Genomic DNA, 144179 nt, shown 5'->3' on the forward strand with positions numbered 1-144179 from the left:
ACAGAATATCTTTATATTTTAGAATATTATTTTTTAAATAGGTGTCTCTTAATTGTCCTTTGAAAATTATGATTAAAATTCCTTCCCAGTGTAGGGAATAGTATACAAGTCTTACAGTGTCTCAAGGACTATAGGTCCAGTTACAGAATGTGTATAATACAAATGAATTTCTAACAATGTTTGTAAGTTTTATTGCTCAAAACTCACATATGGCTTTAATGTGGAGAACATTTTGAATATAATGTTTTCTGAAATCCCACAAACATCCAATAAAGAGAAATGATATGCAAGAGTCAGCACCAATCATTGCAATTACTGATATCTTTGAATCAGTCAAATTTACTCTCCAAATAGAAGTGTCAAAATTGGAATATAAGTCAGCATTTTAAAACACTTATTGTTTGATCAAGGTTGTGTAAATTTGATTTATTATAAATTGGTTCTTGGTCAAACAGCACAAACTTTAGGTATAAGTTTAATATTTTTTTTCTTTTTTTTTAATTTTTTTTAAGAGAGTGAGAGAGGAGAGAGAGAGAGAGAGAGAGAGAGAGAGAGAATTTTTAATATTTATTTTTTAGTTCTCATCGGACACAACATCTTTGTTGGTATGTGGTGCTAAGGATCGAACCCCGGCCGCACGCATGCCAGGCGAGCGCGCTACCGCTTGAGCCACATCCCCAGCCCATTCCCAGATCCTATGAGTCTAACATCACAACTTCTTCTTCTGTCCAATTCACTTACTTTCTACAATTCAACCCACAACACTCTGAATCCTGAGTGCACTTACTTCTGGAGAGAAATTCCAAACTCACTAAATTTCTACAATTTACACTGAAGTTCAAGTACAGGACACCACTTGTCCCGACATAGGACTAAACCAGTCAGGGTCACTCCAGGTGAACTGGGCTGCATGACATTGTCACACAGAGACAGAGAAGTGTCTTTTTCTGTGATGGCTCCCTCACCCAGCTCCCCCAAAGGGGGCAAGGCAGGCAAGAAAGAGAGAGGGCAGGCCTGGAGCCCCATTTTACTGGGGAGAAGCCACTCAAATGAGGATAGGGTCCAGATTCAGGGGGTGGAGTCTTCCTGATGTCTGCTGCCAGTAGGTCGACATCCTGGAAGGCCACGCCCATCTCATGTGCTGTGTGGGGATCAAGGGCAGAACAAGGGAAGGGGACACACAAGGGGAGGTTCCATGGAACATTCTATCCCCAAAGGGCACAGAGAAAGATTTCAAAGGAACAGGTGGGTGTAACCGACCCCACTGGGTGACGCCTACTCCTGGAGCCACACCTCATTATCTGAATGGGGGTGAGGCCCAGTGTGTTGTGGGGCGCAGCAGCTGTTCCATACTCCCCTACACAGGACTTCACGTGACTCCCGACAGCAGAATTCACAGCTCAGGGTGGACTCGGGGGCCAGCTGCATGTCTTAGTCAGGGCACCCCAGGAGGCTGTCTCCTGTGCAGTCAGCACAATGCAATGGCTTCTCTTGGTAAAGCTGTGGGACGAACGGGAGGCAGTCAGTGTCCGGGTCCAGCAGTGCTCACGGGTCCCACTGTCCCATGGTCTACAGAAGCAAGAATTGCTGCTTCCCCCCTGTCCAAGCTCTGGGGTGGGCACGTCACAGGTTTAATGGGTGTTATTTGAAGTTGTCCCCCTCAGACTCAGAGTCTGAGCCATGACCTAATGGAGCACAGCTCCACGACCATGGTTTACATCATGAGTTGGAAATTGTGACGTGTTTGGCAAAAGTAATGGTGAATGTGTTGTCACAGAAATTGTCTCATGTCCGTGTTCTCTTTAGCTTGATTTCATGGGAGGTTTTGCATATTTCATCTGACAAGGGAGCAATCTGGGTGCTGGGTGGAGAGGGGGGGCTCCCTAGGGCTGAGGACCCAGGATGCTCCTCTGAGCACATCCCTGCATCCTCCAGGGGAAGGTTGATGGCAGGGTGCCTTTTGTCTGGGGTGTCCTGGGTCCCTTCCTCTCCACTGTGAGGAGAGGGTCCCGGGGTCAGGACTGTTGGGCTCCCAGGAGCCTGGGTTTCCTGTTGGGAGTCAGAAGCCTGAGCAGTGACCTCCACACAGGGGCCAGGGCTTAGGATCCTGCCCCATTGCTCAAGTGAGGAGAAGGACACGGTTCCCGCCACAGGGGTGGCTGAGGGCGGGGCACAGCGCCAGGCTCCCCGAGTTCCTCTCCTGCAGGGAAGCTGCTGCTGCAGTTTTGCTTTGGTTTTTATTTCTCTCCTTTGCAAGTGGCACCTTGCATGGTCTCTGTTTCTGGAAATGTTGATACATTTTCACTTTTTACATGAGATTTGTGTGTATTTTATAGTAGTAAATGATAAAGTATCATAATGACAGCGTAGATTTATGCATTCATGACATTCTAAATTCTTGATAATGATTGAATATGTAGGGTGGGGCTGTGGCTTCATGGTGGAGTGCTGGCCTAGCATGCAAGACCCACTGCCTTCGATTCTCAGCACCAAACAACTATGAAATAAAGACATTGTGTCCACCTAAAAAACTAAAAAAAATATATATATTTTTTAAAATACTGAATATTTAGTTACATGTTTTGTCTTTTAGTTTTTCAAATGCTTGCAAATCTCTAAGCTTGTTTTATATACTGAACCAGATTTCTGTATGAGTTGCCCTTGTACTTCAACCCCGTGATGTTCAAGGATCAGCTGCACATGGAGTTTCCTAAATCCTATCATGGGGTTGTTTGGGATGTTCTTTGTGCCTCTGAGGTTTTGACAGGAGCTCAGGAACTTGTGTAGCTGGTAGAAGCAAAGGATGGAGCTCGGCAGGTGTGTGTCCTCCTGTTCTGCAGTAACAGTGAATCGGGGGTGGATAAGGGTAAAGATGGCAGCCGCATTTCCTGGGTGCAGACCAGCTCTGCCCCTCCACGTGGGACATTCACTTCACACAGATGTCTCCGTTTCCTTTTTATAACTTGGGAATAATAATAATAATCCCAGCAGAGCCTGCACAGCACAGATAGAGGTTATGTGAGTCAGGAAACAAGTCCTCACGGTGCTGCTTTAAGCCTGGCTCAGAGCCCGCACTGCAGCAGCCCTTGCCGCATCTGCTGTTGACACCTCTCCTCAGGTGCCATAGAGATGGATGGGACCCATGGCAGCTCCCAGGGCCTCCTTATCCTCCTGGGATTCTCCAATTTCCCCAATGTGAAGAGGGTCCTCTTTGTGGTCCTCCTGGTAGCCCACCTGCTGACCCTGCTGGGCCACACTCCATCCTCCTGGTGTCACAGCTGGACCCCACCTCCACATTCCCGTGTACTCCTTACCCCCTTCGTCCTTCCTGGACCTCAGCTTCACCCCCAGCTCCATCCCCAGCTGCTGCACAACCTACGTGTCCACCACAAGACCATCAGCTCTGCAGGGGCACAGTCCAGCTCTTCCTGTTCCTGGGCCTGGTGGAGTGGAGGGGCTGCTGCTGAGTGTCACGGCCTATGACACGTTAGTGGCTATCTGGAAGCCCCTGCCCTACACCGTGATCATGACTTCCAGGCTGTGGTGCAGTCAATTCCTTGGTCATGTGTCAGTGACCCTATGGTTACACTGCTGTGCGCACAAGAAGGGTCACTTCCTGTGTGACATACCTATCCTGATCCGTGTGGCCTGTGTCAGCATGGGGGCTATGGAGGGCACTGTCCTTGTCCTGGATGTGGGCATCATGCTGTTTCCCGTGGTCTTCCTCCTGGTCTCCTGGGGTCACATCGTCAGTGCTGTGCTCAGAATGCAGTGGTCCTCAGGAAGACCCAGTCTTCAACACCTGCGGCCCCCTCACCCTGGGCTCCTTGTCCTACGGGAACATCATCTTCAAGTACATGCAGCCAGGAGCCGCTCCTCCCGGGACCAGGGCGAGGTCCTCATGCTCTTCCACAACCCGTCACCCCCTCCTCAAGCCTCATCTCCACCCTCAGAAACAGGGAGGTGAGAAGGCTGATGCTGGGGAACAGAAAAGGGGACAAGGAGGGAGGGCCCAGGGAGTGGCCAGCACCCAGCCTCAGGGTCAGCTCCATAAGGGCCACTGCTGTCCTCTGAGCCGTGGGGCAGGTGAGGTGTCCGCCTGCAGCTCTCAGCACCCTTGCAGGGCTGGCCTCTGGGCGCCTGATTAAGGCCAGCGCTGTGGGTTTATAACAGCACAGGGCCTGTCCCCACCCCCGATGTGCAGCCCTGACCCTGCAGGCTGGTTCCAGGGCCACCGCCGCCCCCCGGGTCCTGCTTCTGTAGTTTGCTGAGTTCACAGTGGTGCTCTCGGCGTTTTAGCTGCAACCTCCCAGCTCTCTCAGGGCTCTTGGTGTGAACCACTGTGTCTTCCTGGGTGGCGTCAAAGCTGAGTTCAGCATGGCCGCGTATTCCCCTCCCATAGTCTCGCAAGGAAGCGTGTTGTCTTTTTCTGCCCTCTGTTAGGAGACAGACAAATGAATGGTGGGAGCACAAGGTTAAGAGAGTAACTATAAATGTGGCCCAGTGGGCAGACCCCACGTGCTTCATTTGCCAAAAAGCAATGTCTCTGCAGGCCTGCCTGCAGGAAGTGGACAGGGTCTGTCCCATTCCCCAGCAAACCACCTGTTGTCTGCATGGAAATGCAGTCGGAATTAGTATGCGTGAGAGGAACCCAAGAGAGTATGAAGGGACTGACTTTTGTGACCCTTTTGCCAGAGCAGATTCTGAAACATAAGGATGATTCCTCCTAACCATAAAACTTGTAGCAATGTGTAGTTAAGAATGCAATTAGCACTGCTCAGCACGGGGGCCTGATGGCTTGGAAATGACCAGGCCACCAGACAGACCCAGGCCATGGTCTCCAGAAACCCACTCCAAGAGGCCAGAGAGCCTTTGGAAGGTCTGTGGAAGTTAAGAGATGAAAGTTGATGGAGAGGAACTCAGCCTGCCACCAACACAGCCCCGCCACAGCGCCCTGCCGGTTGACACCCACAGGCATTGGGTGCCCTGAAGGAGGGAAAGAAGGCAGTACAGGGGATGGGCCCCGGGGGCCATCTGCAGAGCAAGTGCTCAAATCACTCACTCTTGAACTTAATGCCCTGCAGACTGGAGAGACCTCGCCAGAGCGGCTCCTGAGCCCACAGCATTTTTGAAGTGGAAGGCCTTCTTCCATGACAAACGTGAACAGCAGGGGATCCTCACCCCCACAAATGTTGCCCCCCCAGCTGAGTGCTTGTCGGGAGGGGGAGTCTACTCTTCTCCTGGTACAGGCCACAGGCCCACCAGGTTATGTCAATCTGGTGCATTCTCTGCTTTAAGAATGTGCTAGAAAGAACCAGCTGGGGGAGGTACAGTGGATACACAGGGCCTAAGGCAAAAATCCACTGAGGACTTGCCACAGTTTATCGACAGGGTGAACAAGGCTTGAAAGGAAAAGTGTCTCATGGAGGAGCAAGGGAAGCCGCAGCCAAGGAGGTGATCAGGGAGGGACTAAATAAGGGACAGAGAGCAGCAGGCGCCAGCACAAAGCAGCCCAGTGGATGACTGGATTTGGCCACCCAGGATACAGGGACACAAGGGGCTCAAGCCTCTCTGCTGGCCTCAGCCTTGGCCACTGCAGGAAAGCAGGAATAAGGTAGCTATAAAGGAAGAGGCCGCTCCACTTGCTGGGGGTGTGGAGGGACAGGACAGTTCTGGCGAGAATGCGCAGAGCCTCTGCAAATTATTTCCTGAACTGACCAAGGAGGCTTGCAAGCAGCTAGTCAAGACCACAAAAATATGCCCCTTTCCTTCCTGTTGTCGCTTAACAACCTGCTGGAGTAAGTCCCCAAGGTTAAAATCTAATGCCTTAGGGCAAGTAGATGTCACTCATTGTGTACCTTCAGGAAATTAAAATATGTGTATGTGGTCACTGATACCTGTTCAGGCTGTGGAATGGCCATCTGCATAACTTAAGTGCTTGGGGATCATGGCAGCTCCTTTCTCCATCAAAACTGGCACTGCTCCAGCCTCGGCAAGCAGAGCCTGCAAGGAATTCTGCTCTACGTGGCACAGAAATCATGTACCTGGGATCCCCTATAATCCTCAGGTTTAATGCATTGTAGACAGAACACGCAAGGAATTAATGACCACGCTACAAAAACAGGGCAGGGGAGGGAGGGGGCTCTGCCAAATGCCCTCTCCATGCCTTGAACAAAATCTTATTTACTTCAAATTTTTCTTCAGCTTCAAAATTTTCCATGAAAATAGCCACCCACAAACATAGGCCCCCTTCACTGTGCCCTGCCACTTACCTATAATCTCCCAGCTGGATCCCAGCACAAGTGCATGATGGTCTAGCGACTCTCCTAAAACTGGGTGCAGGGTTTGTACATGTTGACAGAAGCCTCACCCCATCTGGGTGCCTGCAGTGAAACTGCCTGCCACGTAAATTGGGCTTTGGTCCCTTGGCCACCAAATTAGCGGTGGTCAATTGGGAAGGAGCCCTATCTAAGCTCTTTTCTAATAACTCTGGCCTGATTGATCCTGAGGTAGCCGTACAAGGACCACCCGAGCAGGGGAACACCAGCACTCCCACGCCTGCTCGGCCGAGTGCTTTCTCCGTCGTTGATAATGAGACCTACAACCAGGACTGTCCTCTCTGTTTTGCTCTTGCTAATGAAACTTTTGTAGATCAATATAACAAGTCCTATGCTGGCTGTCTCTCACTGACACTTGGTAGTTAACACTACCAATAGCCAGAGACACCCCCCCACACACAATGGCAAGTGCCAGAAACCCTGGCTGCCAACATGCCCACAACACTCTATAGAAAGCCAATTCTGATAATGACAGCACCCCATGGAATCGATGTGTGGCAGCCACACCTTGTCTCCTAGGTAAGAGAAATTTCTTTGGGGAAAATCAACACCTAAGTGCCGGGTTGGGCACAGCTCCCTGGAATGTAACCCATGTGCCTCAAAACCATGTGGGCTACTGCAGTAACTGCTCCCTGGGATGATCTGTGATCAACCACAATGCAGGAAATCAATATGGCACGATGGATATCAGGCCAATATTGCTGGCCACTAGACCCTTCAAATGGGTGGCAGCTGGCTGGATGAATGAGTGGATAATGGGGCCTAAACCCAACATATACCTTCATCCCAAATTATACCCATACCCATTGTGCACAAGCTTGTGTCCCGCCACCCTTGCCATGCTCATAATCACTGCCTCTGATGGTGTAAATATCACTCATGCAGAGATCCCTTGTGCAGTCAATGCATCCTGCTGGCTCCCAACCTGTCTACACCGGCTATGAAAGCTAAATGTGTATTGATCCTCAGATGCCCCCCGCAGCCTGGCTTCCAGTGAACCAGTCCAAAGAGTGGAGGAGTCCATGGGACATGCAGAGGAAGCATCCTCTGAGTGAGATCCTGCACAGGTCAAGGCGTGATATTGGCCTCATCATTGCTGGGATTGTTGCCCTAGTGGCCGCCATCGCCACCACAGCCACTGCCACTGCTGCGCTCACTCAGGGGATTCACACTGCACACTGGAAACAATGTGTCCCCTGTGTGGCAGCAGCCTTCGCCTCTCAAAATGACTTAAATAAACTGAACTGAACCACTATTTGCCTCATTCAGCAAGAACCAGACCTCCCCCAGTGTCGGAGACCAGCTCCAACAGGGCATCTCAGGAGACGAATGGATGGTGAGGAGTCAGCAAAAGAACAACACAGACTCCAAAGTGAAGGTGCTGATCCCAATCTTTACTTGTGAAGTTGGTAATATATACTTTTCATTTTGGCAGGCTCACAGTACTTTGTGGTTACAAAACAGGAATCATTATTCAGAGAAACAAAATATTACATAGTACAATTAGAATAGAAGAATGCATCTTGGCTTATGCATAAGCAAGCATTTGTACTTTCAGTTCGTGTTTTGCTTTGAGCTGTTTCTGTTTAGTTAATTTTAATAATAGTTACAAATGTCCCAAACTATTGGCCTATACCTTGACTATTCTTTCTTGACTTACTGACTGGAACCGATGCCATGGTTACGGCAAGTGGTTGACTTGTTATTAATTTTAATCAAACAAGAGTAAGAGCACAAACCATTGTGCACAGGAACAAGAACAAGTTGCCCAGGACTAAGCACTAATCTGTCTTCTTAACATTAATTTTTCTTCTCTAGATTTTAATTTAATTTCTCAAAAGCATCCTTGCCAGGAATACACAAAGTTTTTTATTAGACATTAACAATTTACACTCCACAGCTGAATCATTGTATTTAGAGCAAACAGATCTATGCTTTAGAAGTAGTTGCATTAATTGGGACAGTCATGATTTTTCCTTCATACTTAATGGTCATATAAGAAACCGCAACTATACTTATTAAAGGAATACAAAAACAAACCAGCCCATTCCCAGAAACATACTGCGCTCCTCCAGAGAATGGACGCCTTGCGCCACCCACCTCAGTAGGGCCTTGCCATTGCCTGAGTCAGGGGAGGAGCGCAGCACACCAGGAGCCACAAAGTGTTCTGTTTATGTTGCTAAGGCTCACAGTCACCCTGAATTTCATAGTATTTGCGTCACCCAATACGCTGTATCTGACAATGGAACCTTGCAGTTCTCCACTTTTTCTCAGTTCATGAAGGGCGCTTGGGATGCTCACTGTGTTACGACTGCATGACGTCACTAAGGCCAGGGTCAAAATCTAGGGGATGAAGTTGTCTGTCTCAACAGCCTCCTCTTTCTTCCAGGGATTGGCTGAACATTGGAAAAACCTGAGGGCCAAGTTACTAACCCTTATAATGCTATTACCCTGGCCCTACTGAGTGTGACAGTAATAATATTTTTCTTGTGTTGTGAGACGCTTATGCAAGCATGTGAAGGCCACCAAACAAAAATCAGGGATGCTAGCAAAAATCCTTGTGGCAAGTCTGAGGGGGAGATGTGAGGACAAGTGCATGGAGAACTGCATATGTGGCATACATGAAGGTCACCTGAGAGGCAGGCCACTCCCCTCCAGCTAGAAGTGTGAGCAGCAGACTGCTCACCCTGTCGGCCCCTCCCTGGGCGTGAGGCCACTTGTTGCAGACCCTGCACTTGCTCCATGGCCTGCTACTTGATTGATTGTGGCTCTTCAGAGCCTCTCCTGTGCCAGCAGTTGCTCAACAGAACAACCTTGGAATCATCAGTAGGCCAGAGGGAATATTGGGGGGCCTACTTTGGTCTCCTAGAGTTGTTCAGAAATTGTATTGGTGGCTGCGTGTAATGTGCTTAGCTGCTGCCCGAGTGTATACACATGGTAACTGCGCAATAAAATCAGACCTGCTTCCTGCTTGGTGTCTGGAGGTCTTGATTCGTGACTCTCTAGCCACACTGTCCTCGACCCTGTTCCATGGGCCTCGTTGCTGGATGAGACAGAGCCCACACAAACACAAAGGCCCGGTTTCCTTGGAAGCAATGTACAGAAGCAAACGCACGGACCCAGACATGGAGCAGTGCACCAGACACAAGAGCACTTGGGGATTGAAATTGAACACCACAGAGGAGGCTTGTAAAACAAGCGGTCATAACGCAGGACGGCCAGCAGGGGGCACTCTGCCCACGGCGAAAACAGGCCCCTGCATCAAGGAGAAGATTCTAAATGCAGGAAACTGGATGAAGCATCTGCATAGGAGCACAGCCCAGAGAGCAGAGAGTGACTGCAGAGACGTGAAAGAGAGGTCTCAGGACGTGTTGGCAAGGAAACTGTCCCCATTAAGGGCCTGTAGCCTGGCTGGGGATTAAATTGGCAGTAGGAGAGATTCAGAGAGAGAAGCTACTCAGTCCCTTGCATGTGCAGGGGCGTCTCCCTCAAGTAGAGACCCAGAAAAGGGCCAGGTTGCTGAAGACTGCAGAGCCTCTGGAGTACAGAATGGAACCAGCGGGTGTCAGGGATGGTGGAGATGATGACAGGAGGGAAGGGAGATGGGTGGGGGAGCAGGGGGCCTTGCTGTGCAGACAGGTCTTGGGGTCAGTTTTGGGTGGGAGAGGCAGCCCGGCTGGTCAAAATAATAACCTTGCTTTAATTTGATTTTAATTGGAGCCAGTGGTCTTTCCTTGCCTCCTGGTCTAACACCCTCCCCTGCGCCACACTCACTGTTGTTTGTGTTCCTAGAAGCTGCCATTGTCCCTGGAGTGAGATGAAAGAGGAATTTTAATCTCTAAGATTCTTTTGAAAATAAGCTGTGTTTCTCCAAAAAGAGAATAGTGAAGGAGGAAGGTGAGAGCTGAAGGGACTCAGGTTGACCAGCAGCCGGGAAGGGCTTGGAGCTGGTGGGCTGCGCCTGTGGCTGGAGGGTGCCAGGACAGAGCAGGCTGAGCAGACAGACATCAGTCATGGCTGGGGTCCATCCTGATGGGTGGCTTTTCCTGTCTGAGGTGGAGATCCTCAGGCAGTAGCTGCTCTCTGGATGTCACACTCTCAGGTCTCATTGAGGTGAATGTGAGACACTGTGTAGGATGTGAAAGATTTCACAAAGTCCAACTTAAGAGAAGAGAATAAAATTGTATATACTTTGCATTATTGGGGTTAATATGACAGGCTGTGTTGGTCCCAAGTGGCAAATTGGGGCCAACACAGCCTGTCATATTAACATATAAAAATATGTTTTATATGCGGGCTTTCTGCCAGAGCTGAGCAGGGTTATTATTTCTTTCTGATAGTTAAACCCAGGAAGCTGAGAGCCCTGGGTGAGCATCTGGGGGTACATTGCTGCCTAGGCAGGATGCAGATGGGCTTGTGGCTTTTCTTGAAAATGTTGGTGCATCTGAAACCTTGACATGGAAAGAGTTCACAAAGGGGGACTTTATACTGAGAGAAAATAATGAGGTCAGTCTGTGCAATAGAATGACATGTTTCAAGGAGGCAAATGAGCTTAAGCTCACAGACATGTTATGAGACTACAGATGCCTGAAGTCTAACCTAATACAATTCTACATATTATGACATTATTTGCATGTCACCTATTGCAGTAATAATACAATATTATTCTTTTACAATAAATACTGACTCCTACATACAATTTCCCCTATTTATGACAATGATTTCCCTTTCTAGAAAATCTCACAGCCCTTGTCAGCACCTAAACACAGAGTAAGGACTGGTTTCGTTGTCTCCCTGGTGTAGCTGCACTGGTCAAAGTTCCTTTCCTGCTTTCAATCAACACCTTTTCTTTTTGATTTTAGGGCAAACAGGTGAGCAGACTTGTGGGATCAGCAGAGTCAGGTCTGTACATAAGAATTGATAATAGTAGAAGGTAGACTATCTACATTGAGCACAAGGCGCCCATTTTATTTCCGCTGCACATTGCTGTTTGAGAGGGTTGCCTGCCTCCCCACACCCCACCCCTTTCTCTGCTGGGGATGGAACACTGAGCCACAGTCCCAACCCCAAATGTTTCCTGTTATAGCTCAGGCTGCCTCCTCAAAGACCCGAGGCCAGGAGGTAATGAGAATTACTAAAATAATTTTCAAACTGTTTTCATTACTAGATATCATATATATGTGGGGTATATATGATAGCTTTAAAGAGTGTTTAAAAAATATGGAGACAGTGTCTTTCTAATTTGCCTGAGGTATATATATATATATATATATATAGAATAAACCCAGTGGGGTTTGACCTGGACCACTGAGCTACATCCCCATACTTTTCATTTTATTTTAGGAGAGGGTCTCTCGGGGCTGGGGTTGTACCTCAGTGGTAGAATGCCTGCCTCACACACATGAGGCACTGGGTTCGATCCTTAGCACCACATAAAAAGAAAGAAATAGAGAATGTATTATCTACAACTTAAAAAAAAATAAAATAAAAAGAGAGGGTCCCACTCTTTGCAGACGCTGACCTGACCTTGGGCTCCTCTAGCTTTAATCTCCCAGAGAAGCTGTGCTTTGTTTTTGTGTTGAGGTTAAACCCAGGGCCTCCTCATGCTGGGAAAGCACTCTATGGCTGAAGCCTAGCTCAGCGCCAGGTGTCCCCTCTGTACCAGAGGCTAAGCCAAGGCTTCCCACCTGGATTAGTCCCCAGCACAGCTGAAAAGCTCAACCTGAAAAGGGCTGGAGCCAGGAATATGTCACTCTACCCAATTTCAGCCAGTGATTGGATGATGCGGGCTGTCAGTCACGATGCAGAGGCGGGCCTGGAGGCCCTCCATCCCGGATGCTGGGGGAACTGCCCAATCAGTGCGCAGAGGGAGAGGAAGGGCGGGCTTCCGCAATATCGCGGGTTTTTCTTCCTCAGCGACTTGGCCTTTCATCCTTCAAGCCAAGGGTTTTCTGCTCCAGGGACTCAGGTGACTCTGCGCTGCCTGTGTCCCCCGTCACCCCCATCTCAGGTGCCTCGAGGTTCCTCGAGAGGATGCCAGGTCACCACAGAAGGCAAAAATGGTGAGTTTGCGACCAAAGCTGAAGGCACGCGGCACAACCTGCCTTGGGGCCCGGTGCCCTGGTGAGCTGGGGAGCGCAGCGGAGTCGTGGCCCTGTCCCTTGGCCTCGTGGGGTGAACTGGGTTTGGGGTTTTTGAAGGGAGCTGCTGAGCGTGGCAGATTGCACGCTGGCGGTTGGCCCTAGAACCTGTTCCCTGGTTTCCTGGGTTTGGAAGGGCGGCTCAGGTCCCTGGTGTCCCCTTTGCTCCCTACTGGTGGCCCGACCCACTGTTCCCAACGTGGAGGAAGCAGGGCCACAAATGCACCTTCCTCCTCCCAGGGGAGCTCCTCCGGAGGCTGCTGTAGGTCCCCCAAATTGCAGGCGCCTCCTGCCTCTAAAACCCACCTTCCCTCCACCTCACAGCTCGGCCAGACGTCCGTTCTTCCCACTCGGTCCAAATGCACACCGTCCGCTAATTGTCACTTTTCATCTAGTGAAATATTGGGGAGAATAGTTCTTTTCTTTTAATTGGGGACCCAAACTCGGGGAGCTTTATCAGCCACATCCCCAGCCTCCACTTTTACTGAATTCTGAGATCTGCACCCACTTGGTGTGGAAGCTGGTCTCCAACCTGTGATCCTTCTGTTACCGCTGTTTACCAGTGACGAGTCCTTGCTTCCCCGAATGCTGAAGTATATCACCAGAGAAGCACGTTGAGGCAAGTGTGGAGGGGAAAGTAGAAGGTTTATTAAAGGACAGCAGAAAAGACTTCTCCCCGCAGGAAGAAGGGGACCCAAGAGGTGGAATCCCTGTAAGGGGGAGGTCTTCCCTCTTTTATAGCTAAAGTCTTCTTTCCGCTTTCCCCACACTTTGTTTCTCATTATGATGCAGTGATAGAATGCAGGTGGGAAGGTCCAAAAGGTGGGAGATTGGTGGGCTGGAGGAGTAATCTGGGCAGAAAGGACCTGGGGTGGCTTTTGGATTATGATTAACAGTTCCTTAGACTGGATTCCTGCCTTGGGGACATTAACATTTCAATTGCTGCTCTGGTTTCCTGGACTCCATTCTCTATAATGGCCTCTGTTTTATTTATCTTACATAATATTAGACCCAATTTGCCTAACTATCTATCTGTAAATCTGGCTTCACTTCTGCTTCAGCCTTTAAAGTTCCTGCGATTACTGGGCTGTCTGGAGGGGGCAAAACTGTGACTTATGCAGTCAAGGGGAGAAATAAAGAATGTCCACACACTTCTTCCCCTTTCAATGCTCTATTCACTCAAATTACTCAATACAGTTTAACTGTATAGTTTTTTTTATTATTTTTTAAAGAGAGAGTGAGAGAGAGGAGAGAGAGAGAGAGAATTTTTAATATTCATTTTTTAGTTCTCGGCGGACACAACATCTTTGTTGGTATGTGGTGCTGAGGTTCGAACCCGGGCTGCACGCATGCCAGGCAAGCGCGCTACCGCTTGAGCCACATCCCCAGCCCTAACTGTATAGGTTCTTAATCAAGAAAACAACAATCCTTAATGCTAGGCATTGCCATAGACATAATCAATTCACAGCAAACAATTCTAGGTTAATTAATTCACAGCAAACAATTCTAGATTCATTCTAAGCACTGGGAAACAGTTAATCATGATAAGCTAATGACAGACATTCCCTCTGCATGCTAAGTTCAAATATCTTATGTCTGAGGCTTTGAATCCAGCAGATGCACACTCACTCAGACCTCGGTGACCAGGTCTGGAACCAAGGCAGGCTTTTCCTGGTGTGGAGCAGAGGACCCTTTGAGGAGGGGGTCCTAGGGAGGAATTGCAGCTTTCACCAAGGTCCAGAGGAGACAGTAGAGTTTGAGAGCAGTGAGGATCATACAGAGACTCAGGAAAGATGCCAAGTGATGGGATATCAGATTCTCATCAGGCTCTTCAGGTCAAATGCATCCTTTTTTCTGTTGGCTAAATTCCTGTTCATCAGCTCTATTATTTATACTAAATTTGGGGGCTTTTGATCACACTTTCAGTCCTTATCAGCTATCACCCTATTTCTCAGTGACATCCTTTACCCTGGGGTCAACTCCACCCCGATCTTTACTCTCTTTATCAGGGTGAGGGGAAGGAACTTGTTTGAGGCCTTTCTGGAGGGATCTGTGGATGTGCCTGGTGAAACTGCAGGTCTTTTAAATGGAGTTGCTTGGGCTCAGGCCTAAGGCCATTCTAACAAGGCCTGTGCCACTGTCCCTGGTAAGAAGAACACTTTTGAAAGCATTTGTTTTCTATTTGTGAATATTATACTTGAGGGGAAAGAATAATCACTTAATAGTTCCCTGTGTTTGTTCAAAATAATTACTTTAAAAGGAAAAAAGCATTTGTTTATAGAACCTAGGGATATTGAATCTTGGATTATTTTCCAAGCCCCCCTGCCCCAATTTGACATAGATCATTTATTTACTTAAATTTGTTTTTCATTAGTTATACATGGCATTATAATGCATTTTGACACAGTACACATAAATGGAGTGTAACTGCTCCTTTTTCTGGTTGTACTTGATGTGGATTCACACCAGTCCTGTAGTCATATTTCTACATAGGATAATAGTGTTTGATTCATTCTTCTGTTCTTAATCCCCAACTCTTTAAATTTGATTTTCAGATGGGGTCTGGCTATGTTGCCCAGCCTGGCCTGTAAGTCCTGACCCTCATGCTTCAGTTTCTCAAGCTGTTGACATTAAAGGCTTTGGCAATCCCAGCTATGGAAAATAGTTCATTTTGATTTAAATATTAATGACCATACTCAGGAACATGGATTCAAGTGACCCTAAATGATGTATGTGTCCCACCCTGAAAGACAAGGATTAAACCCAGGGGCACTTAATCACTGAGCCACAATCAGTTCTTTTTAGATTGTATTTTGAGACATGATCTCATCAAGTTCCTTATGGTCTCACTAACTTGCTGAGGCTGACTTTGAATTTAGCAATCCTCCTACCTTTTCCTCTAAACCTACTGGGATTACAGTCATGTGGCACAGTGCCTGGCCTACATGAACTTATATAAAAGAAACTGTGTATCACTACATTAACCAATTGCATTGGTAGGATCATCAGATTGGTGGGCTACAGAAAGAAAGGAAGGAAGAAAAAAAAATCTCTTCTGACTGTTCTTATTACATTCTTACTTTGGTAGACGGTGGGGACTAGATGTCTGGTAAGGGTAGTGATATATTCTGAGAAATTTAATAGTTTTGAGAATTGTGGTCTGATACAGAAATTAAGATAATTGGCTATTAAAGGGCTTAAGATAGCCCAAGATACTTTCTGCTCTCCATACAGAATCCTGCCTTTCCACCCTCATGGTGGTCTGGTTAGCCAAGTCAAGTACTCTGAAGGTTCTTTGATGTAGTTGCAACTGTATAGAGAACTTGAGTTTCCAGCTATAAAAGCCTTGTGCTTCTCCTTTTATCTTCCTTAGGTGTAGACACCATGTCAGATTTTTTGGGCAGAGGTTCCCTTTGGACACCTCACAGGGTCCTATATCCTCAGCCACTGTCCTCTCCTGGAGCTGCCCCAAGGTGCCCACAGCTGCCCTGGTCCCTGCAGGGTGAACAGAACTTCAGGCCCTGGGTCAGCTCATCCTAGAGGACAGCCCGAGGTGTGGGGTACAGCCTCTCAGGGAAGCTGCTGGGGGCTCTGGGCTGAGGAATCTCTTGGAACAGCCCTCATCTAGACAGCTACTTCCTTGGGACCTTGTTTTTCCAAAGCTGTTCCCATTTCCTGGAGAGAGGTGGCCAGTCATCCTGTGGATACTGGTGCTGAGGGGCCAGGTCACCAGTGATTCCTGCCCTTTTAGTCTCACAGTGTGAAGGAGCAAAACCTCTCCCAGAGCATAAGCAACACCCACCCCAGTGCAGAGCTGTGCAAACCTGAAAAGCCTCGTAGACTGGAGTCATGGTCTAGGTCCCTGGGAGGGTGATTCTAGAGGCTTTCAGGAAGCAAGACCAGGAGAGGTTATGTCCCAGATGTCAGGGACCTTCCCTGCCCCTTGAGCCTGACACACGTGTGCTCCCTCAGCACCAAAGCTTTCTGTGTATCACTTTGCAATGATCTGCTCACATTTTGAGGCCCAGGTCTATTTTTTTCAGAGCCAAATGGGAAGGACTATTATTAAATAGGCAAGAAAGAAGTGGATTTTAAAAAGTCTAGTTACATTTCCATTGTGAAAACAATTACAGCCAGGTACAGTGGTGCACACCTGTGATCCTTGCTGTTCCAGAAGCTGAGGCAGTAGGATTGCAAACATGAGGACAGCCTTAGCGACTTAGCCAGGCCTTATGTCTGGGGATGTGACTCATCAGTAAAGTTCCTCTGGGTTTAATCTCTGATCCCAAACCAAAGAAAAAAAACAGAACAGTAAAACAATCAAACAAACAACAACAACAAAAAATAAATGCATCTAATTTATCTTTTGCTACCCCTGAGTATGCATAGAAATTTGTTAGATTTGATCTTGTCTTTTCAATGATTTCCAATTGAAATCCATGTCCTAGATTCCAGAATGCCACTTAAGATACAGAGAAACTCTGTCTATCATTATTGCTGCAGGAAATGAATTCATTTCTACAAAAACTGTGGTGGATAAACTTATGAATTTGATTTTATGTAAATTAGTTACAGTCGTTGACAAGCTCATGAATATGACAGGAATGACAGTAGTGTTGTTGTCTGGACTTGACAGGTTTATGTTATCTGTGTGGTTTTTGGTATCAGGAATGGAACACCGAGGTGCTTAGCCACTGGGCCACATCCTTGGCCCCTTTTAGATTCTTCCTTTTGAGTCAGGGTCTTTCTACATTATCTTGGGCCTCAGACCCCTGAACCACTGGGGTTACAGGTGTGCACCATCACACCCATCTTCATTGGAAGTTTTAAGGACAATTTTGGCAATACCTAAAATACCCAACTGTGATCATTTTAAAAGCACTGAATACTTTATCAGTGAAATAATAAATGACACCTGTTTTCTGAAAAGGAGAGATATATATGTCTCAGTAAGGGTGCTGATCCTCTCACAGGCACTCCCACCATGTCACCTGATTGCTGTTCCCTCCTAATTACCTCCTCCTAGGGCTACCCATTTGGGAGCTGGCCTTTTAGCTCATGAAACTTGGGAGTAACATAAATGCCCTCTCTATTCTCTCTGTCCTGTACAATATTTTCACTGGTCTTAGATACTATTTTCATTTTAGATGTAGTTTTTCTAAGTTCACCCCAAAAATCACAATAATCCATGACCTGAATTTCACATAATTTACTGAAATGCTCTTTGTTTTTTCAAAGAGTGTAGATCATAGGAAAGTTCAGTCTCCTTTGTAAGAAAGTGTGTTGTCTTTTTATTGATTTTTTTGGTTGCCTCTCATTGTGTATCTTTTGTATTATAATCTTTTTTATCACTCATTACATATATTTTCAGGGTTGTTTTTTTTTTTTTTTTTTTTTTTGTGTGTGTGTGTGTGTGTACATGGACTGTTGAGGATTGAACCGAGGGCTATCAAGTTCTTACTACTGAGCTACTCTCCACCCCAAGAAAATTAGTATTGTAGACTGGGGTTTACTTATTTGCTGATGTATTGAGTGCTGGGATTGAAGCCAGGGACTTGATCATGCTTATGTTGTCCTAAAAAAAAAAAAAAAGAATTTCAATGTGTGAGCAGCATTTTGGAGGTGAGCTGGTGTTTTAGTGGGATATAAACCTAGAGGCACTTGACAACTGAGGACGTCCTCAGCCCTTCCTATTTATTATGTACCTATTTATTTTTATTTTATATAGTTGTATAGGGGCAGAATACCTTATTTTTGTTAATTTATCTGTTGTGCTAAGGATCATTCTGGATGTCTTGCTAAATTGCTGATAGAGCCTCCAACTTGCCTATTCCATGCGTTGACCTCCCTAGTGGCTGAAATTACAGGTACACACCACCACACCAGCAGTTGGAATAACTTTTAAAGATTTATCATCCAGGGGTTGTGATTTTGACTCAGAGAAAAAGCGCTCACCTAGCATGCGTGAAGCATTGAGTTCGATCCTCAGAACCACATAAATATTAAATAAAAAAATTGTGCCCACCTAGAACTAAAGAATTAATATACATTAAAAACTAAATTTTATCCTCCAGTTTCTTTCCAATGGAAATAGTATTGAAAATTAGTTTCCTTGCTTTTGTCCACAGTTTTGAAATTTGTAACTATGACTTTTCTTCTTTGCTTTATTTTTTGCATTATTATTTGTGAAAGGTATTCATTATGTAATATTGTTTCTTATGTTTATATTTGTTAAAGTTTATGGCATGGTAGTTCATTCACTTCCTTATTAAATCAATTTTGTTTTTCAGAGCAATTTTAGACTTATAGTTTGTTAGTCAATGTTCTCTAGAGGAACAGCATCAACACGAAGTGTGATTATAAAAGGGGACTTATTAGATTGGCCTACTTGACCCGAAGCTGGATGTCCACAGTGGCCATCTGCAGGGTGGAGAGCTTGAGAAGTAGTAGCTGCAGAGTCCAAGAGGCTGAAGCCTCAAAACAAGAGGGATCAGTGGTGATGCCCTAGTTCAGACCAAAGGTTTTGGAAACTCCCTGGAGAAACAGGAGAGTCCACTTTGGGAGAGTGAAGAAGGCAGAGTCTGAAATCATCATGCCATTGCAGCAGCCATTAGAGAAATAAGGCCTTTCTCTGCTGCTGCTTCCTCCTTCTTCCAACTTTTGTTTCACCTAAGACACCGTCCTATTGGATGGTGCTGCCTATACCTAAGGAGGCTCTCTAGTTTGGTTCTCTGTTCCACATGCCAATCATTTGTAGACACACCCTCATGGACACACCCAGAGGCCTCTTAATCACAGGTATCTTTTAGTCCATTGCGGTTGACAGTTCAAATGAGCCATTACATACAGTATCAAACACCCTTCTCTACACTGTTCTCAATATTTTGCATTGATGTTGGATGCTTGTTAGTTACTGAATCAGTATCCTACATTGGATTAAGAGAGTGGATGAAGCAACACTTTATCATCAGCTGAAATCCATCCTTTACCTTAGGGTTCCTCCTCTGTGTGGTGTTATTTTGTGTATCACATACTCTACATAATAATGTCATACAGAAGAGTATCAGTGCATCTATAATGTTGTCTCTTCTGGAATGTTCTTGACTTGGAATCTTACTGCACTTGGCCTTTCAGACTGGCTTCTCTCACTTTCCAGTCTGCCTTTAAGGATGCTGTATCTTTCCAGGCTGAAGAGTTCACTTTCTGGGTGATGTTCTTTGGTGTGGTTCAACTGCAGCTCGTCTATTCAGCATTAAAAGGTGCATCTTTCTTGCTTTTAGCTTTGGGCAGTTCTGGATATGGCTGCTGTAGTCATTGCTGAGAAGTTTTCTGTGCATAATTTCCACCTCATTTGAATAGACACCTTGGAGTGTGGTGAATTAATTGTAGAGTGTACCATCTTTATTTTGTAAGAGCGTGACTGTCTTCCAGAGAGAGTGTTCTTCTCTCCATTCACATGAGCAAGGGAAGGGTTCTTGCTGATTCATGTTTTCACTGTCTTTTGGAGCTTTTGGTGTTTGGCATTTCACCTCTCCAGTTGAGTATCTGGTGGCACCTCATTGTTCATTTTGAAGTTTCCTAATTATATGCAGGTGAACATCTTCTCACACACGTATTAACTGTGCCTATTTATTGAATGAGTGTCTTTCCAAATCTTTTTCCCACTTACAAGTTGGTTGCTTACTTTTTTTTACTGAGTATTCTTCATGTATGTTGAATACCAACCCAGTGTCACTATGTGTTGTGACAACATTTTGTTCAGTTCTCCAGCATGTCTTCTCATTCTCTCAAGTGCATCTTTTGAAAAACACAAACTTCATTTTGATCAAGTTCTATTTACAAGTTTTTCACTCACAGTTTATGTGTTTGATGTTGCATATGAAGCTGTCATACCAGCTCAGATTTCTCTGTAAGTACTTCTTTGTTATTTTAGTGAAGTTTGGAGTTTTGCATTAGACACTACAATGTATAGGCAATTTTTTGGTGCCAACAAGTGAACCCTGGGCCTCCTATGTGCCAGGCAGGTGCTTTGCTAGAGCTGCAGTCCCAGCTGTGTGTGCTACTTTGAGACTGAGGCTCCACTGGGAGCTCTGTGACATTTGTGAAATGAGAATGTTTTCTTTCTCTACATGTTAATTCATGTCCAGTGCTTTGGCAACATTGTCAAAGAGAGTATATTTTCCATTAATTTTCTTTTGTTCCTTTGTCAAATATCAGTGGAATGTTTTTATACTGTGCTAAATACCACTGTGTCTTGATGATTGTAGATTTTTAGTAGCTGTTAACCTCAGGTAGTGTTCATCCTGTGAACTGAGTGTTCATTACTGTGTTTGTTGTTCAGATCTTTTGTTACTGAAAACATAACTTAAAATATTTTTATTGGGATTATATTGAATCAATAAATAAAATTGGTAAGAATTGATGGTAACTAGGCTTCCCATCTGTGAACATAAAAGTATCTCCAAATATTTTCCATGTCTGTAATATTTTTATTAGAAGTTAGCAGTTTTTGTCATACAGATTTTTGTTAGATTTATATATGAGTATTTCTCTTTTATTGGTTCTGTATAAGTGGTGTGTGTTTGTTTTTCTTTTCATTTTGGTGCTGGGTGTTGGACTCAGGGCTGCTCTACCATTGAGCTACATTCCCAAAACTTTTAATTTTTTGTTTAGAAACAGAGTCTTGCTAAATTGCCCTGGCTGGACTCAAACCTTGGATCATCCTGCCTTGGCCCCCTGATTGGCAAGGACCAGAGGCATGGCATCCATGCCCAGCTTCCTGTGGTCAATAGTATAATAATTGTCCTATTTATTAACACGACAACACTGATGTCACATCATTGTTTTTCATGATTCTTCAGTAGATTCTAGTAGCATAGAGCATCATGCTGTCTCTCTATGAAGACGTTGTGTTTTTTTGAGCTTGAGTGTTTTTTCATTATTCTTGATTTTTTTAACTATTGATATAATCAATATTTATTATTTAGCTTTTTGTTGTTATGGATAATGTTAATTGGTTTTTTAATTCTGAATCAGCCTTGCATGTGTGCAGTGTTCCTGGGCCCTGCAGAGGCTGATGTGAGTGGATCTGGGCAACTTGGCTTGACTTCCCACAGTAGTATGCTGGTCCCTGGAAAATTTTAACTGAGTTTTAAATGTGGCATCAGTCTTACAGAGCTGTAATAATTTCCTCTTGGCTGTGTTCATAATTCTTTTTATTTATTTTTGGATTCAATAAAGTATTGTTTGATGAGGAATTTTGCATTCATGATCATGAGAGTCTTTCATAGTTTTCTTTTCTATTTAATACTTTTATTTATCTATCTAATTTTGATAATATGGTGAAATATGCCATATAAAGAATTAGAAGGGGAGCTGGGGTTCTGACTCAGTTGTTGAGAACTTGCCTAGCATGTCCAAGATCCTGGGTTCAGTCCTCAGCACCACATAAATAAATAGGATACAGCTATTGTGTTCAACGACAACTAAAAAATAAATATAAAAATAAAGAATTAGGAAGTTTTAACTCAACTTCTGTTGTCTGGAAATAACAGTAGAAAATTGGTGGCAGGTCTTAAGTGTCTCATGGAAGCCTGTTTGACATGTCTTGCCTTTCTTTCTTTCTTTCTTTTTTTTTTTTTTTTGAGGGGGGTGGGTTAATTATATGTTTTTTTAAATTTTTGAAATGTGTTTTAGACTTTCACAGTTAAATGTATAATAAATGATATTTTTCTGCAGAATAGTGGGATGAAGTATTCTTTGCAACTTAGATTTCAGTTTCCCTAGACCATCATTGTGATCTGTCTCCAAGACACCTACTGTCATTCATAATTTTTCCATGCCATGAAGAACAGCCCACGAAAGGCTTTCTCTTGGGCTTCTACTAGCCTCTGTTGATACTGTCGTGCTTCAAATGTCATGTGTTTTAAGGCCTTGAGCATGGTTCTTTGTGAGTGGCAGTTGTGTTCTGGTAGGTGGTCCTTTGGGCTGTTCCACACTGTGCAGAAATTATAGCCTGCTTAGAGACCCACATGGAGTGGCCTGCTTCACAAGCAGTCAGCGTGGGATAGTTCAGGATTCTGGGCTGCAAACCTGCTGCTTTAACACACCCTGGAAGTGCTTGTGCCTGAGGTTTCCTTGCACCAGCTGTGCTACAAGAATGAAGAATCTCTTTCATGACAGACAAACATTGTACATGTGGCCTATCTTGAACAAAGTGTCCTTGATCAGAATGGTGGTATGTGTCTTAACTGTACATGATCTGAGTGAGACATATGCTGTTCAGAAGAGATTGAGAATCATTGCACATTCATGGTTGCCATGAGGTTTGGGAAAGGATTTTTTTCTGTCTGTTAAGAAAACTATTTTTCAAACCGAAATACTTTTGTAAGGCTATTGTTTGGAGAAGGTGACATCTTGGGGTCATTGAGTTCTTTCTGAGACACATGCCATCTTTTGACACACCCCATTCTGCTTTGACATTAACCACCAGAAATTATTATATTGTTGCTTTTATTAATCATTGTGTTTGATTACTAATTGAGTAAATTTGTTCTGGAGTAAAGCTCCTGCAAACTTCTAGTTGTCCTCAGTGTAATCACCCAAGTTGAGCTCAGTCCCCAGTGAACACATTGTGACAACCTGTGTAGAAGATTGTCTAACTGTTGTCTATGAGGGAAACTCTCTAGTGACTCCATACTCTGAGGGTGTGGGTTGGGGCTGATTCTAGGCACTTCTTTAAGAATGGAACAATTGACTTTCAGAAGGAAACAAATACCATGTTGTCTATATTAACTGTGTAGGCCCAGTGAGCCACTGTGGTTGGCAGGATCTCTCAAATGCTGAGTTTTGTGATCCCAGCAATTTCCTACTCAGTCAGCTTTCTTTTCTAAGGGTAAGTAATAAGGAGAGTGCTAATATTAGCTCTCTACTGCACAGGATGTTGGTAAGAAGGTGATAGAGATGCAATCAACAAAAAAGATAAGGGTGACCAGGGAGCCCCGCTTACTTCCTGTGAACTCACCAAAGGAAGGGTGTACAACACTCTACTATTTACCTTGTGTGGGGCCCAAATCTGGTGTTGGAGTGGCTGTGAAGAATTAAATGCACTGGAGATTTCAATGACCAAATCGTGGAATTAATCGAGAGGCTAGGGAATCATGTGAACATCATGCATGTTGAGTATAGATTTCTCATGCTGTAAAATCTTTCCTGTCTTCCACTACACATTTGTGGGATATTTTAGATCTCAGTGACCTTTGAGGATGTGGCTGTGAACTTCATGCAGGAGGAGTGGGATTTGCTGGATGCTTCCCAGAAGAACCTTTACAGAGATGTGATGCTGGAAGTCCTCAGAAACCTGGCATCTATAGGTAATAATTTGTGTATTTACTTAATTAGAGAATTTGTGTTTATTTTTTTTATTTTTGTAGTACATGAAAAGACAATCAGTTGGTGAATTAATGTAGCAAAAAATGCACCATGAATTTGGAAAAGCATTTCTAGCTCCTAGAAATTTATAATGTTTTGGTTTCACATTTTAGGAAACAAATGTGATGAGAAGAACATTGAAAATCAGATCAAAAATTCTGGGAGCAATCTAAGGTAATTGTACTCACAAGAGGAATCCTTGAGGGAATCTGGGGATGTCATATAATTTTTAAAACCAATGCAAGAAATTTGCACAACTTTAAATGTATTTATTCTTATAAGATTTTTTACCAGAAATATATACTTCACTGGAACTGGAGTTGTGGCTCAGTGGTAGAGAGCTTGCCTTGAATGCTTGAGGCACTGGGTTTTCTTCTCAGCACCACATTTAAATCAATAAAGTTTATTGTCCACTGAAATAAATTATATATATAGATATAGATATAGATATATAGATATTCAGTCTATTCAAAGTGCTTGACATGCCAAAAGTATTATGAAATTGCATATGTGAGTAGAACTATTTGGATAATGACCATAGGCAAGCTGTGTTGCAAAGCATTGTTTCCTCTCAATCTCTTTATTTTCTGGCAATTTGAACAAGTTTGAAAATCCTAGGCTTTACCTCATGTTGGAAGTAACGTTAACCTAGAACCTTAAATAAATACAACATCATGAATTAATCAAGTATTAATAATGTGCTTGTCATGAGATACCAATTCTTAAGCAAAGAAAAATTTTAATAGAGTAAATTCATGTGACTGCATTATGTGTGCCAAAGACTTCATATTTCCTTCATTCCTTCATAGGCAGATCACATCTCACTATGTCCCCGAACGCTACAAGCATGAAGAACGTGAGGAGAAGCCATGTGAATTGAAACTATACAGGAAATCTCTGGTTTCTCTCAAAACTGTTCACACACAAATGTTAACACAAACTGGAGATGGACCCTATGAGAGTACAGTATGTGGAAAAGTCATCAGTTGTTCCAATGACATTCAAAGGCATGAAGATTCTCATACTGGGTGGCAACCTGATGAATGTCAACAATGTGATGAAGCCTCATCTTCTCCCACAGATGTTCAAAATCACACAAGAACACATAGGGGAGGTAAAGCTTTTCAATGTGAGGTATGTGGGAAAGCCTTTCATTCCCCCACTTTATTTAGAATACATGAAAGAACTCATTCTGGAGAGAAATCCCATGAGTGTAAAGAAGGTGGTAAAACCTTGGTTTCACCCACAGGTCTACACAGTCACGTGATCACGCACACTGGGAAAGTACTTTTTAAATGTAACGTATGTGGGAAAGACTTTGCTTACCGAAGTTTATTTAGAATACATCAGAGAAAACATACTGGAGAGAAGCCCTATCAATGTCAACAATGTGGAAAAGCCTATACTACTTCAACTTACCTTCAGATACATGAACAAATCCATGCTGGAGAGAAGCCCAATGAATGCCAACAATGTGGAAAAGTCTTCACTACTTCTTCTTCCCTTCACACACATGAACGGACTCATACTGGAGAGAAGCCTTTTGAATGCAATCAGTGTGGCAAAGCTTTTGCTCAATCATCTACCCTTCACAAACATAAAAAAACTCATACGAAAAAGAAACCCTATGAATGTCAACAATGTGGGAAAGCCTGCCCTAGTTTGTCTTACCTTCAGAGACATGAACGTAGGCATACTGGAGAGAAGCCCTATGAATGTACGCAGTGTGGCAAAGCCTTCACTCGGTCCAATCGCCTTCACTCACATGAAAAATCTCATACTGTGGAGAAGCCCTATGAATGTCAACAATGTGGGAAAGCCTTCAGTACTTCTTCCTACCTTCAGATACATGAGCGGACTCATAGTGGGGAGAAGCCCTATGAGTGTAAACAGTGTGGCAAAGCTTTTGCTCTGTCGTCTACCCTTCACTCACATAAAAAAACTCATACGAAAAAGAAACCCTATAAATGTCAACAATGTGGAAAAGTCTTCACTACTTCTTTTCAGCTTCATAGACATGAACGAACGCATAGTGGAGAGAAGCCCTATGAATGCAAGCAGTGTGGCAAAGCCTTCACTAACTCCTCTATACTTCACAGACATGAAAGAACACATATGAAAAAGAAAGCCTATAAATGTCAACAATGTGGGAAAGCCTTCACTACTTTGTCTTACCTTCAGATACATGAACAAATCCATACTGGAGAGAAGACCAATGAATGCCAACAATGTGGAAAAGTCTTCACTACTTCTTCTTCCCTTCATAGACATGAATGGATTCATACTGGAGAGAAGCCCTATGAATGTAAGCAGTGTGGCAAAGCCTTCACTAACTCCTCTATACTTCACAGACATGAAAAAACTCATACTAGAGAGAAACCCTATGAATGCCAACAATGTGGGAAAGCCTGCAGTACTTTGACTTTCCTTCAGAGACATGAACAAATCCATACTGGAGACAAGCCCAATGAATGCCAACAATGTGGAAAAGTCTTCACTTCTTCTTACAACCTTCACAGACATGAACGAACGCATACTGGAGAGAAGCCCTATGAATGTAAGCAGTGTGGCAAAGCCTTCACTCGGTCCACTCACCTTCACTCACATGAAAAAACTCATACTGGGGAGAAGCCCTATGAATGTCAACAATGTGGGAAAGCCTTCAGTACTTCTTCCTACCTTCAGATACATGTACGGACTCATAGTGGGGAGAAGCCCTATGAATGTAAGCAGTGTGGCAAAGCCTTCATTATGTCCTCTAAACTTCACAGACATGAAAAAACTCATACTGGGGAGAAACCCTATGAATGTCAACAATGTGGGAAAGCCTTCAGTACTTCTTCCTACCTTCAGATACATGAGCGGACTCATACTGGGGAGAAGCCCTATGAATGTAAGCAATGTGGGAAAGCCTTCACTGACTCCTCTATACTTCACAGACATGAAAGAAAACATACTAGTGACAAATCCTATGGATGTCAACAATGTAGCAAAGTTTTCACTGACTCCTCTAAATTTCACAGACATGAAAGAACACATACTAGAGAGAAATCCTATGAATGTCAACAATGTGGGAAAGCCTGCCCTACTTTGTCTTACCTTCAGAGACATGAACAAATCCATACTGGACAGAATCCGAAGGAATGCAAACAATGTGGAAAAGTCTTCACTTATTCTTCTAACCTTCACAGACATGAACGGACGCATACTGGAGAGAAGCCCTATGAATGTAAGCAGTGTGGCAAAGCCTTCACTCGGTCTACTCACCTTCACTCACATGAAAAAACTCATACTGGGGAGAAGCCCTATAAATGTAAGCAGTGTGGCAAAGCCTTCACTCAATCCCATCATCTTCACAGACATGAAAAAAAGCATACTGGAGAGAAGCCTTATGAATATCAGTGTGGAAAACCCCTTGACACATCCAGTGAACCTCACATACATGGAAGTATTCATGCAGAAGAGAAGCCTAATGAATACCAACAATGTGGAAAAGTCTTTTTCTTACTTTTTCTTTCACAGACATGAAGCGATTCACACTCAAGAGAAACCCTATGAATGTAAGCAGTGTGGGAAAGCCTTCACTCAGTCCACTCATCTTTGCTCACATGAACGAACTCATACTGGAGAGAAGCCCTATGAATGTCATCAATGGGGAAAAACCTTTGTTATATCCCATCAGCTTCACTTACATGAACAAACTCATATTGCAAAGAAATTGTACTGATGAAAACAATTGGCAAAGACTTCTGTTATTACTGTTCTTCTCATCAACATGTTGGAAGTTTACTGGAGAAAAATTCTTTAAATGTGAAATGTGGTGGATCAATATTTCTTGTCTCCTTCAAACACACTGCTCACTCTGCTGAATTTTGTACTGGGGATTGCACTGCAGATTTGGTCTGGTGGCCCTCTACCACTGAGACACATCCTCATTCTTTTTGATATTTTTAATTTTGAGACAGAGACTTGCTGAGTTCCTTAGGGTTTTTCAAAAATGCTGATGCAGGCCTCAAACTTGTGATCCTTTAGCCTAAGTCTCCCAAGTCTCTGGGATTAAAGGCATACATCACCACATCTGGCTGAATAACTGTTTAAATGTGAAAAAATATAGCAAATCATTCCATTTTCCCTGTTGTCTTCAAACCCATTTCCCTCACTGGAAAACAAACACTCTGAATGGGGACGATTTGCTATACTCTATCAGTTTAATGTTCTGGACCTAATTTTCTTCTCTTTTATGAAAATTCTCATGGAGAGAAGCCCTATGAATGTAAAAAATGTGGGAAATCTTTTAATTTTTGTAGTTTCTTCTGAGTACTAGAAAGATACTTTTGGAAAGATTCATGCCAAAATGAATAAATCCTATGCAAATAAGAAATACAAAGGGTTAAGATGTTTTAGTTTTGTTCAGTTGTATTAAAAAAAAAATACTGTAGAAAATCCTGTGGATAAGCCATGTTGGGCAGTACTTAGTTTTGACAGTTTTATTCAAAGACATAAAAGTATTTACATCTGGGCTGGGGATGTGGCTCAAGCGGTAGCGCGCTCGCCTGGAATGCGTGCGGCCCGGATTCGATCCTCAGCACCACATACAAAGATGTTGTGTCCACCGAAAAATTAAAAATAAATAAATAAATAAATAAATATTGAAAAAAAATTTTTTAAAAAGGATTTACATCTGGGAAAACCCGTCTGCTATTTTTCTATTTATTTATTTATTTTGGATAAAGAAATTACAGCAGAATGCATTACAATTCTTATTACACATATAAACCACAGTTACTCATATCTGTATATAAAGAATTTTGACACCCAATTTATGTCTTTATACATGTACTTTGTATAATGATGTCCTTCACATTCCATCATCCTTGCTAATCCTATGCCCCCTCCTTTTCCCTCCCAGTCCTCCGCGTTATCTAGAATTCATCTAATCCTTCCATGCTCTTCCCTATGTACCCCCTATGAGTCTGCCTTTTTATATCAGAGAAAACATTTGACATTTGTTTTTTTGGGATTGGCTAACTTCACTTAGCATTATCTTCTCCAATGCCATCTATTTACCTGCCGATGCCATGATTTTATTTTCTTTTTTATTACGGATTAAAGTTTTATTTTGTATATGTGCCACTTTTTTTAATCCATTCATCCACTGAAGCGCATCTAGGTTGACTCCACAGTTTAGCTCTTGTGAATTGTGTTGCTATAAACAGTAATGGTAGCTGTGTCCCTGTAGTATGGTGTTTTTTAAGTTCTTTGGGGAAGTCTCTGGAGAGGGATAGCTGGGTCAAATGGTGGTTTCATTCCCAGATTTCCAAGGAATCTCCACACTGCTTTCCAAATTGGCTGCACCAATTTGGAAGTCCCACCAGCAAGGTAAGAGGGTACCTTTTCCCCAGCATCCTCACCAACACTTATTGTTTTTTTGTCTTCATAATAGCTGTCATTCTGACTGGAGTGAGGTGGTAGGTTAGAGAAGCTTTTATTTGCATTTCTCTAATTGCTAGAGAGGATAAGCATTTTTTCTTATACATGTTGATTGATTGTATGTTCTCTTCTGAGAAGTGTCTGTTCACGTCCTTGGCCCATTTATTGATTGGGTTATTTGTTTTTTGGTGCTTAGCTTTTTGAGTTCTTTATAAACAATAGAGATTAGTGCTCTGTCTGATGTGTGAGGGGTAAAAACTTGTACCCAGTGTGTAGGCTTTCTGGTCACCTCACAAATTGTTTCTTTTGCTGAGAAGAAACTTTTTAGGTTGATTCCATCCCATTTATTGATTGTTGGTTTTAATTCTTGGGCTATAGGAAGTTGGGGCCTAATCCCACATGATGAATATTACAGACTACTTTTTCTTCTATTAGATGCAGAGTCTCTGGTTTAATTCCTAGGTCCTTGGTCCATTTCGATTTGCATTTGTGCATGGTGAGACCTAGGGATTTCATTTTATGTTGTTGCTTATGGATTTCCAGTTTTCCTTGCACAATTTGTTGAAGATGCTCTTTTCTCCAGTGCATGTTTTTGGCACCTTCGTCTAATATAAGATAATTGTAATTTTCTGGGTTAGTCTCTGTGTCCTCTATTCTGTTCCATTGGTCTCCCAGTCTGTTTTTGTGCCAACACCATGCTGTTTTTGTTACTATTTCTCTGTAGTATAGTTTAAGATCTGGTATAGAGATGCCACCTACTTCAGTCTAAGGATTGTTTTAGCTATTCTGCATGTCTTATTTTGCCAGATGAATTTCATGATTGCTTTTTCTATTTTTTTTTCTTTTTAAAGAGAGAGAGAGAGTTTTTTTTTTTAATTTAAGATTTATCTTTTAGTTTTTGGCGGACACAAGATCTTTGTTTATATGTGGTGTTGAGGATCGAACCTGGGCCGCACGCACGCCAGGCCAGTGCACTACCGCTTGAGCTACATCCCTAGCCCCTGCTTTTTCTATTTGTATGAGGAATGCCTTGGGGATTTTGATGGGAATTGCATTATATCTGTATAATGCTTTTGGTAGTATGGTCATTTTGATCATATTAATTCTGCCTATCCAAAAGCAAGTTAGATGTTTTCATCTTCTGAGGTCTTCTTTGGTTTCTCTCTTTATGGTTCTGTAGTTTTCATGTATAGATATTTTACTTTCATGAGGTTGATTCCTAAGTATTTTTTTTTTTGAGGATATTGTGAATTGGGTAGTCTTTCTCATTTCCTTCTCAGAGGCTTTGTCACTGATATACAGAAATACGTTTGATTTATGGGTGTTGATTTTATATCCTGCTTCTTTGCTTAATTCATTTACTAGTTCTAGAAGTTTTCTAGTGGAGTTTTTTGGTTCTTCTAGATATAGAATCACATCATCAGCAAATAGTGCCAATTTAAGTTCTTCTTTTCCTATACATATTCCTTTGATTCCTTTCATTTGTCTAATTGCTCTGGCCAGCATTTCAAGAACTATGTTGAATAGAAGTGGTGAAAGAGGGCAGCCCTGTCTTGTTCCAGTTTTTAGAGAAAATGCCATTAATTTTTCTCTGTTCAGAATGATGTTGTCCTGAGGCTTAGCATGAAAGCCTTTACGATGTTGAGATATGTTACTGTTATCCCTAGTTGTTCTAGTGTCTTGAACATAAAGGGGTGCTATATTTTGTCAAATGCTTTTTCTGCATCTATTGAGATGATCATATGATTCTTATCTTTGGGTCTATTGATGTGATAAATTACATTTATTGATTTGCAAAAGTGGAACCAACCTTGCATCTCTAGGATGAATCCCACTTAATCATGGTGTACAATCTTGGTAAGCTGTGTTTTCTATTTTATCACTTGATATTGGTCTGTTTCAATTGTGTATGTCTTCCTGGTTCAATCATGGCAGATGGTATGACTGAAGAAATTTCTTTATAACTGCAATGTCTTGTATTATTCTCTGTATTTCTGTCATATCTGTTGTAATATTATCATTTTTATCACATATACAGGTAATTTGAGTTCTCTCTCTTATTTGTTAGCATGGGTAAGGGTCTGTCATTTTATTTATTTTTTTAAAGAACCAACTTTTTTGTCCATATTATCAACTGTTTCATTTGTTTCAATTTTATTGATTTCAGCTCTAATTTTAATTATTTTTTGCCTTCTGCTTTTGCTGCTGGTTTGTTCCTCTTTATTTAGGGCTTTGAGAGGTAGTGTGAGGTCATTTATTTATTTATTTATTTATTTATTTATTTATTTTCTTTGAAGGAATGAACTCCATGCAATGAATTTTCCTCTTAGTACTGCTTTCATAGTCTCAGATTTCCATCAGTTGTTTCTATGTTCTTATTTATGCCTAAGAAATTTTTAATCCCCTCCTTGATTCCTTCTGCAATACATGATTCATTCAGTAACCTATTGTTTAGTCTCCAGGTGATGGAGAAATTTTTACTTTTTCTTTTGTTTTTGATTCTCAATTCCATTTAATTATGATCTGATGAAATATATGATAGTGTCTCAACTTTTTTATATTTGCTAAGAGTTGCTTTGGGCCATAGTATATGGTCTATTTTAGAGAAGGATCCATGTGCTACTGAGAAGAAAGTGTTTCTGTTTGATGCATGTTGAAATATTCTATATGTGTCAGTTAAGTCTAAATTATTGATTATGTTATTGAGTTTTATAGTTTTTTTATTCAACTTTAGTTTGGAAGATCTGTGCAGTGGTGAGAGAGGTGTGTTAAAGTCATCCAAGATTATTGTGTTGTGGTCAGTTTGACTCTGGAACTTGAGAAGAGTTTTTTTGAACATAGCTGCACCATTGTTTGGGGCATATATATTTATGATTGTTACATCTTCTTGGTGTATGGTTCCCTTGAGCAGTATGTAATGTCCATCTTTATCCCTTTTCATTCGCTTTGGCTTGAAGTCTCCTTTATTTGATATGAATATGGAAAACCATGCTTACTTGTGCAGTCCATGTGAGTGGTATGGTTTTTCCAAAAAAAAGAATTGTGAAGGAGGAAGGTGAGAGCTGAAGGGACTCAGTTCGACCAGAAGCCGGGCAGGGCTGGGAGCTGGTGGGCTGTTCCTGTGCCTGGAGGGCATCAGGGTAGAGCAGGCTGAGCAGACAGATGTCAGTCATGGCTGGAGTCCATCCTGATGAGCGGCTTTTCCTGTGTGAGGTGTAGATCCTCAGGCAGTAGCTGCTCTCTGGATGTCACACTCTCAGGTCTCATTGTAGTGAATGTGTCTGTGCAGGATCTAATTAGAGGCCCCCTTCTCTCTGCTCTGGAGAGGACAGAACAGCTTATTCCAACCCATGCAGGGGCCACCGCCCTTGGTGCTATTCACTTCCTGAGGACAACTGGCTGAGTTTTGCTGTTGTCCTCAGTCATCTCTCTGTGCTCCTTGTCCCTCCACAGGAGCAACTCTGTGGAACAGGCACTTCGTGGCTCTGCTATTCCAGCCAGAGGGCACCTGAGCCTGCCAAGGGGGAGGGGTCTTCCGTGCTTTGGGGACCAGTGGTCCAGCTTGACCCGCCTTTGATCCTTGACCTCTGCAGAGACCTTTGGGAGACCCGTGTCCTCATTCCTGACTCCGTGCCCTGGTTCCACGAGGTGGTGGGCAGAGTCCAGCAGGCTCATAGTTCACACCCAGTGTATGGCTGGCTTGCCACATCTCCACATACTCACCACTCAGAGCTAAGGGACCCTCAGTTCCAATGTGGCAGCTCAAGACACACTCAGATCACTGCACTGGTCAGAGGGCTGGTGGTCACTGTATTAGACTTCCTTGGCTGGTGTAACCAAACACCCAGCCTGGGGTCTTCAGACCAGAGTCCCTGACTACACATTGATGACCTCAGGCCACCACCCGAAGCCAAATCCACCTCTGCCTGATGGCCAAAGCCATCTCCAGCCCAGTGGATCTTGGGATAAGGAAAGAGATGGCAGCTGGCCATCGCTAGGAGCCCTGCTTCCTTCCCGTCACCCATGCTGTGTGGAACACAAAGCCAGCACATTGGGCCAGTGGTGTCCCCTGTCACCAGCCCCCCTTGTCACCCCTGAATTCTTCAGCATCCTCTGGGCTGGGTCACCTTCTTCAGACCCAGCCACACCCTTGACTCTATTGACTTTGTCGCCCATGTCCTCACAGAGGCTCCATGTTCTTAGGTGTCAAGCTTTCAATTCTGCAGATGTATCAACAAAATAATTCCTTTAATTACTGTTATTACTATTGGTACTAGGGATCCAACCTGGGGTGCTTATCCACTGAGCTACATCACTAATCTTTTTTTTTCCATTATTGAGGTTAATATGACAGGCTTTATTTGCCCCAAGTGGCAAATTTTTATGTTTTATAAGCCAGCTTTCTGGCAGAGCTGAGCAGGGTTATTATTTCTTTCTAGTTTAACTATCAGTTGAAACCCAGGAAGCTGAGAGCCCTGGGTCAGCTTCTGGGGGTGCATTGATTCTTAGGCACCATGCAGATGGGCTTGTGGCTTTTCTAGAAAATGTTGGTGCATCCGAATGCTGACATGGAAAGAGTAGACAAGAGAGGGACTTTATACTGAGAGAAAATAATGAGGTCAGTCTGTGCAATAAAATGACATGTTTCAAGGAGGTAAATGAGCTTGAGCTCACAGACATGTTATGAGAATACAGATGCCTGAAACCTAACCTAATACAATTCTACATATTATGATATTATTTGCATATCACCTATTGCAATAATAATACAATATTATTCTTTTACAATAAATACTAACTCCTACATACAATTTCCCCTATACATTCATGAGAATGATTTCCCTTTCTAGAAAGTCTCAAAGCCCTTGTCACCACCTAAACCCAGGGTAGGACAGGGTTTCGTTGTCTCCCTGGTGTAGCTGCACTGGTCAAAGTTCCTTTCCTGCTTTTGATCAACACCTTTTCTTTTTGATTTTAGGGCAAACAGCTGAGCAGACTTGTGGGATCAGCCGAGTCAGGTCTGTACATAAGAATTGATAATAGTAGAATGTAGACTATCTACATTAAGCACAAGTCACCCATTTTTATTTCCCCTGCACATTGCTGTGTTAGAGGGTTGCCTGCGTCCCCACACCCCACCCCTTTCTCTGCAGGAGATGGAACAAGAGACACAGCCCCAACCCCAAATGTTTCCTTTTATAGCTCAGACTGCCTCCTCAAAAATCATAGGCCAGGATGTAATGAGAATTACTAAAATAATTTTCAAATTTTTTTCATTAGTAGATATCATATATATGTGGGATATATATGATAGCTTTAATGAGTGCTTCAAAAATTGGGAGACAGTGTCTTTCGAATTTGCCTGAGGTCCCATTATTTATATATACATATATATAGTTTTTTCATATATATATAAAATAAACCCAGTGGGGCTTGACCTGGACCACTGAGCTACATCCGACCCTTTTTATTTTAAGAGAGGGTCTCTCGGGCTGCGGTTGTACCTCAGTGGTAGAATGCCTGCCTCACACACATGAGGCACTGGGTTCGATCCTTAGCACCACATAAAAAGGAATAAATAAAGATTGTATTATCTACAACTTAAAAACTTAAAAAGATTGTATTATCTATAACTTAAAAAAAATAAAATAAAAAGAGAGGGTCCCACTGTTTGCAGACACTGACCTGACCCTGGGCTCCTCCAGCCCCAGCCTCCCTGAGAAGCTGTGCTTTGTTTTTTGTGTTGAGGTTAAACCCAGGGCCTTGCCATGCTCAGAAAGCACTCTATGGCTCAAGCCTAGCTCAGCGCCAGGTGTCACCTCTGTACCAGAGGCTAAGCCAAGGCTTCCCACCTGGATTAGTCCCCAGCACAGCCGGGAAGCTCCGCCTGAAAAGGGCTGGGGCCAAGGATCTGTCACTCTACCCAATTTCAGCCAGTGATTGGATGATGTCAGCTGTCAGTCACGATGCAGAGGCGGGCCTGGAGGGCACCCATCCCGGATGCGGGGGGGAACTGCCCAATCAGTGCGCAGAGAGACAGGAAGGGCGGGCTTCCGCAATCTTGTGGGCTTTTCTTCCCCAGCGACTTGGCTTCTCTTCCTTCAGGCCCAGAGTTCTCTGCTCCAGGGACTCAGGTGACTCTTCGCTGCCTGTGTCCCCCCCCACCCCCATCTCGGGTGCCTGGAGGTTCCTTGAGAGGACACCGGGTCACCACAGAAGACAAAAATGGTGAGTTTGCAACCAGGGCTGTAGGTACACGTCACCACCTGCCTTGGGCCCCGGTGCCCTGGTGAGCTGGGGATTCATGGCACTGTCCCTTGGTCTCGTGGGGTGAGCTGGGTTTTGGGTTTTTGAGGTGAACTGCTGAGCGTGGCAGAGTCCCCGCTGGACTGTGGACCTGTTCCCTGGTTCCCTGGGTTTGGAAGGGCGGCTCAGGTCCCTGGTGTCCCCTTTGCTCCCTACTGGTGGCCCGACCCACTCTTCCCAACGTGGAGGAAGCGGGGCCGCAAATGCACCTTCCTCCTCCCAGGGGAGCTCCTCCGGAGGCTGCTGTAGGTCCTCCAAATTGCAGGCGCCTCCTGCCTCTGAAACCCACCTTCCCTCCACCTCACAGCTCGGCCAGACGTCCGTTCTTCCCACTCGGTCCAAATGGACACCGTCGGCTAATTGTCACTTTTCATCTAGTGAAATATTGGGGAGAATAGTTCTTTTCTTTTAATTGGGGATCCAAACTCGGGGAGCTTTATCAGCCACATCCCCAGCCTCCACTTTTACTGAATTCTGAGATCTGCACCCACTTGGTGTGGAAGCTGGTCTCCAACCTGTGATCCTTCTGTTACCGCTGTTTACCAGTGACGAGTCCTTGCTTCCCCGAATGCTGAAGTATATCACCAGAGAAGCACGTTGAGGCAAGTGGAGGGGAAAGTAGAAGGTTTATTAAAGGACAGCAGAAAAGACTTCTCCCCGCAGGAAGAAGGGGACCCAAGAGGTGGAATCCCTGTAAGGGGAAGGTCTTCCCTCTTTTATAGCTAAAGTCTTCTTTCCACTTTCCCACACTTTGTTTCTCATTATGTTGCAGTGATAGAATGCAGGTGGGAAGGTCCAAAAGGTGGGAGATTGATGGGCTGGAGGAGTAATCTGGGCAGGAAAGGCCTGGGGTGGCTTTTGGATTATGATTAACAATTCCTTAGAATGGATTCTTTCCTTGGGGACATTAACATTTCAATCGCTGCTCTGGTTTCCAGGACTCCATTCTCTATAATGGCCTCTGTTTTATTTATCTTACACAATATTAGACCCAATTTGCCTAACTACCTATCTGTAAATCTGGCTTCACTTCTGCTTCAGCCTCCAAAGTTCCTGGGATTACAGGGCTGTGTGGAGGGGGCAAAACTGTGACTTATGCAGTCAAGGGGAGAAATAAAGAATGTCCACACACTTCTGCCCCTTTCAATGCTCTATTCACTCAAATTACTCAATACAGTTTAACTGTATAGGTTCTTAATCAAGAAAACAACAATCCTTAATGCTAGGCATTGCCATAGACATAATCAATTCACAGCAAACAATTCTAGGTTAATTAATTCACGGCAAACAATTCTAGATTCATTCTAAGCACTGGGAAACAGTTAATCATGATAAGCTAATGACAGACATTCCCTCTGCATGCTAAGTTCAAAGGTCTTATGTCTTAGGCTTTGAGTCCAGCAGATGCACACACACTCAGACCTCAGTGACCAGGTGTCGAACCAAGGCAGGCTTTTCCTGGTGTGGAGCAGAGGACCCATTGAGGAGGGGGTCTAGGAAGGAGTTGCAGTTCTCACCAAGGTGCAGAGGAGGCAGTAGAGTTTGAGAGTAGTGAGGATCATACAGAGACTCAGGAAAGATGCCAAGTGATGTGATGTCAGGTCCTCAGCAGGCTCTCCAGCTTAAGTGCATCCTTGTTTCTGCTGCCTGAATTTCTGTTCATCAGCTCTATCATTTATACTAAATTGTGGGGATTTGATCACCCTTTCAATCCTTATCAGCTACCACCCTATTTCTCAGTGACATCATTTACCCTGGGATCATCTCCACCCTCATCTTCTTGTCTTTCCCTCTCATCAGGCTAGGACAGCCTGCCAAAGGCTTCACTCTCTTTATCAGGGTGAGGGGAAGGAACTTGTTTGAGGCCTTACTGGAGGGATCTGTGGATGTGCCTGGTGAAACTGCAGGTCTTTTAAAATGGAGTTGCTTGGGCTCAGGCCTAAGGCCATTCTAACAAGGCCTGTGCCACTGTCCCTGGTAAGAAGATCACTTTTGAAAGCATTTGTTTTCTATTTATGAATATTATACTTGAGGGGAAAGAATAATCACTTAACAGTTCCCTGTGTTTGGTCAAAATAAGTACTTTAAAAGGAAAACAGGCATTTGTACATAGAACCTAGGAATATTGAATCTTGGGCTATGTACTCAGCCCACCTCCCTACTTTGACATAAATCATTTATTTACTTAAATTTGTTTTTATTAGTTATACATGGCATTATAATGCATTTTCACACAGTACACATAAATACAGTGTAACTGCTCTTTTTTCTGGTTGTACTTGATGTGGATTCACATCAGTCCTGTATTCATATTTCTACATAGGATAATAGTGTTTGATTCATTCTTCTGTTCTTCATCTTTAACTCTTTAAATTTGATTTTCAGATGGGGTCTGGCTATGTTGCCCAGCCTGGCCTGTAAGTCCTGACCCTCTTGCTTCAGTGTCTCAAGCTGTTGACATTAAAGGCATTGGCAATCCCAGTTATGGAAAATAGTTCATTTTGATTTAAATATTAATGACCATACTCAGGAACATGGATTCAAGTGACCCTAAATGATGTATGTGTCCCACCCTGAAAGACAAGGATTAAACCCAGGGGCACTTAATCACTGAGCCACAATCAGTCCTTTTTAGATTGTATTTTGAGACATGATCTCATCAGTTTCCTTCTGGCCTCACTAAATTGCTGAGGCTGACTTTGAATTTAGCAATCCTTCTACCTTATCCTCTAAAGCTACTGGGATTATAGTTGTGTGGCACAGTGCCTGGCCTACATGAACTTTTATGAAAGAAACTGTGTATCACTAATTGCATTGGTAGGATCATCAGATTTGTGGACTACAAAAGAAAGAAAGGAAGGAAGTAAAAAGAAATTTCTTCTGACTGTTTTTATTATATTCTTTCTTTGGTAGATGTTGGGACTAGATGTCTCGTAAGGGTAGGGATATAGTCTGAGAAATTTAATAGTTTTGAGAATTGTGGTCTGATACAGAAATTAAGATAATTGGCTATGAAAGGACTTAAGATAGCCCAAGATAATTTTTGCTCTCCATACAGAACCCTGCCTTTCCACCTTCATGGTAATCTGGTTAGCCAAGTCAAGTACTCTGAAAGTTCTTTGATGTAGATGCAACTGTATAGAGAACTTGAGTTCACAGCTGTAAAAATCTTGTGTTTCTCCTTTTATCTTCCTTAGGTGTAGACACCATGTCAGATTTCTTGGGCAGAGGTTCCCTTTGGACGCCTCACAGGGTCCTATGTCCTCAGCCACTGTCCTCTCCTAGAGCTGTCCCAAGGTGCCCACAGCTGCCCTGGTCCCTGCAGGGTGAACAGAACTTCAGGCCCTGGGTCAGCTCATCCTAGAGGACAGCCTGAGGTGTGGGGTGCAGCCTCTCAGGGAAGCTGCTGGGGGCTCTGGGCTGAGGAATCTCCTGGAACTGGCCTCATCTAGACAGCTACTTCCTTGAGAATATTTTATTCCCAAGCTCTGTTCCCATTTTTTTGGAGACAGGTGGACAGTCAGCCTGTGGATGCTGGTGCTGAGGGGCCAGGTCACCAGTGATTCCTGCCCTTTTAGTCTCACAGTGTGAAGAAGTGAAACCTCTCCCAGAGCATAAGCAACATCCACCCCAGTGCAGAGCTGTGCAAACCTGAAAAGCCTCGTAGACTGGAGTCATGGTCCAGGTCCCTGGGAGGGTGATCCTAGAGGCTTTCAGGAAGCAAGACCAGGAGGGGTCATGTCCCAGCTGTCAGGGCCCTTCCCTGCCCTTTGAGCCTGATACATGTGTGCTCCCTCAGCACCAAAGCTTTCTGTGTATCACTTTGAAATGATCTGCTCACTTTTTTGAGGCCCAGGTTTATTTTTTCAGAGCCAAATGGGAAGGACTATTATTAAATAGGCAAGAAAGAAGTGGATTTTAAAAAGTCTAGTAACATTTCCATTGTTAGAAGAATTACAGCCAGGTACAGTGGTGCACACCTGTGATTTTTGCTTTTCCAGAGGCTGAGGCAGGAGGATTGCAAACTTGAGGACAGCCTTAGCAACTTAGCCAGGCCTTATGTCTGGGGATGTGACTCATCAGTAAAGTTCCTCTGGGTCAAATTTCTGATCCTAAACCAAAAAAAGAAAGAAAGAAAGAAAAAACAGGAAAACAAACAAAAAAATAACATCTGATTTACCTTTTGCTTCCCCTGAGTATGCATACAAAATTGGTGAGATTTGATCTTGTCTTTTCAATGATTTCCAATTAAAATCCGTGTCCTAGATTCCAGAATGCCATTTAATATACAGAGAAACTCTGTCTACCATTATTGCTGCAGGAAATGAATCCATTTCTACAAAAATTGTAGTGGATAAATTTATAAATTTGATTTTATGTAAATTAGTTATAGTCATTGACATGCTCATGAATTTGACAGGAATGACAGTTTATTGTTACTGTTGTTGTCTGGACTTGGCAGGTTCATGTTAGCTGTGTGGTTTTTGGTATCAGGAATGGAACCCAGAGGTGCTTAGCCACTGAGCCACATCCCTGGCCCCTTTTAGATTCTTCCTTTTGAGTCAGGGTCTTACTACATAGCCTTGGGCCTCTGACCCCTGAACCACTGGGGTTACAGGTGTGCACCATCACACCCATCTTCATTGGAAGTTTTAAGGACAATTTTGGCAATACCTAAAATACCCAACTGTGATCATTTAATCACTGAATAACTTATCAGTGAAATAATAAATGGCACCTGTTTTCTGAAAAGGAGAGGTATATATGTCTAAGTAAGGGTGCTAATGCTCTCACAAGCATTCCCACCATGTCGCCTGATTGCCGTTCCCTACTAATTACCTCCTCCTAGGGCCACCCATATGGGAGCTGCCTTTTAGTTTATGAAAATTGGGAGTAACATAAATGCTCTCTCTACTCTCTCTGTCCTGTACAGTATTTTCACTGGTCTTAGATACAGTGTACTATTTTCATTTTTGATATAGTTCTTCCTAAGTCCACCCCAAAAAACACAATAATCCATGCCTTTTATTTCACATAATTTACTGAAATGCTCTTTGTTTTTTCAGAGTGTAGATCATGGGAAAGTTCAGTCTCCTTTGTAAGAAAGTGTGTTGTTTTTTCATTGATTTTGTTGCCTCTCATTGTGTATCTTTTGTATTGTAATTTTTTTATCACTCATTACATATATTTTCAGGTTTTTTTTTTTCTTTTTTAGTATCTGTGTGTACATGGACTGTTGGGGATTGAATCGAAGGCTGTCAAGTTCTTACTACTGAGCTACTCTCCACCCCAAGAAAATTAGTATTGTAGACTGTTGTTTACTTATTTGCTTATGTATTGAGTGCTGGGATTGAAGCCAGGGACTTGTTCATGTGTATGTTGTCCTCCAAAAATGAATTTCAATGTGTGAGCAGCATTTTGGAGGTGGGCAGGTGTTTTACTGGGGAATAAACCTAGAGGCACTTGACCACTGAGCACATCTTCAGTCCTTTCTATTTATTTTTTACCTTATTTTTATTTTGTATAATTGCAGATGGGCAGAATACCTTATTTTGTTAATTTTTGTGTGGTGCTAAGCATCATATCCAGTGCCTCATACATGGTAGAAGTGCTCTGCCACTCAGCTACAATCCCAGTCCCCCCATTTATAGTTGATGAAGGCCAAGAATCACAAAATTTCTGGATGTCTTATTAAATTGCTGTGAGAGCCCCCAACGTGCCGTTTCCCTGCCTTGACCTCCCTAGTGGCTGAATTTACAGGTGCACACCAGCAGTTGGAAGGACTTTTGAAGACTTATCATCCAATTTCTTTCCAAATGGAAAATCAGTTTCCTTGCTTTTCTCCAAAGTGTTGAAATTTGTAACTATGACTCTTCTTCTTTGCTTTATTTTTTACAATATTATTTGTGAAAGGTATTCATTATGTAATATTGTTTCTTATGTTTATATTTGTTAAGGTTTATCGATTTCATTCACTTCCTTATTCATTCCACATCCTTATTAAGTCAATTTGGTTTTTCAGAGCAATTTTAGGCTTACATAGTTTGTTAGTCAATGTTCTCTAGAGGAACAGCATCAAGAGGAAGTGTGATTATAAAAGGGGACTTATTAGATTGGCCTACTTGACCCGAAGCTGGATGTCCACAGTGGCCATCTGCAGGGTGGAGAGCTTGAGAAGTAGTAGCTGCAGAGTCCAAGAGGATGAAGCCTCAGAACAAGAGGGATCAATGGTGCTGCCCTAGTCCAGACCAAAGGTTCTGAAATTTCCCTGGAGAATCGCTGGCAGCGTCCACTTTGGGAGAGTGAAGAAAGCAGACTCTGATATCCTCAGGACATTGCAGCAGCCATTGGAGAAGAAAGGCCTTTCTCTGCTGCTGCTTCCTCCTCCTTCCAACTTTTGTTCCACCCAAGACACTGTCCCATTGGATGGTGCTGCCTATACCTAAGGAGGTTCTCTAGTTTGGTTCTCTGTTTCACATGCCAATCATTTGTAGACACACCCTCATGGACACACCCAGAGGCCTGTTAATCACAGGTATCTCTTAATCCAATGGGGTTGACAATTCAAATGACCCATTACATGTAGTATCAAACACCCTTTCTCCACACTGTTTTCAACATCTTGCATTGATGTTTGATGCTTGCTAGTTACTGAACCAGTGTCCTACATTTTTTAAGAGAGTGGATGAAGCAACTGTTATGCCAGATTCATGGAATCCCAATAGACCTCCAGGAGCTTAATCTGATGCAATCACACAAGAGTCTTTATTGCAAGCTTGAGCCTGGACTCACAACCGTTTCTGACTCAGCAGTCCCAGGGAGTGATTCCCCGTCCTTTGTCCAGTGAGATTTTATAGGTTTGTGGGGGATACTCTATGCATCACAACATCACACAATAAATCATCCCATACTGCGGGAAAGTCAAACAACAACTCTTAACATTAATTAGCACATTCAGTGGTGGGAAAAATTGGGGTAGGGGTGATTGGTCAGTGCAAGAGGGGGATTCATTTTAGCTGATTGGTTTAGGCCACGAGGGGTATACATGCTTAACTACATGGTTTCCCAACATGTTATCAACCACCACAATAAACTACTGGGGGTCATCTGGCATTCCAGGTATTTTCCCTGTCTCATGCTGATTGGAGGTTTGCTAGGGAGTGCTATGTGGGTTTTTCCAAGGACAAGGGTTCCGCCTCCTTCCCTGGGACAGGCCTTGAGGTAGAATCTGCTGTTATTTATTTTTAAAAATGGAGTCACTTCAGTTTCTCACAACACATTTATCATCAGCTGAAATCCATCCTTTATCTTAGGATTCCTCCTCTGTCTAGTGTGATTGTGTGTGTCATGTACTGTACATAATAATGTCATGCAGAAGAGTTTCACTGCTCTGGGAATCCTGTCTTCCACCTGTTCATCCCTCCTCCCCAGCCCTTCCTGCCTCTCTGCTCCCTAAGTTCCTGGCACCCATCAGTTCTACTAGTGCATCTGTAATGTTTAGTCTTCTGGAATGTTCTTGACTTGGAATCTTACTGCACTTGGCCTTTCAGACTGGCTTCTCTCACTTTCCAGTCTGCCTTTAAGGGTGCTGTATCTTTGCAGGCTGCAGAGCTCACTTTCTGGGTGATGTTGTTTGGTTGGTTAAACTGCAGCTTGCCCATTCAACATTGAAAGGTGCGTCTTCCTTGCTTCTAGCTTTGGGCAGTTCTGGATATGGCTGCTGTAGTCACTGCTGAGAAGTTTTCTGTGCATAATTTTCACCTCATTTGCATAGACACCTGGGAGTGTGGTGAATTAATGGTAGAGTGCACCATGTTTATTTTGTAAGAGCGTGACTGTCTTCCAGAGAGAGTGTTCTTCTCTCCATTCACATGAGCAAGGGAAGGGTTCTTGCTGATTCATGTTTTCACTGTCTTTTGGGGCTGTCATTGTTTGGCATTTGACCACTCCAGTGTGTATCTGGTGGCACCTAATTGTTTAATTGGAAGTTTCTTAATTATGTCCTGATGAACATCTTCTCACACATGTATTAACTGTCTCTGTTTCTTGGATGAGTGTCTTTCCAGATCTTTTGTTCACTTCCACATTGCTTGCTTTCTTACTGAGTGTTCTTCCTGCATGTTGAATACCAACCCAGTGTCACTATGTGTCATGACAACATTTTGTCCAGTTCTCTAGCATGTCTTCTCATTCTCTCAAGTGCATCTTTTGAAAAACACAAACTTCATTTTTTTTTAAAGAGAGAGTGAGAGAGGAGAGAGAGAGAGAATTTTTTTTAATATTTATTTTTTTTTAGTTCTCGGCGGACACAACATCTTTTGTTGGTATGTGGTGCTGAGGATCGAACCCGGGCCGCACGCATGCCAGGCGAGCGCGCTACCGCTTGTGCCACATCCCCAGCCCACAAACTTAATTTTGATCAAGTTCTATTTACAAGTTTTTCACTCATAGATTTTGTGTTTGATGTTACATTTGAAGCTGTCAATCCAGCCCAGATTTCTCTGTAAGTACTTCTGTGTCATTTTAGTGAAGTTCTGAAGTTTGCATTTAGTACTATGATGTATATGCAATTTTTTTGGTGCTGACAAGTGATCCCAGGGCCTGCTAAGTGCCAGGCAGGTGCTGTGCTAGAGCTGCAGCCCCAGCACTGTGTCCTACTTTATCATTGAGACGCCACTGGTAGCCGATTCTGTGACATTTGTGAAGTGAGAATGCTTCCTTTCTTTGTACATTAATGTCCAAGTGTTTTGGCAGTATTTTCCTATAGAGTATATTTTCCATTGATTTTCCTTTGCTCCTTTGACAAAGAGCAATGGAATAGATATATACTGTGTCAAATACCACTGTGTCTTGATGATTGTAGATTTTTAGTAGTTCTTCACTTCAGGTAGTCTTCATCCTTTGAACTGAGTGTTCATTACTGAGTTCTGGATCTTTTATTACTGAAGAAATAACTTAAAAGAATTTTCATTAGGATTATATTGAATCCATAACTGAAGTTGGTAAGAATTGATGATAGCACTGAGGTTTCCCATGTGTAAACATAAAATATGTCCATGTGTTTTCCTTGTCTTTGATGGTTTCATTGTAAGTTAGCAGTTTTTATCATACAGATTTTTATCAGATTCATATATGAGTATTTCTCTTTCATTGATGCTGTATAAGTGGTGTGTTTGTTTTTCTTTATGGTTTTGTTGCTGGGTGTTGGACTCAGGGCTGCTCTACCATTGAGCTACATTCCCAATCCTTTTAATTGTTTTGTTTGGAGACAGAGTCTTGCTAAATTGCCGAGACTGGACTCCAAGCTGGAATCATCCTGCCTCGGCCCCCTGAGTGGCAGGGATCAGAGGCATGGCCTCCATGCTCAGCTTGCTGCTGTCAACAGGATAATCATTTCCCTGTTTATTAACATGACAACATTGATGTCACTGCATTGCTTTTTATGATTCTTTGGTGAATTCCACGTAGAGTAAAAGATCATGCTGTCTCTCTATAGACATGGTATTTTTCTTAGCTTGAGTGTTTTTTCATTATTCTTGATTTTTTTCTTTAACTTTTCATATAATCAATATTTATTATTTAGCTTTTTGTTGTGATGGATAATGTTAATTGATTTTCCAATTTTAAATCAGCCTTGCATAGCTGTAATAATTCCCTCTTGGCTGTGGTATATAATTTTTTTATTTATTTTTGGACTCAATAAAGTAATGTTTGAGGAACTTTGCATTCATAATCATGAGAGTCATTCTTGCTTTCCTTTTCTATATAATACTTTTCTTTATCTATCTAATTTTGATAATTTGGTAACATAGAGCTCAGAAAGAATTAGGAGGTTTTAACTCAGCTTCTGTGTTCTGGAAAAAAAAGTAGAAAGTTGGTGGCAGGTTTCACTGTCTCCTGGAAGCCTGTTTGACATGTCAGAGCCTTTTGTGTGTGTGTGGGGGGGGGCAGTAATTACTTATTGAGCCTGTTTTGTGTATTTCTCCTTGTGTGTAAGTTGTAGGAGATTGTTGATAAACACAGTCTGATTCCCTCTTTAAAATTTGGAGCCATCACGCCACAAAGACATGAGAGGCTAATTTCAGGTTTACTATAAATTACTGCAAATGCTGATCTTGCTTGGAATGCCTACCCGTGCCTTGAACTCACCCATGCCTGGCTCTCTCTGGGCAGATAGCAGCCCTCTCTGAAATTTTAGTGACACCTCATAAATCTTGGCCTTCCCTGGCCAGAAAATGACCCTCTCTGAGGCTGTAATGACCTTCATAAATTCTGATATGGAGGCCAGCAAAACTGTAAACTAGCCTTGTGTTATGCTCCTCAGAGTTTTGTCATCTGTAATTTCTCAAACTCCTCTTTGGTGACTTTCTGGGCTACAAAGCTGGGCTGCAAGAAAGCTCCAGAATTTATGAAGGTCATTAGAGCCTCAGAGAGCGTCGTTATTTGGCCAGGGAAGGCCAAGATTGATAAGGCATCACTAAAGTTTCAGAGAGGGCTGCTATCTGGTCAGAGAGCCAGGCATGGGTGAGTTCAAGGCATGGGCAGGCCATCCAAGCAATTTTGAGTTTGCAGTAATTTATAGCAAAGATGAAATTAGGTTTTTATGCCTTTGTGGCAAGATGGCTCCCAATCTTAAGAGAGAATTAGGCTGGGTTTATCACATGCTAGGGAAGAATTCTTGCACTGAGCCACAAGCTCAGTCTCTGTCCTTTGTATTTTGGGCCTTATGTCAGTTTATCAGTGATGCTGATGTTCATGAAGAGCTTGATTTTGCAGACTGCAGATTTCCTGATTGTGGTTTCATCAACACCCTCTCTGTTACCTTCCTGTGCTTGATTTAGGTTTACCTTGCCCTTCTTTCTCTGGTCTCCTGAAGTGCAAGTTTCAATGGTTGCTTTAGCTCTTCTTTTCTGAAAGGTGCTTTGGATGCCTTAGATACCAATGAGGCATCCCCTGTGCTGTTCTGTACAGATTTTCTATGGTGGACTTTTGCATTTCATTTCCTTTAAAATGGTCACCTTTTCTCTCACCTCTTTCTCCTGATCTGTTGAGTCCTGTGCTTCACCTCCCTTTGCATGGAGGCTTTCCAGATGCTTCTGATCTGATTTCTGCTTTAACTCCCATGCTCTTTGAGCATACATGGGCTTTCACTGGTGTTGCACACTCTCACGGGTGTAGTTTAGGGCTCAGAATGTGCCTTGTCCTTGGGGGTGTTGCCGTGACCCTGAGAACTAGGTGTGCTTTAAGCTTTGAGTGAAGGCCAGTGAAGCCCTCCTGTCTGCTTCTCTGTCCCCATGTCTGTCCTGACAGAGTTGGGCTGATGTCTCCCAATGGAAGTGTGGATTCGTTGTCCTGGGCAGTTCTGTATGTCTCTGCCTGATGTGTTTTGACTGTTTCAGGTGCATGCTTATTAAAACTCTCAGACAGTTAATTGAAAGTTTAGCCTAGGGAGGGCACAGGCCTATAACTCCAGTGGCCAGGAAGGCGGAGGCAGGAGGACTCTAAGTACAAAGACAGCCTCAGTATCTTAGAGAGCCCTGAATAAATTATAGAGATCCTATCGCAAAACAAAAATGAATAAATACAATTAAAATGGTTGCTCAATGGTTAAGCACCACTATGTTCAAATTCTGGTGCAAAAGGAGAAGAGAAAAATAAAACTAGTCATTTGGGAGCCTGATCTTTCTCAGGGTTGGTCAATCTCATGTGTTGTTTGGTGTTGAGCATTCTTTGTATATTGTGTTGTTGAAAAGTGAATGGAAATGTGTTTTCCCCTTTTCTCCTATGGTGCTATTCCTGTTGGGAAGGCTTCATGCATTTGCTGAGTCTCATTCCTCACACTAAAACACTCAGGGTCACTCCAGGGGACCTGGGCTGCGTGAAATATTCACACAAGAGACACAGATACCTTTTTCTTTGGGTTCTGTGATTCTCCTCTGACCTTAAGGAGAGAGAGAGAGAGAGAGAGAGAGAGAGAGAGAGAGAGAGAGAGAGAGAGAGAGAGAGAACAGGAGAAGAAACTTGTTGAACCCTTTCACTGAGGAAGAACCATTCAAATGAAGCAAGGGGTCAGGTTTCAGGGGGCTGAGTCTAGCTTCCAGATGTCTGTGTCAGCAGGTTGACTGACTTCTAGGAAGGCCACACCCAAAGGCACAGCAAGAGATGAGGAGTTTCCATGGACCATTCTATCCCAAACAGGGCAAAGGGGTAGGATTACAGAAGAATAGGTGAGTGTAGTTCAGTCTCAGGGGTGACACCTACATCTGAAGACATGCCTTTGACTTCCTGAGCTGGGCCAGTGCCCAAGTGACCATGAAATGTCGTGATCTGTCAGAGCCTCTTGCTTCAGGACTGGAAGGTGGGGCGTCATTAAGAGTGGATCTTCACATATTTCCTCTTCCTTAATATTTGAAGGCAATTGGGAAATTATTTTTTCCGTCACTGGATTCTTGGTCCGAGGTCATCATGATCTACTCTTGAAACACAAAAGGCGTTAGTAGAAAACGTACTATCTCAGGGACATAACCAACTTGGAAGATTCAGGTTATTAATATTATTATTCTGCCAAACACTCATCAGAAGACTCTTCATCTTTTCTTGATTTATTGGGAAGCCTTGCACTTGGCAATGGTAACATGGACATGTTCATTTGGCGTGGTGCTTCAGCCTTTTCACAAACCATGGAGCAGAGGGCTCAGTCACAATATTTATTACAGTGGCTTTTTAGAGCATTTTAACTCAGTTCTAATTTTTGCATCAGCATTTATCTGACTATGAAAGATCTTGGAAGTAATTTAAGTCAAACATTAAGAAAATCCACATGTTGTAAGTTTGAAACAGAGCCATAAAGACTGTATCACAGAAGCAAGGAATAATATTTAAAGTAGTCACTTCAAAGATCATGAGACCGGAGCTCGGCTAGGTCTGGTTCATTGGCATGCACCTGTTTCAGACCCCAACATTAACTTCAGTAGAGTGTCACTCTGAAATACCAGCCGGCAATAACTAGCTATGCCATAAGGTGAGTTGCATTCATACAGGCTACAGGATATTCATCATCCTTTCTCTTAACTCTCATATTTAAGGAGTCTATTAGGTCCTTCAGTGGTGTAAATATTCTGAAGGCACAAGACAAATATCCAAACATCCTTTTGGGTGCCGTCTCACTGAGGGTTAGGGTATTACCAATCAACCTCCAAGTGCCAGGATTCCTCCTGTAATTGCTCTTGTCCATTCTAGGAGACCAGCCTAAAACGTACCCACTATTTCTAGACCTCTTGTTTTGTACTGACCAGACATTTGCATAATACTTAGGAATACCCAGGAAGAGTACTTAGGAAAGGTGCCAGTTTCTATTGTAGAATGATCAGGGCAAGGATGCATTGGTGGATATTTTAAAGAATAACTGGCCTATACAGAAAAAAAAAAATCTATTAACCTTTCTGACAATTGTTCAGTTAGGTAAATATAGTCTTAATCTCTAAGGACCAGCATGATTGGCTGCTTTAGGTTTCTTACATGCTGTCTTTTTCCAGAAGATATTCCCAGTCAGCCTATTTACCACAGGATCAACATGTGGGCATAGCTGACCATGGCAGTGAGGAGAATTAATCTAGTTATGGGTGGACTTTCCAGTCCACACTGTAAAGTATATAAAAAATGGACCACAGCTTAAGTAATGGGAGAAGGAGAGTTTCCATAATTCCACTTTTTTTTCTCTTCCCCTGTAGGGGAAGGGAACACACTGGTAGCTTGAGATGAAGGAGAAAACACTGAGTTTTCTTTCTTTCATGAGGAAAACATAGAGACGGCAGGCTGCTATGATGAAGTGCCAGATCCACCTTGTGATCTGGTGGTCCCCAACTCCCAAAGAAAAGAAAGAACACAGCTCCAGAGATGAAGAGCTGAGAAGGCGCAGGAGGGGCCAGCATGGGGAGCCCTAGGTGGTACCCAAATTTGCTGCCCTCAGCTCCCTGCTGGTGGGTCCCTGGGGGTAGAGAGTCCCGGAGGGTGTGGGGCTGGATGCAGAGGAAATGGAGATGCTGGGGAAACCACCCGAGCTGAGGCCTGCGACCTGGGTCTCAGGAGTGGAAAACCAACAGGGGTCACCCGGAGTGTTCTGGTGGGTCACCCTGAGCCTGGTCTCAGTTCTGGCAGGCGATTTACACTGATTCCTTTCTTCTTCTTAGGACCTCCTATGTGTGCTTTTTCTCTGTTGAAACATCTTTTTCTTTTACGAGTTTTTCCTAGTTATACTTTGGAACAATTTCTGAAAACCGTAGAATCTAAGCAAATTATTGCACTTTCATAAGAAATGTCTGAATGAAAATACAGTTAAAGCCCTTGGATATTCTTATAGACGAAGTCATATCTGTTTATTCTAAAAGTTTGTGCAGTAATTTGAGATTACTTGATTATGTTTTTAAAGTGAATTTATAGTAAAATACATTCATCTCAAATATCTGTAACTAAAAGGCAGAGCATCAGGTAAATGCATGTATAAGAAATATATAAATTATGTGTTTTCTGTTGAAGAAAAACAATTAGATAAATATATATTAATTAAACAATTTCACATATGTTAATTATTTTATGGATCAACAACTATAGGTTATTCAAAGAGCATAACTTGTACTTGTATTAACTTTATGTAACCACGTGGTTCTTAAGATATTTTGGATCTATTTCAATTTATTTTTAACTAAGACTGCATTCTTAACTGTGATTCACACGATGTAGCTGAAATAAGATTCTTATGTATATTTTATTCTTTTTGACAATACATAGGAATGAGAATAAGGATTTCTTGATTATCACAGGAACATTGCCGGCTTTTGTTCCTGCAATAAGCAAATGCATTCCCATAACCTCCAAAATGAAAAGCAAAATATAAGAGGCATATGTTTGATATCTCTTATCAATAGAACATTATTTAGTTACAACCATAGAGAAAAGTCAGGTTGTGGAACTCAAAAATAACTTAAACTTGGGCTGCCACACAGTAACCTGTGGAATTAGATTTTTTCCTAAAAATGATGTCTTTCCTTAGCATTTCCAAGTGGGGATTCTTAAAAGTGCAGGCTCTGTAGTTTCAGGATCAAATCTGTGTGAAACAGGAAGGAAGGTTAGTGGATGGAAGGCAGGACCAGAAGTCCTGTCTGAGTGACAGTGGAAGGACCAATAGGAAGCCTTGGAAATGCGAGGGCGGGACCAGGAAGTCCACTTGGCCAGCCAGGCTTTGGGCGGTTACCATGGTGATGGAAACAGCAACTTCCTGCTGCCCATTGTTCAGGGCAGAGGCTCCCTGATCTTCCCAGCGGGTTGCCTTGCATTTGGTTTGTTCCTATGAAGCCTCATCTGGAGACCTGCACGCTGTTCACACTCTTGCTATTCATGGATGTTTTCCTGTATAATCCCTTCACAGTGTCCTCCTGTCTTTTGTACTTTCCCTGGGAGTGCGCGGGTCCTTTAAAAGTGAGTTTTACCTTCAGACACCAGTGTTACTCTCAGATTTTAAGGCATTCTGCACCCAGGCCAGGTTGCTTAAGGGTTCAAAGCACTGTTGGCAGTGGCTCTAGTTACAGACACCAGAGGGAGCAGTGCCTAGGCTCAGTTACAGTCTTTCTGATCCATAGGACAAGAGTGTAGCAGAGGTTCAGAACCTTCTGAGTATTCACAAAACAATAAAAGTATAAAATTCACTTTTCTACAGGTAGAGAATCTCTCAGCATAAAAATTTTCTTCCTTTTTTCTCACTGTCCCAGCACAGACTTCTAGTACATAAACCCTCCAAAAAAAAATCTACTTAATGTTTCAAAATATAAAGATTCACAAAAACAATCCCAAAAAGTCCACAAAAGCACTTTTCCCATGGGAGAGGATTGAACTTCACATTTCCCACTAATCATCTTAATAACACTTTACATTTATTTAGAGTCTAGAATTATAAAAATATTTTTATAAAGACAGAATATTCCCAAACATTTAAGAGTTTAACCTCACAGATTTTTCTTCTGTCTAATCCACTTACTTTCTACAATTCAGCCCACAATACTCTGCAATCTGAAGCAGGCTTAACTTCTGAAGAGAAACTCCAAATGCACTAAATTTATAAAAATCACTCTGGAGTGGCGATATGGGCCACCAATTGTCACATTCCTCACACTAAAACACTCAGGGTCACTCCAGGTGAACTGGGCTGCATGAAATATTCACACAAGAGACACAGATATCTTTTTCTTTGGGTCCTGTGATGGCTCCTCTGACCTTAAGTGTCTACAGAAAGAGAGAGCACAACAGAGAGAGAGAGAAAGTGCTGAACCTTTTTATTGATGAGAAGCCATTCCAATGAGGTAAGGGGTCAGGTTTCAGGCAGTTGAGTCTAGCTTCCTGATGTCTGTGTCAGCAGGTTGACTGACATCTAGGAAGGCCACACCCAAAGGCAGAGCAAGAGCAGGGGACACACAAAGGGTGTTTACATGGAATATTCTATCCCAAACAGGGCAAAGGGGTAAGATTACAGAAGAATAGGTGACTGTAGCCAAACCCTGTGGGTGACACACTTACTCCAGAAAACATGCCTTCGACTTCCTGAGCTGGGACAATGCCCAAGTCACCATAAAATGTAGTGAGTGAATGGTCAGAATCTCTTGCTTCAGGACTGGAAGGCGTGAGTCATTCAGAGTAGCTCTCCACAAAACTGCTTGGTCTGCGGTGTGTGGTGAATTGGCTTGTGTTCAGTCCATTTCTAGACTCCCCTGAGAGCCAGTGTGGTGGGACAGAAGGACGCTTCAGCCGTTTGGGAGCTGCCAGGCTGTGGATTTGCAAGCTGCCACCCAGCAGCTCTGCTCTCTGACCTTTCACCCTGCAGGCTGGCAGCACATAGGTCCCTATAAAGAGAGAACCAAGCAGCAGAAGCAGCCCACAGAGTAGCAGGGATAGAGCAGCCCCTCTTTAGGTTGAGTGCAGCCAAAGGCCCTGGCCTCTAAGAGCTGAGTCCCTAGGCAGGGACAAGCATGTAAGGGATATCAAATAGATGGCACCAACTCCCTGCCTCAGTGTGCTCAAAAGTTTCTTATGCTTAAAAGTAAAGGCCCTGATGTGCTCAGGCTCAGGCTTTGGGAGTTGTTCCTCTGGGCTCTGCTGCCACTACTAAACTGTTGCTGCCAGATCTCGGTGTCCTTGCCCTCATTTGCTGCTTCACCAGAAGCAAGGAGAGAGCAGTGGCAACAGCAAGAGCTCAGTGCTCTGGCTCCAGGGAGCTGTGCTGGGGCCTCTGCTTTAACACAGACTGGTGCTGCTTCAGACTCTCTGCTCCAGCACTCTGCCCACCCAGCCTGGAGAGTCACCAGTGCTGAGCTTGCAATGAATGAAGCTCTTGATCTTCTCTGAAAGGGTTTCTTCTGGCCTGTGTGGGCTTCCTTACTTCCTCTGTACACCTAGGTATTCTTATTTAGGGGCACAACAAAGTGGAGTGAACCCAAGTGTTTTTAAACAATGAGCCAAATCCCCTGCCCCCTGTATTTAAATTTTGTTTTCAATTTTGAGACAGGGTTTTGCTCAATTGCTTAGTTGCTGCCTGAGTCGCTGAGGCTGGCATTGAACTTGCAATCCTCCTCCCTGAGCCTCCTGAACCTGGGTATTTTTTTTTTTTTAGAGAATTTTTAATATTTATTTTTTAGTTCTCGGTGGACACAACATCTTTGTTGGTATGTGGTGCTGAGGATCGAACCCGGGCCGCACGCATGCCAGGCGAGTGCGCTACCACTTGAGCCACATCCCCAGCCCGAACCTGGGTGTTTTTGAAACCTGATTTCCAAAAGAAATTCTCCCTCAGCTTTCTTCTCTAGACTTCAGGTGGTGTTTGAGTGGGAAAACAATAATTTGCTACTATTCCTATATGCAGGCTGTGGGTTTAGTTAACACTTTTTAAGGAATTCCACCTACTTTTTCACAGTGATTTCTTCTGACTTAGAACAGTGAGAACCTTTTTAAAATTTCTTTAAGATGTTAACAATGTTAGTTCTGTGATAAATTTAATAGAAATTAAAGAAACTTGGGAAAGATCTGCTCTGTGCAGTCTGTAGCCAGTGACTAGGGTCTCATACTGGGAGGTCACACCCCTGTCCTGCACCAGAGAGGGGCTTTCTGAAGGGTGAGTGAAGGTCACACCCTGCTTGCTGCTCTCCACTGTTCTCCAAGACTGCTTCATGGAGCTGTGGAGAACTTCCTGGGGCTTTCACACATGATGATGTTCTTGTTCTAATGGTTCTGCTTGTGTGTGGAACACTCCCTCTCTCTGGAGTCATCATCACGTTGGATGTAAATGATTTTCCTTCTTGCAAGGTCCGTTGACTATATTTGTGGGAGTCTCTTTCTGGGCTCTGTTCTGGTCTATGTTGTGGTAGTACTCTGAGGGTCCCAGACTCTGAGATGTGTCATGTTGGTGTCTAGTTTGATCTTTTTTCTTTTGTGCTTATCATTTTTAGAAAATTGTTTAGCTTATTTTTCTATAAAAGTAAATTTTTCCTAGACATAGTGATGAATGCCTATAATCCTAGCTGCTGGGGAGGCTGGGGCAGGAGGATCGTAAGTTTATAAGCTAGTCTCTGCAACTTAGGAGGCCCTGAGCAACATACAACACCCTGTCTCAAAACATCAAATGTGTCAGGAATGTGACTGTGTGCTTCTGCTCCCCTGGATTTGATCCACACTGTGTTTTTGTTTATTTATTTGTTTTTCAATTTGTCACACATAAGTAAGTAAATAAAAATATATTTCTTTTAAATTTCTGAAATGGGTTTTAGTCTTTCACAGTTAAATGTACAATAAACCGCATTTGTCTGCAGAATAGAGGGAGGAAGTACTTGCCATGTAGATTCTCATTTGCCTGGACCATCATTGTGTTCTGTCCCCAAGACACCTGCTGTCACCCATAATTTTTCCATGCCTTGAAGAACAGCCCACTAAAGGCTTTCTCTTGGGCTTCTACTAGCCTCTGTTGATACTGTTCTGCTTCAAATGTCATGTGTCTTATGTCCTTGAGCATGGTTCTTTGTGAGTGGCAGGGTCGTGTTCTGGTAGGTGGTCCTTTTGGCTGTTCCACACTGTGCAGAAATCATAGCCTGCTTAGAGACCCACATGGAGTGGCCTGTTTCACAAGCAGTCAGTGTGGGATAGCTCAGGATTCTGGGCTGCAAACCTGCTGCTTTAACACACCCAGGAAGTGCTTCTGCCTGAGGTTTCCTTGCACCAGCTGTGCTACAGGAATGAGGAATCGCTTTCATGACAGACCAACATTGTACATGTGGCCTATCTTGATCAAAGTGTCCTTGATCAGAACGGTGGTATGTGTCTCACCACATTGTACATGTGGCCTATCTTTTTTTTTTTTTTTTTTTTTTTTTTTTTTTTTTAGAGAGAGAGGGGGACAGAGAGAGAGAGAGAGAATTTTAACATTTATTTATTTTTTCTTAGTTCTCGGCGGACACAACATCTTTGTTGGTATGTGGTGCTGCTGAGGATCGAACCCAGGCCGCACGCATGCTAGGCGAGCACGCTACCGCTTGAGCCACATCCCCGGCCCCATGTGGCCTATCTTGATCAAAGTGTCCTTGAGCAGAACGGTGGTATGTGTCTCACCACATGTGTCACACACACATGTGTGTGTACATGATCTGAGTGGGACATCTGCTGTTGAGAAGAGTTTGACAATCATTGGACATTCCTGGTTGCCACAAGGTTTGGAAAAGGATTTTCTTCTGTCTGTTTAGAAAACTGTTTTTCAGACCTATATAATTTTGTAAGGCTATTGTTTGGATCAGGTGACATCTGGGGATCATCGAGTTTTTTCTAAGACATATGCCATCTTTCCATACACCCCATTCTGCTTTGATATTAACCACTAGAAATTATTATATTATTGTGTTTATTAATCAATGTGCTTGATTACTAATGCGTAAATTTGTTCTGCAGTAAAGCTCCTGCAAACTTATAGTTGTCCTCAGTGAAATCATCCAAGTTGAGCTCAGTCCCCAGTGAACATATTGTGACAACCTCTGTGGAAGATTGTCTAACTGTTGTCTATGAGGGAAACTCTTTAGTGACTCCATACTCAGAGGGTGTTGGTTGGGGCTGATTCTAGGCACTTCTTTAAGGATGGAACAATTGACTTTCAGAAGGAAAGAGGAGATCAGTAAATACCATGTTGTCTATATTAACTGTGGAGGCCCAGTGAGCCACTGTGGTTGGCAGGATCTGTCTCAAAGGCTAAGTTTTGTGATTCCAGCAATTTCCTACTCAGTCAGCTTTCTTTTCTAAGGGTAAATATTATGGAGAATGCTAATATTAGCTCTCTACTGCACAGGATGTTGGTAGGATGGTGATAGAGATGCAATCAACAAATAAGTTAAGGGTGACCCGAGAGCCCCTCTTACTTCTCGTGAATTCACCAAAAGTGAGTTCACCAAAGGAAGGGTGTACAACACTCTCTGTTTACCTTGTGTTAGGCCCAATTCTAGTGTTGTTGTGTCTGTGAGGACTTAAGTACACTAAAGATTTTATGGACAAAATTGTGGAAATAATCGGGAGGCCAGGGAATCATGTGAACATCATGCATGTTGAGTATAGATTTCTCACACTGTCAATCTCTCCTGGCCTCCACTACACATTGTGGGATATTTTAGATCTCAGCGACCTTTGAGGATGTGGCTGTGAACTTCACCCAGGAGGAGTGGGCTTTACTGGATGCTTCCCAGAAGAAACTTTACAGAGATGTGATGCTGGAAGTCCTCAGAAACCTGGCTTCTATAGGTAATAATGTTGTGTAGTTATTTAATCACATATAGAAGTCGTGTTTATTTTGGTCATTCATGTAGAACATGAAAAGACAATCAATTGGTGAATTATTGTGGCATAAAATGCTCCATAAATTTGGAAAAGCATTTCTATCTCCTAAAAATTTATAATGTTTTGGTTTGGTATTTTAGGAAACAGATGGGATGACAAGAACATTGAAGATCAGATCAATAATTCTGGGAGTAATCTAAGGTAATTGTACTCACAAGAGGAATCCTTGAGGGAATCTGAGAATGTCATATAATTTGCAAGAAATGTGCACAACTTTAAATGTATGTATTCTTACAAGATTTTTTACCAAAAACATATACTTAACTGAGACTGGGGTTATGACTCAATGGTAGAGAGCTTGACTAGCACACCTGTGGCACTGGGTTCTCTTCTCTGCACCACATTTAAATCAATAAAGTTTATTCACAACTGAAATAAATTTTACATACATGTATATTTAACTGTGAAATATACTCAGTCTTTTCAAAGTACTTGACATGCAAAAGTACTATGAAATTGCATATGTAAATATCACTATTTGGATAATAGTCGTAGGCAAGCTGTGTTGCAAAGCATTGTTTCCTCTCAGTCTCTTTATTTTCTGGCAATTTGAACAAGTTGGAAAACCTAGTCTTTACCTGATGTTGGTAGTAATGTAAGCCTAGCACCTTTAAATAAATATAAAATCATGAATGAATCAAGCATTAATCATGTGCTGATCATTCTTTAAAGAAATCTTATGGTAAACTTTAAAGGCAAAGAACAGTATGGGGAAATTTTCAATGAGATTCCAGTTCTTAAGTAGACAAAGAAAAATTTTAATACAGTGAATTCATATGATGGCATTATATGTGCAAATGATTGCATATGTCCTAATACCTTCACAGGCACTTCAGATCTCACAGTGGGCATGAACACTATAAGCATGAAGAATGTGAAGAGAAGTCATGTGAATTGAAACAATACAGAAAATCTCTGGTTTCTCTCCAAAGTGTTCACACACAAGTGTTAATACAAACTGGAGATGAACCATATGAAAGTACAATCAGTTGTTTCAGTGACATTCAAAGACATGAAGATTCTCATACTAAGTGCCAACCCTATGAATATCAACAATGTGGTGAAGCCTTTTCTTCTCTCCCAGCTGTTCAAAAACACATGAGAACACACAGTGGAGGTAAACCTTTTCAATGTGAGGTATGTGGGAAAGCCTTTCATTCCCCCACTTTATTTAGAAAACATGAAAGAACTCATTCTGGAGAGAAACTCCATAAATATAAACAAGGTGGTAAAACTTTGGTTTCATTCACAAGTCTTCGATGTCACGTGATCAGGCACACTGGGAAAGCACATTTCAAATGTAAGCTATGTGGAAAAGACTTTGCTTATCCCAGTTTACTTAGAATACATCAGAGGACACATACTAGAGAGAAACCGTATGAATGTCAACAATGTGGGAAAGCCTTCAGTACTTCATCTTACCTCCAGATACACGAACAGACTCATACAGGAGAGAAGCCCTATGAGTGTAAGCAGTGTGGGAAAGCCTTCACTCAGTCTGCTCATCTTCACTCTCATGAGCAAACTCATACTGGAGAGAAGCCCTATAAATGTCAACAATGTGGAAAAGCCTACACTACTTCATCTTACCTTCAATTAAATGAACAAATCCATGCTGGAGAGAAGCCCAATGAATGCCAACAATGTGGAAAAGTCTTCACTACTTCTTCTAACCTTCAGAGACATGAACGAACTCATACTAGGGAGAAGCCCTATGAATGTAAGCAGTATGGCAAAGTTTTTACTCAGTCTGCTAACCTTCACTCACTTGAAAACACTCATATGACAGAGAAATCCTATGAATGCCAACAATGTGGAAAAGTCTTCAGTACTTCTTCCTACCTTCAGATACATGAACGGATTCATACTGGAGAGAAGCCTTATGAATGTAAGCAGTGTGGGAAAGCCTTCACTCAGTCCAGTCACCTTTACTCACATGTGAAAACTCATACTGGAGAGAAGCCCTATGTATGTAAACTGTGTGGAAAAGCCTTTGCTCGATCTCCTCAGCTCCACATGCATAAACGAACTCACACTGGAGAGAAGCCCTATGAATGTAAGCAGTGTGGGAAAGCCTTCACTTACTCCTCTAACCATCTCAGACATGAAAGAACACATACTAGAGAGAAACCCTGTGAATGTCAACACTGTGGGAAAGTCTTCACTACTTCAACTTACCTTCAGATGCATGAACAAATCCATTCTGGAGAGAAGCCCAATGAAAGTCAACATTTTGGAAAAACCTTTGATACATTCAGTGAACCTCACATGCACGGAAGAACTCACACAGAAGAGAAGACCAATGAATGCAAACAATGTGGAAAAGTCTTCAGTACTTCTTCTTCCCTTCACAGACATGAAGGGACGCATACTGGAGAGAAGCCCTATCAATGTCAACAATGTGGGAAAGCCTACACTACTTCATCTTACCTTCAGATACATGAACAAATCCATGCTGGAGAGAAGCCCAATGAATGCCAACAATGTGGAAAAGTCTTCACTACTTCTTCTTCCCTTCACAGACATGAACGGACGCATACTGGAGAGAAGCCCTATGAATGTAAGCAGTGTGGCAAAGCTTTTGCTCTATTGTCTACCCTTCACTCACATAAAAGAACTCATATGGAAAATAAACCCTATGAATGTCAACAATGTGGAAAAGTCTTCACTACTTCTTCTTCCCTTCACAGACATGAATGGACGCATACTGGAGAGAAGCCCTATCAATGTCAACAATGTGGAAAAGCCTACACTACTTCATCTTACCTTCAGATACATGAACAAATCCATGCTGGAGAGAAGCCCAATGAATGCCAACAATGTGGAAAAGTCTTCACTTCTTCTTCTTCCCTTCACAGACATGAACGGACGCATACTGGAGAGAAGCCCTATGAATGTAAGCAGTGTGGCAAAGCCTTCACTCAGTCCTCTAACCTTCACTCACATGAAAAAACTCATACTAAAGAGAAGCCCTATCAATGTCTACAATGTCGGAAAGCCTTCAGTACTTCTTTCTACCTTCAGACACATGAGCGGACTCATACTGCGGAGAAGCCCTATGAATGTAAACAGTGTGGCAAAGCTTTCACTGAGTCCTCTAACCTTCACTCACATAAAGAAAACTCATATTTGAAAAAGATACCCTATAAATGTCAACAATGTGGGAAAGCCTGCACTACTTTGTCTTAGATTCAGATTCATGAACAAATCCATACTGGCGAGAAAACCAATGAATGCCAATAATGTGGAAAAGTCTACTACTTTATTTCTTCACAGATATGAACGAACGCATACTGGAGAGAAGCCCTATCAATGTCAACAATGTGGAAAAGCCTACACTACTTCATCTTACCTTCAGATACATGAACAAATCCATGCTGGAGAGAAGCCCAATGAATGCCAACAATGTGGTAAAGTCTTCATTACTTCTTTTTCCCTTCACAGACGTGAACGGACACATACTGGAGAGAAGCCTTTTGAATGTAAGCAGTGTGACAAAGCCTTCACTGAGTCCTCTAACCTTCACTCACATAAAAAAACTCATACGAAAAAAAAAACACTATGAATGTCAACAATTTGGGAAAGCCTACCCTACGTTGACTCACCTTCAGAGACATGAACAAATCCATACTGGACAGAATCCTAAGGAATGCAAACAATGTGGAAAAGTCTTCACTTATTCTTCTAACCTTCACAGACATGAACGGACTCATACTGGAGAGAAGCCCTATGAATGTAAGCAGTGTGGCAAAGCCTTCACTTGGTTCACTGACCTTCACTCACATGAAAAAACTCTTACTGGGGAGAAGCCTTATAAATGTAAGCAGAGTGGCAAAGCCTTCACTCAATCCCTTCATCTTCACAGACATGAAAAAATGCATACTGGAGAGAAGACTTATGAATATCAACAGTGTGGAGAACCCCTTGACACATCCAGTGAACCTCACATACATGGAAGAATTCATGCAGAAGAGAAGCCTAAGGAATACCAACTATGTGGAAAAGTCTTTTTCTTGTTTTTTTCTTTCACAGGCATGAAGGGACTCACACTCAAGAGAAACCCTATCAATGTAAGCAGTGTGGCAAAGCCTTCACTCAGTCCTCTCATCTTTGCTCACATGAACGAACTCATACTGGAGAGAAGCCCTATGAATGTCAACAATGGGGAAAAGCCTTTGTTATATCCCATCAGCTTCACTTACTTGAACAAACTCATATTGCAAAGAAATTGTACTGATGCAAACAATTGGCAGAGTCTTCTGTTATTACTGTTTTTCTCATTAACATGTTGGAAGTTTACTGGAGAAAAATTCTTTAAATGTGAAATGTGGTGGATCAATATTTCTTGTCTCCTTCAAACACACTGCTCACTCTGCTGAATATTGTACTGGGGATTGTACTGCAGATTTGGTCTGGTGGCCCTCTACCACTGAGACACATCCTCATTCTTTTTGATATTTTTAATTTTGAGACAGAGACTTGCTGAGTTCCTTATGGTTGTTCTAAAATGCTGATGCTGGCCTCAAACTTGTGATCCTTCAGCCTAAGCCTCCCAAGTCTCTGGGATTAAAGGCATACATCACCACATCTGGCTGAATAACTATTTAAATGTGAAAAAATATAGCAAATCATTCCATTTTCCCTGTTGTCTTCAAAGCCATTTCCCTCACTAGAAAACAAACACTCTGAATGGGGATGATTTGCTATACTCTATCAGCTTCATGTTCTAGACCTATTTTTCTTTTCCTTTCTGAAAATTCTCATGGAGAGAAGCCATATGAATGTGAAAAATGTGGGAAATCTTTTAATTTTTGCAGTTTATTCTGAGTACTAGAAGATTCTTTTGGAAAGTTTAATGCCAAAATGAATAAATCCTATGCAAGTAAGAAATACAAAGGGTTCAGATGTTTTAGTTTTGTTCAGTTGTATTAAAAAAAATACTGTAGAAAATCCTGTGGATAAGCCATGTTGGGCAGTACTTAATTTTGACAGTTTTATTCAAAGACATAAAAGAATTTACATCTGGGCTGGGGATGTGGCTCAAGCGGTAGTGTGCTCGCCTGGCATGTGAGCAGCCTGGGTTCGATCCTCAGCACCACATACAAAGATGTTGTGTCTGCCGAAAACTTACAAATAAATTGTCTCGACCCCTCGCCGGCAAGGGAAACACGACACAGGATTCTTCTTTCAGCAGTTTACTCAGGACCTTTGAATCATTATGAGAAAACAGGAACAAGAGGGGGAGCAGTCGGTCTTCCCTAGCTTAAGTACCCAGCCCCGCCAATGAACTAGCACCACGTGGAAAAGTCTAATAGGTACAGCGCAGCGGAAGCAGGCCAGAGCCCAGCCCCACAGCCTTACAAGGAGTTGTTTACTTCTAACAACTCTAACCGCTTAATGAAGGGGAAGCAGAGACCAGCGCCATATTCAGGGTGCGGTCGCTGGCTCCCAACAGTTCCCCCTTTTTGTTTTTCAAGCAACAGGTAAAAGTAGAGGTCCTATCTCCATTGTGCAAAAGTGGCCGTAAATAATGGCACACTCCTGAGGGGCGCCTCCCCAGGCGAGTCACCATTCCGACCGATGCCTTTTTCATGGAGGTGGGGCGTCGACATCAAACCCACATGCAATAGGACATGCTTTTCTTGGGACTCAAACCTAGAGCTCCCAAGTGCAGTGCCTTGCCTCGCAACCTGTGCTGAGTCAATCGCTTAAGCATGGTGAGCCATGCTTGAGGGGACTGTCCTCCTTCTAAAGCAGGCAAAGTCTTGTAAAAGCATAAGACTCTGCACCCACTGCCGCTTGCACATACGAACCAGACACCACAGGCACAATCCAATGGCAAGTACTAGGACCACAGCCAATGCACCCATGCCTGCCCATTAGCACTTGATTCAAAATGTCCACTTGGTCTTGTAGTAGATCTACCCGCTGGTTTAGAAGCACAATGCCACGATGTAGATGTTGATTCATCATAGTCTGAGTCTCCATGGCTGTTGCAGCAGTACCCGCAAGCTTGTTCACAGCATCTGCAGTAAGCACAGCAGTAGCGAGAGCTGCGGCGGCAGTGGCCGCCGCAACAGCAGAAGCTGCAACGGCTGCCACAATGGCTGCAGTTATATCAAGGTCTTTTTTGTTTCTTTGCAATAATACAGGCAAATTATTATTATCAATAGACACAGGTAAAGGCAAGTAGGAGGGCACACATACTACCACAACAGAGTCCTCCAAAGAGGCATTCCAGCATTGTACAAGTCTACACGTCTGGTTAGAACAATTGAGTAAAGGAGATGAATAAAGGTTTTGTTAGAATTAATAAACTGAGGGGTAAATGAGCCCTGACATCCAGTCCAAGCTGGTGAACTAGTTTTTATGGCTTTACAACGGGGCAACAATGTCGGTTGTTGAGGAATAGAAGTATTGGCTCTCAATACCTTAGCAGGAAAAACACCATTGATTACAGTAGCATTACCAATTGAGCCCCGAGAACCATCACTATCAAACCAGCCCAAAGATTGATTGGTTAACATAATACAAGGTATGGAATCAGAGTAATTAACATTTACAGAGAAACACAATGTGTCAAATAATGAAACAGTAGGAAAGTTATCAATAGCTGCTACAATATCCACAGGCAAGGTTGGTCAATCCATGGTGGCAGAGCCATTAGTAGTGAAGAAAAATGGAAGTACACCAGCCTGAGAAGTAACGGGCAATGGATATGGCCACGTCTTTACCACCGCCCAGAGGAATCATTCTGCAGCCCAGACGACCTCATGTCCGATCACCATCAGGAGAAGCATCAAGCACCTCATCTTGTTCATCTTCATTCTTCCTTCCTGACGGAGCTTGAGGAACTTTCCACACGAGGCGCTCTGGCACCCACAACGGTTCCATTCGGTCCTGTGGGAAAACACAGACAGAACCTCATGCCCATGCCAGCACGGGATCAGGCCCATACCATTGTCCAGAAAGTACATCTGTCCACTTAACGTGCCCAACGTTCGGGGCAGAGGGCGAATAGTGCCTAGTCGCAGCAGAGCGCCCTTGGATGTCCAGATTCAAAAAATTAATAGTGAATAGAGCCAGGGAGAGGCGCTCTTTCGGGGTGTGGCCTAAGCCAATTCCCCCTTTTTGTTTTATTAACGTCTCTTTTAGAGTCTTATGAGCGCGCTCTACAATACCCTGACCTTGTGGATTGTAGGGTAAACCATGGACAAGCTGGATACCCATTTGGTTGCAAAAGGAAGAAAATTGTCGTCCAGTATACGCTGGACCGTTGTCCGTCTTAATGGTCTGTGGTAATCCCCAGGCTGCCCAGGCTTCCAAGCAATGTGTGATAACATTTCCAGCCTTTTCACCAGACAAAGCAGAAGCATGGATAATGCCAGAACAAGTATCTACAGACACATGGACATATTTAAGTTTGCCAAAGTCGGGAACATGAGTGACATCCATTTGCCATATAGTTAAAGGCTGCAAACCACGAGGATTTACGCCCACAGAAGAGGGATGATGTAAAATGATACAGTTAGGACAATCCAATACAATCTGCCGAGCATCAGCACGGGAGATAGTAAAGCGCTTCTGAAGTGCTCGTGCATTAATATGAAATTCACTATGAAAGTTTCTAGCTTGATCTAAGAAGGAAATAGGGAACACCCAAGAAGGACGAGTAGCAAGATCAGCTTGGGCATTGCCAGCAGAAAGAGCACCCGGTAAACCTGTGTGGGCTCGAATATGCAAGGGGTAAAAACAGGCGGAGCGATTCCAAATCAATGTTTGAAGATGGAGAAAAAGGGAAGACATTACTCCTGATGTGTGTATGGGACCCACTGCTTCCAACACCTTTAAAGTTTGAACTACATAAACAGAATCTGATTAAATTAAAAGGAAACGGACATTGTTCAAATACTTTTATGACAATTTGCAGCTCCACCCATTGTGGATTGCCAGGAGCAAACTGATGTTGGATAGGAAGTTGATCATTTACCACATAGGCTCCAATACAAGTTTTAGATCCATCTGTAAAGATATTTGCAGCTCCTGGGATAGGCGTAGAGGAAGTGATTTTAGGGAAAATGATAAGATATTCCTTAACAAATGTAATAAGAGGATGTGAAGGATAGTGATTATCTATCTCTCCTGGAAAAGTGCATCGTAATAGCCCAATTATCCAGGTTAGCACACAAGACTTGAATTTGTTGACACGTATAAGGGACAATCACAGACGTTGGAGGAAAACCAAAAAATTGTATACTTTGTTGTATCCCTAACATAGCTAAAGAAGCAACTGCATCAGGATAATACTCAAGGGATTTTCCAGGGGATATTCGTGGATGTATCCACAACAAAAGACCATCTTGCCACAAAACTCCAGTAGGTTGCCATACAGTGGCAAGCACACATAATTGAAGAGGCTTATCCTCTTGAAGCCTGCAAAGGCTAGCATGTTGTATAGCCTCTTCCACTTTAAGCAACACTGACCTGGCTTCCTCAGTAAGATGTCGAGGGGAAGTAAGATCTGAATCACCTTTAAGAATTTCATACAAGGGTTTTAATTCAACATTGGGAATATGTAAGTAACCCCTAATCCAATTTATGTTACCTAATAATTTTTGAAAATCATTTAACGTATGTAAATTATCAGTCCTAAGAGTTACCTTTTGGGGTGTAATAGTTTCATAAGAGATACTAGCACCAAGATAATCAATAGAGTCTCCTGTCTGTACTTTATCAGGTGAAATAAGCAAGCCCTTTGATTGTAGTAAATGTACTAAATCAGTGTAAGCTGCCTCCAACATAGGGAGTAACAGCTGCCTTACATTCTTTAGTACATTGCTCAAAAACAAGTTGCTTAATCAAAGGCATGGCTCTATTGGGATCACCAAAGATTTTTCCCGCAGCATCCACCATCCTAGCAACAAAGTCTGAGAAAGGTTCTGTAGGGCCCTGTATAATTTTAGTCAGATTGCCAGACACTTCTTCTCTATTTGGGAGTGACTTCCATGCACGGATACAAATGTTATTAATCTGTTCATACTTCAGGAGGATATCCCGTCTGTTGATTGGCAAACCTGCCCTGCCCCAAAAGCATATCTTTATCCCAGGCGGGGCGTCCCGCCGCATGATTTTGGGCAGCCTGCTCTACCGCGCCCTCTAGCACAAATGCTCTCCAGTCCAAATATTTGCCTGGGGAAACACAAGCGCGCACCAGACTAGCCCAATCTGAGGGGGTCATGCAAAATCTGGTAAGCCCCTCTACCTGAGTAAGAGTGAAGGCAGCATCTACACCATAAGTGCGAACGGATTCTGCCAAGGTTTTAATTATTTTAAAATCTAAAGGCTCATGGTATCTTCCCCTATTAGCGTCCTGAAAAACCGGGTACGCTAGTCCCATGTCTGGATTAACTGTTCTCCAAACTTGTGTATGAAAAGTTCTCCCGGAGCTTTGGACTCCCCTCACATATGGGGGCGGTGCAACAGGCACTGCATCTTCTTCTAAATTCTCAACCTTCTCTTCAGAATTAGATTTATCAAAATTACATTTATCCCCCTTCTCACGGTAGGCTTTCATGCTTTGTGTCTCCCTTTTTTTCCTTTTCATTTTTATCTTACGTAGTTGCTGTAACAATATGTCCAGGTCCTGAGAACTCTCCAAGCCACTTGTGTCCTCAGGTGTTTTTAGTTCGGTCAAGTCTGGATAGAGCCTTCTCCTATTTTTATTTTCAGGCTCTTTTGCCTTTTCATTACTCTTACTCTTAATACTCTCTGCCACTTCGCTATATGACCCCTCAGATTTTTCCTCATGTAGTTGTTCAAGAACGGCCTGACCCTCGCCCACAGCTTCCTGGCATTTACCGTCTGCTATACATTCTCTAACCAATTTCCAAAGTGGTATAATGCCACCCTCTAAAGTACCTTGCTCATTAGCGAAATCCAGATCTCTAATTTGTCCCAGCTGGGAATCCTAAGACTCCCTGAAAAAGCAAACCAAGGAGCTGCTATATCAGCTTCTCTTAAAAACATCTGCAAAGTACTCTACTCCACCTTAAGTCCTTTTGAACATAGCAGTCCATCCAGGGCCAACAAAATTGGGCTTGAAGAGGTAACACCCATAATGTTTTCAAAGCTATAAAGAAAGTGAAAGTACAAAAGCCCCGCTCTCTCTTTATCTACAGAGGAGAGTCCCGTTTTATTATTTTCCCTGCTCTCTCTTTATCTACAGAGGAGCGTCCCGCTATTTGCTTGCGGATTCCCACTTTACCTGGAAACTTACCGGTGCACCACCCTGACTGCTGAAAGTTCTGGATCCTGGGTTCGAGGAACATTCTTCCCCGCTCGGGCCACCAACTGTCGCAACCCCTCGCCGGCAAGGGAAACACGACACAGGATTCTTCTTTCAGCAGTTTACTCAGGACCTTTGAATCATTATGAGAAAACAGGAACAAGAGAGCGAGCGGTCGGTCTGCCCTAGCTTAAGTACCCAGCTCCGCCAATGAACTAGCACCACGTGGAAAAGTCTAATAGGTACAGCGCAGCGGAAGCAGGCCAGAGCCCAGCCCCACAGCCTTACAAGGAGTTATTTACTTCTAACAACTCTAACCGCTTAACGAAGCAGAAGCAGAGACCAGCACCATATTCAGGGTGCGGTCGCTGGCTCCCAACAATAAATAAATAAATAAATAAATAAATAAATATTTTTAAAAATTCTTAAAAAAAGGATTTACATCTGGGAAATCCGTCTGCTATTTATCTATTCATTTATTTATTTTTGATAAAGAAATTGCAGCAGAATGCATTACAATTCTTATTACACATATAAACCACAATTACTCATATCTATATAAAGAATTTTGACACCCAATTCATGTCTTTATACATGTACTTTGTATAATGATGTCCTTCACATTCCATCATCCTTGCTAATCTTTTGTCCCCTCCTTTTCCCTCCCAGTCCTCTGCTTTATCTAGAATTCATCTAATCTTTCCATGCTTCCCCCATGTATCCCCTATGAGTCAGCCTCCCTTATATCAGAGAACACATTCAACATTTGTTTTTTGGGGATTGGCTAACTTCACTTAGCATTATCTTCTCCAATGCTATCTATTTACCTGCCGATGCCATGATTTTATTTTCTTTTTTATTGCTGATTAAAGTTCCATTTTGTATATATGCCACTTTTTTTAATCCATTCATCCACTGAAGGGCATCTAGGTTGACTCCACAGTTTAGCTCTTGTGAATTGTGCTGCTATAACCATTGATGTGGCTGTGTCCCCGTAGTATGGTGTTTTTAAGTTCTCTGGGTATAGTCTGAGGAGTGGGATTGCTGGGTCAAATGGTGGTTTCATTCCCAGATTTCCAAGGAATCTTCACACTGCTTACCAATTTGGAAGTCCCACCAGCAAGGTAAGAGGGTACCTTTTCCCCAGCATGCTCACCAACACTTATTGTTGTTTGTCTTCATAATAGCTGTCATTCTGACTGGAGTGAGGTGATAGGTTAGAGAAGTTTTGATTTGCATTTCTCTAATTGCTAGAGAGAATAAGCATTTTTTCTTATACATGTTGATTGATTGTATATTCTCTTCTGAGAAGTGTCTGTTCACGTCCTTGGCCCATTTGTTGATTGGGTTATTTGTTTTTTTTGGTGCTTATCTTTTTGAGGTCTTTATATACAATAGAGATTAGTGTTCTGTCTGATGTGTGAGGGGTAAAAACTTGTTCCCAGGGTGTAGGCTTTCTGTTCACCTCACAGATTGTTTCTTTTGCTGAGAAGAAACTTTTTAGGTTGATTCCACCCCATTTATTGATTGTTGGTTTTAATTCTTGGGCTATAGGAAGTTGGGGCCTAATCCCACATGATGAATATTACAGACTATTTTTCTTCTATTAGATGCAGAGTCTCTGGTTTAATTCCTAGGTCCTTGGTCCATTTCAATTTGCACTTTGTGCTTGGTGAGACCTAGGGATTTCATTTTATGTTGTTGCTTATGGATTTCCAGTTTTCCTAGCACAATTTGTTGAAGATGCTTTTTTCTCCTGTGCATGTTTTTTGCACCTTTGACTAATATAAGATAATTGTAATTTTCTGGGTTAGTCTCTGTGTCCTCTATTCTGTTCCATTGGTCTCCCAGTCTGTTTTGGTGCCAACACCATGCTGTTTTTGTTACTATTTCTCTGTAGTATAGTTTAAGATCTGGTATAGAGATGCCACCTACTTCAGTCTAAGGATTGTTTTAGCTATTCTGCATGTCTTATTTTTCCAGATGAATTTCATGATTGTTTTTTTCTATTTTTAAGGGAATGCCTTGGGGATTTTGATGGGAATTGCATTATATCTGTATAATGCTTTTGGGAGTATGGTCATTTTGATCATATTAATTCTGCCTATACAAAAGCAAGTTAGATGTTTTCATCTTCTGAGGTCTTCTTTGGTTTCTCTCTTTATGGTTCTGTAGTTTTCATTGTATAGATCTTTTACTTCTTTCATTAAGTTGATTCCCAAGTTTTTTTTTTGTTTGTTTGTTTGTTTGTTTTGTTTTGTTTTGTTTTGTTTTTTGAGGATATTGTGAATTGGGTAGTCTTTCTCATTTCCTTCTCAGAGGCTTTGTTACTGATATACAGAAATGCCTTTGATTTATGGGTGTTGATTTTATATCCTGCTACTTTGCTTAATTCACTTACCAGTTCTAGAAGTTTTCTGGTGGAGGTTTTTGGTTCTTCTAGATATAGAATCATATCATCAGCAAATAGTGCCAATTTAAGTTCTTCTTTTCCTATACATAATCCCTTTGATTCCTTTCATTTGTCTAATTGCTCTGGCCAGCATTTCAAGAACTATGTTGAATAGAAGTGGTGAAAGAGGGCAGCCCTGTCTTGTTCCAGTTTTTAGAGAAAATGCCATCAATTTTTCTCTGTTCAGAATGATGTTGTCCTGAGGCCTAGCATGAAAGCCTTTACGATGTTGAGATATGTTACTGTTATCCCTAGTTGTTCTAGTGTCTTGAACATAAAGGGGTGCTGTATTTTGTCAAATGCTTTTTTCTGCATCTATTGAGATGATCATATGATTCTTATCTTTGTGTCTATTGATGTGATAAGTTACATTTATTGATTTGCTTAAGTTGAACCAACCTTGCATCTTTAGGATGAATCCCACTTAATCATGGTGTATAATCTTGATAAGCTGTGTTTTCTATTTTATCACTTGATATTGGTCTGTCTCAATTGTGTATGTCTTCCTGATTCAATCTGGGCAGATCGTATGACTTACGAAATTTGTTGATAACTTCAATGTCTTGTATTATCCTCTGTATTTCTATCATATCTGTTGTAATATTATCATTTTCATCAAGTATACAGGTAATTTGAGTTCTCTCTCTCATTCTCTTTGTTAGCAGGGCTAAGGGTCTGTCAATTTTATTTATTTATTTTTAAAGAACCAACTTTTTTGTCCATATTATCAACTGTTTCATTTGTTTCAATTTTATTGATTTCAGTTCTAATTTTAATTAGTTTTGCCTTCTACTGCTTTTGCTGTTGGTTTGTTCCTCTTTTTTTAAGGGCTTTAAGAAGTAGTGTGAGGTCATTTATTTGTTAACTTTTTTTTTCTTTGAAAGAATGAATGCCATGCAATAAATTTTCCTCTTAGTACTGCTTTTATAGTGTCTCAGATTTCCATTGGTTTTTTATATGTTCTTATTAATACCTAAGAAATTTTTAATCCCCTCTTTGATTCCTTCTACAATGCATTGTTCATTCAGTAACCTATTGTTTAGTTTTTAGGCGAGGGAGAAATATTTACTTTTTATTTTCTTTTTGATTCCAAACTCCATTTAATTATGATCTGATGAAATATATGGTAGTGTCTCTACTTTTTTATATTTGCTAACTGTTGCTTTGTGGCATAGTATATGGTCTGTTTTAGAGAAGGATTCATGTGCTACTGAGAAAAAAGTGTTTCAGGTGGAAATATTCTATATGTGTCAGTTAAGACTAAATTATTGATTATGTTATTGAGTTTTATAGTTTTTTAATTCAACTTTTGTTTGGAAGATCTGTGCAGTGTTGAGAGAGGTGTGTTAAAGTCACCCAAGATTATTGTGTTGCAGTCAGTTTGACTCTGGAACTTGAGAAGAGTTTGTTTGAACATAGCTGCACCATTGTTTGGGGCATATATATTTATGATTGTTACATCTTCTTGGTGTATGGTTCCCTTGAGCAGTATGTAATGTCCATCTTTATCCCTTTTCATTCCCTTTGGCTTGAAATCTTCTTTATTTGATATGAGTATGGAAAACCCTGCTTACTTGTGCAGTCCGTGTGAGTGGTATGGTTTTTCTCAACCTTTCTCCTTCAGTGAGTGTATGTCTTTTTCTATCAGATGAGCTTCCTGGAGGCAGCGTCTTTGGGGTCTTATTTTTTTTTTTTAATCCAGTGTGCTAGCTTATGCCTTGTGATTGGTGTGGTTAAACCATTAGCATTCAGGGTCACTTTGAGACATGGCTTGTATTTCCAGCCATATTTGTTTATTTTTGTTAATTATCTTCACTTGGTTTTCTTCTTTGATTAGATTGTTTGCCCCTTTGGGGTACTACCTTCCTCTTCTGATTTTCATTGTTGTTTTTCTTTTCCTCTGTATGAAATATTTTTCCAAGGATGTTTTGTAGTGCTGGTTTTCTAGCTATAAATTCTTTTAACTTTTGTTTATCATGGAAGGATTTTATTTCACCTTAAAATCAAAGCTTATTTTTACTGGATACAAGATTCTTGGTAGGCACCCATTTTCTTTCAGCTTCATAGATGTTGTTCGAGGATCTTCTAGCTTTTAGGGTCTGTGATGAAAAAATCTGCAATTATCCTAACTGATTTTCCCCTGTATATATTCTGATTCCTTTCTCTCATGTTTTTTAAAATTCTCTGCATATCCTGTATGGTGAACATTTTTATTATTTTGTGCCTTGGTATGATCTGTTTTGATTTTGTACATTCGGCATCCTGTAGCCTTTTCAATTTGGATTTCCAATTCATTCTTCGTGTTTTGAAAGTTTTCTGATATTATTTCATTGAATAGCTTCTTGATTCCTTTGGTTTTGTCCTCTATGGTTCCCTTTATCCCAATAACTCCTAAATTTGGTCTTTTTATGCTATCCCATATTTCTTGAATGTTCTGCTCCTGGTTCCTTACCATTTTCACTCTGTGGTCTATGTTCCTTTCAAGATTATATATTTTATCTTCATTGTCTGATGTGCTATCTTCCCAGTAGTCTACTCTGTTCATGATGCTTTCATTTGAGCTTTGAGTTTGGTTTATTATTTCATTCCTTTCAAGAATTTCTGTTTGTTTGTTTGTTTCTTTGTTTTAGAACCTCTATCTCCCTGTTGAGGTGACCTTTTGCTTCTTGGATTTGTTTATGTAGCTCATTATTGAAGTGATCTTTTACTGTTAGTCTTTGCTCTCTTATATCTTCTTGGAGTTCACAGGACATTTTAACCATGTATATTCTGAAATATTTCTGGATCCATTTTTCTGCTGTAGCTGCCAATGATTCTAATGATGTGTTGTCTTGATTTGTTTGGACAATTTCTTCCCTTGTCTTTTCATGTTACTTGTGTGTCTTCCTTTCCAGCTCTGTGGTTCTGGGATGTTATTGTTTTTACCCTATAGATTTGTAGTGCTCTTGTAGGTTTGCAAGATCCCTCCTTTGTGGGGAAGGATGATGTTAACAGATCCCAATATCAACAATACATCATGTATGAACAATTTGTTGTTGTGAAGACATTGCAGTTTAGTCTCAATGTCCAGAAATGTTGGATTCAATTATTATTTAAAATATAATCCTAGTTTTGTAAAAAGGTTTACAGTCTCTGGTGGTGGATAGTGAACTGGGGGTCTGGCAGGATAATATGTGGCTCAGAGGGAGTTCCCATCTGCCAGCCATGCTCACCAAATATGGGGAGAAAGGTGATCCAAGATGGAGCCGGTCTGCTTCTAGCGCTGGGGTGACCAGTGACGTGGGGAGAGCTGGGTGATGGCCTTGTGCTGTGGGTAGGTAGCAGCTGCGTGGCCTGTGTGGGAACCGAGTGCAGCCTGGAGTTCTGCAGAGGGGCTGAGAGGTGTTTCTGCTGAGCCGCTCAAGAGCTCTTTGTGGCTAGAGCTGCGGGCTTTGGGCCTGGAGTCCAGAGTCTTACTCGAACTCTAAGGCTCTGAATTCTGCACTGGGTTTACAGCGTGGTGATTTCTGTGAAAATCCACTCTAGAGTGGATTTCACACTCTCTGACATCTGTATTCTGATGAGGTGAGACCTAGGCCACCATCTTGAATTTCCCCCCTTCTGCTCTTGATATGATATGATATCCTTTCAACTCTCAAGGCCTCTTTAAACAGCAGGAAAGAACTCCAATTGGAGAAAAGCCTTGTATGTAGAAATTTGATAAGATATTCCTTGTTTCAGATCTAGTTAGACTTGTTCAGATTTGAGGAAATATTTTGTATTATTTTTTATTTTATTATTATTATTATTATTATTATTATTATTATTATTATTTCAACCCAGAGGTGCCTAAATACTGAGACACATCCCAGTCTTTTTTTATTATTTTTTTTTCCAATGTTGAGACATGGTCTCACTTGGTTGCTTAGGTCCTAAGTGGCTGATGCTGGCTTTGAACTTGTGATCCTGCTGCCTCAGCCTGATATAGTCTTCACTGCCTTCAGCAACCACGCTCTTTTGAGAAAACAACTGTGGGAGTGTAAAAAGTGTATGTGCCTTCATTCTGGCTATTCACAGGTGATAAAAATGCACCCTAGAGTGGATGTAAGGATGGCATCAAGATGAAGGTGTGAAAGCAAGGTGAAATCTCTGTTATTGTTAGATTCAACTTTTCTGTATTTTAAGTTCTTTGCATCTGTAGTCAAATCTCACATATTATGACATAATCTTATATATACTGTGCATTTTTTGGGTGTGCAAAAATGTTAGTTGCATTAACTTTTGGTCACAGCATTTTAATACTTTTTTTTAGAGTTTTTATGTCTCACCTTCCATTAAGTACATTTTCTCTTATAGTGTCCATTTTTTGCAGTAAAGGCTTTATCAAATTTAATACTCGGGTCTCATAATATGAAAACTTTTTCTATATGGAATTTTGATATTTTCAGTGTCCTCAAATATTGTATGACTTTTACAGATGTTGTGATAAAATAAAAATTGAGAGAGGTTTTAGGGAAATAATTACCAGGGTCAGAGAATGGAGAAGAGAAAAGGAACATTACCATCATTATATCTGGAGTCTTTAAGCACTGAGCCCCATCCCTAGTCCTTTTTAATTTTGTTTGTTTGTTTGCTTCATAGAGGATCTTGCTAAGTTCTTAAGGGCCTCCATTTCTTGCTGAGGCTGGGTTGAAGCTTGTGATCCTCCTGCTATGGCCACTGGGATCACAGACATATGCTACCGTGCTCAGCTCCTGGGTGTTTCCTGAATCCCTGATGTAAATTGAAATGTGCCTTGTTTGTGTCCAGTTTCCAGGTGTCACCAATTCAGATGAAGGAATTACTTCTTCATGAGTTTCTGTATGTTAACGTCCTTCAAGCTCTAAGGTTCTAAAATGATTCTGATCATCATAAGATCATTAACTCACACCTTCCAAATTATTATTAGTTCAGTTGAACTAAACTGGAGTTGACTTGGAAAAATGTATACTAGATAATTTATGTTGAAAACAGGGGTGGAAGAACTATTTCAATATTTAAGGAAACCAATTATTCATTTCTATGAAGAGCTCATGATATAATGAACTTCAGTTACTATTCCCTTTCATGCACCAGGCACCAGAAAAGCACTTTAGCAGGGTCACAGAGGCTATCCGAAATGCCCTGGTGCTCAGGTGAGGGTTTTCCAGAGCAGCAAGTCACATTAAAAAACACCTGGGAGGGGTGAGTTGTGCCACCCACACATGCACACTCACACCCACGTGCACACACATGTACAGGATCAAGTCACCCTTTTCTCTACATACCCTCCCTAGTGCAGTGCTTTCATCCTCACTGTGTCATGCAACTATTGATTTCTTTGATTTTTCTCACAATGTTGCTGCCCACTATTCCTTCTCAAAAATCATTTGTTATTTCCTGACTTCTCCATTTAGTCTTGTGTCATTCAGAAGTTTCAGACACATTGTGTGTGTTAGTTGAGGCCTCTCCACTCCTGCCTTGTGTAAAGATTAGTGAAATATCTCTTCCTTCCTCCTTTTCTCCCTTTGTTATTTCAGACATTACCCAGGAGGCCTCCACCACTGAGCTTCACCCTAACCCTGTTAATTGTTATTTTTTAAGAGAGTGAGGCTGGCCTTGAACTTGTAGTCACCCTGCCTCAGCCTGCTACAGCTGGGACCATAGGTATATGCCCTTTTGTGCCCTACAAGAATCATCACCAATCATTGCAATTACTGATATCTTTGAATCAGTCAAATTTACTCTCCAATTAGAAGTGTCAAAATTGGAATATAAGTCAGCATTTTAAAACACTTATTGTTTGATCAAGGTTGTATAAATTTGATTCATTATATATTGTTCCTTGATCAAACAGCACAAATTGTAGGTATAAGCTTAAGTTCTCTCATGTCAGAATGTGGAGAAAAAGCTTACATCAGCTTAATAAAATCAGGGAAATAGGCTAAAATATCCTAGAATTGATTGTTCAAATATATATAGTCAGTCCAGGTATACATAAATGTGTTTCTCAATTGTTTTGACCTTTCCATGTCGTCTGTCTAGATAATTATATTAACATTTTCATCATGTAAATTTAGAATATAAAGACCTTTTCATTTACCTGAAGATGATTTCTTTCTTCTTAGGACCTCCTAGTAGACATCCTTTTATTTCTGTCACTTAGGGCTAGATAATCATACTAGCAAACATGTGTGTTTCCTCTCTGCAGAAACATCTTTGTGTTCGTCTATAGAAATCTTTCTTTTTGTTTTACTTTGGGACAATTTTTATAAATGTTAGAGTCTAAAGAAATTACTTATTGTACCTTGATAAGAAGTGTCTCAGTGAAAATATAGTTAAAGCTGTTGGACATTTCTGTTGACAGAATCATATCTATTTATCATCTTATAAAAGTTGGTACAGTAATTTGATAATTAGAGATTGCTTGATGGTTGTATATCTTTTGAAATAGATATTTTATAATAAAATACATTCATCTTAAATATCTACTATAAAATGCAGAGCATGAGATAAATGCATGTATAAGAAATGTAACTGAAATGTTTACTATTGAAAAACAATTAAAAGCAAATAGATACATATTAATTAAAATCAGACATATGTCATATATGTCAATTATTTTATGAATTAAGGACTCTAGATCATCCAAATAACTGGAAAAATATGCATTCGTAATAAAAATATAACTTACTGTTATATAATCACGGAATTTTAAAGTGAGCCTCATTAAATCGTGTGGCTCTTAAAAGTATTTGGGCCCATTCATTTTACTTTGGACTAGTAGTGCACTCATTCTGTTTGTGATGTCATGTGATGTGGTTAAAAAAATTCTTGTGTATACATTTGTTTGTTTATTGTAATTACTTAGTCAGGAAAGAGAAGAAGGGTTTCTTGGTCATCACAGAATCATTGTGAGGAAGGATCTCAGATGCTGGCTTTGATGTCTGAGGGGTGCAAAACGCATTCCCATGATCTCCAAAATTGTAAGAAGACTATGTTTGTGACCTCTCATCAACGGAACATTATTTAGTAATATTACCATGAAGAACAAAGAGAAGCACTCTAAAGGAAGCTGTTGAGACACACACACACACACACACACACACACACACACACACACACAGTTATTTAGCTTCAGAGCGAGTCAGGCTTAGGGCTGCAACGGGGAAGCCTGTGGAGTCAGATTTTGCCTGAAATAGATCTCTTGTATTTCAGGTGCACATTTATAAAAACGCAGGCTCCCTGAAGCTCCAGTGACCAACTTGAATGAAGCAGGAAGGACAGGTTAGTGGCTGGGAGGTGGGACCAGAAGTCCTGCCTGGGTGACAGAGGAAGAACCAATTGGAAGTCCTGGAAAATGGGAAAGGCCTGATGAGGAAGCCAGGCTTTGCCCCCTAGGCTCCCCTGGTTACCATGGTGATGGAAAAGCTGGGAACTGGCTGTGGCTGCTGCAGCTGTCTGGGTCCCAAGGTCAGGTGTCAGGTCTCTCCTCCTTAATGGGCTGTTTCCCTGTGTCTTCCCCTCGCCCCTGGTGTTCTCCCATCTTTTACATTTTCCCTTTCCAGAGCGTGGGCACTTTAAAACAGTGATTTAAAGGCAGAAGCCAGGGGCTGGGGATGTGGCTCAAGCGGTAGCGCGCTCACCTGGTATGCGTGCGGCCTAGGTTCGATTCTCAGCACCACATACAAACAAAGATGTTGTGTCCGCTGATAACTAAAAAATAAATATTAAAATTTAAAAAAAAAAATAATAAAGGCAGAGGCCAGCATTAATGTCCGACCCTAAGGCAGTCTGCCTTTGGCCCCTAGACCAGGTTGCTTAACGGCCAAAAGCACAGCTTGGTGGGGCTAGTTAAGACATTTTAGGGAGCAGCAGCTGGTCTTCTATCCTGCAGTCCAGTTAAAGCTGTTCCAACCCCAGTGGGACAAGAATGCAGGGAAGAGGCTCAAAACAAATTGTTTGAGCACATTTGAAATAACAGCAGAAAAACACAATTAGCCTCTCTACCAGCAGAAAATGCCCTGTATTAAGTCGCACCACGAAAAATGTTTCCTTTTTCCTCTTAATCTCCAAACATTGACCCATAGAATATAGATTCCAAAAAATCTTTATGTTGTTAGGGGGGCAAAATTGTGATGTATGCAGTCAAGGGGAGAAGAATGTCCAACGCTTTGGCCTCTTCCAAAGCTTTATTCACTCAAGTTCCTCCATACAGTTGCACTCTACAGGTTCTTAATCAAGAAAACACAATCCTTAATGCTGGGCCCTGCAATAGACATAATCAATCCACAGCGAACAATTCTAGATGCATTCTAAGCACTGCCAAACACACCTAATCAGGGCAGGCTAGTGGCAGACATTCCCTCTGCAGGCTAAGTTCAAAGCTCTTAAGTCCTAGGCTTTGAGTCCAGCAGATGCACACTCACTCAGACCGTGGTAATCAGGTCTGGAACCAAGGTAGGCTTTCCCTAGAGTGGAGCGGATGACCGGTTGAGGAGGGGGCTGTAGGGAGGAGTTGGGGCTCTCACCAAGGTCCAGATGAGGCGGTAGAGTGTGAGAGCAGTGAGGATCATGCAGAGACTCAGGAATGATGCCAAGTGATGGGATGTCAGGTCCTCAGCAGGCTCTCCAGCTCTAGTGCATCCTTGTTTCAGCTGGCTGAATCCCTGATCGTCAGCTCTATCATTTATACTAAATTTGGGGGCTTTTGACCCCGCTTTCAATCCCTACCAGCCAACACTGGGTTTCTCAGTGATGTCATTTACCCTGAGGTCAGAAACTTGTGGTCTGGTGGCCTCCACCCTGATCTTCTCCCTTTCCCTCTTATCAGGCAAGGACGGCCTGCCAGAGGCTTCACCCTCTTATTCAGGGTGAGTGGAAGGAACTTGTTTGAGGCCTTACTGGAGGGATCTGTGGATGAGTCTAGTGAAACTGCAGGTTAAACTGAAGTTTTTAAAGTGGAGTTGCTTAGGCTCAGGTCTAAGGCCATCCTAACACTTTACCTAATACTTTAAAATTAAAAAATACACAAAAACAATGAAAACTTTTCAGAAAAGCAATTTTACCATAGGAGAGCACCTAACTTAGTAACATATCCCAAGAATCACCTTCATAATTCTTTATATTTACTCATGGTTTCTAGAATTGCAAAAATATTTTTTATCTTTCTACAGGCGAAAAATCCCTAGATCTTATGAGTCTAACATCACAACTTCTTCTTCTCTCCAATTCACTTACTTTTTACAATTCAACCCACAACACTCTGAAATCCTAAGTGCACTTAACTTCTGGAGAGAAATTCCAAACTCACTAAATTTCTACAATTTACACTGAAATTCAAGTACAGGACACCACTTGTCCCGACATAGGACTAAACCAGTCAGGGTCACTCCAGGTGAACTGGGCTGCATGACATTGTCACACAGAGACAGAGAAATGTCTTTTTCTTTGATTCTGTGATGACACCCTCACCCAGCTCCCCAAAAGGAGGCAAGGCAGGCAAGAAAGAGAGAGGGCAGGCCTGGAGCCCCATTTTACTGGGGAGAAGCCACTCAAATGAGGATAGGGCCAAGATTCAGGGGGTGGAGTCTTCCTGATGTCTGCTGCCAGTAGGTTGACATCCAGGAAGGCCACGCCCATCTCATGTGCTGTGTGGGGATCAAGGGCAGAGCAAGGGAAGGGGACACACAAGGGGAGGTTCCATGGAACATTCTATCCCCAAAGGGCACAGAGTAGGATTCCAAAGGAACAGGTGGGTGTAACTCGACCCCACTGGGTGACGCCTACTCCTGGAGCCACACCTCATTATCTGAATGGGGGTGAGGCCCAGTGTGTTGTGGGGAGCAGCAGCTGTTCCATACTCCCCTACACAGGACTTCACGTGACTCCCGACAGCAGAATTCACAGCTCAGGGTGGACTCGGGGGCCAGCTGCCCCGCGTGTGGTGGTCAGGGCACCCCAGGAGGCTGTCTCCTGCGCAGTCAGCACAATGCAATGGCTTCTCTTGGTAAAGCTGTGGGACAAACGTGAGGTAGTCAGTGTCCGGGTCCAGCGGTGATGACCAGGTCCCACTGTCCCATGGTCTACAGAAGCAAGAATTGCTGCTTCCCCCCTGTTCAAGCTCTGGGGTGGGCACGTCACAGGTTTAATGGGTGTTATTTGAAGTTGTCCCCCTCAGACTCAGAGTCTGAGCCATGACCTAATGGAGCACAGCTCCACGACCATGGTTTACATCATGAGTTGGAAATTGTGACGTGTTTGGCAAAAGTAATGGTGAATGTGTTGTCACAGAAATTGTCTCATTTCTGTGTTCTCTTTAGCTTGATTTCATGGGAGGTTTTTGCATATTTCATCTGACAAGGGAGCAATCTGGGTGCTGGGTGGAGAGGGTGAGGGGCTCCCTAGGGCTGAGGACCCAGGATGCTCCTCTGAGCACATCCCTGCATCCTCCAGGGGAAGTTTGATGGCAGGGTGCCTTTTGTCTGGGGTGTCCTGGGTCACTTCCTCTCCACTGTGAGGAGAGGGTCCCGGGGTCAGGACTGTTGGGGCTCCCAGGAGCCTGGGTTTCCTATTGGGAGTCAGAAGCCTGAGCAGTGACCTCCACACAGGGGACAGGGGCTTAGGATCCTGTCCACGTTGCTCAAGTGAGGAGAAGGACACGTTTCCCACCACAGGGGTGGCTGAGGTCATGGCACAGCGCCAGGCTCCCCGAGTTCCTCTCCTGCAGGGATGCTGCTGCTGCAGTTTTGCTTTGGTTTTTATTTCTCTTCTTTGCAAGTTGCACCTTGCATGTTCTCTGTTTCTGGAAATGTTGATATATTTTCACTTTTTACATGAGATTTGTGTGTATTTTATAGTAGTAAATGATAACGTATCATAATGACAGCGTAGATTTAAGCATTCATGACATTCTAATTTTTTAAAAATTTTATATATATATAAAATAAACCCAGTGGGGCTTGACCTGGACCTCTGAGCTACATCCCCACCCTTTTCCTTTCATTTTAAGAGAGGGTCTCACTGACCTTGGGCTCCTCCAGCCCCAGCCTCCCTGAGAAGCTTTGCTTTGTTTTTGTGTTGAGGTTAAACCCAGGGCCTCGCCATGCTCAGAAAGCACTCTATGGCTGAAGCCTAGCTCAACGCCAGGTGTCACCTCTGTACCAGAGGCTAAGCCAAGGCTTCCCACCTGGATTAGTTCCCAGCACAGCCGGGAAGCTCCGCCTGAAAAGGGCTGGGGCCAAGGATCTGTCACTCTACCCAATTTCAGCCAGTGATTGGATGAGGTTGGCTGTCAGTCACGATGCAGAGGCGGGCCTGGAGGCCATCCATCCGGGATGCGGGGGGAACTGTCCAATCAGTGCGCAGAGAGACAGGAAGGGCGGGCTTCCGCAATCTCGCGGGCTGTTTTTCTTCCTGGACTCTGCTCCTGATCCTTCAAATCAAAAGTTCTCCGCTCCAGGGACTCAGGTGACTTAGCACAGCCTGTGTCCCCACCCCCATCTTGGGTGCATGGAGGTTCCTCAAGAGGACGCGGGGTCACCACAGAAGACAAAAATGGTGAGTTTGCTACCAGGACTGAAGGTTCCGGTCACCATCTGCCTTGGGGCCCGGCGCGCGGGTGAGCTGGGGAGCGCCGAGGAGTCTCCACTGACGCGTGGCCCTGTCCCTTGGTCTCGTGGGGTGAGCTGGGTTTTGGGTTTTTGAGGTGAGCTGCTGAGAGTGGCAGAGTCACCGCTGGAGGCTAGCCCTGGACCCTGTCTCCTGGTTCCCGAAGGGCGGCTCAGGTCCCTGGTGTCCCCTTTGCTCCGTACTGGTGGCCCACACCCACTCTTCCCAACGTGGAGGAAGCACGGCCACAAATGCACCTTCCTCCTCCCAGGGGAGCTCCTCCGGAGGCTGCTGTAGGTCCCCCAAATTGCAGGCGCCTCCTGCCTCTGAAACCCTCCTTCCCTCCACCTCACAGCTGGGTCTGTAAGGGTCTGGCGGAGCTTTGGAGAAAGAGACCACAAGAGACCAGTGTCATGCAATAAGCAGGGGGAAGTTTTATTGAACAGCGTGCTGGGGCTCCGTGCCCACTCAGGAAAGGAGAGCAGCCCAGAGCCCAGAGCAGAGGTCAAGCAGGGGAGGGCGGGGGGGGGGGGCTTTGCATACATCAGAACAAATCATCTTGAGGCGCGGGAAAATTGAACACAACTTTGAGACATGATTAGTCACATTCATTGGCGGGAAAAGTCTGGGTAGGGGTGATTGGTCACCCGTGAGCGGGGTACACATTTAAACTGATTGGTTTTGTGGCCTGGATGCTTGCGTGCTGAGCTATTTGGAGCCCTTAGCTAATAAACAACCAGGGAATCAATGGAAATATTTACTGGGCAGTTCAGGTATTGTCCTAACAGCTACAGGGATTACAGGTTCCGGGGTTGCAGAGGAATTTTAACAATACCTGGTTTATTATTATTTTTTTTTTTTTAGCCCAAGCCTTGTAATTTAGAAACCTTACAATGCCCGGTCTTTTACATTTTAACTGAGACATTTGCAGCTTAGAATCAGCTTAGACATTTTACCTTTACAGGCCAGACGTTCGTTCTTCCCACTCGGTCCAAATGGACACCGTCCACTAATTGTCACTTCTCATCTAGTGAAATATTGGAGAGAATAGTTCTTTTCTTTTAATTGGGGATCCAAACCCGGGGAGCTTTATCAGGCACATCTCCAGCCTCCCTTTATACTGAATTTTGAGATGGGCTCCCACTTGTTTTGAAGCTGGTCTCCAACTTGTGATCCTCCTGCTTCAGCTTCCCAAGTCCCTGGGATGACAGGCCTGTGCCACTGTCCCTGGCAAGAAGAACACTTTTGAAAGCCTTTGTTTTCTATTTGTGAATATTACACTTGAGGGGAAACAGTAATCACTTAACACTTTCCTGTGTTTGGTCAAAATAATTACTTTAAAGGGAATAAGGCATTTGTTTGTAGAACCTAGGGATATTGAATCCTGGGCTATGTACCCAGCCCCCCTCCCTTTTTGACATAAATTATTTTTTTTTAATTTATTTATTTTTCTTCTTTTAGTTATTCATGGCAGTCGAATGCCTTTGGACACAGCAGCCATAAATAGAGTATAACTGCTTCTTTTTCGGATTGCAGTTGATGTCGATTCACATCAGTCCTGTAGTCATATATGCACATAGGGTAATAGTGTCTGATTCATTCTGCTTTCCTTCATCCCCAGCCCTTTAAATTTGATTTTCAGACAGGGTCCGGCTATGTTGCCCAGCCTGGCCTGAAAGTCATGATCCTCCTGCCTCAGCTTCCCAAGCTGTTGGGATTAAAGTCTTTGACAACCCCAGCTATGGAAAATAGTGCATTTTAACCCAAATATTAATGACCATACTCAGGAACATGGCTTCAAGTACTGTAAATGGTGTATGTGTCCCACCCTGGAGGACAGATATTGAACCCAGGGGCACTTAATCACTGAGCCACATCCCCATCCCTTTTTATATTTTATTTTCAGACATGATCTCACAAAGTTCCTTATGGCCTCACTAAGTTGCTGGGGCTGCCTTTGAATTTAGCAATCCTCCTACCTTAGCCTCTCAAGCTGCTGGGATTGCACTTGTGTGCCACTGTGCCTGGCCTACATGAACTTCCATAAAAGAAAGTTGTGGAACCAATTGCATTAGCAGAATCATTAGACTGGTGGACTACAGAAAAAATAAAATGAAATTTCTTCTGTCGTTATTACATTCTTTCTTTGGTAGATGGTGGGGACTAGATGTCTGGTAAGGGTAGTGATATATTCTGAGAAGTTTTGAGAATTGTGGTCTGATACAGAAATTAAGATGATTGGCTATTAAACGGCATCTTCCTTAGGTGTAGACACCATGTCTGATTTCGTGGGCAGAGTTTCCCTTTGGACGCCTCACAGGGTCCCATGTCCTCAGCCACTGTCCTCTCCTGGAGCTGCCACAAGGTGCCCACAGCTGCCTTGGTCCCTGCAAGGTGAACAGAACTTCAGGCCCTGGGTCAGCTCCTCCTAGAGGACAGCCTGAGGTGTGGGGTGCAGCCTCTCAGGGAAGCTGCTGGGGCCTCTGGGCTGAGGAATCTCCTGGAACAGGCCTCATCTAGACAGCTACTTCCTTGGAAACTTGTTTTTTCCATGCTCTGTTCCCATTCCTTGAAGACAGGTGGACAGTTAGCCTGTGGATGCTGGTGCTGAGGGGCCAGGTCAGCAGTGACTCCTGCCCTTTTACTCTCACAGTGTGAAGGAGCGAAACCTCTCCCAGAGCATAAGCAACACCCACCCCAGTGCAGAGCTGTGCAAACCTGAAAAGCCTCGTAGACTCGAGTCATGGTCCAGGTGTCTTGGAGGGTGATCCCAGAGGCTGTCAGAGGGCAAGACCAGGAGGGAGCATGTCCCAGCTGTCAGGGACCTTCCCTGCCCCTTGAGCCTGACACATGTGTGCTCCCTCAGCACCAAAGCTTTCTGTGTATCACTTTGAAATGTTGTGTTCACTTATCTGAGGGCCAGGATTATTTATTCAGAGCCAAATGGGATGGACTATTATTAAATAGGCAAAAAAAAAGTGGATTTTAATGTCTAGTTACATTTCCATTGTGAAAAATTCTAATTTACAGCCAGGTACAGTGGTGCTCACCTGTGGTCCTTGCTGTTCCAGAGGCTGAGACAGGAGGATTGCAAACTTGAAGATAGCCTTAGCGACTTAGCCAGGCCTTATGCAACCTGGTGAGACTGCGTCTCGAATAAAATATAAAAATGGCTCAGGATGTGGTAAAGTTCCTCTGACTTCAATCTCTGGTACCAAACAAACAAACAAACAAATAAAACCCACCTAATTTACCTTTTGCTACCCCTGAGTATGTATAGAAAATTTGAGAGTCAATCTTGTCTTTTCAATGATTTCCAATTGAAATCCATGTCCTAGATTCCGGAATGCCACTTAACATACGGAGAAACTCTGTCTTCCATTTTGCTGCTGAAAATGAATCCATTTTACAAAAACAGTTGTGGATAAATTTATGAATGAATTTCATAAAAACTAGTTTCTCTCCTTTACACGGTCATGAATTTGACAGGGGATAACAGTTTGTGGTTGTTGTTGTCTGGACTCTGCAGGTTCATGCTAACTGTGTGCTTTTTTGGTATCAGGAATGGAATCCATAGGTGCCTAACCACTGAGCAACATCCCTGGCCCCTTTTAGATTCTTCCTTTTTAGTCAAGGTCTTGCTACATTGCCTCAGGCCTCTGACCCCTGAACAGCTGGGGTTACAGATGTGCACCATCACACCCATCTTCATTGCAAATTTTAAGGACAACTTTGGCGATATCTGAAATACCCAACTGTGATCATTTAATCAGTGAATAATTTATCAAATAGTAAATGAGCATTCCCACCATGTTACCTGATTCCTGTTTCCTCCTAAGTGCCTCCTCTTAGGGCTACCCATTTGGGAGCTGGCCTTTTAGCTTATGAAACTTGGGAGTAGCATAAATGCTCTCTCTGCTCTCACTATCCTGTACAATATTTTCACTGGTCTTAGATACAGTGTACTATTATCCATGCCCTGACTTTCACATAATTTTCTGAAATGCTCTTTTTGTTTTAAAAGAGTGTGGATCATGGGAAAGTTCAGTCTCCTTTGTAAGAAAGTGTGTTGTCTTTCCATTGATTTTGTTGCCTCTGATTGTGTATCTTTTGTATTATAATTTTTTTATCACTCATTACATATATTTTTAGTTTTTCTTTGTGATTTTTTAATGTGTGTGTGTGTACTGCTGTGGATTGAACTGAGGGCTACCAAGTTCTTTACTCCTGAGCTACTCTCCAGCCTGAGATAATTAGTATTGTAGACTGTTGTTTACTTATTTGCTGATGTATTGAGTGCTAGGATTGAAGCCAGGGACTTACTCATTCTTATGTTGTCCTTCAAAAATGAATTTCAATGTATGAGCAGCATTTTGGAGGTGGGCAGGTGTTTAACTGGGGAATAAACCTACAGGCACTTGACCACTGAGCACATCCTCAGCCCTTCGTATTTATTATGTACTTTTTTATTTTTATTTTGTATAGTTGTAGATGGACAGAATACCTTCATTTTGTTAATTTTTGTGTGATGCTAAGGATTACACCCAGTGCCTCATACATGCGAACAAATGCTCTGCCACTCAGCTACAATCCCAGTCCCCCCATTTATAGTTTATGAAGACCAAGTCTCACAAAATTTCTGAGTGTCTTGCTAAATTGCTGAGAGAGCCTCCAACTTGCCAGTTTCATGCCTGGACCTCCCTAGTGGCTGAAATTACAGGTGCACACCACCACACCAGCAGTTGGAAGGACTTTTGAAGACTTATCATCCAATTTCTTTCCAGATGGAAATAATATTGAAAATCATATTCCTTCCTTTTGTCCATAGATTTGAAATTTGTAATTATGACTCTTCTTCTTTGCTTTATCTTTGCATTGTTATGAAAAAGGTATTTAGCATATAATATTGTTTCTTATGTATATATTTGTAAAACTCCATGGCTTGGTAGTTTATTCATTTCTTTATTAGATAAACTTTGTTTTTCAGAGCAATTTCAGGCTTACATTATTTATTAGTGAGTGTTCTCTAGAGGAACAGTATCAACAGGGAGTGTGATTATAAAAGGGGACTTATTAGATTGGCCTACTTGGCCTGAAGCTGGATGTCCACAGTGGCTGTCTGCAGCTGGAGAGCTTGAGAAGTAGTAGCTGCAGAGTCCAAGAGGCTGAAGCCTCAGAACAAGAGGGATCAGTGGTGCTGCCCTAGTCCAGACCAAAGGTTCTGGAAACTCCCTGGAGAATCACTGGCAGAGTCCACTTTGGGAGAGTGGAGAAGGCAGACTCTGATATCCTCAGGCCACTGCAGCAGCCATCAAGAACCCAGTGAGAAGAAAGGAGCTTGCTCTGCTGCTGCTTCCTTCTTCTTCCAACTTTTGTTCCACCCAAGACACTGACCTATTGGATGGTGCTGCCTAGCTTAAGGAGGTTCTCCAGGTTGATTCGCTGTTCCACATGTCAATCATTTGTAGACGCACCCTCATGGACACACCTAGAGGCCTCTTAATCACAAATACCTCTTAATCCAATGGGGTTGACAATTGAAATGAGCCATTACATATAGTATTAAACACCCTTTCTGCACACTGTTTTTAACATCTTGCATTGATTTTGGATGCTTGTTAGTTACTGAACCAGTGTCCTACATTTTATTAAGAGAGTGGATGAAGCAACTGTTATGCCAGATTCATGGAATCCCAATAGACCTCCAGGAGCTTAATCTGATGCAATCACACAAGAGTCTTTATTGCAAGCTCGAGCCTGGACTCACAACTGTTTCTGACTCAGCAGTCCCAGGGAGTGAGTCCCCGTCCTTTGTCCAGTGAGATTTTGTAGGTTTGTGGGGGATACTCTATGCGTCACAACATCACACAATAAATCATCCCACACTGCGGGAAAGTCAAACAACAACTCTTAACATTAATTAGCACATTCAGTGGTGGGAAAAATTGGGGTAGGGGTGATTGGTTAGTGCAAGAGGGGGATTCATTTTAACTGATTGGTTTAGGCCACGAGGGGTATACATGCTAAACTACATGGTTTCCCAAAATGTTATCAACCACCACAATAAACTACTGGGGGTCATCTGGCATCCCAGGTATTTTCCCTGTCTCATGCTGATTGGAGGTTTGCTAGGGAGTGCTCTGTGGTTCAGCCCCCTTCCCTAGGACAGGCCTTGAGGTAGAAGCTGCTGTTATTTATTTATTTTTAAAAATGGAGTCACATCAGTTTCTCACAACACCTTATCATCAGCTGAAATCCATCCTTTATCTTAGGGTTCCTCCTCTGTCTGGTGTGATTGTGTGTGTCATGTACTGTACATAATAATGTCATGCAGAAGAGTTTCACTGCTCTGGGAATCCTGTCTTCCACCTGTTCATCCCTCCTCCCCAGCCCTTCCTGCCTCTCTGCTCCCTAAGTTCCTGGCACCCATCAGTTCTACTAGTGCATCTGTAATGTTTAGTCTTCTGGGATGTTCTTGACTTGGAATCTTACTGCACTTGGCCTTTCAGACTGGCTTCTCTCACTTTCCAGTCTGCCTTTAAGGGTGCTGTATCTTTGCAGGCTGCAGAGCTCACTTTCTGGGTGATGTTGTTTGGTTGGTTAAACTGCAGCTTGCCCATTCAGCATTGAAAGGTGCGTCTTCCTTGCTTCTAGCTTTGGGCAGTTCTGGATATGGCTGCTGTAGTCACTGCTGAGAAGTTTTCTGTGCATAATTTTCACCTTATTTGCATAGACACCTGGGAGTGTGGTGAATTAATGGTAGAGTGCACCATGTTTATTTTGTAAGAGCGTGACTGTCTTCCAGAGAGAGTGTTCTTCTCTCCATTCACATGAGCAAGGGAAGGGTTCTTGCTGATTCATGTTTTCACTGTCTTTTGGGGCTGTCATTGTTTGGCATTTGACCACTCCAGTGGGTATCTGGTGGCACCTAATTGTTTAATTGGAAGTTTCTTAAGTATGTCCTGATGAACATCTTCTCACACATGTATTAACTGTCTCTGTTTCTTGGATGAGTGTCTTTGCAGATCTTTTGTTCACTTCCACATTGCTTGCTTTCTTACTGAGTGTTCTTCCTGCATGTTGAATACCAACCCAGTGTCACTATGTGTCGTGAAAACATTTTGTCCAGTTCTCCAGCATGTCTTCTCATTCTCTCAAGTGTATCCTTTGAAAAACACAAACTTCATTTTGATCAAGTTCTATTTACAAGTTTTTCTCTCACAGATCATGTGTCTGATGTTGCATATGAAGCTGTCATGCCAGCCCAGATTTCTCTGTAAGTACTTCTGTGTCATTTTAGTGAAGTTCTGAAGTTTGCATTTAGTACTATGATATATAGGCAATTTTTTGGTTTTGGAAAGTGAACCCAGGGCCTGATAAGTGCCAGGCAGGTGCTGTGCTAGAGCTGCAGTCCCAGCTCTGTGTCTTACTTTAACACTGAGGCTCCACTGGGAGCTGATTCTGTGACATTTGTGAAGTGAGAATGCTTCCTTTTTTGTACATTAATGTCCAAGTGTTTTGACAGTATTTTCCAAGAGAGTGTATTTTCCATCGATTTTCCTTTGCTCCTTTGTCAGATCAATGGAATAGATTTATACTGTGTCAAATACCACTGTGTCTTGATGAGTGTAGATTTTTAGTAGTTCTTAGCCTCAGGTAGTGTTCATCCTGTGAATTGAGTGTTCATTACCATGTTGGTTGTTCTGGATCTTTTATTACTGAAGAAATAACTTAAAAGAATTTTGATTAGGATTATATTGAATCCATAACTGAAGTTGGTAAGAATTGATGATAGCACTGAGATTTCCCATGTGTAAACATAAAATATCTCCATGTGTTTTCCCCTTCTTTGTTAGTCTCATTGGAAGTTAGCAGTTTTTGTCATACAGATTTTTATCAGATTTATGTATCAGTATTTCTCTTTCATTGGTGCTGTAAAAGTGGTGTGTGTTTGTTTTTCTTTATGGTTTTGTTGCTGGGTGTTGGATTCAGGGCTGCTCTACCATTGAGCTACATTCCTGATCCTTTTAATGGTTTTGTTTGGAGACAGAGTCTTGATAAATTGCCCAGGCTGGCCTCCAAGCTGGGATCATCCTGCCTCGGCCCCCTGAGTGCCAGGGATCAGAGGCATGGCCTCCATGTCCACCTTGCTGCTGTCAACAGGATAATAATTGCCCTGTTTATAAACATGACAGCACTGACATCACGGAGTTGCTTTTTATTGTTCTTTGGGGGATTCCACATAGAGTAAAAGATCATGCTGTCGCTCTATAAAGACATGGTGTTTTTCTGAGCTTGAGTGTTTTTCATTATTCTTGATTTTTCTCTTTAACTTTTTATATAATCAATAGTTATTATTTAGCTTTTTGTTGTGATGGGTAATGTTAATTGGTTTTCCAATTTTAAATCAGCCTCGAGGAGCTGTAATAATTCCCTCTTGGCTGTGGTGTATAATTTTTTAAATTTATTTTTGGACTCAATACAGTAATGTTTGAGGAACTTTGCATTCATAATCATGAGAGTCATTCATACTTTCCTTTTCTATATAATACTTTTCTTTATCTATCTAATTTTGATAATTTGGTAACGTAGAGCTCAGAAAGAATTAGGAGGTTTTAACTCAGCTTCTGTGTTCTGGAAAAAAACAGTAGAAAGTTGGTGGCAGGTTTCACTGTCTCCTGGAAGCCTGTTTGACATGTCAGAGCCTTTTGTGTGTGTGGGGGGGGTGGGGCGGTAATTAGTTATTGAGCCTGTTTTGTGTATTTCTCCTTGTGTGTAAGTTGTAGGAGATTGTTGATAAACACAGTCTGATTCCCTCTTTAAAATTGGGAGCCATCACGTCACAAAGACATGAGAAGCAGATTTCGGCTTTACTATAAATTACTGCAAATTCTGATCTTGCTTGGAATGCCTGCCCGTGCCTTGAACTCACCCATGCCTGGCTCTCTGGGCAGATAGCAGCCCTCTCTGAAATTTTAGTGACACCTCATAAATCTTGGCCTTCCCTGGCCAGAAAATGACCCTCTCTGAGGCTCTAATGACCTTCATAAATTCTGATGTGGAGGCCAGCAAAACTGTAAACTAGCCTTGTGTTATGCTCCTCAGAGTTTTGTCATCTGTAATTTCTCAAACTCCTCTTTGGTGACTTTCTGGGCTATAAAGCTGGACTGCAAGAAAGCTCCAGAATTTATGAAGGTCATTAGAGCCTCAGAGAGCGTCGTTATTTGGCCAGGGAAGGCCAAGATTGATGAGGCATCACTAAAGTTTCAGAGAGGGCTGCTATCTGGTCAGAGAGCCCGGCATGGGTGAGTTCAAGGCATGGGCAGGCCATCCAAGTAGTTTTGAGTTTGCAGTGATTTATAGCAAAGCTGAAATTAGCTTTTCATGCCTTTGTGGCAAGATGGCTCCCAATCTTAAGAGAGAATTAGGCTGGGTTTATCACATGCTAGGGAAGCATTCTTGCACTGAGCCACAAGCTCAGTCTCTGTCCTTTGTATTTTGGGCCTTATGTCAGTTTATCAGTGATGCTGATGTTCATGAAGGGCTTGATTTTGCAGACTGCGGATTTCCTGATTGTGGTTTCATCAACACCCTCTCTGTTACCTTCCTGTGCTTGATTTAGGTTTACCTTGCCCTTCTTTCTCTGGTCTCCTGAAGTGCAAGTTTCAATGGTTGCTTTAGCTCTTCTTTTCTGAAAGGTGCTTTGGATGCCTTAGATATACCGATGAGGCATCCCCTGTGCTGTTCTGTACAGATTTCCTATGGTGGACTTTTGCATTTCATTTCCTTTAAAATGGTCACCTTTTCTCTCACCTCTTTCTCCTGATCTGTTGAGTCCTGTGCTTCACCTCCCTTTGCCTGGAGGCTTTCCAGCTGCTTCTGATCTGATTTCTGCTTTAACTCCCATGCTCTTTGAGCATACATGGGCTTTCACTGGTGTTGCACACTCTCATGGGTGTAGTTTAGGGCTCAGAATGTGCCTTTCCTGGGGGGTGTTGCTGTGACCCTGAGAACTCGGTGTGCTTTAGCTTTGAGTGAAGGCCAATGAAGCCCTCCTGTCTGCTTCTCTGTCCCCATGTCTGTCCTGACAGAGTTTGGCTGATGTCTCCCAATGGCAGTGTGAATTTGTTGTCCTGGGCAGTTCTGTATGTCTCTGCCTGATGTGTTTTGACTTTGTTTCAGGTGCATGCTTATTAAAACTCTCAGACAGTTAATTGAAAGTTTAGCCTAGGGAGGGCACAGGCCTATAACTCCAGTGGCCAGGAAGGCGGAGGCAGGAGGACTCGAAGTACAAAGACAGCCTCAGTATCTTAGAGAGCCCTGAATAAATTATAGAGATCCTATCACAAAACAAAAATGAATAAATAAAATTAAAAAGGGCTGGGAGTGTGGCTCAGTGGTTAAGCACCTCTGTGTTCAAATTCTGGTACAAAAGGAGAAGAGAAAATTTAACCTAGGCATTTGGGAGCCTGATCTTTCTCAGGGTTGGTCAATCTCATGTGTTGTTTGGTGTTGAGCATTCTTTGTATATTTTGTTGTTGAAAAGTGAATAAAAATGTGTTCTCCCCTTTTCTCCTATGGTGCTGTTCCTTTTGGGAAGGCTTCATGCATTTGCTGAGTCGCATTCCTCACACTAAAACACTCAGGGTCACTCCAGGGGACCTGGGCTGCGTGAAATATTCACACAAGAGACACAGGTACCTTTTTCTTGGAGTTCTGTGATGGCTCCACTGAACTTAAGGGTCTGGAGAGAGAGAGAGAGAGAACTTGCTGAACCCTTTCATTGAGGAAGAACCATTCCAATGAGGCAGGGGGTCAGGTTTCGGGGGGCTGAGTCTAGCTTCCTGATGTCTGTGTCAGCAGGTTGACTGACTTCTAGGAAGGCCACACCCAAAGGCACAGCAAGAGCAGGGGACACACAAAGGGAGTTTCCATGGGCCATTCTGTCCCAAACAGGGCAAAGGGGTAGGATTACAGAAGAACAGGTGAGTGTAGCTCAGCCTCAGGGGTGACACCTACATCTGAAGACATGCCTTTGACTTCCTGAGCTGGGACAGTGCCCAAGTGACCATGAAATGTCGTGATCTGTCAGAGCCTCTTGCTTCAGGACTGGAAGGTGGGGGGTCATTAAGAGTGGCTCCCCACATATTTCCTCTTCCTTAATATTTGAAGGCAATTGGGAAATTATTTTTTCCATCACTGGATTCTTGGTCCGAGGTCATCATGATCTACTCTTGAAACACAAAAGGCGTTAGTAGAAAACGTACTATTTCAGGGACATAACCAACTTGGAAGATCCAGGTTATTAATATTATTATTCTGCCAAACACTCATTGTTAGAGTTTGTAAACAAGTCTGGATGGCGCCTGGCGAAGTGCCAGAGAGAGTGGTTTGTGAAGTAACTCCTGGGAGTCATTAAGTGTGGAGATTCCTTATTGGTTGACTGCTGTATCTAGTTTATGCTAATTAAGATGAGCTGTGTGGAATGTGTAAATACCGCTCCTGTCCTACAATAAATGGCTCCTACTCCTGCTGTATCAACCTAAGTTGTTCGTCACACCCGGGATATTTTGCCAAGCCAGCCGGGCTGCGGCAGATCGTGGCCCGTTAGGGGGAGCCTCGGGACACTCGGGGGTAAGTAACGAAAAAAGCTGCCAGTCCATAGATAGGATGGGAGCAATCAGCTCTTCCCTAAGCAGATAGGGCGAGAGGAAAAATGGCCATTTTGAGAAAATGGAGAAGATTGATACAGTATGTTTGTGTCTTGTTTTGTCTTGGTGTATTGTATTGTTTTTGTGATGAAAATATGGAAGGGGTGAGAAGTAAATTGATAAGGGAAAGAGGCACCCCAGTGGAACCAAGAATAGTTAGGGCATGTGTTGATGGAAGCGCAGGAACTCTAGTCAGAAAAAAGAAAGTTCAGAGGAGGAAGGATTATCAGGAAAACAGTTGCAGCAAAAGGCTATTACTGAATACCTTTCATTACCAGAGGGTGCGTGAATCAGTGCGTAGACTGCCACATGCACAAGCGGGCCATGGCGCAGGGAGGACTTTTCAAGCAGTGGCCGCCGGCTCTTCTACTGCTGCCAGCCCAAATCTAAACCTGACCCAGAGGCACAGTCTCGCAGGCTCTTGCTCCCTGTGCCTGGAAGCACTTTGAGACCCGGACTCTCCCCAGGGCCATCTGGGGCTGCTACAGCTGGCAGAAGACCTGGTGTCCCTGAAGTTTGATCATTTCCAATGTCAGTAACTATAATGGTTCTCCCACACCTGGAAGCTAAAGAGTAATGAGCACTATTAAGGCTTATTTCAAATGTAAAAAACCTTGGGATAATGTACTAAATTGTTCAGAAGGTTGTTTTCTTAGTAGAATGCTACAGGATTTTCTTTAGCCATCCAGAATTCCTGCCTTCCTCCCAATGCCAGTAAAGACCAAGGTGGAAGAATTTCCAATGTTGCTGAAAACCACACGAGACTTCGGCTAAAAACCAGACGAGACTTCGGAGCTGTTGCTGTTTCTGCTGCTATAGCTTAGGCTAGCTGTCTGCAGAACTGACCTGGACTGTGATTTAAGCTAGCTGCCTGCAGAACTTACCTGGACTGTAATTTACCTGGACTGTGAGTTAATCTATTGAGACACTGCTTTACCTGGACTGAAACAACAAACTGTAATTTACAACAAATTGTAACTCGGTATCTTTACAAACAGTGTCATTGCTGGTATAATTTTTCCAAGGGCTTCTTGCATGGAGCCATCAATTGGCTTGGCATTGTGGCATTTTGTATCCTCCTCTTCTGCTTGTAGCAGATTGTTTATGGTGTTTGTGTAAAAACCACTATGGTCGTTATTTAAATTAAACGAAATGGGGAAATGTTAGAGTCTGTAAACAAGTCAGGATGACTCATCAGAAGACTCTTCATCTTTTCTTGATTTATTGGGAAGCCTTGCACTTGGCAATGGTAACATGGACATGTTCATTTGGCGGGGTGTTTCAGCCTTTCCGTGGAGCAGAGGGCTCAGTCACAGTATTTATTACAGTGGCTTTTTAGAGCATTTTAACTCAGTTCTAAGTTTTGCATCAGCATTTATCTGACTATGAAAGATCTTGGAAGTAATTTAAGTCAAACATTAAGAAAATCCACATGTTGTAAGTTTGAAACAGAGCCATAAAGATTGTATCACAGAAGCAAGGTATAATATTTAAAGTAGTCCCTTCAAAGATCATGAGACCGGAGCTGGCCTAGGTCTGGTTTATTGGCATGCACCTGTTTCCGACCCCAACATTAACTTCAGCAGAGTGCAGCTCTGAAATACCAGCCGGCAATAACTAGGATGCCATAAGGTGAGTTGCATTGATACAGGCTACAGGATATTCATCATCCTTTCTCTTAACTCTCACATTTAAGGAGTCTATTAGGTCAGTCAATGGTGTAAATATTCTGAAGGCAGAAGACAAACATCCAAACATCCTTTTGGGTGCCATCTCACTGAGGGTTAGGGTATTACCAATCAACCTCCAGGTGCCAGAATCCTCCTGTAATTGTTCTTGTCCATTCTAGGAGACCAGCCTAAAACGTACCCACTATTTCTAGACCTCTTGTGTTGTACTGACCAGACATTTGCATAATACTTAGAAATACCCAGGAAGAATACTTAGTAAAGGTGCCAGTTTCTATTGTAGAATGATCAGGGCAAGGATGCATTGGTGGATATTTTAAAGAATAACTGGTCTATACAGAAAAAAAAAATCTATTAACCTTTCTGACAATTGTTCAGTTAGGTGAATATAGTCTTAATCTCTAAGGACCAGCATGATTGGCTGCTTTAGGTTTCTTACATGCTGTCTGTTTCCAGAAGATATTCCCAGTCAGCCTGTTTACCACAGGATCAACATGTGGGCATAGCTGACCATGGCAGTGAGGAGAATTAATCTAGTTATGGGTGGACTTTCCAGTCCACACTGTAAAGTATATTAAAAATGGAGCACAGCTTAAGTAATGGGAGAAGGAGAGTTTCCATAATTCCAGTTTTTTTTCTCTTCCCCTGTAGGGGAAGGGAACACACTGGTAGCTTGAGATGAAGGAGAAAACACTGAGTTTTCTTTCTTTCATGAGGAAAACATAGAGATGGCAGGCTGCTATGATGAAGTGCCAGATCCACCTTGTGACCTGGTGGTCCCCAACTCCCAAAGAAAAGAAAGAACACAGCTCCAGAGACAAGAGCTGAGAGAAGGCGCAGAAGGGGCCAGCATGGGGAGCCCTAGGTGGTACCCAAATTCGCTGCCCTCAGCTCCCTGCTGGTGGGTCCTGGGGGCAGAGAGTGGCAGGAGGGGGTGGGGCTGGATGCAGAGGAAAGGGAGATGGTGGGGAAACCACCCCAGCTGAGGCCTGCGACCTGGGTCTGAGGAGTGGAAAACCAACAGGGGTCACTGGGAGTTCTGGGTCACCCTGAGCCTGGTCTCAGTTCTGGCGGGTGATCCACACTGCCTGGACTGGGATGTGGGCTGGTGGCCCAGTCCTGGTCCCTGGCTCCCAGGGGATGGGGGAGGGGTGGGCGTGAAGGGCTCCTCCCCTCCCCTCCTCCCTGCCAGTGCCGCCCCCACCCAGCCCCCTGCAAGGCGCCTGCTGTCTCACCATCAGCTCAGCGGTGCCCTCAGCATCATCTGGGCCTGGCGACGTGGTTGGCACATCAGCTGGGGGTGGCCCATCTGGCCCCTGAGACTGGAGGAAGGGAGCTGGCCGGGAGGGGTGGCTCCTGGGGACAGTCAGGCACTGCCTCTTCTCTTACATTCTTGGCACTGTCCTTACCAAAGAAGACGCACTCGTCGGCCACACCCGTCACCCCCACATCCAAGCTCCACAGTCCCGGGCAGGGGGTGGGGTGGGGCGGGACTGTCCTCAGGCCTGGAGGGTTGGGGTCTCAGCCCCGCTGGCGTCATCTGCCCTAGGCAGCAGGAGCTCCGTGGTGCTGGGAAGGGCACCCTGGAGGGGCTGATGAGCTGGTGTAAGTCACAGGTGAGCTTGTCCTTGATTCCAGCCCCAGGGACCTGGGTGGCCAGGGAAGGCACAACCAGCCAGGCCCCGCCTCCACTGGGTAGGCTGCAAGGCCCGCGGGGCTCCCTGCCATTGGAGACAGGAAGGCAGTGCCTCCCTCACCAGGACCTGGCCCTGGCGATTCTCCTGGCAGAGGTCCTCGGTGGGAGTGTGGTCCACCGGGCCTCAACATGGCCTACTGCTTCAGCCACACGACTGCAGTCCCCACCGCTAGACCTCCTTACACCCCAACCCCTTAGGTGGTCCACCTTGCTCAGCAGACACAAAGACCACAGGCGCTGGGGTGGTGGGGCGGGGCTGCTCTGCAGGGCCAGCTCTGTACTACCAGGGCCACCATCTCTATGACAGAGAGCAAGTCCACGTCCTTCCCTGCTGAGGTGGGGTCCCTCCTGGCCCTTGGGTCCTGAGGAGCTTTGGGGGGTTCCAGACAGCTTGGCCTTGGAGCTCCTGTCCCCCCTTGTCTTTATTTAATAAAACTGAGTCAAGGCTTGGCGTAAGCCATAGCACTGCCAGTTTAGGATATAGGTAAAGTACAAGTATTTCAACGCTAGGAAAGAATTATCTTTTATGCATTATTGCAATTTCCCAATATAGACTAGTTGATCCATCCTAACAACTTAAAAAGAACTCTCAATCTCTTTGAGAGAAGGTCTCCAAATATCTCTGTATTTTAGAATATTATCCTGTCAGGAATGGGGATGTGGCTCAAGCGGTAGTGCTCAATGAATTTTCAACCAATTTTGCAACTTTTATTGCTCAGAACCAATGTGTGACTTTAATTTGAAGAACATCAATCTTAACAAAATGTTCTCCCGGGGCTGGGGATGTGGCTCAAGCGGTAGCGCGCTCGCCTGGCATGCGTGCGGCGGGGGTTCAATCCTCAGCACCACATACCAACAAAGATGTTGTTTCCACCAAAAACTAAAAAATAAATATTAAAATTCTTCCTCTCTCTCTCTCCCTCTCTCTTTAAAAATAAAAAAATGTTCTCCCAAATCTCACAATTATCCAACAAAAGTAATATATAGGAATTAGCAGAGGATTTGAGTCAGTGAATTTTAGTCCTCCAAGGAGAATTGTCAAAATTGGAATCTAAGTCAGCAGTTTAATATATTTAGTGTTTAGTCAAGGATGTGAATTTATTCAACAAAATTAATCCTTACCTGAAACAGTAAAAAATCATTAGGCAATAAAGACCTCCTTTAACAAAAATAAACTTAACATTTTAATAGGTCTTTATCTTGTCAAAATATGGGCAAATGTTTTAGCTCATATCAGCAGAGTAAAATTAGGGAAATACCCTGAAATATCCTAGAATTAATCAGTTAAATTTTTATGGTCAATCCAGTACATATAAATGTTCTTCTCAATTTTTTAACTTTCTATGACATCTGTCTAGATAACCATGTAAAAATCTTTCTATTTAGACAACTACTTTTATCATTAAAATCTAGAATATAAAGACCTGTTTCACCAAAGATGATTCCTTTCTTTTCTGAGGACCTCCTATGTGTGCTTTTTCTCTGTTGAAGCATCTTTTTCTTTTACGAGTTTTTCCTAGTTATACTTTGGAACAATTTCTGAAAACCGTAGAGTCTAAGCAAATTATTGCACTTTCATAAGAAATGTCTGAATGAAAATACAGTTAAAGCCCTTGGATATTCTTATAGACAAAGTCATATCTGTTTATTCTAAAAGTTTGTGCAGTAATTTGAGATTACTTGATTATGTTTTGAAAGTAAATTTATAGTAAAATACATTCATCTCAAATATCTGTAACTAAAAGTCAGAGCATCAGGTAAATGCATGTATAAGAAATATATAAATTATGTGTTTTCTGTTGAAGAAAAACAATTAGATAAATATATATTAAACAATTTGACATGTTAATTATTTTATGGATCAACAACTATAGGTTATTCAAAGAGCATAACTTGTAGTTGTATTAACTTTATGTAACCACGTGGTTCTTAAGATATTTTGGATCCATTTCAATCTATTTTTAACTAAGAGTGCATTCTTAACTGTGATTCACACGATGTAGCTGAAATAAGATCCTTATGTATATTTTATTCTTTTTGACAATACATAGGAATGAGAATAAGGATTTCTTGATTATCACAGGAACATTGCCGGCTTTTGTTCCTGCAACAAGCAAATGCATTCCCATAACCTTTGAAATGAAAAGCAAAGTATAAGAGGCATATGTTTGATATCTCTTATCAATAGAACATTATTTAGTTACAACCATAGAGAAAAGTCAGGTTGTGGAACTCAAAAATAACTTAAACTTGGGCTGCTACACAGTAACCTGTGGAATTAGATTTTTTCCTGAAAAAGATGTCTTTCCTTAGCATTTACAAGTGGGGATTCTTAAAAGTGCAGGCTCTGTAGTTTCAGGATCAAATCTGTGTGAAGCAGGAAGGAAGGTTAGTGGCTGGGAGGCAGGACCAGAAGTCTTGTCTGAGTGACAGTGGAAGGACCAATAAGAAGCCTTAGAAATGCGGGGCGGGGCCAGGAAGTCCACTTGGCCAGCCAGGCTTTGGGCGGTTACCATGGTGATGGAAACAGCAAGGATCCTGCTGCCCATTGTTCAGGGCAGAGGCTCCCTGAGCTTCCCAGCGGGTTGCCTTGCATTTGGTTTGTTCCTATGAAGCCTCATCTGGAGACCTGCACGCTGTTCACACTCTTGCAGTTCATGGATGTTTTCCTGTATGATCCCTTCACAGTGTCCTCCTGTCTTTTGTACTTTCCCTGGGAGTGCGCGGGTCCTTTAAAAGTGAGTTTTAACCACAGACACCAGTGTTACTCTCAGATTTTAAGGCATTCTGCACCCAGGCCAGGTTGCTTAAGGGTTCAAAGCACTGTTGGTGGCTCTAGTTACAGACTCCACAGGGAGCAGTGCCTAGGCTCAGTTACAGTCTCTCTGATCCATAGGACAAGAGTGTAGCAGAGGCTCAGTATAAACCTTCTGAGTATTCACAAAACAATAAAAATACAAAATTCACTTCTCTAAAGGTAGAGAATCTTTGTATCAACGCTTAGCACAAAAATTGTCTTCCCTTTTTCTCACTGTCCCAGCACAGACTTCTAGTACATAAACCCCCCAAAATGTTTTCACCTAATGTTTCAAAACATAAAGATTCACAAAAACAGTCCCAAAAAGTGCACAAAAGCACTTTTCCCATGGGAGAGGACTGAACTTCACATATCCCACTAATCATCTTAATAACACTTTACATTTATTTAGAGTCTAGAATTATAAAAATATTTTTTCTCTAAAGACAGAATATTCTCAAATATTTAAAAGTTTAATCTCACAGATTTTTCTTCTAATCCACTTACTTTCTACAATTCAGCCCACAATACTCTGCAATCCGAAGCACAGTTAACTTCTGGAGAGAAATTCCAAATGCACTAAATTCATAAAAATCCTCTGAGGTGGTCATATGGGCCACCAATTGTCACATTCCTCACACTAAAACACTCAGCGTCACTCCAGGTGAACTGGCTGCATGAAATATTCACACAAGAGACACAGATATCTTTTTCTTTGGGTCCTGTGATGGCTCCTCTGACCTTAAGTGTCTGCAGAAAGAGAGAGCACAACAGAGAGAGAGAGAGAAAGTGCTGAACGTTTTTATTGAGGAGAAGCCATTCCAATGAGGCAAGGGGTCAGGTTTCAAGGGGCTGAGTCTAGCTTCCTAATGTCTGTGTCAGCAGGTTGACTGACATCTAGGAAGGCCACACCCAAAGGCAGAGCAAGAGAAGGGGACACACAAAGGGTGTTTCCATGGAATATTCTATCCCAAACAGGGCAAAGGGGTAAGATTACAGAAGAATAGGTGAGTGTAGCCAAACCCTGTGGGTGACACACTTACACCTGAAGACATGCCTTCAACTTCCTGAGCTGGGACAATGCCCAAGTCACCATAAAATGTAGTGAGTGAATGGTCAGAATCTCTTGCTTCAGGACTGGAAGGCGTGAGTCATTCAGAGTAGCTCTCCACAAAACTGCTTTGTCTGCGGTGTGTGGTGAATTGGCTTGTGTTCAGTCCATTTCTAGACTCCCCTGAGAGCCAGTGTGGTGGGACAGAAGGACGCTTCAGCCGTTTGGGAGCTGCCAGGCTGTGGATTTGCAAGCTGCCACCCAGCAGCTCTGCTCTCTGACCTTTCACCCTGCAGGCTGGCAGCAGACAGGTCCCTATAAGGAGAGAACCAAGCAGCAGAAGCAGCCCACAGAGTAGCAGGGACAGAGCAGCCCCTCCTTAGGTTGAGTGCCACCAAAGGCCCTGATCTCTAAGAGCTGAGTCCCTAGGCAGGGACAAGCATGTAAGGGATATCAAATAGATGGCACCAACTCCCTGCCTCAGTGTTCTCAAAAGTTTCTTATGCTTAAAAGTAAAGGCCCTGATGTGCTCAGGCTCAGGCTTTGGGAGTTGTTCCTCTGGGCTCTGCTGCCACTACTAAACTGTTGCTGCCAGATCTCGGTGTCCTTGCCCTCATTTGCTGCTTCACCAGAAGCAAGGAGAGAGCAGTGGCAACAGCAAGAGCTCAGTGCTCTGGCTCCTCCAGGGAGCTGTGCTGGGGCCTCTGCTTTAACACAGACTGGTGCTGCTTCAGATTCTCTGCTCCTGCGCTCTGCCCACCCAGCCTGGAGAGACACCAGTGCTGAGCTTGCAATGAATGCAGCTCTTGATCTTCTCTGAAAGGGTTTCTCCTGGCCTGTGTGGGCTTCCTTACTTCCTCTGTACACCTAGGTATTCTTATTTTGGGGCACAATAAAGTGGAGTGAAGCCAAGTGTTTTTAAACAATGAGCCAAATCCCCTGCGCCCTCTATTTAAATTTTGTTTTCAATTTTGAGACAGGGTTTTGCTCAATTGCTTAATTGCTCCCTGAGTTGCTGAGGCTGGCATTGAACTAGCAATCCTCCTGCCTGAGCCTTTTGAACCTGGGTATTTTTGAAACCTGATTTTCAAAAGAAATTCTCCCTCGGCTTTCTTCTCTAGACTTCAGGTGGTGTTTGAGTGGGAAAACAATAATTTGCTACTATTCCTATATGCAGGCTGTGGGTTTAGTTAACTCTTTTTAAGGAATTCCACCTACTTTTTCACAGTGATTTCTTCTGACTTAGAACAGTGAGAAGCTTTTTAAAATTTCTTTAAGATGTTAACATTGTTAGTTCTGTGATAAATTTAGTAGAAATTAAAGAAAGTTGGGAAAGATCTGCTGTGTGCAGTCTGTAGCCAGTGACTAGGGTCTCATACTGGGAGGTCACACCCCTGTCCTGCACCAGAGAGGGGCTTTCTGAAGGGTGAGTGAAGGTCACACCCTGCTTGCTGCTCTCCACTGTTCTCCAAGACTGCTTCATGGAGCTGTGGAGAACCTCCTGGGGCTTTCACACATGATGATGTTCTTGTTCTAATGGTTCTGCTTGTGTGTGGAACACTCCCTCTCTCTGGAGCCATCATCACGTTGGATGTAAATGATTTTCCTTCTTGCAATGTCCGTTGACTATATTTGTGGGAGTCTCTTTCTGGGCTCTGTTCTGGTCTGTGTTGTGGTAGTACTCTGAGGGTCCCAGACTCTGAGTTGTGTCATGTTGGTGTCTAGTTTGATCTTTTTTCTTTTGTGCTTATCATTTTTAGAAAATTGTTTAGCTTATTTTTCTATAAAAGTAAATTTTTCCTAGACACAGTGGTGAGTGCCTATAATCCTAGCTGCTGGGGAGGCTGGGGCAGGAGGATCGTAAGTTTATAAGCTAGTCTCTGCAACTTAGGAGGCCCTGAGCAACATACAACACCCTGTCTCAAAACATCAAATGTGTCAGGAGTGTGACTGTGTGCTTCTGCTCCCCTGGATTTGATCCACACTGTGTTTTTGTTTATTTATTTGTTTTTTAATTTGTCACACATAAGTAAGTAAATAAAAATATATTTCTTTTAAATTTCTGAAATGGGTTTTAGTCTTTCACAGTTAAATGTACAATAAACTGCATTTGTCTGCAGAATAGAGGGAGGAAGTACTTGCCATGTAGATTCTCATTTGCCTGGACCATCATTGTGTTCTGTCCCCAAGACACCTGCTGTCACCCATAATTTTTCCATGCCTTGAAGAACAGCCCACTAAAGGCTTTCTCTTGGGCTCCTACTAGCCTCTGTTGATACTGTCCTGCTTCAAATGTCATGTCTCTTAAGTCCTTGAGCATGGTTCTTTGTGAGTGGCAGGGTCGTGTTCTGGTAGGTGGTCCTGTGGGCTGTTCCACACTGTGCAGAAATCATGGCCTGCTTAGAAACACACATGGAGTGGCCTGTTTCACAAGCAGTCAGTGTGGGATAGCTCAGGATTCTGGGCTGCAAACCTGCTGCTTTCACACACCCAGGAAGTGCTTGTGCCTGAGGTTTCCTTGCACCAGCTGTGCTACAGGAAGGAGGAATCTCTTTTATAACAGACCACCATTGTACATGTGGCCTATCTTGATCAAAGTGTCCTTGAGCAGAAGGGTGGTGTGTGTCACCACATGTGTCCCACACACATGTGTGTGTACATGATCTGAGTGGGACATCTGCTGTTGAGAAGAGTTTGACAATCATTGGACATTCATGGTTGCCACAAGGTTTGGAAAAGGATTTTCTGCTGTCTGTTAAGAAAACTGTTTTTCAGACCTATATCATTTTGTAAGGCTGTTGTTTGGATAAGGTGACATCTTGGGGTCATTGAGTTTTTTCTAAGACACATGCCATCTTTCCATACACCCCATTCTGCTTTGATATTAACCACAAGAAATTATTATATTGTTGTGTTTATTAATCAATGTGCTTGATTACTTGTGGGAAGCCATTCTAACACGTGATCTGGTGACTCCCGTTAAGGGCCTGAGGCACTTTGGCAAAGTCGAAGTTTTCCCGACCCTTTTCTGATGAGAGAGCCCATCTGTGTGGGGGTGTGCCTGACCACTGACCCCGGGACCCAATCTCTGACCCTGACCTTGGAGTGCACCCCCCCCTCAACCTTCATTGGATGGAATTCTCCCCTGAATCTCTTGTTCCCCAATAAAAGGCTGATCCCCAGCGTGCTCGCTCTCTCTCTCCTGCTAGCCCTGAGTAATCCCTGCTGCCCTGCTGGGCGGTTGGAGGAGGGAACCAGAGGGGAACCGTCTTGGACCTAGCAATAGAAATAAGGTAATTGAGTCTTGTGTTTTTATTTCGATCTCTTCTAACTAACTTTATGCCTAGAACCTCATTAATGAAACCACTGCGCAGGCCGCGTGGTAGAATTACTAATGGGTAAATTTGTTCTGGAGTAAAGCTCCTGCAAACTTCTTGTTGTCCTCAGTGTAATCATCCAAGTTGAGCTCAGTCCCCAGTGATCATATTGTGTCAACCGGTGTGGAAGATTGTCTAACTGTTGTCTATGAGGGAAACTCTTTAGTGACTCCATACTCTGAGGGTGTGGTTTGGGGCTGATTCTAGGCACTTCTTTAAGGATGGAACAATTGACTTTCAGAAGGAAACAGGAGATCAGTAAATACCATGTTGTCTATATTAAGTATGGAGGCCCAGTGAGCCACTGTGGTTGGCAGGATCTGTCTCAAAGGCTAAGTTTTGTGATTCCAGCAATTTCCTACTCAGCTTTCTTTTCTAAGGGTAAATAATATGGAGAATGCTCATATTAGCTCTCTACTGCACAGGATGTTGGTAGGATGGTGATAGAGATGCAATCAACAAATAAGTTAAGGGTGACCCGAGAGCCCCTCTTACTTCCTGTGAACTCACGAAAAGTGATTTCACCAAAGGAAGGGTATACAACACTCTCTGTTTACCTGGTGTGGGACCCAATTCTAGTGTTGGAGTGGCTGTGAGGACTTAAGTACACTAAAGGTTTCATGGACAAAATCGTGGAATTAATCAAGAGGCCAGGGAATCATGTGAACATCACACATGTTGAGTATAGATTTCTCACACTGTCAATCTCTCCTGGCCTCCACTACACATTTGTGGGATATTTTAGATCTCAGCGACCTTTGAGGATGTGGCTGTGAACTTCACCCAGGAGGAGTGGGCTTTGCTGGATGCTTCCCAGAAGAACCTTTACAGAGATGTGATGCTGGAAGTCCTCAGAAACCTGGCTTCTCTAGGTAATAATGTTGTGTAGTTATTTAATCACATATAGAAGTCGTGTTTATTTTGGTCATTCATGTAGAACATGAAAAGACAATCAATTGGTGAATTATTGTAGCATAAAATGCTCCATAAATTTGGAAACGCCTTTCTATCTCCTAAATATTTATAATGTTTTGGTTTGGCATTTTAGGAAAGACCTGGGATGACCAGAACTTTGAAGATCAGATCAATAATTCTGGGAGTAATCTAAGGTAATTGTACTCACAAGAGGAATCCTTGAGGGAATCTGAGAATGTCATATATTTTGCAAGAAATGTGCACAACTTTAAATGTATTTATTCTTACAAGATTTTTTTACCAAAAACATATACTTAGCTGAGACTGGGGTTGTGACTCAGTGGTAGAGAGCTTGCCTAGTACACTTGTGGCACTGGGTTCTCTTCTCTGCACCACATTTAAATCAATAAAGTTTATTCACAACTGAAATAAATTTTACACACATGTATATTTAACTGTAAAATATACTCAGTCTTTTCAAAGTACTTGACATGCAAAAGTACTATGAAATTGCATATGTAAATATCACTATTTGGATAATAGTCATAGGCAAGCTGTGTTGCAAAGCATTGTTTCCTCTCAATCTCTTTATTTTCTGGCAATTTGAACAAGTTGGAAAACCTAGTCTTTACCTGATGTTGGTAGTAATGTAAGCCTAGAACCTTTAAATAAATATAAAATCATGAATGAATCAAGCATTAATCATGTGCTGATCATTCTTTAAAGAAATCTTATGGTAAACTTCAAAGGCAAAGAACAGTATGGGGAAATTTTCAATGAGATTCCAGTTCTTAAGTAGACAAAGAAAAATTTTAATAGAGTGAATTCATATGATGGCATTATGTGTGCAAATGACTGCATATGTCCTAATACCTTCACAGGCACTTCAGATCTCACTGTGGGCATGAATGCTATAAACATGAAGAGTGTGAAGAGAAGCCATGTGAATTGAAACAATACAGAAAATCTCTGGTTTCTCTCAAAAGTGTTCACCCACAAATGTTAACACAAACTGGAGATGAACCATATGAAAGTACAATCAGTTGTTCCAGTGACATTCAAAGACATGAAGATTCTCATACTGAGTGCCAACCCTATGAATGTCAACAATGTGGTGAAGCCTTTTCTTCTCTCCCAGCTGTTCAAAGACACATGAGAACACACAGTGGAGGTAAACCTTTTCAATATGAGGTATGTGGGAAAGCCTTTCATTCCCCCACTTTATTTAGAAAACATGAAAGAACTCATTCTGGAGAGAAACTCCATAAATGTAAACAAGGTGGTAAAACTTTGGTTTCATTCGCAAGTCTTCGATGTCACATGATCAGGCACACTGGGAAAGCACATTTCAAATGTAAGCTATGTGGAAAAGACTTTGGTTATCTCAGTTTACTTAGAATACATCAGAGAATGCATACTGGAGAGAAACCCTATGAATGTCAACAATGTGGGAAAGCCTTCAGTACTTCATCTTACCTCCAGATACACAAATGGACTCATACAGGAGAGAAGCCCTATGAGTGTAAGCAGTGTGGGAAAGCCTTCACTCAGTCTGCTCACCTTCACTCTCATGAGCAAACTCATACTGGAGAGAAGCCCTATAAATGTCTACAATGTGGGAAAGCCTACACTACTTCATCTTACCTACAGATACATGAACAATTCCATGCTGGAGAGAAGCCCAATGAATGCCAACAATGTGGAAAAGTCTTCACTACTTCTTCTTCCCTTCACAGACATGAACGAACTCATACTAGGGAGAAGCCCTATGAACGTAAGCAGTGTGGCAAAGCTTTTTCTCAGTCTTCTAACCTTCACTCATATGAAAACACTCATATGACAGAGAAATCCTATGAATGCCAACAATGTGAAAAAGTCTTCACTACTTCTTCTAACCTTCACAGACATGAACGGACCCATACTGGAGAGAAGCCCTATGAATGTAAGCAGTGTGGGAAAGCCTTCACTCAGTCATCTTACCTTCACTCACATGTGAAAACTCACACTGGAGAGAAGCCCTATGTATGTAAACTGTGTGGAAAAGCCTTTGCTACATCTCCTCAGCTTCGTGTACATAAACGAACTCATACTGGAGAGAGGCCCTATGAATGTAAGCAGTGTGGCAAAGCCTTCATTCATTCTGGTGACCTTCGCTCCCATGAGCGAACTCATACTGGAGTGAAGCCCTATGAATGTAAGCAGTGTGGCAAAGCCTTTGCTACATCTTCTCAGCTTCACATACATGAACGAACTCATACTGGAGAGAAGCCCTATGAATGTAAACAATGTGGTAGAGCCTTTGCTAGATCTGGTGACCTTAACATACATGGAAGGATGCATACTGGAGAGAAGCCCTATAAATGTCAACAATGTGGAAAAGACTTTGCTGCATACTCTCACCTTCACAAACATGAAAGGATGCATACTGGAGAGAGGCCCTATAAATGTAAACAGTGTGGAAAAGCCTTCATTGACTCCTCTAACCTTCACAGACATGAGAAAATCCATACTGAAGAGATGCCCAATGGAAGTCAACATTGTGGAAAAACCTTTGATACATCCAGTGAACCTCACATGCATGGAAGAACTCACAAAGAAGAGAAGACCAATAAATGCCAACAATGTGGAAAAGTCTTCAGTACTTCTTCTTACCTTCAGATACATGAACGGACACATACTGGATTGAAGCCCTATGAATGTAAGCAGTGTGGCAAAACCTTTGGTAGATCTTCTCAGCTTCACATACATAAACGAACTCATACTGGAGAAAAGCCCTATGAATGTAAGCTGTGTGGAAAAGCCTTTACTTACTCCTCTAACTTTCATAGACATGAAAGAACACATACTAGAGAGAAACCTTATGAATATCAACACTGTGGGAAAGGCTTCACTACACCAACTTTCCTTCAGATGCATGAACAAATCCTTACTGGAGAGAAGCCCAATGAAAGTCAACATTATGGAAAAACCTTTGATACATCCAGTGAACCTCACATGCATGGAAGAACTCACACAGAAGAGAAGACCAATGAATGCCAACCATGGTGGAAAGTCTTCAGTACTTCTTCTTCCCTTCAGATACATGAACAGACACATACTGGAGTGAAGCCCTATGAATGTAAGCAGTGTGGCAAAGCCTTCATTCATTCTGCTCACCTTCGCTCCCATGAGCGAACTCATACTGGAGGGAAGCCCTATATATGTAAGTGGTGTAACAAAGTCTTTGCTAGACCTTCTCAGCTTCGCATACATGAACGAACTCATACTGGAGAGAAGCCCTATGAATGTAAACAATGTGGTAGAGCCTTTGCTAGATCTGGTGACCTTCGCACACATGGAAGGATGCATACTGGAGAGAAGCCCTATAAATGTCAACAATGTGGAAAAGACTTTGCTGCATGCTCTCAGCTTCACAGACATAAAAGGACGCATACTGGAGAGAGGCCCTATAAATGTAAACAGTGTGGAAAAGCCTTTGCTACATCCTCTAACCTTCACAAACATGAAAAAATGCATACTGGAGAGAAACCCTATGTCAAAGATGTGGTAGAGCCTTTGGTAGATCCTGTGAACTTCATGTACATGAAAGAATACATACTGGAGAAAAGCCCTATGAATGTAAACAATGTGGAAAAGCCTACACTACTTCATCTTCCCTTGTGATACATGAGCGAACTCATACTGGAGAGAAGCCCTATAAATGTCTACAATGTGGGAAAGCCTTCACTAAATCCTCTTCTCTTCTGATACATGAACGAACTTATACTGGAGAGAAGCCCTATGAATATAAACAATGTGGTAGAGCCTTTGCTACATCCAGTGACCTTCACACACATGAAAGGATGCGTACTCGAGAGAAGCCCTATAAATGTCAACAATGTGGAAAAGACTTTGCTGCATACTCTCAGCTTCACAGACATGAAAGGACGCATACTGGAGAGAGGCCCTATGAATGTCAACAGTGTGGAAAATCCTTTGTTACATCCTCTCAGCTTCACTTACATGAACAAGGCTGGACCTCTCTCTCTGTTTAGGGTACCTCAGTAGCCCTGGGAACATCATGTGATGATTTTTTTTCATACAAAGTATGTAACAAAAGGCAAGGTAAGGAGAGTCCCAGTCTGATGTTCTAATGTAGTGGCACTCCCTTCTCCACCTAAGATTCTTAAATAAGCTTCTCCAGAGACCCTCACCATAATTTTCTTTATGTAGACTCCTACAAAAAAATGTACACCTCCACCCCTTCCCACTGGGGGTAAACATAATGAAATTTCAAACTGGAGGTTTAGAAAATTTTAGGGATACCCCTGTGAGGCCTGCAGCTAGTAAGTTGGCTCCCTGAATCTTCCCTGGGTGTCCAGCCTCATGTGTCCCACATCACTAATGGGGCCTCCACTGGCAAAAGACCCCAGGTCGTAGCCAGGAATTCTTGTTTGGGCATGATACAGCAGGGTCTCTGGTGGGAATTCAGGAGCACTGGATTCAAGGTTTCCAGACACTTTAGAGCTGCAACCTTCTTACCTAGTGGTCATGGCCCACGTGAAGTCCACAGTGGGTGCAGCACCCTGGATGTGGTCAGCACTCACAAGGTCAATATTACTCTCCATCCTATAGCCAATAAATTCCCAGGAGTCCTGCTATCCAGTGCTTGCCCTGTCCTGCAGGGGGTCCTACATGTTGCTATAAACTTTTGGGTGTTCTTGCTATGCTCTACTGTGATCATTCTACCCAGGAGGCCTGGACACCACTGGTCCTGGGGTCTATTAATGACTGTGGAGCAGGAGGCACTTGCATGGATGCCCATTTACTCCTGGGTCTGATGAACTTCCTGGGCCAGCACCACCCAGTCGTGCCTGGATCTCCTCTTCTCTGTCCCCTTCTTCCCTGCACTGCCTGAGCTCAGAGCCCTCTCAGTTCCCCTACTCATGTTCCTCCTTCCCCAAGGCCTTGGTGGCCATCCTGGACCATGCTCCCTCTCCTAGGGCCTTGTGTGGTCATTGATAAGAGTTCCATACAAGGGGCTTGGGATGTGGCTCAAGCGGTAGCGCACTCTCCTGGCATGTGTGCAGCCCGGGTTCGATCCTCAACACCACATACAAAGAGTTGTGTCCACTGAAAACTGAAAAAAAAAAAAAAATATATATATATATATATATATATATATATATATAAAAGAACAGAATAGGGTTAAAAAAAATAAAAAAAAGAGTTCCTTACATACCTGAGTCCAAATATTTAAGGTAGCAAACAAGCTAAAAATAGGGTGATTGCCACTGCTATCTCTGTTACCAGCCTTTTACTGTGTCTCTAATAGTGTTTATTTGAAAAGGAAGGTCAAAAATCAGTGCTATGTGTTAAACTGCAATGCAAACAAAAGACCACCAACTCTAATTTTAAATCAAATTAAAGCAAGCTTATATTGTGTACAGATAGAATGATGGCCAGCTGCTGTCTCTCCCAAACCCAAGCTGCAGATCAGTCCAGCTCTCAGGAAAGAAAAGACATTCTGACATGTAGGAAGGAGGGAGCCTGAGCTGTATCTCAGTAAGGTGGAGCTCCTACAAATCTTCGGTGAAGTGTTCTAGTTCTGAAGCTGATCTTTGTTTCTTAAATATCATTTTACGAAGCTTACATATATTGTTGCTTGAGGTTACATGAATATTAGCTAACACAATAGGATGTTAATTTAAAGCATAAATTAGAAAAAGGCTGAGAGCTTTTAACCTTTTGTGAAAAAGTAACAAAATGATTTTGTGTTTCACAATTTGAACCTTTATATAACTTAGGCTTTCATTAGCTTAAAAATATATTTAAATTATCCCACAGTGTAAAAAATAACATAAAACTTTATATCTTATTGATAACAGGTTGAGTTATAGAGCATAAAAGGATATAAATAAATTTCTAATAAAGTTTATCATCCTTTTGAGCCCAAAATCACCATTCAACTTTAGTTTGAACAACACCAGCTTGATATAATGTTCTTTTAAAACTTCTACATTTAAGACCTGTATACCTGGAAGATATGAACATATTTAATATACAGACAAGAGTAATAGCATCACAATTCATTGATATTTTTATAGTAATTCTGTTTAGCTCTTAAAGAAATAATATATTGCAATAATCCAAAAAAACAGTTGTTGTTTAACCATAGTTGTATAATTCTTAATTCCTTCAAGTTTACTTGCTCAAAAAAAAAGAAAGAAAGAAAGAAAGAAAGAAAGAAAGACAAAACTTAATAAACACAGTGTTATGGGTAAATTAATGTTTCAGTTTAACCCATGACATTAATTTCTTAAATTAATGATTTAAGAAATCCTTCTCTTTTAACATATAGATTGATCTTTGGTTTATATTAGTGTATTAACATTTATCCTTAAGGAAAAACCTTAAGAAATTAAAATTAAAATAGAACTTTTTATTTCTCTTTCCCATCTGTTGACCCCATTTTTTTGAAATAATCCTTGTAAATTTCTGAATTTAGGCAAAATATTTTATTTTAATAAGAAATATCTTGTATTTTGTAATACACAGTTAATCACTTCTGTTTCCCATTTTATGAAAACACGATGTTTAAGAATATAAAATTTTACCTCCAAACAAAAAAAACAGGGCCTTACTTCAAGCCCCTGTCAACAGTTTATCACTGAGAAAAATAACTCTGGGAACAGTTATCCCTAAAATATTAGACAGACAACCCATAGCTTATTTCAATAAGAAATTTAACATGATAGACCTTTTATCAACCTTAATAGTGTGGAATATTGTCCTGCATACATTCATATTATTAAAATTGGTAAGGCCACAAATTACACATAATTATTGAATCTAATTTTCTATATTAAATAAAGTTATTAAGGATTTTCTTTCAACTGTTTCTTTTTACCCAAAGAATGTTTTAACATAGATCCTTCAAAAGGTTATCACTAGTTCAATGCCATGTAGAATTCTAATTAAATCACTGTCTGAAACAATACTGTTCACTTTTTTTTTACTCATTGATATTTCAGATACTAATTCCCCCTACTTAGATTAACACTATGTTTGATAATAATAATGATAGTTTTTTATGGATTCATAGATAGAAGACTATTTATTTTGTCTATTTCATTCTTTATTAATGATAAAAAACAAAACATCTTCTCCAGGCTTATTTAACCTATGGACTTCGTATTTTAGATGGATGTTTACGTATTTCTCATGCCCATAGTAAAGACCACCACTCCTAAGTTATAAACTCTGTCTCCCTTCTTTCCAAATTAAGACAATCATTAAAGTTTATCCAGAGGGGCTGGGGATGTGGCTCTAGCGGTAGCGCGCTCGCCTGGCATGCATGCGGCCCGGGTTCGATCCTCAGCACCACATACCAACAAAGATGTTGTGTCCGCCGAGAACTAAAAAATAAATATTTAAAAAATTCTCTCTCCTAAAAAAAAAAAAAATATATATATATATATATATAAAGTTTATCCAGAGCTAAGTTCAAAATATAAATTTTGGTTATATTTCCATTTTGGGTAATTCTATTAAAGTCAAAATTATGTCATTCAATTAATGAAGGCTAATTTCTATTTAACATGGTCTCTTTCCAATTTATTAATATTAAACTTAACATGACTAGTAGATGACCTTTGTGAAGTTTTATGATCAGCTTGAGATAATAAATCCTTTCTTACTATTTAAATACTTGTACTATTGTCTGTCACTTAAAACTAGTGATATTATGGCTTATGCCAGCCTTTATTCAATTTTATTAAATATAGAAAAGGGGGGGGAAGGACCTTGTATGCACATACTAGATCTTACAAATAATTCAAATTTTTTCTTAAATTGTGATATTAACAGTCTTGTGTTATTGAACATGATTCAGTAAATTAACTGAATTTCAAAATAGTTTAAACCTGTCATTGCGATATGACTAAACAACTTGACCCAGGAAGGTAAATTTTCATCTGCAGAGTTTACAGCCATGCAGCTTCATGAGCTTATCAGGTAAGTAATGATTATAAAGAGACCCCTGTGGGCCCTCCTCTCATTCCCACTCTTAATATGCCTTGCAGTGTGCACTGTAAGTTCAACCCATGAAACCAGATTGATCGTACGACTGTAATGGTCAATTATACCTATATGTTGATCCTATGGTAAACAGGCTGTCTGGGAGTATCTTTTTTATTTTTATTTTTATTTTTTTTAAAGAGAGAGAGAGAGAGAGAGAATTTTATTTATTTATTAGTTTTTTCGGTGAACACAACATCTTTGTTTTTGTATGTGGTGCTGAGGATCGAACCCGGGCTGCACGCATGTCAGGACCCGGGCTGCACGCATGTCAGGAGAGCGCGCTACCGCTTGAGCCACATCCCCAGCCCCATGGGAGTATCTTTTGAGAAAAAAAAATAGCATATGAGAAACATAAATCAGTCAATCATGCTGGCCCTTGGATAATAAGATTATATATCTGGATAATTGTCAAAATAGAAAAATTGTTGAAATACAATTTTTCTATACAGGCCAGTTATTTACATAAAATGTCCACCAATGTATTATTGTCCTAATTATTCTACAGAAGAAATTGACACCTTTCAGAAGTGGATGGATTGTGCAAATATCTTAGCAGTATGACATAAAGTGTCTAGAAATAGTGGGTATATTTTAGACTGGTCTTCTAGGATTGACAGAAAAGCAATTATGCTGCCATGACCCCTGGAGGATTTGTTAGTAACATCTTGACCTTCAGTGAAGGTGACATCCAAAGGGATGTTTGATGTTTAACTTCTGCTTCCAGAATTTTACATTACTGATCGAAATAGAAGACTCCTTCAATGTAAGAATTAAGATAAAAAGATGATTAAATATCCTGTAACCTCTGAATGGTACAACTTGCCTAATTTTATCACTAGTTATAGCAAAGGAAAAGGACATCAATCCTCATCAATCTTCCTTTGACCTAGTGCCAACTAATCATGCTGAGGTTAACATTCAGGCTTTGAAACAGATGCATACCAATTAACCAAGCTCTTGGTCTCATTATCCTTGAAGTGACTAGTTTAAACATTATTCCTTGCTTTTACAATTACAGCCTTTGTGACTATGTTTCAAAACTGATAACATATGAATTTTCTTAATAATTTGATTTAAATTACTTCCAGGATCCTTCATAGTCAGGCAAGTGCTAATGGAAGGATTGAAACCAAGATAAAGTGCTCTAGAAGCCACTGTAATAAATAATGTCAATAAGTCCTCTGCTCTGTGATTTGAGTAAAAGCTTCAACGCTGTGCCAATTAAATATGTCTGTGTTACTTTGGCTAAACACAATGCTTCCCAATAAAATTGGGAAAAGATTAAGAATCTTCTGATGAGTGTTTGGCAGGGCAATAATAATATCCTGGATCTTCCAAAGTTAATTAAATGATCTTAGTCCTAAATTATTTAAATATTTTATATGGTATGTTATTGAAATTATATTTTCTACTAATTTCTTTTGTGTCTCAATAGTAGGTCATAATGGCCTTTGACCAGGAATAGAGTGGCTGCAGGATATAATTCCCCATTTTTTTTTTATTAAGAAGTGTGGAGTATGTGAAGAGCTGTCCTGAATGAACACATCTTTAAGTCCTGCAGGGGCTCTGACCAATCGCTATATTTCCTAGTGACTTGGGCATTGTTCTAGCTCAGATATCAGAGCATGGTTTTAGGAGTAGACATACCCACTGTGGTCGAATTGCACTAACCTATTTCTTTGTAATCCTGCCCCTTTGCCCTTGGGATAGAATGTTCCATGGAAGCTCCCTTTGTGTGTCTCCTTCTCTTGCTCTGCTTTGGATTCTCACACAGCTCATGAGATGGGCGTGGCCTTCCAAGTTGTAGGTCAATCTGCTGACAGCAAGACATCAGGAAGCTAGACTCAACCCCCTGAAGCTTGATCCCTTGCTTCATTTGAATGGCTTTTCCCCCAATAAAAGTGGGTTCAAGGCCTGCTCTCTCTCTTTCTTGCCTGCCTTGCCTCCTTTGTGGGAGCTGGGTCAGAAGAACCATCACAGAACCCAAAGAAAAAGGTATGTTTCTGTCTCTCTGTGATTATTTTGCACCAGCCCAGTTCACCTGGAGTGACCTTGAGTGTTTTATTCCTTGGATGCAACAGATAAAGTAGTGTGTGTGTGTGTGTGTGTGTGTGTGTGTGTATTGGAAAATGATAATGATCAATAAAAGGTATCTCATTTTCATATCTAGCCTAAACTACTATCATCAAAGAAGGCCTTTAAAAAATTACCTACTGGAAGGTAAGATCAACGGGGACCTCTCTCACTTAATTTGGACCGAAACAAATTCCAGGAGATTTTCAAGAGATCCAAATTCATACATAGAAATATTTCAAAATTCATGCCAGGTCTCTAATCTTATCTACAGACATATTATGGTATTATTTAGCTAAACATTGAAATAGAGGGCCATCCTAAAAACAATTTTAAAAGAGATTTATCTTAACCATGTCCCAAGAACACAGAATAGGAATTAATCTCTCCCCAAATAGATTAATATCCAACAGATGAACAGGATGCCTACGAAGGGATTATAGAAAGTCCTTGGGAAAATTCTATTATTTTCATAGAGAGACTCAAAAGGAGAGTACAACACCCAAAATTTATAGGGAGACACCCATTTTCAAAAGATGAGTTTATCATTCAGTTAGCTGTGTGGGGGGGTGATGAATAACTTGTGTGGGTTGATACAGCAGGAATAGGAGCCATTTATTGTAGGACAACAGAGCTATTTATACATTTTGCACAGCTTATCTTAATTAGCATAAACTAGATACATCAGTCAACCAATAAGGAATCTCCACACTTAATGGCTCGCTTTTGTTACTTCTCAAACCACTCCCTCTGGCATTTTGCCAGGCACCATCCAGACTTGTTTACGAACTCTACATTTTTCTGGCAAAATACCAGGTGTTATTTTGACTTGCCTACAGACCTTAACAGTTAGCCCTAGACATTCTAAGGGATTCACAGAGGTTAACATAGTTCTAGCCAAGGTTGGATATTACACCACAGTTTAAATGGAGACCAAATGGGGAAAACAAAAACAGAGAGACAGAAAAGGTCTGGAATTCTAGTCTTGGCTCCAGGAGGAAGACGCTTCCTGGATAAACATGTTACTCTCCTTTTAAGTTATTTAAAAAAAAAAAAAAAGCCTTGAAAACATTAAAACAGGGCCTTACTTTGAGCCCTTATCAACAGTTTATTACCAAAAAAAATCACTCTAAAAATAGTTACTTCGAAAATATCAAACAGACAGACAGAAATAAATCAGCTCAACAGCCAATGGCTTATTGCAATAAAAAATGTTAACATGATAGACCTTTTCTCGACTTTAATGATATGAGGCAATGCCCTGCCTGTATTGATATTTTTAGAATTGGTAAAACCACAGATTACACATAGTTATTAGAGCTAATTTTGCTAAGTAAAGTTATTAAGTATGCTTATACAACTGTTTCTTTATATGCAAAGATTGTTTGACATAAATACCTCAAGATCATCCCTAGATCAATGTCATATAAAATTCTAAATTAGATCACTGTCTTAAACAACACTGTTGACTTGTTTTTATCCATTAATGTTTGAGATACTACCTCCTCCTACTTAGTCAACATTGAGTTTAATAAAAATAAAGAGTTTTTCATAGATTGGTAAATAAAATTCTATTCATTTTTAATTCCTTTTTTTGTTAGTGGTAAGGAACAAGATATCTTTCCTATGCTTACTAAACACATGTATTTTCTATTCTGGAAATCTCTGTCTGTCTGTCTGTCTCTCTCTCTCTCTCTCTCTCTCTCTCTCTCTCTCTCTATATATATATATATATATATATATATATATATATATATATATATATATATATAATATATATATATATAATGCCCCTAGTAAAGGCTGAAGATGAAGATCCTAAATTAAAAACTCTGTCTCACTTCATTCTAAATTAAGATAGTCATTTGGACTTCATCTAAAGCTAATTTTAAAATATAAATTTTTATTATATTCTCCATTTTTAATAATTCTGTTGAAGTTAAAAATTAAATCATGCATTTGATAATACTTCTATTTGCCATGTTCCCTTTAAATAACTTGTTAAAATTCATGACCAACTAAGAATGGTAAACTTTTTTTTTTTTTACCATTTAAATATTTGTTCTAGTGTCTATAATTAAACTACTGATACTATGACTTATAGGCCTCTACTCAATTTTTTAAAAAAAAAAACAGGGAAAAACTGGACCACCTATGCACACACTAGACCTTATAAAAATTTCAAGTTTTTTTCTTAATTATGACACTGAGAATCTTACTGCTGCTGAACATGATGTAGAAAGTTAAATCAGATTTCAAAGGATAGAAGCCAAACCTGTCATCATGAAAATGACTGAAAAACCTGGCATACGAAGGTCAATCTCCAAGCTGCAGAATTTACAGCCATGCACTTTCAGGAGCTTGTCACTGAAGGAAAAATTATAAAGAGACTTCTGTGGACCATTTCTCAAGTCCGCTTTTAATGTGTTTTGCAGTGTGGACTGGAAAGTTCACCTACATAACTATATTAATTATACTGACCATCATTTTCAGCTACCTATGTTAATCCCATGACACATGATGGCTGTCTAAAAGTATCTTTTGAGAAAAAAAAAAAAAGCATATAAGAAACCCAAACCAGCTAATCATGCTGGTCCTTAGGGATTAAGACTATATTTACCTCTCTGGACAATTGTCAAAACAGAAAAGTTGTTGAAATAGATTTTCCCTACTTAGGCCAGTTGTTTACATAAAACATCCACCAATGTGTTATCTACAGTAGAAACTGGCACCTTTCCTAAGTGGATGGTTGTGCACATGTCTTGCCAGTATAACAGGAAGTGTCTAGAAATGCTGGATACATTTCAGGCTGGTCTCCTAGAATGGACAAGAGCAATTACATGAGGTTGCCATGACTCCTAGAAAATTTAACCCTCAGGGAGAAGGCACCAAAGGATGTTTTGATGCTTAACTTCTCCCTGTAGAATTTTGCATTATTGACAGACCTGAGAGACTCCTTAAATGGGAGAAATACAACTTGTCTTATTGCATCGCTAGTTATTGCAGCTCACATTTCAGAGTTGTGGTCTGCTGAAGTTAATGTTCAGGCTTCAAAATAGGTGCACACCAACTAACCAGGCCTAGGCAGGCTCTTGGTCGCATGATCCTTGAGGTGGCTACTGTTAAACCACAATGCAAAGACCACCTGATTCCACTTGAAATCAAATAAAAGCAAGCTGGTAATTCCAAACAGCTGGGGCTGTCTCTCCCGAAACCCAGAAGACAGCCCTGCAGCTCTCCAGGAACGCAGTTTTATAGCACAGAAAGTTACACAAAGGGGGGTTTGAGAACTTGTAGATAGTAAAATTTTGATAAGCATAACACAATGGCTAGCTGGTATTTTAGCTGGTCCTGATATCAGAATTTATGAGGCGCCATTGGAGCTTCAGAGAGGGCTGCTATCTGGCCAGGGAAAGCCAGGCATGGTGAGTTCAAGGCACGGGCAGGCATTCCAAGCAGGTTCAGAAATAGCAGTAATTTAGGGTAAAGCTGAAATTAACTTTTCATGCCTTTGTGGTGAGATGGCTCCCAATCTGAAGAGGGAATTAGGCTGGGCTTATCACTACTTTAAATCTTATTCCTTGTTTCTTTCTACAACTACAGCCTTTGTGGCTATGTTTTAACATTTACGACATGTGAATTTTTTTTAAGGGACTATGGCTTTTATTTTGTTTATTTACATTTATGTGGTGCTGAGGATCGAACCCAGGGCCTTACTCATGCTAGGCGAGCACTCTGCCACTGAGCCACAACCCCAGTCCCTACATGTGAATTTTCTTGATAATTTGACTTAAATTACTTCCAAGTCCCTTCATAGTCAGATAAGGGCTGATGGAAGGATGGGAACTAAGTGGAACATTCTAGAAGGCATTGTAATGAATAATACCAATGAGCCCTCTGCTGTGCCAACTAAATATGTCTGTGTTGCCATAACCAAACACAGTGCTTCCCAATGAGAGTGGGATATGATGAAAAGTCTTCTGATGAATGTTTGGCCAAGCAATCATAACAACCCGGCTCTTTTGAAGTTAATTGAATGATATAATTCTAAAAGTATGTTGGATCATTCCACCTGGTAGATTTTTGAAATGATATGTTTCCTACTAATTCCTTCTGTGTCTCAATAGATCATGGTGACCTCGGACCATGAATCCAGTGAGTGGAAGACATAATTCCCCAATTGCCTTTAAATATTAAGAAAGGGGGACTATGTCAGAAGCCACTCTGGACACTCCTTTCAGCCCTGAGCAAAAACATGGTAATGCTGTTGGGCCTTACCTCCACTCGTATAATCAAGATGCCGCCCAGGAGTGCTGTCACCCGATGGGGTTGCAATACACCCACTTGTTTGTTGTAAGCCTACCCCTTGCCTCATTTGAATGGCTTCTCCTCAAATAAAACCAGGGTTCAACTTGTGTGCTTTCTCTTTTTTCCACGAACCCTTGAGGTCAAGAGCTGTCCCTGTTTCCTGCAAATAGAAAGTGTTCTGTGTGTTGCGTGCTTCTTTCATTGTTTGCTCAGTTACTGATGTAGTCAGATTTGGGGAACCCAGCATGGGCCGCCAGCCCAGATAGCTGGCATGATACAGCTAGCTGCCCAACCTGTTCTGGAATAGCTGGTTCCACCCTCCTGAGACATCCTGGGCTGCGCAGGCCACAGCTGCAGGCCTGAGCAGGTGAGTGGATGTGCTCTAAGTTTGAACTGAGCTCGTCTCCAAGTCAGCAAATTCAGGTGAATGTCCAAGGCTTCTGTCCCTGTGCGCTTGGACATTGGGGATCAGTTAGAGGGAAAAGGAGGACCTGTGAGCCCTGCTGGAGAAAGGCTCTGCACACAGGGGCACCACTTCGCCTTCTGTCTTCCTTGTAGAACCTGAGTGAGGGAGGAAGGTTTCACTGTTTCCACTTGAACAAGGTAGCAACAGAGGGAGGTGTGCCGACAGAGCCATAGCCTAGGGAGCCTGCACAGGGCAAAGGGCTTTGTGATTTCAGTATAAAGACGATGGCTGGAGGTGCAGAGTGAGCCTGAGTGTGTTCTGAGAAGTCTTTTCTGCTCATCAGCAAACCCTAGTTGCTTAGTCTGGCAGACGGAGCACAGGCTGGTTTTTAAATGTTCTGAAGAATTCAATAAAGTGCAAGCAGAAAACATTTAATTATAAACTTACTTCTCTCAAAATACAAACTCAAGGCCTGGGACTGTGGCTCAGTGGCAGAGCGCTTGCCCCACACATACGAGGCACTGGTTTTGATCCTCAGCACCACATAAAAATAAATTAATAAAATAAAGGTATTGTGTCCATCTACAAGTAAAAACTCTATGTAAAAAAATACAAACTCTAGAGGTCCAAAAGAGGTGAGACAAAATGATATTTTTTTTAGCGAAGGTGTTAGCTTTAACTAATGGAGATCTTTTGGAGATGTGGTATTACTCTCAAAAAGAAACTCTTTTTACTGCACAAAGAGTAAATCCTGACATGACAGATTGGAAAAGCTAAGAGTAAACAGAAAAGTAAGACGAGGTGCTGGGTGTGGGGGTGCCTGCCGGTGGTCCCTGTGGCTCTTGAGCCTGAGGCAAGAGGATAGAATTCCAAGCCAGCCTCAGCAATTTAATGAGGCCCCAAGAAACTAAGCCAGACATTGACTCAAAATAAAAAATAAAAAGGGCTGTGATGTACTCGATGGCTAAGCGCCTCTGGGTTCAATCACTAGTACGAAATTTAAAAAGAAAGGAAGAAAGGGAGGGAAAGAGAGAGAGAGAAAGAAAGATGAGGTGATGTGAACTTTCAAATTCCACTTGCGCTGCTCTCCAGGGTAATGGCTTTATTTGGGACAATGCATTTTCCTGGGTCTGAATCTCCTTGACGTTGGAGGCCTCTCCCACTGCATCTGTGCAGCTCGCACCTGAGGTTGCCCAGGCTGAGATAGCAGAGGCTCAAGCTGTTTGCTCATTATTCTTGAGTCCCATTCTCAGCACTGTGCATAAATAAAATAAAGGCCCGTTGAAAACTAATAAAATGAATGAATGGAAGGATGGTTTCTTGATTAAGAACCTATAAAGTGACAGTGTATTATTTGAGTGAATAAAGTATTGAAAAGGACAGAAACGTGTGGACATTATTTCTTCCCCTCGACTGCATAAGTCGCACCTTTTGCCCATCGCGATGATATTACTGGTTATCTGGTGGATGGGTGGATCAAGGGGTGGATGGGTCCTGCTTCCCCACATGTTGAAGTTTGAATATTAGAGAAACATGCCAAGGCAAGCATATGAAGCAGGGTTTATGTTAAAAGGGGGGAACACAGACTTCTCCTGGGAGGGAGAAGGGGCCATAGCTGGTGTCCTGGTATCCCAAAAAGCAATGTGTTCTTCCCTTTTTATATTGTAGTGGCACCCCCTTTCTCCACAGAAAGGTCTTAACTGGGCCTCTCCAGAAATCTTCACCATGGCTGATTTTAGGACTGTCAGCAAAAGATTCTCTGCAAAAGAGTTAAATGTAGATAAACTTCCTATTTTCGTGGACACCCCCTTATCAATATAGTAGTTTGTAGAAATGTGCAAACAGGGCCTCTGGCCTTGAGCTGGGCTTCACAGAGATGTCTACATTTTTAAGATAAGTTACAATTGGGCTCCATGGTAACAGCTGGGGGGGGTAGAAAGGGGAGAAGAACTTCTCTCCTTCTCAGGTGCTGTCCTTGAAGAGTTAACTTGCCCAGAATGTTAGGCCAGGATGCAAGAAAAGACCACTGACTCCAATTAAAATCAAATGAAGGCAAGCTTATTATTTCTTTTTTTTTTATTTTAAAGAGAGAGAGAGAGAGAATTTCAATACTTATTTTTTAGTTCTTGGCGGACACAACATCTTTGTTGGTATGTGGTGCTGAGGATCGAACCCGGGCCGCATGCATGCCAGGCGAGCGCGCTACCGCTTGAGCCACATCCCCAGCCCCCAAGCTTATTATTTTGACCAGCCGGGCTGCCTCTCCCTCCCAAAACAGCGGGAATAAGACACCCCCCAGCTTTCCTGCAGCCCAGCTTTATAGCCCAGAAAGTTACACAAAGGGGGCTTACAGATAACACAACTCTGACAAGCATCACACTAATGGTAGTTTACAATTTTTGCTGGCCCCAACATCAGAATTTATGAGGACCATTAGAGCCTCAGAGAGGGTCGTTGTCTGGCCAGGGAAGGCCAAGATTTGTGAGGTGTCACTAAAGTTTCAGAGAGGGCTGCTATCTGGTCAGAGAGCCAGGCATGGGTGAGTTCAGGGCACGGGCAGGCATTCCAAGCAGGTTCAGAGTTTGCAGTAATTTATAGTAAAGCCCAAATTAGCTTTTCATGGCTTTGTGGAGAGATGGCTCCCAATTAAAAAAAAAAAAAATCAGGTTGGGTCTATCACAGAACAGTGAAAGAGAAAGCTGATTTCATGTGAACTTCTGCAGACTGTAGACTTCTGAGCCCCTGCCCTTACACGCTGGGTATAAAACTGGGAAACTCTCTGAACTTGGGGTTCAGGGGATTGATTGATTACAGCAAAAGCTGTGACTTCTGAACCTGGCTGCAGCCAAATTAAACTGTTTCCTGCTATCTTCGGTGCCTTGCCCCCTTTGTCCCTACAACAATATGTTCTGGGATTCCTGTGTTCTCCTGCCCTCTCCCCCTTATCTTTCTCCTTCCTTCATAAGTGACTAGGCCCAGGAATGCTTGGTGAGATGGCCCAAAGGTGGGAAACAGGTGGGCTGAAGGGGGAAGGGCAGGATGCAGCAGCCAAGGACACCTTCACAAGCTTACAGCTCCCTGTAGGGAGGGGCAATTCCTGGCACAGGTTACCTTGGCAACAGGTTGGAGCAGGGGCAGGTTCTTGATAAGATCCCTCAAGGGACAGTCTCCAACTTCCCAGACTCACTCAAAATGGGCCTCCTAGATCCAACCTGACTCCATTTACCTGTCTACACTGACTTCCTGTCTAATTCTGGCTTTGATATGCTCCAATTCGGGACGCCCAAAAGATCATCAGAGACTAAGATCGATGTAAGCAGCGAAGAGGTGATTATTGCGAGCTAGCTCGGTCCTCCACGTGCACACAGCAACTGGTGATGCTGAGAGGCCCCTAGCCCAGGGTTGGCAGCAGTTTTATACACTCTTTGGGGAAGGCAGGGCCTTCACATGCATCATAGCATCTCTTAGCAAATCATCACACACCGCAGGGAAATTATAAAACAACTCGAAAACATGATTAGCACATTCACTGTGAAAGACCCCAGCTCAACAACATCAGGCCTAGTTGCAAAACCACCGAGGCATGTCACAAACCTACGCAGGCACCAGAGGTGTTATTCAAATAATTAGTTAGGTGTAACCGGTTGAAAAAGGACAGAGAACCAGGTCCCGAGGCATGCCTGAATAAGCAGGAACAAGAGGACCAGAGTGCAAATATGTAGCTTTTATGTGGTTCTTTTTCAGTAGCATACAGTGAAAAACAACTTCGCCCTTTAGGTAATCTATATGCTGGGTTTAAAATTAATAAGAAACCTATTGTTTACCTCGCGTGAAAACTGCCCCTTTACCCTATAAAAATCTCTGTATCCCCAAGCCCAGGGTGCCAGCTCACCAAAGCTCCGGCTGAGGTTCTGCTGGGCACCCACAGGCGCCTGTGTCCCAATAAACCAACCTCTTGCTTTTGCAGCCAGTGTTTCGTGTGATTCTCCTTGGACAGGGATACGGGGGTCTTTCATTGGATGGGGGTCTTTCAAGGTGGGTTAGGAGGCAGCTGGTGGTCGGCTGGAGCCTTGGCCCAAAGGCCACGGAGCTCAGCGTGCGCCAAGCAGCAGGGACACTAGGATTTTAAACCACAGGTGGGGGATTCAAAGCAACCCCAGAGACGCAGTGCAGCCGGCAGAGAGTCCCTGAGCAGGGGGCCAGGCGCCCGGAGAGCACCAGGGACTAAGCTTAAAAGGAACAAGGAGCGTCAGTGGAGCGTCCTGGGCTCCAACCGCCCCAGGACCCAGAGGGACTCCGCCGTCCAGGACGCGCTGGGGGTGGGGCAACCGGGGAGGGCGGGCGGGTGGAGTCACAGTGTGTGCGGGGGAGGGGCAAGCCCTGCTGGGGGGAGGGTGGCTGGAGGGAAGGGGCGGGGGCTGCCGTAGATCGTGTGCGCGGGGAGAGGGGATGAGGCGGCGCCCGTGGGATGGGGGACGGGGAGGCCCAGTGGGCGACCTGGAGGACCCTGAGGGTGATGGGCGTGTCCTAGCGCTGCGAGGGGGACCCAGCTGGGGTGCGGGGCGGGGATGGGGGAAAGTCAAGGGTCTGCAACCCGCGTTTTTTATTGGGGGGGGGGCATAAGGCCGTGCTGTGGGGGTGTTGGGGGCTGGGCTGCGCTGGTGCAGGACGGGGGACTCGGGGGCCCTGGAGCAGGACGGGGCGTGTTCTCGAGTTGGGGGCTGGACGTGCTGGGGGTGGGACAGGGGCGGACTTGGGGTTGGGCGGGGGAAGAGGCAGGAGCCGGCGGAACCTGTCGAGGGGGAAGCAGGGCCTCGAGGTGGGCGGCGTAAGGGGCGTGTCCTGGAGGGTGGAGTGGACAGCCGGGGGCGGTGCAAGGGGCGTGTCCTGGTGTGGACGTGCTGGGGGTGGCGCATGGGGCGTGCCCTAGAGTCGTGGGGCTGGCCGACTCGGGGCGGGACAGGGGCAGGCCTGAGTGTTGGGCACCGGGGAGCTGCCCCAGGGTGGACAGAGGGGCCCAGGAGAGGACTGCGGCGCGACTTAGGGGGGAAGGGGCGGAGCCCGGGTCCAGTGGCGGCCCTAGTGTTAGGGGGAGGGGAGAGAGGCCCGGGAGCGGGACAGCAGTGGCTTAGACTGTTCCTGGGGACTCCCCAGCAGCATCAGGGAGGGGGCGCGGGGCGTGCCCGGGGGACTCAAGCCAGGTCCCCGGTCGCGGCCGGGTGGTTGTCAGAGAGTGATGGGGCGAGACGGCCTTATGGGGAGGGGACAGGACTGGAGTCTCCGCGGAGGAGGGGCAGGGTTGTGCAATGGTTTGGGAGGGGACTGAATCCCGTGGTGGGGGACAAGGACCCGGACGGGACGCGGAGGGCTTCGACTTCTGAGGGCATCGGGCTGCGTGTCTTAAAAAGTGTGTGTGTGGGGGGGTATGTCACAGCCGTGTCAGAGTGACCAGGGGACGTGCCTTATAGAGATTGTGGGACTTGGCTCTGGTTGGGTAGGGGGACCAGGGACATGTAGTTGCGGAGGGGTCCCGGCTCCGAATGGGAGGCGCAGAGCGGGTCTTAGTGGGGGGACACTCCAGTGCATCTGTGCCCACCTGGTGTGGGGGACACAGGCCGTGAGGGGGCAGGGACCGGGTCTCGGAGGGGCTCGGAGGCCCGAGGGTCTCAGGGTGGGGACGCGAGGCTCCGAGGCTCCGGGGCGGGGCGTGTCACCCCCCCCCTCGCCCCGGGAGCGGCCCCACGGGCGTCACGGGCGCGTTTTCCGCGGCTCGACCCTGGCCCCCCTCCTGCTCGGCCCCGCACCTCCCTGTGCGCCCCACCCCAGCGCTGCTCTCCGCGCCCGGGGCTGGGTTTCGGCGACTCTGGGTCTCCGGGCACCGCCGCTTCCTCCCCTAGCCGTCGCTCGTCCCCTCCTGGGCCCGAGTGGGGCCGCGTCCCCGGGTCCCGCGTGCGCCCCTCTGCTCCGCGGATCCCAAGGCTGCGCGCTGGCGCCGCCGCAGGACCTGGACCTCAGACCTGGGCGCGCGATCCACCCCAACCTCCGCGCCGGCGTCTCTCCCCACCGGGCAGGGGGCCCGGCTCCTGGACCTGGCAGCTTAATCCGATTAACCTCCCAACGCTGGGCCTCGCGGGTGGCGCCTGGAAACAGGTTCTCCCGGGGAAGCTGGGGCTTGGAAGCTGTTTAATCCGGTGGGGCCCCAGTACCGTGAGCTTGGTACAGGAGATGGAACCACTGAGCCCCATCCCCAGCCCTTTTCTGTATCTAATATAGAGACAGCGTCTTGCTGAGTTGCTCAGGGCCTCAGGGAAGTTGCTGAGGCTGGCCTCCAAAATTGCAACCCTCCTGCCTCAGCCTCCCAAGCTGCTTGGATTACAGGCGAGCACCACCACAGCGGACAAGATTATGTTCTTTAAGGAGTCGAGTCCTAGGAGCAAAGATCTCTAAGAATGCAGGAAGCAAGCGAGTTGGATGCTGCTAGGCAGATTTTCAAATGCACTGAGCGCGACCAGGGGTTACAAATGGCCTAGGGCCATGGGAGCTGGTTCCCTGGGGAGCAGAATTTGAGGAAGGTTGTGAAGGTAGGGGAAGGTGGGTGGGTCCTGATTCTGTGTCCCCTGGCTCAAGATAGGGAATATCCATAGAAAGTTAAATACAGGACGTAACATAGAATCTCATTACATAATAATAAGAGTATAATCATAACGCAATAATGCATAAGCTCTACATGATGATTTCCAACCTATGTGAATGCACCTGTGTCAATAATGGTGTTGAAGAGGTGCACACCTGAAATCCTGGGACTTGGGAGGCTGAGGACTGAGGATTGCAAGTTAGAGACCAGCCTCCTCAATTCACAAAGGCCTTAAACAACTTAGAGTCTGTGTCAAAAGAAAATATAAAAAAAAGGGCGCTAGGGATGTGGCTCAGTGGTTAAGCACCCCAGGCTCAATCCCTAGCATTATTAATAATAATAATAATAATACAATAATTTTGTTGCAACATTTGCAGAATTGAAAGCTTAACACTTAATGGGTTCAGAACATGGAGCCTCTGTGGGGACTTGGGCCTCAAAGTCATCAGAGTCAAGGGTGTAGCTGGGTCTGAAGAAGGTGACCCAGCCCAGAGGATGCTGAAGGACATCCTCTGTGTCACACCAGCACAGGGGGAAGGGGCCGCAGCAGGGCTGCAGCCATGTCCCCCACAGGTTGTGCAGGGTGCCCAGCTGCTGCGGAAGGGGCTCAGCGACCGCTGTTGCTCCTCCACGGCCTGCTGGCCTCTGCCCACCACCTCGTGGAACCCGGGCTCGGAGTTGGGAGTGGGGACGCGGGTCTCCCTTGGTAAAAGTGACCTCAGGAGCCATCTTGCACTGTCTGGAGCCACCAGAGGTCTGGTTGCAGGGTGTTGGGTGTCTGTGTCTGTAGGGGACCTCGTTGTACTCACGGTCCTGTTGTTGCCACCTGGCTGTGTGCAGAATCCTCTGGCCGAGATGCAGCAGGACCTCGTGGTCCCCAGGAGCAAGGGCGGCAGGTCCCGGCCGTCAATCACTCTGCAGGAAGCACACGACACTGAGCACCAGGGGGCGCCAAGGAGCCCTGCTGAGGGTATCCCAGGAGAGGAGCAGAGTTGTGCCCGTGTGGAAGGGCTGGGGGGCCTGGGGGGCCCAGGAAGCCTGGGGACATGGCCTTGGAATCGATGTAACCAGCTTGTGGGTTTGATTGGCATCGCCTTGGGTACAGCGTAAGCAGGTGGCTTGCTTTGATGGGTGGCACCTTTAGATACAGTGTAACCCGGTCACCTGGTTGCATTTGGTGTCCCCCAACTTGCCTGGAGTGGGGAAAGCAAAGCCAAGCACCGAGGACAGGCCTCTCTGTTGCACACGCCATCGACCTTGAGCCCCGTGGAACAACCCGTGCCCACCCCCCACCGCACCCCACCGCACCCCCCACCCCAGGTCTACCAGCTTTCAGGGATATTAATAAAAGGCATTGTGTTGTGTCCCTCTACACCTAAAATATAAATTAAAATTTAAAGAAAAGCTCATGCTCACCCCTCAATGCAAAATACATTAAGTGCGTTTTCAAGAGTCCCCACAGCGTCGACAGTTTCAAGATGACCCGAGGGTCCACGTGCAAAGTCTTTCCCTGAGACTCTGAGCATGAGCCCCTTAGCCTCAGTTTCACTCTGGCCTTTCAAAGTCTTTCAGAATCCTTCTGCTCTGATTTCTGCTCCGGAATATCACAATGAACTTGGCTAAACGCGGCCAGCAGTGTCCAGGCCACATCCTGAACACTGTGTTGCTTAGGCATTTCCTCGGCCAGATTAAGAAGACCATCGTTCTTGTTGGACATGCGTGGCCCTAATCTTTGGGACAAGCTTGTGCTCCTGGCAGGATCAACCAGGTAGGTCATGCCATGTCCTTAAACAAGGCCGGGCAGCCCTGGCCTCTCTGGGACGGTCACAGGGAGTGGCATCTCCTTATCTGTCCGCCCTGTCTTCTGCTCTCTGCAAATACAGCTCATCCGACCGCGCACGCCCTGTTCTGGTGGGAGGAGGTCGGCTTCGGGTACCAGGGACCTTGTCTGCAGGCTTGTGCCACCAAAGGCTGCTCTACCTCTTCTGATTGGCAGTCACAGCTTTGCACAGTGCACCTGCCCATCACTGTCCTCCAGGGGGGACCGAGCGCAGGACCCCCCCTGGACCCCAGTCCTGCAATCGGAGGACACCTAGGACACTCATTTAAATGGTCTCCTCTTTCCTAATAACCCATGTCCACCCTCTTTAAATCAAACACAAACGGCCCCTGATGCTTATTACGGCGTGAGTGCTGTCTAAATCGCCATTCAGGACAGATGCCACTTTACATAGTTTTATTTATTTATTTTTTAAATTTGGTACCAGGGATGGAATCCCCGGGGGGGATGCTGAACCACGGAGCCCCATCCCCAGCCCCATTTTGTATTTTATTTAGACACAGGGTCTCCCTGAGTTGCTCAGGGCCTCCATAAATTACTGAGGCTGGCCTCCAAACTTGTGATCCTCCTGCCTCAGCCTCCTGAGCCACTGGGATGACAGGCACGCCCCACTGTGCCCGGCAATGACAGTATTTTTTTTTTTTAAAGTTTAATAGAGTAGTTAAAAAACACCATGAAGCCTTTAAAATAGTTGTCCTTACAGTTTTCTAATAAATATCACAAGCGCTGGGTCCTTCTCCTCCCCTTACCCGCCTCCTCCTGCCGTCTCATGTCTCATGACACTGCTGTCCAGTGGAGCTTGGGGTACACAGGGAGCAGCCCCTCCTGGACAGAGCCCCCTACCCCTAGCTTCACGGGAGGAACGTCCCTGCAGGGCCGGGCACGTCTGGGCTGCTCTGCCTTGTCCCGGTCGCATCCTGAGGGATCTCAGTGGCGCTGAGCAAATCCCGGGGTCTAGGTTCAGCGCCGTGAATTACGAAGACATTAAGAGGAGGAAAGCACCTCGGCTCTGTCACCCGCAGCTTCTAGAAGGTCCAGAAAGCCAGTGGAGAGCAGCCCAGCTTCGTGACACACCCACCTGCCGGGGGCTGGGGCTGGGCCTCAGTGGCAGAGCGCTTGCCCAGCAGGTGGGAGGCTCCGGGTTCCATCCTCAGCTCCACATAAAATTGAATACATGAAATAAAGGCATTGTAAAATAAAATAAATAAAAATAAAAAAGAAAGAGGGAAACAGAGGCCGGGTGCAGTGGCGCACACACCTGTAATCCCAACAAGTCAGGAGGCTGAGGCTGGAGGATCACAAGCTGGAGGCCAGCCTCTGCAATTTAGTGAGACTCTAAGCAACCGTAGTGAGGCCCTGCTTCAGAATAAAAATAATAATGAAAAATAAAAAGCACTGGGATGTGGCTCCGGTTTTAAGGCCCCTGGGTTCAATCCCTGGCCCAAAATGTCTTGTCACCGAGGCTCCAGGTCCTGCCCCGGTCCCCAGGACCACGTTCCAGACCTCCCGAGAGCCACAGCACCGAGACCCTCATGAGATGGACACATGGGCAGAGTCAGAGGGTGGACAGTGGGTCAGGGGCAGGCGATGGGGGCCACAGCCCGGGAGTCAAGGTTCTCCATCTGCGGCTCTGAGCTGGGCACTGCCCTTTCTGGGAGGGGTCCACGCAGCTGCTGAGCTGTCCATCAAAGTCAGGAGGGGACCTGGGTGGGGCTCTCTGGACACTTCCCTGGGACCCCCATAAAACTGGAGGGCATGCAGGGCACGCTGTCCCTGTCCTCTCTGAGAGGACCCCCTCTGTCCCTGGAGAGTGTCCCCTGCCCCTTTCCACCCCTGCAATACAACACTCCTGCCTGTCACTCTGAGTGACAGCTCTGACATCTTGCTGAGTTGATGGTGTCCGGTCTGATCATGTCCACCAGACCTCCCTGCCCGGGCGTGACCCCTCCCACGTCCCAAGGGACCCGACAAGGACACCTCTTGCGTTCTCTGGTGGGGCTGGAGCTTTGCTTCAGGTCCCTGGTCACCTTCTCTGCCCGAACGATGACCCGCCGGCACCCCTCCCCTGTGTCTGCTTATTTGTGGCCCTGACAAGTGGCTCCCGACCTGGACAGGCACGTCCCCCACCTGGGGGGGCCTGTGGGCAAGATGCTCGTGGCCTTTCCTCACATCTCTGCGAACATTTCCTCCGACAGGACAGCAGACCACTGGTGAGATCACCTGAAGGACTTCCCTTGACCTGTCGGGTATGGGACCTGTGAGATGCATGGACCATGGGTCGGTGACGCTCCATCCAGACTGTGCCACTCAAGGAAGGACATGGATATGGAAGTGACCAAGTCCCACCTGCAGACCCAGAGCAACCACTGGGCTTCCTTGGTGTTTGTTGAATGAATGAGCGAAGGAGTTAAGCGACCAATGAGCACCCTCCTTTCTCTTCCCTGGGGTCTCAGGCACCCCTATTTTTCTGCTCCCGCGAGTCGCTGGCCAATTTTCACAGTTAACTTCCCATCCATTTGGAAAAGCGCTGAACGACCAACATTTGGGCGGTAGTGATCTTTGCTGGAATGATCTTTCTGGAGCCCTTCTCTTGCCAACATGGGAATCCAAGATGGCGCGCGCGCGCTCTACTGAACATGGAGGCCATCATGGCGGAACTTGGACCCAGACCCAAGCTAGAGCTCTTGCCTGCTGTGTGGCTGCAGGGAGGTCACTTAACCTCACTGTTTATCCATTTTCTCATTTTGCATTTTATTGAGAGACAGGGTCTCCCTGAGTTGCTTAGGGCCTCGCTTTGGCGGAGGCTGGCTTTGACCTCGCGATCCTCCTGCCTCACTTTGACCCCAGGTTGGGGGAATCTGCAGATGCACAATGATGATGAATAGCAGGTCTTTTTTTCTCTCTTTTTGTGGTGCTGAGGATTGAGCCCAGGGTACTCCACGACTGAGCTACATCCCTCTGAAATTGCTCAGGCTGGGCTTGAACCTGCCACCCTCCTGCCTCAGCCTCCCCAGCAGCTGGGAACACAGGTGTGTATCGCTGTATGACGCTGCAGACAGCTCATAGAGTCAACTAGGATGCTCGCATCTCTACTTGGCACCAGAATTCCTTAGTGTAAGAAGCAAGAAAACCGGCTGAATTCCTCTGAGCTCCCGAGCAAGGTCTAAGAATTTTTTGAGAGTCCCGGAGATCCCAGTGACTCAGGAGGCTGAGGCAGGAGGATGGCAGATTGGAGGCCATCTCAGTCAAGCGCTCTACCTTTGAGCCACAACCCCAGCCCCTTAACTGTAGTTTTTAAATTTTTTTTTTTAAATGTAGCTCTTAATTGTTTTACAAAAATTACGTTAGCCTGGTAAAGTGCTGCAGGCCTGTAATCCCAGCAACTCTGGAGGCGGAGGCAGGAGGATGGCAAGGTGGAAGCCAGCCTCAGCAACTTAGTGAGACACTGTCTCTACATAAAAAAAATAATTAAAAAAAATGACTGGGGATGTGGCTTTGTGGTTAAGCATCCCTGAGTTCAATCCCTGGAACCCGCCCCCCCCCCAAAAAAAATCAGAATTCTTTTTGGTAATCTTGGAGCCATATTTGATTTCGTGACCCCGATCACTGGGCACGTATGTTGAATGCTGGTTGAATGAATCCTTTCCTAAATGACAGGTGTCTGGGAGGCTATGTTTAAGCCCACGATTATAATTGATGCACCGTGGCAGTGCCCAGCCTGGGAACCTGGTAAATATTTAATTACAGTAAAGACTCCAGCCACGCAGCTCCGTGGTAGGAGCTCGGCACTCGAAGACCAGTGTCCACAAATGTAGGAGCCCAGGGATCGACCGGCTGCAAGTAAGTAAAAACACGGATCTTACTGCACTCGTGTAGCTGGGCAGGCTTGCGTTTCTGAACCACCCGTGAGGTGGGAAGTAGAGAGGGTTGGTTTTACCAACCTCCAGTTCTTTGTGCATTTTCTAGAACTTTCTACGCAGCGGGGTCTTGCAGTGGAAGCTCTTGTTTTTGACTTATTTCCCTTCTAAGACCCGTGAGTGTCATTGCCTGAGTCCCTAATCCACTCCTTGGGGTTGCTCAATCCATGGGATGCTGGCCTTGGAAGACTTGGATTCCCCATTCCCCACCTGTTGGGCACCTTGTTGGGGATGGTGGGTTTTGAGCCGGTGGTCAGTCTTGACATTTCGCTTACAATCCATTTGGAACCTCTGGACTACCACCAATTTGGTGGCAGTATGTTACCTTGGCTGGGATAGGCTGTCTGGGATGGGTCTCTGGGACCATTCTCTTGTGAACATGGGAATCCAAGATGGCGCACGTGGTAAAGCACACGCAGGGCCATCGATGCAGGACTTGGAGACAGTCCTCAGCTCTAGCTGTAGTGTGTTTTGTGGCAATCGGTGGCATCTGGTTTAAGAGTTTTTAAGCCATGGGGACGAGGAGCATTGCTGGGTGGCAGAGTGACGAAGGCTTCGGAAACCCAAAGTCTTGACCTCCATCTTGATTGGCAGATGACGGCTTTATAACCTGTGAAGGGGTTATACAGGTTATATGAAGACCTGTACTTTGGATAATGATGTCCATCACATTCCACCGTCCTTGCTGTTCCCCTACCCCTCCCTTCCCCTCCCACCCCTCTTCCCTATCTAGAATTCATCTATTCCTCCCATGCTCTCCCTCCCTACCCCACTATGAGTCAGCCTCCTTATATCAGAGAAAACATTTGGCATGTGTTTTTTGGGGGGATTGGCTAACTTCATTTAGCATTATCTTCTCCAACGCCATCCATTTACCTGCAAATGCCATGATTTTGTTCTTTTTTTATTGCTAAGTAATATTCCATTGTGTATATATGCTACATTTTTTTTTTTATCCATTCATCCACTGAAGGGTATCTAGGTTGGCTCTACAGTTTTGAATTGTGCTGCTATAAACATTGATGTGGCTGTGTCCCTGTAGCGTGCTGTTTTTAAGTCCATTGGGTACAGATGGAGGAGAGGGATAGCTGGGTCAAATGGTGGTTCCGGTCCCAGATTTCCAAGGAATCCCCACACTGCTTTCCATATTGGCTGCACCAGTTTGCAGTCCCACCAGTAATGTGTGAGTGCACCTATTCGCAAAAGGCAGAAGGAATATATTAGAAACATTCTAACAACACACCGTGATCTAAGTTGTGCAGATGTGTGCTGGTGATCTCTTTAAAGTTGAGACACATTAATATTTGCGGTTTGCAGGCACCTCGGCTCGGACCCCAGGGGGCTGTTTGGCAATGACTGGGGACATATTTATTGCTATACGGGTGGAATGGGGAATCCGGTGTGTGTTCGAGCCCAGAGAGGCTGCTCCACACCCTGAAGTGCACAGCGCTGCCCAGCACAGACAGTCTCCAGCCCCAGGTGCTCACAGTGCAAAAGTGACTCTCTCCGCACAAGATGCTTTCGGTGCTCAGATTCTTGCTGGAAATCAGCCGTGTTATTGATTATGATGATTTAGAATAGGATTGCACCTTTTTTTAAAAAAAAAAATTTGTGGCAATATAGGGGAATTCAGATTTCACCTGAGGACACAGGAATTCACAAGAGCAGCCGGGGGCGGGGGGTGTAATTGCAGCCGCTCCTCACCGAGAGGTCACAGATGATCGGGAGGTCACATCCTGCCCCGGGGTGTTTTGTTTTGTTTTGTTTTGTTTTCTCAAGATGAAAGACCTCATAAAAGTAATTGTCAGTTTCGGGGTTGACCTGGGATCGGGGACAGAGCTTTACAGAATGACAGGGCTTTGCCATCAGAGACACCTGGGAGACCGGGATGTGCACCCCCTCGTTTCACAGGGAACGTTTTTAAAGACTAACTCCTGACTTTGGAAAGGAAGGGGCAGCTTTTGCATTTAAAAAAATAAAAGACTTGCAAAAAATCAGGCAGTGCATTAATATGCAATGGGTGCTGCTGGGGGTGAGGGCTCTACTTCTGAGCTGCACCCCAAACCCTTAAGTTAAACTTTAAATGACCGGTCCAGGCAAAGGGGCGGCTCCTGTCTTTACCATCTAGATCCTTTTCCAAACCGCTGTGGGTACCTCTGCTTGCAAATTTGCGCCATGCTTTGAAAATGTTCACGCAAAAGGGACATTTTGACAGCTGTGCGCTAGAAATACCAGGGACCCTCCCCCCGCCCTGCATGCTTTTTAAGGAAAGCTTGCTTTAAAATGTAAATTTCCTGCATAGAACTTGGAAGGGTCTCCTCTCTTACGAATGGATCCAGCTCTCTCCTGCTTTGATGCTGGGGACACCAAGAGACTCATGTCCTACAGTATCTTTCCCCACTTGTCTTTGGAGAGCAGATGGTTCAGTTTGGCTGTGTCTTAAAAAACAGCCCAACCCGCCGCATCTTTGATCCTGGCTCCCGCGATCCCTGACACACACACACACAACTGCTTTCTTTGGTGACTGTCCCTTTTGCCATATTTAGCGGCAACTTATGCAACTTTATCTCCACACAAACTTCTTTCCTAATTTAAAAACAATTGCTCTTTGCATAGGAAGGCACAGTATCTTATCATCACCCTTAAATTCCATTTTGTGTGCTCGCTGGGGTTATGTCTATTTTTAGGGATTCGTTGATCACTGGTATCTTTTTGGTCTCCTTTCTAATTTGTGTATAGAAAATGTAGCATTAGGAATATCTTTTTTTTTTTTTTTTTTTGGTTTCTTTGTTTTTTTCTCTCGATGTGACACTGGCGGATGATTGTTCTCGGCATGCGAAAGGATTATCCAATTATTTCTATTCATTTTCTATGGGTGCTGCCATGAATTACCCTAAACTGGCTTCTGGAAGCAACAGATATTTATTCCCTCTCTGTCCTGGAGGCTGGAGGTGCGAGGTCCAGGGTGGGCAGGGCGGCTCCTCCCGAGGCCTCTCTCTCCCCTGGGCTTGCAGATCCCGTCTTCTCCCTGTGTCCTCCCAGGGCCGTCCCTCTGTGAGCGTCTGTGTCCTCATGTCCTCTTTTTATAAGTGCCCCGGTCCTGTTGCGACAGGGCCACCCTAGTGACCTCAGTGGACCTCAATTATCTTTTTAAAGGTCCAACTCCAAACGCGGTCACTCCCGGACGTCCCGGGGCCCAGGGTTGTCTCCCAGCCATAGTGGAAGAGGTCCCTGAGTCCATCATTCCGGCCACTCGTTCCTTTATTTGTAAAAGGGACTTCGACTTCGCTGGGGACATCCACTTGTGGGGCAGTCCTGGTTGAGCCCTTGTGCATGTTCAAGAACACCTTCCCCTGTCCCTTGCCGGGGGACATGCCCAAATGTCCCCTGACGCTATCATGGGACACTCTTCTCCATCACCTGGATTCCCCATGTCCTGGGTGGGGGGGGGTGGCCTCTTCTCCTGTCATCCAGAGTTGGTGACACTCTGGATCATGTGGGATACACTCGTCTTCCTTCATTTGGAGGCCACGACCAGGTCCTGGCGCCTGCCCGTCTCTTCTTGGTCTTTGGGAATGGCCATCTGTCCCCTCCCTGCTCACCCGCACCCGCCATGTTGAAATGGAACCTGGATTTGGTCCCGTGGATTCCCAGCCTTCCTCTCCCGTCCCCATCGCGGCGGTCTGTCCTGGGTTTGTTCTACTCCGTGGTGTCCTTGAAATGCCCTTGTCTTAGCGACCTTCTCCTCAGTTGCCAGTCACGGAGAGCTTTGTGCTGGTGGCTAGGGACGTCCACAGTGGTCCTTCCCAATCGCGGGTTGGAGAGATGTTTCCAAAGTCAGGCAGAAAGTGGCTGCAAGCCGAGCGCTCCCGATCCCACAATCTGGAATCCCACCTGACCCCACAGCGGACACCTTTTGAGACCCAGCATTAGCAGCAGAAGCGGAAAGTTCCACGCCCGAATCCCTGTAATGAGTCTGGGTCAAAATGCAGACACCTTAAAAAATATCGCATAAAATACCCCCAGGCTCTGGGAAGGGGAGATGTGAAGGCATTTTATTTGTGCTCAGCCTCGGGTGCCGCTCTGCAGACGTCTCAGGTGATACATGAACGTATTGCACTATTTTTAAAAAAAAATTGGATTTTTTTTTCTGATCCCAGGCATTTGGGATGATGCATGCTCAAGGTGCATTTGCAAATATCTAATAAACTCCTGTGTGTTCACGAGTGCTTCTGTCTCTGTCCCCTAAAGTCTTGGGAAAGTCTAGATTGATTTGCTGTGGATTTACCTGAATTTTTCTAATCGGTTGCACGGTGAATTAGAGAAATGGAAAATTAGTGGGTTTTTTTTTTTTTTCTTCTTCTTTCTGGTATCAGGGATGGAACCCAGGGGGATGCTTGACCACTGAGCCACATCCCCAGCCCCTTTTATTTTTTATTTAAAGACAGGGGTCTTGCTGAGCTGCTTAGGGCCTCACTCAGTGGCCGAGGCTGGCCTCCAGATTTGATCCTCCTGCCTCAGCCTCCCACATCGCTGGGATCACCGTGGATGCACCTCCGAGCCTGGTCACAGTGTGCTGGACCGTTGCCTCCCGGGGACGAGGAAGGCTTTGCTCTCTGATGCTCTGCACGTCTTCTCTTCCGCAGGTCACAGAATCTGGAGCCATGGGACGGCCACTCTGCGGCTGGTGAGTCGCCCACCTGGCACAGGGGTCATTTCCTGGGTCCACAGGGAGGCTCCACCCTGCCCGAGTCTTCCTGCTCTTGGCCTCGGAGATGGGTGCTTACAATCCCCCCCCCCGCCCCCGGGGTTGTGCCCTGGGCACTGTCCTCCCGCGCTCCTCCTGGAATTGCCACTCTGTTTAAAGTCACGCGGTTCATGATTGACGTGTCCTTGTGGACTGGGGCATTAAGGTTTCCGCAGTCGTCTGGTCTGTCTGTCTGTTCTACCTCTATTATCTATGTATCCATCCAACTATGCAGCTACTGTCCATTTGTCCACCTATCGGTTCTCTATTATCTATCTATCTATCTATCTATCTATCTATCTATCTATCTATCTATCTATCTATTTAATCTATCCATCTCTATTATGCATCTATCTATGTATCTATCGTCCATGTATCCGTCTATCTATCCATCCATCTTCCATCCACCTTATCTATCCATCCACCCATCCATCCATCTCTCATCCATCCATAATCTCTGTCTATAGCTATCCATCCCTATTATGCATCTGTCTATGAATCTATCTTCCATGTATCCATCTATTTATCTGTTTATCCATCATCTTATCTATCTATCCATCCATCCATATATACATTCATACATCCATCCATACATTGATCGCTCCATCCATCCATGAACTCTATCTATCCATCCATCTTCCATCCGTCTTATCTATCTATCCATCTACCAATTCATCCATCTCTCCATCTATCCATGAAGTCAGTCTATCTATCTATCCATCCATCCATCCATTCATCAATTCATTCATCCATCTTCCATTCATCTTGTCTATGTATCCACCCATCCATCCATCCATCTCTCCATCCATCCATAAACTTTATCTCTATTATCTATCTATAATCTATCCATCTCTATTATGCTTCTATCTACGTATCTATCGTCCATGTATCCATCTATTTATCTATTTATTTATCCATCCATCTTATCTGTCTATCCATCCATCCATACATACACAGATCTCTCCATCCACCCATCCATCTTCTGTCCATCTTATGTATCTATCCATCTACCCATCCATCCATCTCTCCATCCATCCATGAAGTCAGTCTATCTATCTATCCATCTGTCTTTTATCCATCCATAAACTCTATGTCTATTATCTATCTATCCAAATCTATCCATCTCTATTATGTATCTATATATCTATCATCCATTCCATCTATTTATCCATCCATGTTATCTATTTATCCATCCATTCTTCCATCCATCCATCCAAACATACATAGATCTCTCCATCCATCCATGAACTATATCTATGTATCCATCCATCTTCCATCCATCTTCCATCCATATTATCTATCCATCCATCTCTCCATCCATTCATGAACCATCCATCTTATCTATCCATCCATCCACCCATACATCCATCCATCTCTTCATCCATCCATAAACTCTATCTCTATTATCTATCATCTGTCTATCTATCTATCTATCTATCTATCTATCTATCTATCTATCTATCTATCTATTTATCTATCATCTATCTATCTATCTCTATCATCTATCTATCTATATTATGTATCTATCTTTGTATCTATGTATCTATTGTCCATGTATCCATCTATTTATCTATTTATCTATCCATCTTCCATCCATCTTATCTATCCATCCATTCACCCACCCATCCATCCATCTCTCATCCATCCATGAACTCTGTCTATATCTATCCATCCCTATTATGCAACTATCTATGTATTTATCTTCCATGTATCCATCTATTTTTCTGTTTATCCATCATCTTATTTATCTATCCATCCATTCACCCATCCATCCATCTATCTCTCCATTCATCCATGAACTCTATCTATCCATCCATCCATCTTCCATCTATCTTATTTATCTATGCATCCACCCACCCATCCATCCATCCATCCATCCATTAACTCTATCTATGTATCTATCTATCTCTCCACCTATCTTCCATCCATCATATCTATCCATCCATCTACCCATCCATTCATCCATCTCTCCATCCATCCATAAACTTTATCTCTGTTATCTATTTATTCATCCATCCACCCACCCATCCATCATCCATTCATCTCTCCATCCATCCATGAACTCTATCTATCCATCCATCCATCCATCCATCCATCCATCCATCCATCTCTCCATCCGTCCATGAACTCTACCTATCTCTATTATCCATGTATCTATGTATCTATCTCTCTATTGCTATCATCTATTTAACTATCTAGGCATCTATGATCCATCTATGTACCTATGCATCTATCTCTATCATCCACCCATTTGTCTGTGTATCTAAGTATCCACCGTCTGTCTACCATCTATCACGAATCTATCACCTATCCATGCACCTATCACCCCTATCTATGCCTCTATGTGCATATCTACGTATTTAGCAGCTAATTTTCTCTGCATCTATCATATCTACATATCCATCCACCATCCATCATCTGTCCATCTATCATCTCTCTTATCTATATTTGTATCCATCCTTCCATGCATTTGCTCCATCTATCTATCCATCATGGATCCATCCGCCCATCCACCTATCACCTCTACCATCTGTGCATTGATCATCTATGTATCTCCGTTGTCCATCCATCTCTGCCATGTACCTACCTATCATCACATCTCCACCTGCTCAAGGAAATATTTCCCTTCCTACTGTTTTTCTTCACCTGTGAGCTTACCCTCTGCAGGTCTCGTATTTTGTGAGACTTTGTTTCTGGCCGTGCTGCCAAACACCTCCAGGTCTGGCTCTCCTCTGTGGGACGTTCAGGACTCAAGCCTAGAGTTGTGTTGTCAATGACAATTTATTACAGCCAAAGGACAAAAAAAAAAACAACAAAATCAAGAACCCAAGAAATGAATAGACCATACAATCCTTTGCATATGCAATTTTAAGAATATGCAAAACTAATTTTTATTCCTTCCTTCCTTCCTTCTTCCTCCCTCCCTCCCTCTCTCTCTCTCTCTCTCTCTCTCTCTCTTCTGTGAGGAGGGGTACTGGGGACTGAACTCAGGGGTCCTCGACCCCTGAGCCCCATTCCCAGCCCTATTTTGCATTTTATTTAGAGACAGGGTCTCACTGAGTTGCTTAGGGCCTCGCTTTGGCTGAGGCTGGCCTCCAACTTGTGATCCTCCTGCTTCAGCCTCCCGAGATGCTGGGATGACAGGCGTGTGTCACCACACTCAGCAAGATCTCACTTAAATTGCTCACATGTGGTACGATATTAACACAGAACATGACTACTTAAAAAAAATACTGACTTTATAATGAGTTACCCAGGTGTATCCTATAATGAGAATCAATAAATTGCCCAAAATGTACACATTAATTTTTTTTCCTTTTTTATTTTTTCTCCCCCTACCACCACCAAAAAAAAAAAAAAAAAATGTTTTCAGGAAGCACTGGCTGTGGATGCCCCTATGCTGTCTGCTTGGTGGCCTGAATGGGACATTTGTGACATGGAACTCCAGGCCCAATATCGTCCTGCTGATGGCGGACGACCTTGGTTTGGGTGACCTGGGCTGCTACGGTAATAACACCGTGAGGTAAAGATGCCTTGTGGGATGTCCGCCTGCTGTGTCGGAGCCCGTGACCCACCCCATGTCACGGGGACACCACAGTCCAACGTCAGTATATTGGGGTGGGGGATAGCAGAGGTGGCCCAGGACGCTGGATGCCAAATGGATATTCATGCAGCATACAGTGGAGACTACAACATGCACGATGTGTCCTCTTGCATTTGGCTAGTTTAACTGAGCCTCATGGTCCTCAAGCTTTGTCCTCCTCAGAGACGATGTCGGAGCTTCCTACATTTCGTCTCCACTCACAGGAAATGCCCAGAAAAAGCTCAGATGTGTCTGTGGGATTGTGAAACTAACATGCTCAAGTTCATATGAGATCGTGACTGGATAGGCTTCTAGCCGCTTTTTAAAACTTAAAATTTTTCTCTATCCTTTTTTTTTTTTAAAAAAAAAATCTGTAATCAGATTTACATAAAATTTTGTATTGATTTTGGAGACTTGAAAAGATTCAACAGAATGGGAAATAAATTCCATACTGTCACAATTTAGTTTAATTAAAGAGGCTGGTTTTTTTTTTTTACAAGAAACCCATTAAAATTTTGCTTCCTCTAAGTTCCTCGTTAGTTTTAGGAGAGTAATACCAACAAATGAACTCACTTTTCTATTGAAATGCACCTAAACTCAGACTCAAAATAAGTTATATCCACTAATAGTTTTGCCCACAGAATTGGTAGGACCCCCCCCCCCCGCCCCCTCCTTATTTTCAAGGATCTATTCCAAGATCCCAAGTGAATTTCTCAAACTTTGGAGAGTACTGAATCCTATATATGCTAATTTTTTCCCCTACAGTAGCAGGAGGGTAGCATATACAGGGTGGATACACTGAACAAAGGGATAATACATGTCCCTGGCAGGATGGCTCAAGAATACATCGTGGTTTTCAGAACAGTGTGCAATTTAAAAGTAACTGTTTATTTCTAGAATTTTTCCACCTCATATTTTTGGACCAGGGTGGACCATGGGTAAGAGAAACGTCACAACCCCAAACCGCAGATAAAGAGTGAACTCTACTCTGTTCTCTGTCTGCTCGTAACTACCAAAGCATCTAACGGAGAAGAGAGATCAAGGTATCAGATAGATAAAAGAGTATATTTTAAATTGGCCAGAAACAGTCATCTCAACCCAAAAGAGAACAACTTTGAATCTCAATTCTTTTTTGGGGAGGGATTGGAAACCCACCTGCTAAATTCTCTATATTTTTCCCTGCAGCACCCCTCACATTGACCGTCTGGCAAACGAGGGCGTGAGGCTCACCCAACACCTGGCAGCAGCCTCCGTCTGTACCCCGAGCCGGGCGGCTTTTCTCACTGGCCGGTACCCCATCCGATCAGGTAGGAGAGGAAAAAATGCAAGAGAATTTGACTCATGGAAATTTCTTTTCTTCTTTCCTTCCATCCTTCCTTATTTCCTCCCTCCCCTCCTCCTCCTTCTCTCTTTCTTCCTTCTTTTCTTCTAATTATTATTTAAATTTTATTTTGTAGGATTGGAGATTACACCCAGAACCTCCCACATGCTAGGCAAGGGCTCTACCACTGAGCCGCATCCCCAGCCCTTTTCAATTTTTATTTAGAGACAGGGTCTTACTAAGATGATTTGGGCCATGGTAAACTGCTGAGGCTGGCCTCCAGTTTGCAATCCTCCTACCTCAGCCTCCAGGGTTACTGGAATTACAGGTGCACATCACCACACTTGCCCAATAGTTCTATCTTTAAGTACTTCTGTAGAGATGCTGTCCCAGAATTATCCCGGAAGTGTCTCTGCATTCTCTTTCCCTTCCTCTTCAGTCCTTGGGACAAGGCAGCCATGTGGGGAGCAAGATAGACCATGAATCACATCACAAGTTTGGATTTGAGATTTGAGGGATGGGAACCTGATGGTTTCTAGAGAGGAATCTAATGGGACTCTAAGGAGGGTTGAGTGGGGCACGGACAGAAATGAGAAGGGCTCCTCCTAAGATGACTGAGCGTTTCACTGTGACCAAAGAACATGACAAGAAAAAAAATAGAGGAATTAAAGTCTATTTTTGGCTCATGAGTCAGTCCATGGTTGGCTGATTCCATGGCTCTGGCCCAAGGGGAGGCAAAACAAAATGGCGGCAGGGCCTGGAGGAGGTGAGCCGCTCAGGACAGGACACCAGGGAGCAGAGAGAGCTCTGCCCACCAGGGACAGCCCAGGGACCCCCTCCTCCAGCCACACCCCACCTGCTGCAGTCACCACCCAGTGAGTCCATTCAAGTGGATTAATCCATCGAGTAGGTTACAGCCTTCATAATCAAATGATTTCACCTCTGAACGTTCTTGCACCGTCTTCCACAAAAGCTTTTGAGGGACACCTCATATCTAAGCCATAACTCAGGGTTTGGTAGGAGGGACATCCTATGGTAAATTGGGACATTGTCCGCTTGAAGCCGTGTCCCCAGATTGTGGCTTCAGAGATGAGAGTCAGAGTATTTCATGCAGGTAGTTACCCAAACATGGCGCTGGGTTATGCTGGGCTTGGCTGACAAGGGTTGAAGCAGTTTGGTGTTGGAGTGTCCGTCCCACATGCTGAAATGATTGAGGTCCGCAGGTCTGTTGCTCCCTAGTTCTGAAGTTGAAGGCACAAATTTACTTCAGGAGAAGAGATGGAGATGAGCGGTTTCCCTCTCTAGGCAAGTTGAAGGTCAGCCCTGTCCTGAGCTGCTCTCCTCCTCCAGGCCCTTGCGCCATTTTGTCCTGCCTCCCCTTGGGCCAGAGCCATGGAGTCAGCCAACCATGGACTGACTCATGAGCCAAAAATAAACTTTTCTTCCTCTTATTTTTTTTTTTTCTTGTCACGTCCCGTGGTCACAGTGAAACAGTCATCTTAGGAGGAACCCTAAGTGTTTGGTACATGTCGATGCTAAAAATAGTCATGCATTGTTAATGTGAAATTCAGACATAACGGAAGTCCTCTATTGATGTAATCTAGGGACTAGGGTCTTAAAGGAACGCCAACCAAGTGGGGGGAGGACCCATATCTATAGCTTGAATCAACCATGGATGGACGATTTATTTTAAAATAATATTGTGTGTATGCTAAAAATGTATGGACTTTTTCTTGTTACTCTTGAAAAAATAGTGTGTGCGAGCTCTTGGCACACCATTTGCATTAGGTATTATAAATAATTGAGTGTGGATTTACAGCGTATGCAAGGGTGTGCATTGCCAGGCAAAAGCTGAGCCTTGTTTTACAAGCAGCAGCATCGGTGGGTTTCGGCACCCAAGGGGTGGTCCCTGGACCCGGTCCCACGGAGACACACAGGGTTGCTTCTGCAGCTATGAAAGGTCGACGATTCTATGGGACCAAAGGACATTGTTGGGGGGCAGGGTGGGAGAATTTGGAACGTGTCGGGGTGAGCCCTGGAATTTCGCAGAGGCGATAACAGAAAGGTCGACGGCGCTGCTCACCTGTCACTTTTTATGAACTCAGGAATGGTTTCGTCCAATGGCCTGAACCGTGGCCTCCCCTGGCTCGGTGGGTCCGGCGGGCTGCCCGCCAACGAGACCACCTTGGCCAAGCTGCTGCAGCATCGGGGATACCGCACGGGACTCATAGGTAGGTCCCCGTAAAATGAGTGAATAATAAAAAAATAGAAGACGGAGGGGGACCCGTAAAGTGGAACAAATGACACAACTGAGGGACTGTACCGGGGGCGTCCTGCGCTCGTGATGGGTCCCCTTGATGAGCGGCTCTTGGAGAAATATCCCACCTGGAGAATTCCGTCCACTTTCCAATGAGACAGACGGAGGCGTGATGGCACCCTCAAAGGCCACCAGGGAGACCAAGAGGAGGAGGCCACCACGATCAGAGTCCCAAAGCCACGATTGACACCCCCCAGGGTGGTCACGGTGGACGCTGTGACCGGTGGACTTTTCTTCTCCTTCCAGGGAAGTGGCATCAGGGCTTGAGCTGCGCCTCCCGGGATGACCACTGCCACCACCCCCTCAACCACGGCTTCGACTACTTCTACGGGATGCCCTTCGGGCTGCTGAGCGACTGCCAGGCGTCCAAGGCCCCGGAGCTGCACCGCCAGCTGCGCCTCCGGCTGTGGATCTCCACCTTGGTCCTCGGCCTGGTGCCCGTCCTGCTCCTGCTGCCCCACCTGGCCGGCTGGCTCTCGGTGCCGTGGAGCGTCATCGTCCTGTCGGCCCTGGTGGCCCTCCTCTTCTTCGTCTCCTGGTACTCCAGCTACGGCTTCGTGCGGCGCTGGAACTGCATCCTGATGAGGAACCACGAGATCGTGCAGCAGCCCATGAGGGAGGAGCGGGTCTCCGTGCTGATGCTGAAGGAAGCGCTCGCCTTCATTGACAGGTCGGCCGTCCAGTCCTGGGGGCTTCATTGCATTTGAATTTGTGTAGGACTCGATGAAAGGGACTGTGACAAATCTTCTCAGGGTGACATTTTAGATACTCTTAAATTTCTCCTTGGATAGAAAAAAAAAAAACACAGAGTTAAGTTTCCTACCATTTTTGCATGCAATTTC

The 144179-nt window shown here is 43.7% G+C and overlaps 4 protein-coding genes and 1 pseudogene across 14 annotated transcripts in view; all 5 read left to right on the top strand.

Moving 5' to 3' along the window:
• Window positions 1-3253: 3253 nt before the first annotated feature.
• Window positions 3254-9307, top strand: LOC144372142 (olfactory receptor 2W3-like; annotated as a pseudogene).
• Window positions 9308-11650: 2343 nt separating this feature from the next.
• On the top strand, window positions 11651-28307 carry LOC101958131 (uncharacterized). Of its 2 annotated transcripts, XM_078035305.1 has the most exons (4): window positions 11651-12400; window positions 23724-23850; window positions 24022-24082; window positions 24718-28307. In XM_078035305.1, the coding sequence occupies exons 1-4, from the start codon at window positions 12398-12400 to the stop codon at window positions 27434-27436; spliced, it is 2910 nt and encodes a 969-aa protein (XP_077891431.1). In that variant the 5' UTR covers window positions 11651-12397; the 3' UTR covers window positions 27437-28307. The 2 variants fall into 2 exon arrangements, with proteins under 2 accessions (XP_077891431.1, XP_077891432.1); XM_078035306.1 differs by lacking the exons at window positions 11651-12400; window positions 24022-24082 and having other exon boundaries at window positions 23742-23850.
• A 6775-nt stretch (window positions 28308-35082) lies between these two features.
• On the top strand, window positions 35083-93806 carry LOC144371957 (uncharacterized). 7 transcript variants are annotated; one of them, XR_013432021.1, is made up of 6 exons: window positions 35425-35566; window positions 56329-56455; window positions 56632-56692; window positions 57379-67078; window positions 76504-80844; window positions 83926-93806. XR_013432021.1 is itself a non-coding variant. In XM_078035307.1 (3 exons), the coding sequence occupies exons 1-3, from the start codon at window positions 35305-35307 to the stop codon at window positions 59738-59740; spliced, it is 2685 nt and encodes an 894-aa protein (XP_077891433.1). In that variant the 5' UTR covers window positions 35083-35304; the 3' UTR covers window positions 59741-67725. The 7 variants fall into 7 exon arrangements, 1 of the variants encoding a protein (XP_077891433.1); XR_013432016.1 differs by lacking the exon at window positions 56329-56455 and having other exon boundaries at window positions 35083-35566; XR_013432017.1 differs by lacking the exon at window positions 56329-56455 and having other exon boundaries at window positions 35083-35566; window positions 88120-93806.
• Window positions 80706-118679, top strand: LOC101957558 (uncharacterized). 4 transcript variants are annotated; one of them, XR_013432015.1, is made up of 5 exons: window positions 80706-80844; window positions 103961-104087; window positions 104264-104324; window positions 105012-114186; window positions 114362-118679. XR_013432015.1 is itself a non-coding variant. In XM_078035303.1 (5 exons), the coding sequence occupies exons 3-5, from the start codon at window positions 104054-104056 to the stop codon at window positions 107791-107793; spliced, it is 2877 nt and encodes a 958-aa protein (XP_077891429.1). In that variant the 5' UTR covers window positions 80706-80844; window positions 103048-103131; window positions 103961-104053; the 3' UTR covers window positions 107794-118679. The 4 variants fall into 4 exon arrangements, 3 of the variants coding, with proteins under 3 accessions (XP_077891429.1, XP_013218444.3, XP_077891430.1); XM_078035303.1 differs by adding an exon at window positions 103048-103131 and having other exon boundaries at window positions 105012-118679; XM_013362990.4 differs by having other exon boundaries at window positions 105012-118679.
• A 20826-nt stretch (window positions 118680-139505) lies between these two features.
• The window catches only part of LOC101968229 (arylsulfatase H-like), a 12211-nt gene continuing 7537 nt past the window's right edge, over window positions 139506-144179 (top strand). The window contains exons 1-4 of the mRNA XM_078035547.1: window positions 139506-139639; window positions 140885-141006; window positions 143126-143251; window positions 143584-144007. Of these exons, the coding sequence (XP_077891673.1) occupies window positions 139506-139639; window positions 140885-141006; window positions 143126-143251; window positions 143584-144007 (806 nt within the window). The remainder of the gene's footprint in view (window positions 139640-140884; window positions 141007-143125; window positions 143252-143583; window positions 144008-144179) is intronic.

This window comes from Ictidomys tridecemlineatus, chromosome Y (genome assembly GCF_052094955.1).
Source record: "Ictidomys tridecemlineatus isolate mIctTri1 chromosome Y, mIctTri1.hap1, whole genome shotgun sequence".
Taxonomy (NCBI): Eukaryota; Metazoa; Chordata; class Mammalia; order Rodentia; family Sciuridae; genus Ictidomys; species Ictidomys tridecemlineatus.

Coding starts and splice junctions, on each gene's coding strand:
- LOC144371957 (XM_078035307.1), top strand. CDS start 35,305: ATGCAGAGGCGGGCCTGGAGGGCACCCATCCCGGATGCGGGGGGGAAC. Junction 35,567..56,631: donor CACCACAGAAGACAAAAATG/GTGAGTTTGCAA, acceptor TTGGTATTTTAG/GAAACAGATGGGATGACAAG. Junction 56,693..57,378: donor AATTCTGGGAGTAATCTAAG/GTAATTGTACTC, acceptor ATACCTTCACAG/GCACTTCAGATCTCACAGTG.
- LOC101958131 (XM_078035305.1), top strand. Junction 23,851..24,021: donor CAGAAACCTGGCATCTATAG/GTAATAATTTGT, acceptor TTCACATTTTAG/GAAACAAATGTGATGAGAAG. Junction 24,083..24,717: donor AATTCTGGGAGCAATCTAAG/GTAATTGTACTC, acceptor ATTCCTTCATAG/GCAGATCACATCTCACTATG.
- LOC101957558 (XM_013362990.4), top strand. CDS start 80,797: ATGGAGGTTCCTCAAGAGGACGCGGGGTCACCACAGAAGACAAAAATG. Junction 104,088..104,263: donor CAGAAACCTGGCTTCTCTAG/GTAATAATGTTG, acceptor TTGGCATTTTAG/GAAAGACCTGGGATGACCAG. Junction 104,325..105,011: donor AATTCTGGGAGTAATCTAAG/GTAATTGTACTC, acceptor ATACCTTCACAG/GCACTTCAGATCTCACTGTG.